Raw genomic sequence first — 144,179 nt, 5'->3', positions numbered from 1 at the left:
ACGCTACCTCTTTTAGGGCATACAAAGAAGTCTAAGACACAGTCATCAACTTTAGTAAGTATTAGTGCATTAGTGAGTCAAAACACATAAATCCAAGGAGGAACAAACACGTTGAATGAAAAGTCAAACAAAATGAAGTCTACCTCCTGTATATAGAAATTGAGAAAGGATCTCTATGAACTAGAGCCTTCCAGAAATATTTCATGACAGAGTGTAATATTTAAAGCTCATTATTTGGGCAGGTGAGTGAAAGTAGGAGACTTTCTGATTAGGAGATGAAGTATTTTAAAACACTCTATGGGAGCAGGTGTGTGTTCCTGAGACACTGAGGACAGAGGATACAAGTACGCCTGAAGCAAAGCTCGTAAGGCAAAGAGGGCTGAAAAAAATTTTTAGAAAGATAGAAAAGGACAGCCCTGTTGAAGCCTTGAAAGTGTTGTTGCAGAGTTTGTCCTTGAGGTAAATATTGAAAGAGGACAGAGTTCGTAAGTTGGTGAAAGCGCCTGTGAAAATTCCATTTACATCAGATTAGCCAGATTATTCTGGCTAATGCATGTATTGTGTGTTTAAGGCAAACTGGAGTCACAGTGTTATAGCAACTTAAGTTTATAGAGATCAGCATAGAATGGTAAGCCATGAGTGAGGAAGAAGACATACCCACTTTTTTGTTGTTAAAAAGTGGGTACATGAGAACAACTTAAAGAAAATTTGTAAGATATTACATCTGGGTGCTCAGAACAATGAAAGCAAGAGGAATTACATGGAGAATGTGGTTAACGGCCATTGGTGTCAGATGTGGAGGAGACTGTGGACTGATGGAGAAAAAAAAATCAGAGCTACTAAAAAAAAAAATCACATCTCTGGATAATCTTTAAAAGTTTACAATCATTTTTCACTAACAATATAAGATTCCAAGTGAACATAAGCACAACCACTCACAGGTATACTTATAACACCTTATGTACATAGAGTTATATTACAAAATTATTTTGTTAAGTGTAGCAACAGATGAATGGGATGTTTTTGTTGCCCTGGCATTGGTGACTAACATCCAAGTCTGAGATGCAAAGAGATATCCTATACTTATCAACCTAAGAAGAACTAAACAATGGAATCCCTCCTCCAGGAGTTATTAAGTGATGGCTGAACCCACTGTTCTCCTCAGTAATCACCACAAGGCCTTCCTTCTAGCTGTGTAAGCAGGAATGGGGAAAGAAGGGAGAACTGGAACAAAATTTTTGGAGTTGTAGGAAGGATTATTGTTTTTTTCTCCCTTACCCCATGTTAACTTGTGGAAAGGGAGATCTAAGACGATTACTCATAGACAGGTGTCTGCAAAAAAAGGGGAAAAAGGAAACTGGTAATTTATTCCTAGTTGGACATTAGCTTACAAAGTGGACTTGTTATCTTTCTCAGTATTGTACTGAACAAGGAAAAAAGAGAGTGGGGGAAAAAGAGGATGAACAGAAAGAGGCTGAAGCTGTGGAAAGTCAGAAATACTACAATGAAGACAGAAAGAAGGTAGGTCAAGTGGATCTCATGGAAGATAATTAGTCGAGAGCCCTCTTGCCCAGACCAAGCCCAAGATGGCTACCTCGGCCTACCGCAGTGAACATTCAGGAACAGACTCTGAGAAGTGATTAGGAAAAAATCAAACTGGACTTGGTCCCTCACATCAGGAGATCTTGAAATAAATGGGCAGACCCCATTCCTAAACACAAGGCAACCCAAGAAATTCACACATGCCCCCTAAAGGAGAATTGGCATCAAACTCTCTTATCCAGAAGAGCATCAAAAGACAAAAGGACAAGCAATTTGAGTTCCATTATAAACATTCTACCTTCTTCTTTTTTGACAAAGGAAACACACACACACACATATACACACAGAAAAGAAAGAGGAAAGAGTGAAAGAACAGACATTTCTTATCCAATTTAAGTCTCTTGGGATAAACCTGCAAGAGAAGAGTAAACAAAAGGAAAAGATGAGCATTAAGAAAATGACAGCTTTTCATGCTGGAAAGTGACCGTAGAGATATACAATCCGCCCAAGGTGGGCTTCCATGAGAGGATGGGGTAGTCAATAGCACACAGTTGTGGGCAGTGATTGGGAAACAAATGAAAGCCTCATGGAAGTTTCCCACAGTTCAGACTGTTCGATAAACCAGTACATGTTGCCTTAAGTACACAGAGTATTTTATAAAATATCTGATACTCATGAAAGCTGTTTTGAATTTTTACGTATAAATAGAAAACATACCGGAAGTTTTGGAGGCTTTTTTTTTATTTCAAGCAGACATAAGCTATAGAGTAGGAATAGCTTGTCTCCAGAATGCACAAAATTCAATCCATACATCAGAATGCAAGTAAACAGCAAACTATCCAACAGAATTGAAATCCGTATTTTTCTTTCGGAAAGCATGCTTTGTTCTCAGATGTTTCGGAATTAAAATGTGTCAAAAGTCCAATTTAGCTAAAAATGTCAGCTTTAGAAAAAGTAAGCTGGCTTCAATAGAGCTTATGTGTACATGGCAGATACATACCATTCTTAAGTTACATGAGAAAACAAAATAGAAGAGAACAAAAACAAAAAACAAAAGCTTATTTTAAAATGAATTTTATTCCCCCATGGGAATGCCAAATAGTAGCTTATGTCTTATTCTAGATTCAGTGAAATACCCTTGGTCCCTTAATGGGAATAACAGAAAAATGACTCTCATCAGACTAATATTTTATAATTTATAGAAAAGTATTTCAGAATTTCATTCTTATGAATTTCAGTGTTCCCAGAGTGTCTGTAGGATTCTCTTACAGCACACATGGCTGCAGATAATCACTTCACCAAAGTTGTTTACTCCAACAGAAAGCCTGCCCCAATACTAAAGCATTAAAAAACCCTGAAAAATAGCCACAGGCTAAAACTGTTGTGATTCAGACAATCAGGCAACATATTAAATGCTCTAGGTCTCTATTTAAATAAGCAATGGTTTCCATTTTGAATCTGCTTGAGCCACTTGTTTTCTGAGTAATAACGTGGAAATTAAATTCCCATATAATAGATAGCTTTACAGTCTGACTGCCTTTAGTACACAAAGCAGTAAAGGGTTCGAACATAAAGTTTACAACCCAGATCAGAATATGTCCTTACTTCCTAGTCATACCTTCTGTTTGTTGTTTCTGTAATGCATATTTCTTACTCTAAGCATTCACTCAACCCAACATCATTCTCCCTATAGACGGGGGAATGTTCGTCATTTAATTGCTGTAAGATGAGAACTCTGTGCACCAGGTTCTCACAGCAGCAGTCCAGGCCTCCTCCCCTTCCTAATGTGCCCTGAAATTGTTCCAATTGATTATAAACACTTGCCAGCAAGTTCTGAAGTGTGTCCAGTTGTTTTTTCAGCTTGCCGTTAAAAGCCTTCACACTATGGTCCCAAGCTTTAATTTCTTCCATTTGAGAAGAAATGGTCCAGCTATCTTTCAGCTTACAAGGCCTGAAGAAGTCATCTTTTACTGCAGATAACCCCAGGTTCTGGCGTGTTCTTCATTAATGAAATCAATATCCAGGAATACAAAACTGAGATAGCTCGATGTGATCTGACAGATAGTGTCCAAAAACATACGCCAATTGACATCTGAAGAACCCTGAGGGATTAAAACACATTCCGTACATCTGTTCAGCTTCCCAGCACAGGTTTTCTCCCAGTACCTCCTAAGATTCATTTTATCTTTTAGTCTGACAGCCTCATCTACATCTATGTGTTCAAAGAAAACAGAGCTATATGGAATACAAAGACATAAAACATAATGCACTTAAAATCGCAATCCAACGACAAAAAGGCTTTGAAATAAGAATCAAATGAGTAAGATTTTCTATATGTTTTCTCTAATCAATAAGATCTATTGTGAGTTATAAATAACTTACTGATTTAAAGTTCTGTTACCATGGCACTTAAAGTCACAGTCTAATTAACCAAAAACATGTTTCAGAATGATAAAATTTCATGCCTATCAAGTTTCTGTACTGCAGCTTGAGAAATGATATTTTACCTCTCCACTGTTTTACCATGCTGATATTATAACAAAGTTCTACAAACTCCGTTGGCAAAGGCCTAACCCTTTCGGTTAGTTACAGCTTTAAGATCCCAAAGTGACACTGGAAAATATTTTCATAATGCTGGAAATTCAGGTGCAATTAAAAATATACTAGTGGGCATTATTAATGCAGAAAGCTAAACCCTTCATATTTATTATAATATTTAATGATACATTTTAAATGGCTAAAAAATCTATAAAAATGCAAACTGTTAATCAGGCCCATTATGACTGAGATAAATTATGAAGAGCATTAAGACTTCTGAAAAATAGAACAATTCCAAACAGATAAAGTACAGTTAGCATGCACTTTCATACCAGTTCTCCAGTTCTAGGAAACAGAAAAGTTCCTTCGAATTTATTTCAGAGGCAAGATTAGAGTCTGTGTGACGTCAGCAGGCCTCCTCCCCAGCAGTCTTTGTGTGCCTTCAATATGTCAAAGGAGATAAGTTGCTCTTGTGTGTCACTGACAATTACACAGGAAACAGTAACGATGCCCTCTGTGGTATTTCAGGCAGCTCCCCCTCCTAGTCTGCGTCTCCAGGCTGAGCTCCAAGGAAACAAGGATTTTCCTTCTGACGAGACTCTCCTACATTAGGAGTTCAAATCTCTCCCTACAATGATTTTCTCTAGTCACAGAGTTCCTTTGATCCCGCATTACAGATCTTATCCACAGTTCTGGTCTTTGAAAGTAAGTTCCCATACGACATGAAATTGTAATCAACTCCCCTCCATCAGTCTGCCAAAATTCCAATCAGTCCACGACATTATTAGGTTTTCAAGCTGTACCACCCATCTTTTTCATAATGATATTGAATTTAATCAGCTCTTTTCTAAGCACCGTACTTGGTGATGTTTGTTTTAATCTCCCGGCAAGTTTCTTCCAGATTTTCAATGTGTTTGTCATTTTCCATAATTTAGAAGTCCAACTTTGCTGTTTTAGGAAAGAATACTTCAAGTTTTCGCTCCAGGGAGGTCATGGAGTTATATAGTTTCTTGACTCTGGAAATAATTTCTCAAAACAAGCCTTTCATGTGGAATCCAGAGTTCTTGACAGAGTCATTTTCCCTCTAACTTGCCTTGCTGTTTAGATGTTGTAGAAAATTAATCATTAAAGTACCTGATGTCAAATGCTAAATGTCTGGTTCATGTAAATCATATACTCTGCTTCCATGACGAAATGCTGGATGGAAAGTGGAAAATCTACTCAATCATTCAAATGAGTGTGTATTGTTAGCACCAAAGTTTCAAATGTGACTTTAGAAAAAATGGGCTTTGATTTCTCTAACATAATCAAATGATGGGTTAGAAAATTAGTCTCCCATGTGATAGCAATCCATCTGCTGAGTTTTTAAGAACAGAACAAAATAGCAAATAGTAATAAATTTAGAGTTTTCATATCTGAGAAATCAACCAATGCTTTTTAAAAATATATATATTAAGAATATGTGTATAACTGATTTGATTTGATTTGGTCAGCATTACTGAGTTATAATTTACACAAAATAGAATTCACCAATTTTAAATGTGTTATTAGATAAATTTTGAGAAATATATGCAGTTATACAACCAGCACCACAATTATGATATAGACTATTCCCATCATCCTAAAACATTGTCCTTGTACCCCTTTGCAGTTAATCCTCTCCCCTTATACCCTGTACCTGGAAACCACTGATTTGCTTTCCATCACTACTTTTTGCCTTTTCTAGAATTTTATATAAACGGGGTCAATCAATATATATTCTTTGTGTCTAGCATCTCTCACTCTATGCATTTGAAATCCATCCGTGTGAATAGATGATTTGCAAGTATGTCATTCATTCTGTCTTGCTGATTAGTATTCCATTAGTCTGTTTTTCCAGTTCCTCACTTCCTAAATCAGAATTAACTTAATTCCAGAAGAGCTGATAGCATCAGTAGTAGTCCAACTTTGGGATACCCCACCCCTACCCTCAAGGATGTGGCCTTAAGTCATGATCCCCTAAAGAGGAAAACATTATTGGCTTCAGACTTTTCCTGTGCTCTGAGCTGACCTCTGCAGGTGGTATTTCTCTGGCTCAATGTCAGCTGACTTCTGGTCATTGAGAGGCAAGATATTAGAAGGTAGGGGGAAATGGACTAACCCTGTATTTCTCTCTCCATCCTTTGCTTTTGTCAGCTCTTTTGAAAAAAAGCTGAATTTCCTCTTTGGCTTCATCTCCCACCAGACAAGCCCACCATGGTTCCCGTTTCCATCAGGTCAGCCTAACCCCTGGGCTCTAATAACATCAGTTTATCTCATCCCTTTGTCTAGTGGTGATGAAAACTTTTGGTGCTGCCAATTTCCAGGTCTTCAGCATTCCTTGCTTGATTCTCATCTCCAGCATCACCTATGTAACTAATTCCCTGCATTAAATTTCCTCTACTATAGCTACTTGAAGTGTATTCTCTTCTCCTGGTTAGATCCTACTATGGACTAACTGTGTCCCCATAAAATTCATGTGTTGAAACTCAAATCCCAACGTGATAGTATTTGGAGGTGGGCCTTTGGGAGGTAATTAGATCATGAGGGTAGAGCCTTCATGAATGGGACTAGTGCCCTTATAAGAAGAGGCCAGAGAGCTAGCTCGCTCTTTTTTCCACCATGTGAGGATACAACATGAAGTCTGCAGTGTGCAACCCAGAAGAGGGCTCTCACCAGAAACCAGCCATGCTGGCATCCTGATCTTGGACTTACAGCCTCCTGAGCTGTGAGAAGTGACAAGCTAACTCAGTTTTGGGTGTTTTGTTATAACAGCCTCAGCTGACTAAGACAGACCCTGATTACATTTCACAATGTCTGAGTCACTGGGTCTTATCCATGTTCACCTTACTTTTAACACAAAACTTATCTCATTTATTTATGAGGCATAATTATTATTCCCATTTGTCAAGGAAGAAATGAAGCCTGAAGAAGTTACATATCTACCATACAGAGGCTCACAGTGCTGATAAGTGACAGTAGTTAAAGTGCTAAGAGGCTGGGAATAGATTGAAGAGGTGACATGGAGAAGTGCTGAGTGGGCTAAGCGTATTGAGCAGAGTAGACAGTTTACATTTTGCCAGATGGCAGGAGAGTTTACATATCTTAGGAAGGGGGAGGTAAAAGTATTCTGTAATCTGTTTTATGTGGATGTAAACTTTCTTATTCTCTTGTCTGTTAAGAGTGGAAAGAATGCATTTCCCAGATGAATCACCATAATGTACCCGAGGTTGTATTAAAGTACTCTGGCCAACAATATCACATCTGCCACAGCAGCAAAAACTGGGGCTACTATTTGGTTGAGTTTATGATAATCTGCTAACATTCTCAAGGATCCACCATGTTTTAGTAGGTGCAAGACTGGTAAAGTAAATTGAAATATAATGGAAACCACATCCTGGATTTTTATGTCTTTAAGGGTGGTGCTAATCACTGCCATTCCTCCTCAGATGAAATATTTTATGATTAATTTACTATTTAGTCAGGGGATGGCAGACAGTTAGATGACTCTACTTGACCTTTCCTACTACAGTAGGCCCAAAGAGTCAATGTGGGGAATGTGCCAATTATCAAACATGTCTGTTCTAATTGCAAAATTAGAAACTGGGGTAATGACCCCTGAGTAGGTCTACAGAGCCAGCTCTGAGCCCATTGCATTTTATTGCCTGGCTTTCATATGTTCTCACTCAAACAGGGCATCATGATGATAAACTGGACCCTGTACCTAATTAAATTCCACAAATGTTCAGGCATTCCATTTTTCATACGTTATAGTTACCTGATCAAATGTCCACAGATCCCTTTGGGGAAAGAACTGGGGACACAATACCATGTATATTGCCCTGATGTTGTAGGGTTGTAAGGTCCTTCCTCCAGGGGATCTGGCCTTTCTTTCAGTCAGTGGAATCCAAATGTGAAACTGCTTGAAGGCCAGGATCATGACTATCAATTGAAACAACTTTTCTCAGCTTCCTGATCAACCACTCTTGAATTCTTTGTACAGATCGAGTAGTAAATTGTTGGTTATCCATTTCTTTTGCTATCAGAAATACTGGTTCTACTAAGCATTTCCATAACTCCCTGTAACTCAGGCACTCAGGCTGCCTCTCCAACCTTGCCATTCATCATAATAGTTACATATACTTGGCCCCTGATTCATAAACGCTGCCACCTGGCCCCCATTGTTTCAGTTTTCCCCTCGTCCACAGTGCTATGTGTTCTGCAGTGGCATTCCTATCATGCAGAAGGCAGCCACCACTGAGTAACTAAGTGGTGCAGGTGCCCCTCTTGCACACTGCTGATGACCCCTGCTGGACCCTCCTACGGAACATACTCCTTTGGTGGGTCTTCTAAGCTTACATAGTTTATTCACTCTATCATGAACCCTTCTCTGAATCTTTCATAATACATTTTTCCATAGTCTGCCATGAAAATTCTGGCATTTGAACCCCATTTAATGTAGGCCAGAGGTCAGCAAACAATAGACCAAACCCAGCCTATTACCTGTGTTGGTAAATCAAGTTTCATTGGAATACACACAGAGCCACTCTAACTTATGTACTGTTTTATGGCTGCTTTTTCACTACAATGAAAATTTGAATAGTTGCAAAAGGCCGTATGGCCTGCAAAACCTAAAATATTTACTATCCCTCTCTAGCAGCAAAAGTATTCTCTCTCAGTACAGGCCATTGCTTTTTCTATGCTTCAAGAAGTCATCCTAGTAGAGGGATATTTGCCAGAGTGTTAAATTCTATATCTAGGGAGAGTAGTCCCAAATTGATCAACTCTTCCTTATTCAACCTTATTGTCTAGCTACCTTGATCAGGTACTATCTAGCCCCATGTGTAGTCCCCCAACTCATGCTAGTACATACTAGCTGGGTCCTTTAACTTTTGGGAGTGTAATCCCTTCCTCCATTATCAAGTCCTGTATGCCCTTGACTGTGTTATGTTGGAACTTAACTCAGTTATTGGTGTAGCAGTTAGAAGGGGAGGAAAAGACAGACATCTGTTGCCTTGCAGAGGCAGAGGGCTAGGTTTTATTTCCAAGCAAGGAGGGAGTTCCATCTTCTCATAGGGAGGCCACATACTAAAGTCCAGAGTATTCAGGGGAATCATGCCTTTCCAGATTTATGAGGACTGCAACTCAGATCTCCCCATCACATTTATCAGTATCTCATCATTTCCCAACTAGTATTTCAATGTTCATGTAGCAAGTCTGTTTTACTTGGAAGTTTAATGTCTTTGGAGCTCAGCTACTCTAACAATTAGATCCCAGTCTTGGTCCTAAGCTCTTTCCTCTTCCTGCAAGTAATGATAGTCTCTTTATATGCTTCCAAGGAGGTTGTCTAGCTTTCATATTTAGCTCTGAATTGTTGAATACTTGCTCTCCACCCTCCACTTTATCTTTGGCTAGGCATCAACCAAGTCTGTCATTACAATCACTAATCCTCCCATATTTCTAAATTCCTAATACAGTGAACCAATTGATGAAGTCTGTTTCACCAATATACATTCCAGTCTTTCCTAGTTCACCATTGTCAATGTTTTAACAACTGCAATGCCACTGCACCAAGGATTGTCCTTCCTTCATCTACCACTAGTGATGTGATTCTCTGGACAATAACGTATATTTCTACTCCCCAAGAAAGTGGAAAAAGAGAACCCGGAATGTGGAAGACATAACTAACATCCTGGATTCATCTATTCATCCTTAATTGTAATAATTGCTGACCTCACTTAAAATTTCATAAGAAAATTAAATTATTTTTATTATATCTCTTCTCGCAAGAGCAATCAGGTTTCTTGAATTTGATAATAAAGATATCAGAACTCTAACAATTCTTATTGCTATTAGTACCAATATGCTAATATCTATGAAATACCAAAGTCAAATATAAATATTAACTGGTAGGTACAATCCAGTTTATAAGGTTGTCACAGTAGCCATCCTATCCTGCATTAAGAAGGACTTCCACTAAACTTAGAAAGAAAAGAACTGACTTTGTTTACATTTGGATATTTAAAATTGTGCTAACACCATGCTTACTTTTAAAATAGGAATAGGAGTTTAAATAAACACTGCTTAAATTCTTTCATACATAGGGGCTTTTTTTTTTCTTTCACAACATAATTGCCGTTGTTTTCTTTCCTGTCTTATTACACAAGAGTTCCCAGAAACATAAAGGTTAAAGAGAGCACTCAGGGAACGATTTCACTGTTGAAATATCACTACTAGGTAGTGGAAAAGATTAAGAAAAAGAAATAATGGTTTCACTGCAAGGCTTCATCATAAATATTTAGACACATCTTATCCAGACCTAACAGAGCTGAAAGAAGAAATATTTATATTCATTCAACCTTTCAAAAAATATCATAAAAGAAAATAAAAAGTCAATAATCTTATACTATGGAATATCATATAGAGTATATGTTACCTGGGCAAATAGTGACTTTTGACATTTTTAAACCTGAATTTGAAAGAATTCAACTGCTCTGTAAAAATACTAATGATGGGAAAAAATGGTATGCATGATAATCAAAAGAGGAAATCGGTCCTTAAATATAATACAAGCAAGTACAGAAACGGGGTTATTTAGAAATGTGGGGAATAAGAGTATGAGTAATTGGTAATAACAGAGAGAAAGATGGGAGAAACACCTGTAAGAGACAAGTGATGTGAGGCCAGCAGGGAGAGAGGTGTTCCTGGCTGACCAGAGTGTAGCACAAGGCAGGTGGAACTGAGCAGGGATGTGGCTGTCAGTCTCGCCAGGTTCTTTCCACACAGGATCTCTGGTAGCAAAGGTAAAGTGGAGGGCTATGTACATTTTAATGGAGTATGTAAATCATGAAAACAAACACATCATGCATGCTATTCATCTCCTCATAATCTATAATATACATGAGGGGAGAAATGACACACACGCAGACACTCTTCTCCAAAGATGTAAAAGTATTTTATTATGTTATGTCATGAATCTCAGTTTCTCTAGAATAGAACCTACTGGACCCAAATCTGTAGGTGCCTTTGGAATGTATTTCTTTGGACAAATATCAGTGTGTGGATACCTCTAAGCCCTGGAAATTCTCAATATTTCAGGTAAACAAACAAACATGCAAAACATGTTGGAATTACAACTTTCTTTTCCTCTGCAGTCTGAATATAAGTGACAGAATCTCAAAAGTGAAAACACAAATTCAGCTCAAATCAAGACTTATCAGTTAAACAATAATAACTGTGGACCATTCTACTACTAGAGTAGAACTTGTTTTAATCTAAAAATTCTCTTCCAAACTTGCTAGACAAATATCACCTAAGAAAAGAACATTTGTCCTTGTCTTAAGTTGATACTTTAAAAGTCAAAAATGAAAATAATATCCTTATTCTAAAATATGAAATATCAAAGTAGGTGATAATGGCATAAATAAGCACAATAATCTAAAATTGTAAATAATATCTTAATTTTAATTATAAATTCAATGAAGTGGCATCTATAATTACCACAGAAAAGACTTTCTTGTGCAACAGGTTTATAAATATTAAAGGATTTGGTGCAATAAAGTGCTAGATTACTGATATTGTTTAAAATACTAACCAAACTAATCAGGTCTATGAAAAGTCAGTTTGCATACTAATCTGATATTTGATGTAACTGTTTCCAGAGGAGAAGGTTAGTCTCTATAATCCAAAAATAAAGAAGCAGCAGACCCCAGAGAACAAAAACTTCATCAGGGCAGGTAAAGGGGGAAAAATAGCCAATTCCTTGGGGTTTGTGTAAAGGTCTGCAGTCAGCTTTTGTCTCTAGAAATAGGCAAAAATGTAATTGTTTTTAATCAGAGTGTTCAGAAATCTAATTGATGATTGAAATGTAAAAAATGGGAGATTATGAGGTATAGACTGGAGAGTGAAGTCAGACCACAGACTGACCATCTGCCAAAAAGTGATGAAATACACAAGAACAACAGGAAAAATAAAGTCTTGAAATCCACCAGCAGCAACCATACAATGAAAGAAATCCACTTTCATTCCAGAACTTTGAAAAATGAAGGCCAAGGAGAGAAATCGAATTCTGGCTAGAAGAGGAAGGCTCCTCACCAGGGCCTCTGAAGCTGTATTGGCAGAAGGAGGAAAATCAATCAACTTCTGACAAATTTCACCAATACCACATATTCTACATAGACAAAAAAAACTAGGAAGAAGTTGTGGTAAAATCCTTAAGAAAAGATGCTTAAATTATTACAGATCGGGTCTTGGGCTCTCAGCAAATGCAGAAGAAACTTCAGGGCTCACCATTTTAGAGGGTTTCACTCTGAATTGGGAAAATGATCTGCAACCTCACATTATACTGCCACAGGACTAGGAGTACACCTGTAACTAGATAGATACAGGACAAAAATCCCAGACCAGAGAACAGAGGCCAGGTCACCCAACACAGACTGGATTTAGGCCTTAATAAGACCACCTCTTTCCTGGCCCATCCCCACCAGGAGACTCTGAAAACAAGTGGCTAGAACTTCAATGACGTGGTTCTAAAACTCAGCTCCCTGGAAGGAGTAGTTCTCAACTATGGTAGGTAGTCAGTTAAAGGCAAATTGTAAACACCCGCTCTCTGAATCAGTTCCAATAGAAAGTCTGTTTAGAACTGTTGCTAATTAGCATAAGCAAAATGAAAAGTACTACACACACACCCTATACCAAAAGAAAAATAAAGGAAAAAAAAAAAACTTGGGAGATCATGATATGCAAAAAACAGACGAATTTATTTTGGGAAAAACATAATCAAACCAACACAACAAAAAGAAGATTATTCCTTACAAATACATAATGCTATAAAAGAACTTAATTAGAATATAAATTCCATAATACAAGAGCTCAAAGCAAAGATAAACAGCCAGATGAAATAAAAAGAGAAACCCCAGAGCTAGAAAAACAGAGAGCCCAAACACTATTTGCAAACCAATAAATAAATTACAGACATCAAGCCACAGACATACAAATAGCCATGGGATTATGAAGTGCACGTGAAGGAAACAGATTAAGAGTTTAATCAAGTAAAGAGAATGTGACACACATGGAAGGAAAAGATAATCCAGGCCAAGGAAATCAGTATACACGGTATGTTATATTCAACAAATGGCACAGAAAATATGTTCAAAGTATAAAAAATTCCTAAAGTAATGAAAGAACTAAAATGGCAAGTTGAAACCTTTTAGAAGTACTGGAATAAAACACCCACGAGCCTTCCTGGAAAAGTAAAAAGTCCAACCAACCAAAAGATAAATCAAAAGACAGATCTCAGTGGAAACAACGTTTAAGAGGATGGTGGTGTTTGCTGGGTACTAAATCTACCAACAGGCAGGAAAAATAAAACCAAACATCAGTGAGATTTATGCTATAGAAAAAGAATACTTTTGAAAACTTGACAAAGTAAAAAGACTAATATAACTAATAAAAACACTGAAGATCAAATAAGGAGGTTGGAGGCAATATGAGGATTTTCTTATTTTCACATAAGAGGTCACATTATGCTATATAAAAATTAAACAGTTTTTGACACCATATTGATGTTTTTATAATCTCTTGTTCTTAATTTTAGTGGGAACTTTATGAACTCTTGTCAGAAAGAATAGTTATTCAAATTAATCCATTTATTTAATTTTTCTTTGTGTTAAAATATTAATTTTAGTACTGTTAACTACCATTATTATATGATCCCATTTTATAAAAAATATTGCTACATATGTGTATGTGTGTTCGTAAGCACACATCTCTCTATTGGCATAGAAGTATAGACAATTGTCTGAAATAGTATTTATATAAAGCTAATGAGAGTTATTTCAAAATTAGAAAACTTGGGGTGATATTTTGGTTTTTTGTTCTTTTTTTCTATTTCACTTAATTTTTTCATTTACCATTATTATATCAACAATGAAATAACTTTACCTAAAAATTGGGAGGCTAACTTTTGGCCAAGATAGTGACAAGTGCCTCACTTGGAAATATTTGGCTGCTTCACAGTTTTCTCGGCTGAGCTTTTATTGAGCTGAACAATTTTATTCTAAAAAATCGAGAGCTGTTAGCCAGCTAAAAGTAATGGTTCTTAATGGTTTTTCAGAGAGGAAACTGGACAACAGAAGTGCAATAAATATGTTTTGAGTCCAGAAAAGCATTTGGGAAAAGCATTGTTGACAAAGAATAATAATAAAATTTTATATTTACATAGTGCTCTTCACCTTGAAAGCGCTTTCCAAAGAATACTTATTTATTTCTCATACAATACTCTGAAGATACTAGGAGCAATCTGAAAAAGGAAAAGAGTTACAAAAATCATGTCTGCTTCCTTCTAAGTTTATGAATGACTGCTTATTGTTTTCTAACACTGAGGACATTGCAAAGTGAGCAAATCAGTAACAAGAAAAAGCTCACAATTTAAAACCTAAAAAACACTCCAAAAGATTTATATTTTAAACCAATACATTTATATTTAAGCCTAACTGTATGTTATCCTCATGGAGTTCATCATCCGTCATTCGCAGAAGTGTAAGAAGTTTGAATACTACTTAAAATATAGAAAATTAAACTAGAAGAACCTCTACCTCAACCCTTTCATTTTTACAGGTGAGAAAACTGAAATCCTGGATCTGAAGGGACATATGATTTGCCAAAATTCATTTAACTCAAGTTCAAATTCACATTTTCTCTCAGGCCTTTGCTCTTTCTGTCTATACCACCCAGCAACATTTCTCTTGAGCCCTGCCTAAGAAAAAAAGAAAAAGAAAGAAAGAGAGAAAAAGAGGGAGAGGGGGCGAGGGAGACAGAGAAAGAGAGGGAGGAGGTGAGGGGAGGGGAAGGAAGGGAAGGGATGAGGGAAAAGGAAGGAAAGAAGCCATAACAAGTTGTTTTGCATCACATGAAGAAATAGTTGAACATTTCTCTTTAAATTATTATAAATCCGATTTCCATGTAAAAAGAAACATGGTAGGTAAAAAAAAAAAAAAAAGAATTATTACACATAAAACAACTAAATGCTTGATTCTACTATGTTTTACAAGGCTCCTAACTCTAGGACACAAATACGAGGCCACATGATAAAGTTCATATGGGAAAGTTACTATAGGTGTATGTTCCCTTGATTAGGAGGTAGAAATTTCTTATTAAAAATAGTAGTCATTCAACTAATTGTCCAGGCAGCTCCAATTTCTGGAACATAAGATTTCATTTCTCTTGAGTATATACTTAGGAATAGAATTGCTGGATATTAAGGTAACTGTATGCTTAACTTTTTGAGGAACTGCCAAACTATTTTCCAAAGTGGTTAGTTACATCATTTTACATTCCTACCAGCAATGGACAAGGATTCTAATTTTCCAAATCCGCAGCAACATTTGTTATTGTATATCTTTATTATGGTTATCCCAGTGGATTTTAAGGAGTATCTCATTGCGGTTTTAATTTGCATTTCCCTAATGGTTAATGATATGAGTATCTTTTCACATTCCTATTTGCCATTTGTATATTTCCTTTAGAGAAATGTCTATTCATATTCTTTGCCCATTTTCAACTGGGTTATTTATCTTTTTACTCTTGAGTTGCAAGAGTAAGTGTCCTTTGCAGCTCAAAAGTTTTTCATTTTGGTAAAGTCTAATCTACCCAAGGATTGGCAAGCATGTGGGAAAACTGGAAACTTCATATATTGCTTGTGAATATAAAATTGTACAACTATTTTGGAAACTAGTTTGGCAGTTTCTTAAAATATTAAACATAAACCTATATAGCCTAGACACTTCCAGGAATCTACTCAAGAGAAATGAAAAATTATGTGCACAAAAATACATATACACATATATCCTCAGTAGTACACAGCTATAACAGCACAAAACTAGAAATAATCCAATTGTCCAACAAGTAAAGAATGAATAAACTAAGCACAGTGTACTCATAGAATGAAATGTTATTCAGCAATAAGACATGCTATACACAGATGAACCTCAAAAAACATTAAGTTTAAAAAAAACAGACACAAAAGAACTATATATTGTATAATTCCATTTATGTGAAATGCTAAGAAAAAAAAATGTATAGCAACAAAAAGCAGATCAGTGATTGCCTAGTACTTAAGTTTAAGGTAGGAGTGGGGATGTGATGTTTACACTAGCAAGCTGGCCAGTTATAAAATCAATATAAAATATTAACTACATTTTTATATCTAACATACACATTAAATATATCTCAGAATATATATAGGAAAGTGTACGATAACTTATATAGAGCACTATAAAACATTAATGAAAATGTAAACAAAAGTTCCCCAGTTATTGTATTTATTAATTTCTTGTTGGTGGAAAGGAAGTTTCAATATTAAAAAAGAGAGTCAAATTTCCAAAAAGAGACTTACAAAATCAGTACAATTCCTGTCAAAAACCCAACAAAGTTGTCACAGAATTTTTCAAGCTGATTATAAATTTTATATGGACAAGCAAAGCCTAAAGATTAACTAAGATATTTATGAAGACTAAGGTAGGGGACTAGTCCTAGAAAATATTAACAGTTATTATCATTCATTAGTAGTAAAACAGAGTTGTACTAGAAGAGAAATTGATATACCTACTCACACAAACATTACAAGGAGCCCAGAATAAACCAAAATTACATAACTTATAATATTGAGGCAAATATGACATTAATCCACAGAGAACTAACTTTAGTGATTCAGTATGGAACTATTTTTATGAAGTTTAGGAATAAATGAAACTAAAATACACTGCTTATGGAGATGTGTATATACACTATATTTTATAAGGGAAAGGGGCACAAAACAGTAGACGTATGCCTTTTATATTATAACTTTTCAAAGACAATGGAACTGAAGCCTATGAAATATCTGATCATGAAATATTAATTTTCAAGAATTAAGAGGCAAGCCATGTGACTTGCAGTGCTTCTCATTTAATGGGGTATATTATTTTCCTGCTTCATTGACATCACACTTGCTACATGACTTACTGTGATGACAGATGAAGCAGGAAGCATAAAGCAGGGTAGTCAGCTGTGCAGCTGCAGTGGTACTGCAGAGTTGTATCACTGACCTGGGTCCAGCTAAGAGACCTCAGGATTCCACAGAGCTCAGCACATGTGCTTCATCATCCTCATGCTGCATACAAATCCCTGTCCTACCACCAGGTGCTAATTGGCATAATCACTCCTAGATACGTGATTTCAATACATTCAAACAAAGGGCAAGGACTTTATTGTCATGCATGTGGATCAGAGGTCAGGTGTAGAATACATTCTGCCTTAATTTCAACAGAGAGATCTCCACCTAATGTAATACTGGATTTTTCAGAGGACAGAATATGCTTGAAGGGGTTCAGAATACGGCAATCCCAAATATGCAACTTCAGTATCCTGATTATTTTAAATTAAGAGTACTTAAGAAACAGCCAGTGCAAGGTCATTCTGACCCTCCTTTGTAAACTCCTGAAAGCAGGAGATAAATCTCCTATGAGAAAGGTACCCTCCCTGTACCAGGAGAATAGAAGAAAACCTTATCACCAGAGACAGGAAATTTAGGGCTGTAAAGGCTGTTAAACTAACCCTTATCTTTCCAGTTACTTCTTCAAACTCCTTTGTCTTGTCAGTTCTTTACAAATGTATTGCTTCTTTGTCTAAGAGTTATAAAAGCTCCCTGTTCTGGTCATTTCTTCTGGCTTTCATTCTGCTGTTGAAGGCTTCTGTATACACATAAAAATTCAATAAAATTTGTACACTTTTGTCCTGTTCATCTGTCTTATGCCGGTTTAATTTTTAGAACTAGTCAGAGACCCAAAGAAGATAGAGAATTTTTCCTGCCCTATACACTTAATGTGTTATTTAAAATTTTTTTCATTAATTTTCAGAACTCAATCATTGCAAAATAATTCATCACCCTCAAGTAGTTGCCTTGCCACCAACATCCCCAGTAAAGGCGGAGGTTATTTCCTTTGTATCACTAAGATACAAGCAATTAATGCCATGCAAAATTGGTCACTGGATCCTTTTAACAAACTTTTCTCCAAAGTTATCCTTTCACATAAGTGTCTTTTATTCTTCCATAAATTTCAGAGCAATAGGAAAATAACAAAGTAGAAGCAGTATGATTACAGATAAATGAAAGCAGAGGATTGATCCAAAATAATTCCTAGGTTCTTGCACAAAATTTTTCTAAAGTCCTAATTAGGAATACAGAGTCATTGTTTTAACTCATGTTGAAAGACAGTATTATAAAAAATATAACCAAAACCAAAGGATTTTATCATGATTACACATAAGTACATGGCTTAGAGTCAGTGTTCCATTTATTTACCTTTTATCAAAAGTGGCAAAAAATTAAAGAAATGAAGCCTATCAAAAAATACTTACAATCTAACTGAAGGAGAAATTATAAAGTTTATTCAGATTTTTTTAATTAGAGAACTTTATAAATGCATAGTTAAATAGCAAAGTTTTAAAAGACGTTTAATTTAGATTTTGGAAAACCGAATTTTGGAGTCCAGGTATTCTGTGCTGCTGACCGAAGACTTGGTACCAAATCCAAATGTTTTTATAGAGTGCAAGTCTAGAAAGTACATCCACTAACCAAGAGGTAAGACCAGAGCAGGAGGAACAAGAGCAACAGGAGATCCTCTCTCCAGGACCCACGTGAGTTTGGATGATCTGTGCAAGGTATGTGGCTGCTAGAAAGTAGAGACTCCAGCAATGAGCAATCCGCACAGAATACAGGGAACTCATAGGAAGAAAGTCCAGTTAACTTGGAAATTGAGGGTAGGACAGCCACACATGTATCAAGGTACTGGGTTCAGAGAAAACAAAGAAAAGCAAACTCTTTATTTCTTCCTCTCTTAAAACAAATCTGAGGTGGGGCTGAAACTATAGAAAAGAATTATGAATCCCAGTGATAGAGGGTTTGGAGAAGGAGCCACCGAGGACACTGTACCTAATTTAATGTCTGGCACACAGTCATTGCCCCAGTTGAATTTGTTGGCTTCAATTAATATAAGAAGGACAACATTTGGCATGGTCAGTTCCTTGTAAAAGAATATAGATGGCAACCTTTAAACAAAACAAAAATCTAGATGGAAAAAGAAGAGGGTAATGAAGATTTTCCTTTTTCACATCCTAGGAACTGACTCTTTAAGTTTACATCTCTAATAGCTTGTTAGCTAAACTTAGTAATAAAATATCTATACTCCAACAATGGAAAGGTCTAAACTTTAAAGTGGGACTGATAGCAAGAGATAAGTAATGCTATAATGCAATCCAACAGTAATCAATCATTTCTCTTAGATGACCTTTTCCCTGTATTTTTGCTAAGTGTGCAAAAGTGAAATTTAATGACACCACTGGAAGCTTCCCAGGAGTAAAGCTCTCTTACTTTTATAATTAGGTACACCAAAGACAAACGTAAAACAAAATTAGATATACTTTTCTTACTACATTTTCAGACAATACTATATACTTTTCAGTTTATATTTTCAAATGTATAGTTTGAATATTCAACTTATTTGATTAAATTGGCATTGGTGCCAAAACTAAATCCCTTTTTTCTCTTCTGTCCTCAAAAGAAACTATGGTAATGTAACTTCTGTGACCATAAAAGCACTAAGTATAAAAAGGAAGAAACATACCATATGAAAGCAACAGATACTATTTTACAACAAAAACCAGACTATTTTTAAATGATGCTATGAACCCTGGGAAATATATTTTAGTCACTTGAAGTTTATTAAAAGTAATTATACTCATTATAAAACAAAAATTGCCAGTGCTGCTATTCTCTAAAGCCTTCAGGCAGCAGCCAGTGCAGTGGGTTTATCTGGTTTGAGCATCACAGTGGCCTTCAGCTATTTCCCTCTGCTCAGATTTGGACCATTAAAACATGTGGAAACAAGAGAGGCTGACATTTAGGCAAATGTTTTAAAGGTTTTGAAAATTTACATAGAGGCAAACATTTAAATCTATAACTAATGTGAAGTTTTAAAAACTTCAATCTTTCAATTACAATAGGTCATCATACAACCAATTTAGGTAAACGTAAGTAACATAACATAGGCACTAAAAACATGGGCTTTGGAATCAGACTTAATACTGGGATCTGATCTGCACTTTCTCTCTTATTAAGTAACTTGGGAAACATTTTTAAAACTCTCTAAATCTGTTTCTCTTTCTATAAAAAAGTGAAAATAAAATTATGAGTTCCCTTGTGGAATGTACTTAGGGTTAAATTAAGATTATATATTTAAAGAACTGAGCATTTCCTGGTACAGAATAGGAACTTTTTCTAGAATCTTCATTCTTCTCCTTCTCCTTCCCTTCCTCCCCCTCCTTCCCCTCCCCACCTCCTCCTCCTTCTTCTCCTTCTTCTTCTTCTTCTTCACGGAATAGCTCTTAGGAAGCCTTCAGACAAATGTTGGAGATATAATTCTGGTACAGCAGATAGCAATGCCAGCCACTGCTGGTGGGCAGGCAACCACTGACGTTCACCAGAAAGCCCCTGTGGTTGCAGAATGTTGGCTCCCAACACTAACCCTCACTTCAGCTAACAGAAAAGGCTCCCCATGATAAATGTTACTAATGTTTCTAATGTGCCCACTAAGTATTGGAAGAGAAATTCCAAGAGCTCTTCCAAACCTAAACAAAATAATTGGATTTGATTCAAGCAAAAAGTCTGCTCATTCCCAAACTGTTTGAACTAATCCCCAGAACACAGAGCAAAATGGTTTTTGCTCATTTTAATTAGGAGTCTCTTTTTGATGCCTGTGTCATCTAACAGCAGGAGCCTAAGGAATACTTCCCTTGTTAGTCATTAAAGCTGAAAGCCACAAAGCATTCATAAAACTCAAGACTCCAGTTCTCAACAATCATCAGCCTCTAAATTTAATAAACTCTCTAACTAGAGTCTTCATTGACAGCATAATGAGTGACCAGTATACCCTAAATGAACCGGGGTTCTTTGTCTAGCCACACATTGATTCTGATAGGTGGAAAAGGCCAACACAGAAGCGGAGTTGTTGTGAAGTTAGCAATATTGCCTATTAAACACCTTTCATCCACACACACACTGTGAAAGGTCTGAAAAATCATGTTATTCTTCTCACATGCCCACTCCAGTCTACACATTTAACACAGCAGATCTCCAGGGACCTGAATCCCTGGTTTTTTTTAACATTCTATGTACTACTTAGACAAAATGGAGTACAAGAAATGACTCTTCTGTGTCCCTAAGGAGAATGCAAAAGCATGTATTTATATCAGCCCTTGTGTGGCACTACATTTGAACTGGAAATCAGAATTATTTCCTACTGCCTTCTTATTTCTTTCTTTGAATACTGTGTACAAAATGGAAAGAAGGGGCAATAGAAGTGAAACAGGTGATTTGCCAACAGATAGAAATAACTCCACTTCCATCACATCTCAACTATTAGTATAATTCACCTTTCACCATTACAGTGCCATTTTCACCCTACACTGTGACAGCTGGAAAGAGTCATCTTCTAGACACCAGGCTGTTGCCAACTGAGAGAAATCACTGCCCACAGACAATGCAAAATTGTTCAACTCTACTAACTAGCTTGCACACCAGCGTAAGTAACTTTCTAGTCACTTCAAGGAGAATTCTGTTACCATTCTCGGTTCCCTTGCATGGTAACAGGAATGCAGTCTCAGCAGATAGGAGGCCCATCCACTTATCCTCTACTCACAGCCTGCTCCAGCCACACAAGGAGGAGACATTACTACCACTGGGTGTAGATGCTCGTCTTTATTCTCCTGTTGAGAAGGAAGTGACCTTTTGAGGAGGTCTGCTGCTGCTGGGCCCTTGGTAGAGGATTCTGAGAAAAGCTTTCTTGTGCGTGGAGACAGAGCTGGGGGATGGGAAATGCTTGAGTGGGGGACTAAATAAGTTACAGGTTGACACACATTTTATCCCAAAAGGTGGAGAATAATAATATGCGAGGAAGGTAGGAAAACAACGCAAATATAGTGTTTTTAATATGCTAATAGTACCCACTGTTTTATGATCTCTGCAGGTAGTACAAACTTCTACAGGTGAGATATAAAAGGAGTCTATTTTTCAGGAAATACCAACACAGGTGGGAAATGATTTTGAAAAGGGGGGGAAGGGAAAAAAAAAACAATGAAATGCTCAGAAAATTTTCCAAGTTTTTGGTAACTGTATTTTATATGACTAAATAAATTAAGACTATTTCTTCAACAAAAAGTTTATTTTTTCAAGCTTTTATTGAGTAAACACTAAGTATTCTTGAAATAATCTGAGATGTGAGGAAAAATGTATTCACAAAGAAGTGTTAATTTTAGATTAATTTACAATTAGTAAGAAAACAAGGAACATTTTAATGTCCAACCTATTGTTTTGTTGTTGTTGTGGTTGTTTGATTAAGAAAATTATCTACTCCAATATAATGGGGTAATATGTAGCCCTTAAAATGTTGTTCACAAAGTTTTTATTTTTATGAGAAGATACCCATGAGATAAATAGGAAAAGTAATGTGAAACAGAAAAATCAGTATGTTTGATGAGAGTTGAGTTATTCTGCTTGAGAGAGTGGAAGCACTTGTTTTCTTTCTCTCCTGGGAGAAATAAGACTGAGAAGAGAAGGGAGGAAAGGGACTAGGAGAAAGAGCCAAATAACATGAGGAAATCACCCAGGAACTTTAAGAATTTCTAATACTCAATTTTAGGGATGCTTTGCCAGAGTAAACCCTGTTTGGTCCTCTAGGGCCTTCACCTCAGAGTCTGACACAAGCCGAGTCCTTGTGAAAGAAGGGTATTTGGGAGAAACTCAAAGACAGACAACTGATTTCACCTATGAGTCAATGCTTGGGTAGATATAAAAAAAGAATTTCAAATGAGAATTTGCTAAAGGCAGTAAGCTAGAGCCTTAAGTGACCAGGACACTTGGGAAGGGCCCCGGGCTTTTAAAAGAGCACATGATATAAAACCCTATAGAAAGCAAGTAGCAGAGCAAAATCTACACATGCTCTTTTCCTCCTCAACTGTTCATCTGTAGGCTTTCCAAATCATACCTTAATGGAAATGATTACTTTGATAATTAGGAAAAATAACAGTAAAGCACTGAAATGAAGACATTTCAGTACCCACATGAAAGGACCAATCAGAATCTGTCCAAGGACACCTGGGTAACATTCATGCCTGCAGATAGAGTATCATGTGGTTGTAAGGGAAACCTGAACGTGGCTAAGCCAAGAAAAGATAGCATCAGAGAAATCACACAGAACGTGGTTGTGTATTTTAAAGGAACATAGAAAAGTCTTGAAAATACAGAAGATGCTATAGTTGATCAAATGGTACAGTCATTTGGTAATAATAACCATGGAGTCCTTACTGAGAAAGGCCTTGTGATAAAAGCTTTATGTGTATAGTTTTATTTAAATATCTCAATAAATCTGAGATAAATGCTATGGTTATCACTATTTTAAATATAAAAAGATGAGGCAGACAAGGATTAAATAACTTAGCTCAATGTTACTCATATATTAAGTGGTATAACCAAGATTTGAACCCAAATAGACCAACTCCAGATCTGCAAAAAACAAAAATAATAAGGATTTATTATGTGCAAGGCATTGTGTTAGAGATCTCATTTAGAATGCCTATGTAATCTACAAAACAACCTCTTGAGATAAGTACTATTATTATTTATATTAATGAACAATAAACCCAGGTCATCCTGACTTATAGGGAAAAGTAACTTATTTGTTCATAATTTGTCATTACTTATGGTGCCAAGATCTTTTTATTCTCTCACTTAAATATAAACTTTGAGCCCCACGGACAAAAGGTACATTATCATTATCATAAATCTGTTTATTATTTGTATAATTATGCATATATTCATTTAGAGGACATTGTATTATAACCAGATGTTAATGTTTTCCATGATAATAATGTGAAGATGACTTTTGGGCAGGAAACATATTTCAGCCTATCAAACTTGCTTAGATATACCTGTATCATTTTGTGAATTGCTTAAGTGTTTATGATTCATGGTTGCTATCAGTAGTATGGTTCAAGTGATCTCAAATGATTTTAATGTCAGTTGACATAAAGCATCATTGAAGTGAAAAATTTTGTGGATTTGTTGGAGGTAATATGAGGAGAATGGAAAAGAAGAAAAGAAAAACAAAAAAGGCAGACTATTTAAAAAATTATGCTTCCCAAAGCAAAGGAATAAGCTCATGAGAATGAATACCTGATGACTGGGCTGTGTGGCTGTACTTCATTTCAGATGATGACAGCACCCCCTGGTGAACAATGTTAAACTTCAAAATTTCTCCAAAATAGCATACGCTCTAAAATCTGCAAGTGGCTTTGAGAAGTAGCTCCTTGGTCTTCTTTCTTTCTCTCCTCTCCTCCCCTCCTCTCCCCTCCTCTCCTCTCCCCTCCCCTCCTCTTCTTTCCTAAGTAAGTAAGTAAGTAAGTAAGTAAGTAAGTGCCAACATTCAGTTTACTTCATCTCAGAAGCTGTTCCAATGCCAATTGGAGTTTTATGTAACATGCAAATTCTACTTCCAGAAACAAATAAAAATTAGGGGGGCTTGAGTATCTTGGATTAATCAAATTAGTTGCAGAGCATACTAATTTAGAAGAAGCAAAAGCCTATAAATTTTATCTACAAATTATACCAACATTTTTTTCTTCATTTTCATGTATAAATTTTAAATTTTCACTGGGCTGAAGTGCATATATTCACACACTTTGCTTCCCTACCTCTTTTAGATCTATACTCATTCACTTTCTCAGTGATATTTTTATTGATTATCTTATTTATAAACATAGCCCAACACCCTACTTCCCTTATGCCTTTCTCCTGCTTTGTTTTTCACCATGGTCAGGATTGTCAAGCACATTTTTGTCCAAATCAAGACACCATGAGAGAGAAAAAGGATACTATTAGTATTTACACAGGGACAAACAGGCAATGGGAATGCTGTGACATGGCCACCTCACGCACAGTACTTGTCATCTTCAAATGTATTAAATTTTTTTTTCTTTTCCTTTTTTCTTGGTAAAAACTCACAATGAGCAGGGAATTCTGTCTGTTTCTTTTTTCTTTTTTTTCTTATTGCTTTAACCCCAATGTCTAAAATAATGTGCTCTGTAACACTGGTTAAGCAAATGTTTACCTGCTGTGGTTATTCACTCTGGCTGAAAATTCTTATTTCACTGAGAGGTAGCACTTACTACTCCAACCCTTGAATCCAGGCTGGATCTCCAACTACCTTAACCAATAGAATGTGGCAGGAATGCACTGTGACAATTCCAGGCCTGCCCTTAAGAGGACTGACTCAGAGAATTCTTGTCCTTGGCTTGCTTCCTCTTGCAATCCAGCCACTATGCTGTGAGACTACCCTACTAGACCAGCCCAGCTGAGCTTCCAGCCAACAGCCAGGATCAATGACCAGGTTTTGAGTGAGACACCTTGTGGGTTCCAGCCCATTTGAATCCTCAGATGATTGCAGTCCTAGCCAGTATCATGTGGAACAGAAGAACCGACCAGGAAAATCCCAAAGAAGTAATAAAATGGTTGCTGTTGTTAAGTCACTAAGTTGTGGGTGGTTTGTTATGCAGCAGTAGATAACTGAAACATCTGCTGTATCTAGGCTAGGCACCATGAAGGCACAAAGTGAATAGGAAATGACTGGTCTTAAGGAACTGTGAGTTTAAAGAGGGAAAAAAAAAAAACTCATTTATATGAATAAGGTTTTCTTGTAAGCTGATTACTGGTATAAAAAGCCAAAAGTAACTTGGGAGTATGTAGGAAGGAGATGTTCAAGAGGAATTTGGGGAAGTAAAGACAGTCTCATTAAGTTGGTGGGCAGTGAGGAGCACATCACTAGACAGAATCTGACAGAGGTGAGGGCAGAGTTACTGGTGGGAGCAAAGCTAACTGCATGAGCACAGAGGTAAAGAAGCATGGATACATATTTACCTAATAGCAAGGAGTTCAGTTTAGCCAGGGGATGGGATATACAAAGAGAAAAGAAAGCCAGAAAGGAGGATTTGAAATAGGTCATGGAGCCTTAAATGTTATGCCAGTAGTTGTATTTCTTTCATGGTCAGAAGTCAGATGATTTTTTTTCTACATCTACTATTTTCCATCACTGGTCATATAAACGTTATGTATAATTACTGTAAGTGGAAACTTTTTAAATATAAAAAAAATAAAATCACTTCAAATTTCTCTTCCCGGAGTTAACCATTGTTAATCTTTTCTTCTTGCATTTCCTCTATAGACACATGACAACAATTGGGATATGGAAGACAGAAACAGATTGTACCCTCATTCTTTCACTAACATTCATTTCATGATTATTTATCCACCTAATTAAGGATTCTTTGAAGACAGAGTTTTAATATTTACATAAAATTTATCATATGAAGTATCAAAATTTCCTTATTTAATACCCTACTAGTAAATATTTACATTGTTTCCAAATTTAGATATGGCTATTATCAAAATGAACACCAGTTGTATATTTACCTAAATGTACTTGGTATAGTGCCATTGGCCTATACTTAAGGATTTTTGTAAGAAACAACCCTATGAAATATTGCTACAGCTGTTATGTACTGAATGTTTGTGCTCCCCCCCAAAATGTGTATGTTGAAGCCTAACCCCCAGTGTGAATACATCTATAGACAGAGCCTATAAGAAGGTGATAAAGGTTAAACGAGGTCATTAGGGTACAGCCCTAATCCAATAGGGCCAGTGATCCTAAAAGAAAAGGAAAAGATACCAGAGCTCTCTCTAAGGGAAGACACAGCAAGAAAGCAGCTCTCTGAAAGCTGGGAAGAGAATCCTCCACAGGAACTGAGTCAGCACCTTCACCTTGGACTTCCCAGCCTCTGTAACTGTGAGAGATAGACTTGTTTTTAGGTCACTCAGTGTGTTGCATTTTGTCATGGCATCCAGGGCAGACTAAGACAGCTGCCATAAAGATTTGGCTGATAACATTGTTAATTACATTGTAGAGTTTACATTTGAAAAGAAAAATTTCTTTTTGTAATGAGGAGAAAATACACATTTTTATTATCTCATGGAGATTAAATTGAACCTGAACCCTCATGCTCAATGTACTTTGTTCACTTCAAATCTTATAGCCAAATATATGGCTCTTTTCTCTTTGCTCCAATTTCCTTATTTATTATCTATTTCATATTTAATTATAGCATATGTATCTTTATAGATAACATTAATTCTGTTTTGGAGCAAGCAGTTTGCCAATAAATACATAAAAAGATGAAATTAAGTGAACATTATTTCAGCCACTTAGGAATAATTAAATTCAACAGAGTAGTGATATAATGGAACTAATCATTATGCAAATTATTGAGCCAGGATCATTACCTGAATTGACAGACAAATACATCAGTATTCTTCATATACAAATGCAAATGGTAGAATTGTTACAGTAATCATAAGAAACTGCATATTTAGTCAGAGAAAAATCTAAGGAAATACTTACTTTCGCAAGTTATAGCCAGACAAGAAATAAGATTTCAAAAATTCCTTGAATAAAGAAAGGAGTTTAATAATTTAAGGGAAGGCAAGTGTTGTGCTCATAATTTTCATTGAAAGAGAAGACTCAGATGCAGGGAGGGTACTAACTAAAGATTCAAAGGAGATCCAAGTTAAATAAAATACATGATATAAACATTTTTAATTTGATCTTCTTTGCAGACATGGTATGCCTTAACATAAAATAAATAATGTAATTAACTTTTTCATGTCTCTAAAATGGTATCATACTAATAATATACAACTATATGGAACACATAACTTTTTTATTGAAGAATAGTTGATTTACAATGTTATGTTACTTTCTGATGTACAGCACAGTGATTCAGTTATACATACATACTCTTTTTCATATTCTTTTAGATTACATGACTTCCTGAACATGCAAAACAATTTTCTCTGGAAACATTCCTACATTTTAAGAGGCTCAATTAGTCACACAATGTATCTGGTTAGCTTTGTTAGATTTGAAGAAGGTTTTAAGGCTAAGTGAATGATTGCATAGTGGGAATGTTTTGGCAAGAGCCAAACAGTACTTTGAGAATTTCAACCAGTAAAACTTAAATGCAAAATCCATTTGGATTCCATCTGTAATACAACAGAAGAGGAAGAAGTGAAGTTTTTAAAGCAGTATAGATCTTTATATTTTGAGGGGAAATGTGTGATGTATGCAAAATGTCATTTTCCAGGAAGCAAGATCCTCAATTCAACCAATACTTTCAAAATAATATAGATACCTCCTGTTCTCTGAAAATATCTCATAAAAAATTAACTAGAGACATTGAAGTTTATAGTTTTTTTAATAGTTATGCCTGAAATTAATGAAACAAGAGAAAGAGAGGGCTAGTCAATGTATCAAATGGTATTTCCTATCAGATCCATGTGGCACACACAGCGGAAAGAACCTGGCTTTGAGAACCAGATGCCTTGGCTACAATCCTTATCTCAATGATCCATGAAATATGCAAAGCTGGCCTATATACATGCATTTTCTAATCCTCAACAATGTTAGCTCATGTTATGAATGAAGAAACTGAGACAGAGCTTTTCAATCTGTATGAGATCACAAAGCAGGTAAATGACTGAATTGGAATTCTAGTACAGTTTACTCTAAGGTATGCATTTTCCCCTCCTCACAAAAAAAATGGGGGAATAGTTGCAAAACGTTCTGAGATTTTACCTGTCTCAGTTTCATACGTGCTAGTAGAAGACATGACACTCCTGGGTCAGAGACAAAGGGCTTTTTTCATTTGTAACACAGCAAGCAGCATGAGTTTTATGTTTAAATCAGTTTTCCCCCTACCCCCGAACACCACAGGGCTATGGAGAGAGGCCCAGGTGGGTGGGCACACAGTGAGTTTGGTTACAGCTTATGAATCTCAAGTTTAGGAAAACTCGCAGTCTTATAAAGCATGATGCCAGTTAACAGTGTCATCATTCTTTGTCCAAGAGGGAGATAATATTTTTACTATCCTGTTCCAGAAACAAATCTATCCTCTACCTTTATAGGGTATCTAGAGACCCTATCTCTATCTTCTAAGACTGTTTGATATACAAACATCCTTTAAAAGATAGGCTGGGACAAAAGCTGTCACAGTCACATAGAAATGCCAGGGAGAATTGCCTCCCAACAATGGTACCTGAGGAAAAAAATGTAAATGAAATAGATGTGAGGTCTACTGAACAGTCTGACAAAAGCCCAAAGAGGGTGATGAAGTTGTGCTTGGTGCATGTTTGCAAACATTCATATCTAAATCGGATCCAAATGCAGGTCTTTGGGGCCTGGTGTCCATGTCATTAGCCCACTTGCAATGGGACAAAAGGCAGCAATGATTGGGAGCAAGGAAAAGACCAGCATCTTAGTGAAGGAGATAAGCAAAATTACGTAAGATATAAGGGCCCAAGTCAAGGAGACTATGCTTGGGGCAGAAATTCAGCCTATACAGGAAAATCTAAGTAGAAAATCAGTTGTATGAATTAAATCCATCTGTAAGAAAAAGCTCCATTCAATTTACTGAGCACACAGGAAGTTAGTGTCTCTGGGGCAGGGGCAGATTTGTCTCCTGACCAGAATAATAAAGATAATGTCTCCCTCTGGGGCAAAGTCTGCAGCTCAGCTTGCAGCCCCAGATAATAGCAGGCATAATTCCAAACTTGGTGAATTTAGAAGCTTTAAATGCACTTCTTGCTCAGATTAGAATTAGCTGGCTAGCTGGGCAGGGCTGCACTTGTTGATGAAAGCATTTCCAGAGGATAGAGACAGAGGAAGGCAGAAACTGAGAGAGAGAAGAGATAAAGAACAAAGATGGGAGTTCACTTTTTTCAAAGAGATAGAAAATGACCAAGTGAAATGTCAACAACGAAAAAACATGTGCTTTCTGCACAAGCCAAACTGCTGCAATCTTTGCCCAGGAGTTAGAAGTGAAATGACAAGCCAGCCTAATATCAGGGGGGGGGGGGGGGGGGGGGGGGGGGGGGGGGGGGGGGGAGGGGGGGGGGGGGGAGGGGGGAGCGAGCGCTGCGTCTATTAAACAACTCAGTTCAATTAGATTCAAACTGGTTTGAAATCCAAAATACTACCCTTTTCTTGCTCAATCCCGAGGCACTAGATAGCTACACTTGTGAGCTCTTAGGAGCGCTGCTTTAAGGCACTGCATTATTGGGGAGAATATCATCTTTATGCATTTCCACTCTGGTGAGTCATCTCAGAGTCTGTTATATTCAAATCCTGCAATCATTTCTTGTAAAAAGGTAATATCATTTGCCATATTATACTGCAGTCATTTCCATAATAAAAGTTATAGTTAATGCTGATAACATCACTAATTAAAAGAAAGGCATAAATGTGTATATGTAATTCCAATAAATTTCTAAGAATAACTTTTAAGAATAAGCTAAGGGACATCATTTTTATCTACTTATGAGTCACTGTATTCTCTTGCTTTAATTTAAAGTTTTGATCATAATAAACTTTTTCTAGGTCTGAGGTAGCAAGAGCAATAATGGCTTATCTTCAAAATTTGTGTGGAATAAAGAATAATTCTCATTTTAACTTCATAAAATTGATAAGAAATGAGAAAAGATAATTTTTCATTCAAGTAACTTGAACTTCTTCATGTTTAATAATCATGCCTGCATAGAAAAATTCATAAGAGTGTAAAAATGAAGAGAAATGTGGTCAATTTCCTCAGCTATGATTTGTTGCCTAAAAAAAATTGAAATTATTTTAATTAAATACATTAATACAATGTGGAAAGGAACTTAAAAATTAAATATATTTTGTTTACAAAATTTTAGTAGAATTAAAGAGACTTCCTATTCTAGGCTGCTTTAAACATCACAAATGTAAATATTTCATTTTAAAACTTATCATATATGAAAAATTATTTCTGTAAGCCATTTCAAGGGCTATTGTCAGAGTTGCCTCTGTTTTTTTCTAAATCTAAAAGTGCAAAGACAAGACAGGTTTTAATTCTTTTTTGGATTGCTTTAGTGAATAATATATGTATATATAGAATAAACATTGGCAAGGATGTGGAGAAAAGGCAACTCTTATACACTGTTGGTGGGGATGTAAATTGGCATAGCCACTATATAGAAAACAGTAGTATGACAGTTCCTCAAAAAATTAAAACTAGAACTACCAAATATTCCAGCAATTCCACTCTTGGGTATATATCCAAAGGAAATGAAATAAGTACCTCAAAGAGATAGTTGCACTCCCATGTGCATTGCAGTATGACTCACAACAGACAACATATGGTTAAACAACCTAAAACTCCTTTGATGGATGAATGGATTAAAAACGTAGTGTACATAAACAATGGAATATTAGCCATAAAAAAGAAGGAAATCCTGCCATTTGTGACAACATGGATGAAACTGGAAGGCATTATGTTAAATGAAGTAAGTTGTACAAAAAAAGAAAGATACTGTATGGTATTACTTGTATGTGGAATATAAAAAGAAAAAAATTTCATAGAAATAGAATAGAATGGTAGTTGCCGGGAGCTGGGAGCAAGGGGAAATAGAGAGATGTAAGTCACAGGGTACAAACTTTCAATTACAAGAAGAATAAGTTCTGAGAATCTAATTATAACCCACTGGTGACTATAGTTAATATATTATAGTAAATAGATAATACATTATCTATAACAATATAGATAATAATATTGCATACTTGAAAGTTGTTAACGATCGATTTTATGCATTCTCATCACAAAAAAATAGTTAACTACATGAAATGATGGATATGTTAATTGTCTTGATTTTACTAATCATCCCAAAATGTACATGTATATAAATCATAATTACTTTCAATGAGGTATCACCTCACACCAGTGGCCATCACTCAAAAATGGCCATCATTCAAAAATCCACAAATGACAAATGCTGGAGAGGCTGTGGAGAAAGGGGAACGCTCCTATACTGCTGGTGGGAATGCAGTTTGGTGCAGCCACTGTGGAAGACAGTGTGGAGATTCCTCAAAAGACGAGGAACAGACTTACCATATGACCCAGGAATCCCGCTCCTGGGCATATATCCAGAAGGAACTCTACTTCAGGATGACACCTGCACCCCAATGTTCATAGCAGCACTGTTTACAATAGCCAAGACATGGAAACAGCCTAAATGTCCATCAATGGATGACTGGATAAATAAGATGTGGTATATTTATACAATGGAATACTACTCAGCCATAAAAACCAACAACATAATGCCATTTGCAGCAAAATGAACGCTCCTGGAGAATGTCATTCTAAGTGAAGTAAGCCAGAAAGAGAAAGAAAAATACCGTATGAGATCGCTCATATGTGGAATCTAAAAACAAAAACAAAAACTAACAAACAAAGCATAAATACAAAACAGAAACAGACTCATAGACATAGAATACAAACTTGTGGTTGCCAAGAGGGCAGAGAGTGGGAAGGGATAGATGGGATTTCAAAATTGTAGAATAGATAAACAAGATTATACTGTATAGCACAGGGAAATATACACAAGATCTTATGGTAACTCACAGAAAATAAAATGTGACAATGAATAATATTATATATGTTCATGTATAACTGAAAAATTGTGCTCTACACTGGAATTTGACACAACATTGTAAAATGATTATAAATCAATAAAAAATGTTAAAAAAAAAGAAAATTCAACCACATATTCAACTGGAAAAAAAATCTTTATACTTTACATAAACAATTACACTTGTCAATTATTTCTCAGTGAAACTGGAGGCAGGAGTTTTATAATTAATAAAAGAAATATGATCTTTACCTTCAAGACTGTTTCTTGAAAAAACTCTTGATAGGTTTAAAAGTATTTTATAATCTCAGTATTACATTTATCATTTATTCTTAATATACCTAAAGTGAGAAAGTCAATGTAAGGCATACAGGAGACAAAAGTAAGTAGGTCTACTGAAAATATTAACATGCCACAGATTTCATTTTATCATAATTTTAGTCATAAATTTAGGGTGCCAAGATTATAATGAAATTATTAGGAAAAATTAACTCACATCAAAGAAAACTCTCTTTAATGATGTGTAAGGAAGAGAATTTCTCTGCAAGTGTGAAAATGTCCTTAAGCCTAAACTAAATGTTCTAAACCATCAAAGTTGAAAGTGCTGGAAATGTTGGACCTAGAAGTTATTACTGCTCTTCTAAATTGTAAGACTATAAACACGTCAACAGGAGACAAGTGCTTGTGAGTCCCTGAGTTAGAACATTGGAATAGAACAGCCCAAGTCACAGATATGTGATTCTTGGCCTTGACTTTTCCTAGCTGAAAAGACTAGAGAAGTAGAGGAGAAAAAAGCAAAATCTCAAACTCAGGTTATATTGTTAATAAAACATGGATAAATAATTAGATTTTAGCTATAAAATCAGTGAGTGTTTGACTTAACTACTTCCTCCCACAAACTAAGAACTTCACCTTGAGAAGGTAACCACTAATTTTTAACTTTTAATAAAACTGATTAAACAATAAACAATTTTATCTACCAGCACTGTTTCTCTCCCAGCCCTTCAGTTCTCTTCCACCTCTACATTGTTCTTTGAGCCTCTTTCCTCTTGGCTGCTATCATCTGCTGACCTCTGAGTAACTCCTCCAATTCTTTGAAAATTTGCAGTTTGACTCCTAGTCTTATCTCCACTCAAAATTCTTTTGTCATCTTGAGTCATCTCAACATCAAGACATATTATCCATCCACACAATAGCATTATAATTTCTGAACCTCTTAGCTTCAGCTACATTCAACCTACTCTATACTTCCGTCACCCCCTCCCTCCCAATGAACATCCATGTCACCACAGGGAATTGTTTCATGTTTGATTTCTTTCAAACAACTCTTCTTCAATCACTACTTCCTTTCCTTTCAGTTTCTCATGCCCTTTCTGACAACACCTCTTCTACCACTGAGGACAAAAGACTTTCAGGCCTCCATTCTTTTCCAATCTATCAATCCATTTCTATCCACTTTTCATTCCCTAGAGTCCATGGTTTATCACCAGAACCTCTCCAGCCAGCATCTCCAAATCCCTAGTACCCAAATTATTCCACTGAAACTAACCAGGCAAAATTCTAACCTGGAAGAATACTACAAACTCATCTGGTCTGTTCCTGCACTCAGATGACCAGGCTTGGCTGGAGAAAAATCAGATGACTGTATAACTTAGATCGACCATGAATTCTCATCTCCAACCCCAGCCTAGCCCTGAGCACCGCCTGGCGATCCTGTTACGGCACCATCTTCAGTTATTTACCGTTAATTTATTCTTAATATAGCTAATGCACGCTTCTTCCAAGTCTAGGTGCAATTTGCTAATCAAAGGTCATTTTTACCATAACCAATGTTGTCAAAAATATAGTTGATATGTTACTTTTACCAGGGGAACAGAGATAAAAAGTTTACCAAATGTCAACTTCTCACACATAAAGATGCAAGGTTTTGTTAACCCTTTAGCCACACAACAGTTGCATATTTTGTTGATATAGTTCTGCTTCCATGTCTGTTTTCCACATTAATCAGTAATTTCTTTGAAAAAAGAACTGTATCTTATTTGCATGTATAGCTCTACATTACATTACACAGGTACTTAATAACTATTGCAGACTGAACATATTTAGAGCAGTGAAAGAGCTTTCCTAAGCACTTCTAAAGCCCAAAATTAATCCATGACTGAAAGGTAGTTTAATTTTGAAAATCAGAAAAACATAGGTATCAAGAAAATAAGAAAATATGGTCTAAATACCATACTCTAATAAAGGAAGCAGTTAAGTATGATATGCTTCAGTAATATTTTACTCGAGTATGCTTTTTATTTTGAAAGTTTTATCATCTGAATGGGGAATTCAGTTTAAAATACATTAAGTATCTGTGATAGACTAATGGCTCTCAAAGATGCTTCCATGTTCTAATGTCTAAAACCTGTGGCAAAAGACGTGATTCAGTTAAGTATGCTCAAAGGAGGAACTTCTATATTATTCAGGTGAGCCCTAAACACAATCACATGTATTTCCTTATAAGAGAAAGGTAGGAGGAGTTTTGAAACAGATGCACATAGGGGAAGGTAATGTAAAGATGGTGGCACAAACTATAGTGACATGGTTACAAACTAAGGCATTCCAAGGATTGTTGGGAGGCACAAGAAGCTAGAAGAGGCATGAACAGATTCTCCCTCAGAGTCTCCAGAAGAATATAATATATAATATCACCGTTTGTCAGGAACAAATTGAGACTCTAAAGACATGAAAATTAAAAATTAAAAGTGGAGAGGGGCATGCTCCCTGACCACTATTAGCTCCTGGGTTAGTGAGGGAAGGTAACATAGAAATTAAAAAGTGGCCATACAATATGGCTTCCATATTCGAAACATGTATTTTGGCTCTGGAAACAGAAAAGAGATCTAACAAAATGATGAGAAATCATGAACACATGGAACATCATCTTGGAATCAAAGAATTAAAAGAGCATGATAGGTCTAGAGAATGGTGAGCAAATTAAAGTAGATCATAGGTGTAGGGGAATCAAAAGGAAATGAAATTAACTTGGTAGATTATAAAGCAAAGTGTTATTCTTTAGACACTGGGAAGTCACTGAAGGATTTCAATAAGAAACCAATATGACTTGATTTCTGTTTTAAAAAGATAACTGAAGCATTTATGTGGAAAATTCACTTAAGTGGAATAACTCATTGTCCTGATGATGCTCAAAAAATGAAGTGTTAGCTAACTAAATTGGTTCCAATAGCAGGCAATGAATTTTCATTTGTTTTGGCAACACAGTCACAAGCTAGTATGCTTAAATTCAACTACTAGACAAGTCATTAACATTTCTTTACTCAGCCAAAATAGAATTGTTAATACCTCTCATTCCTAAAAGAGTAGGTAGAGTCAAGTAGAGAGAGCTCAATATATCACTTGCAATATTATTTAAGAGTATCCGAATGGATTTTCTTAAAGGCAAGAATCTGGGAAGTGTAGCCTCCTAGAAAAGATTTCTTACATCCTCATTTTCCCCTCTTCTAAATGTTGTGTAATTTTCTCCAAAGGCTGTTGAGTGGAGAATAAATTCATTATGTCCTCATGGGTAAGAAATTATTAGCCTAATAGAGTCCATGACTTATTCCTCTAGGAAAAAAAAAAATCTTTAAGTAAGAAGGCTGTTAAGGAATTCTTAAAGGATAATAAATGCTGGTCTTAAAAAAAAATACAGGAAGTAATATAAACAAGCTGCTTCTGTTAAGCAGTGGCCAAGTTACACCAACAATGATCTTGCAGTTCTCACTGAGGAAGTAAAGGAAAGAAAAACTACTTCCTAAAGTAGCCACAAGTGAATGAACAGAAGTTACAGATAAAAATCTACATTTTGTAGGTTTAACAAATAAAGCAGAAATGCCAGACCAAAGACACATTTTGAAACTGTTCTGTTCATCCAACTTAGAGCTATTTGTTACTTAATGAGCCCACTTTTTAGGACTTTAGTGCCCAAGCCAAGCATGGACCATTGACCAAGAATCACAAAAGCAATAGTCTTGAATTTTCAGCATTAGCACTAGTCCACAAAACTATGAGACCATGACCCAACTTATATTTCAAAGACAAATATTTTTATTTTCAGTGATTAAATCAAACCATAGATCTCTGCTTCACTTTTATCCTTGATCAATACAGCCCAAAGAAAAGTAAGGGGCCAGTAAATATCTGAGAGGAAGGACAATGAGCAAAGCCAAATAAGCCTTTAATTTTGCCTGACTACTGTAGATTTACCAGTTGTTTGCTCACTCGGCATTTCATGCTTTGCTTTGCTGACCCTAATAAGTCTTTCTTCTTCTTTTATTTAATAGATCCTGACTGTACACATGGGAAATTCAGTGAATGGAGGAGAAAATAAAATAATTGTTAATGAATTTATTACTATATTTTGCACTGGTGATAAATCTACTTGCAAAATTCATGACTCAATGAATGTGTGATTAGAAAAATAATGGTATTTGAAAAACAACTGATCTACTCTACCACACACTATAGACTTGGAACGGAGTAGAGGAAAATGTAAACAGTCCTTGCTCTTTCCAGTCAGTAAATCTAACTTTACTGCTGAATCAAAATTTTACAGCCAAAAGAAAATATTTGCAATACAATAGTAATTCTTTAAAAAAAAAAGATAATAGTGAAGGTGTTGACAGATATGCCTTGGAAACAGGATGTTGGTCTCGGAAATTAATGTGACAGAATCACTGTTTCCCAGCAAAGACCAACATACCACAAGGATCTAGTTCATTCTAATCTTGGTCATACTTCTTAATTTACATAATTGTGCTAATTCCTCTGAACTTCACTTGTTCATTATGATGCTTATTATGTACAAAGCATGGTGAGAGATACCAGGTAGGTATGTTGAGGGCAGAGACAGTGTGGTTGGGGACAATGGTGGGGATCTCTGGGAACTCTATGTAAGATCTTGCCTGTGTATGTATGTGCCTGTGTGTATATGTGCTAGTGTGTATATGTGTTTGTAAAGTTTTTAGTTTTCTCTTGTCTTGAAATCTAAGTTTATATATTTAGAATAATCTTGCAGGATTATCAAATCCACACTAAAATATAGAATTGGAAAATCTTCAGTACCATCAGTTCTCAGCAATTTATTTTATGCTTCCAGAGTCATAGAAATGATGCTTCTGAGGTAAGTATCTGAGACACTATTGGACTGAAGGGTCTCAAAAGAAGAGCGTCCAATTCAACATTGGTTGGATCAGCAAAAGATTTACAAAATAAATACATTTTGAACTGAATTTTTGAAGTTAAAGAGACATTTTCCAAAAAAAAAAAAAAGAGTTTCCAAAGGAAAAAAAAAGAGCCTATTCTGAATAGAGGAAAATATACACTCAAATGTACAGAAGCATAGAACAGCATGGAAAGTTTAGGAAACAGAAAGTAGTTCAGCACTGCAGTAGAAGTCTAAAAGTCTGGAAGAAGATGAAATACAAGTGGAGCTCCCTGCCCCTACACCAAAAGCTCAGTCTTGGATTCTCATCTCTGCTCCCACCCTCTTCCTCAGCATACATTCCAATCACATTCCCCAAATATTTATCTCCATGTGTTGACCTCTCACTCTTACTGATCTTGTACCTCCAGGCAGCATGTTGTATTAGAAAAAGCATGAGTTTGGAACTGCACTTTTGTTTTTGGAGTTGAACTGGACTTTTTTTTTTTGGATTTGAATCACTGCTTGCTAAATTAGTAGTTGTATGGTTTTAAGAAAGTTGTATGGTTTGTGTGATCTCTGGTATGAGTTTCTTCTCCTAGTAAAATGGAAAAGATAATGTCTTTCTCATAGTGTTGTTCTGAAAGTTAAATGAGAGAATTCCTCTTGAAAACATGTAGTATATATTTATAACTTCAGAAAAAGTTAGTCCTCCCTTTCCACTGCTATGAGAAAGCTCCAGAAAAAGGCATGCTTTTTGAAGGCAGATCATCCTGTTGTGAATTCCAGTTTCTTCTCATATTGCTAGCTATATCACCTTGGATTTAACTCTCTAATCCTCTGTTTTCTTGTTAGTAAAAATAGAGATAACAAATCCAATCTCAGAAAGTAGTACGGAGTGGATAAAAGGCACCTCTTCCATAGGTTCTCCTCCCCTAGATACTCCCTCAGCACCTTGGGGAATGTGCTTATGATTGTGTAAGGATTCTCACAGTCCTACTCTAAAGCTTACAGTCTAGTGGGAGGAATGAAGGGTCTCATGTACCAAGTGTAATACATAGTACATAGTTTATTTTATCTTTATAACAACCTTGGGAATTAGGTAAGTATCAGTATCCCCATTTTTATACAAATCCAGCCAAGTTTCATAGTGGTTAATAACTTGTCCAAGGATACCAAAAAATAGAGGTGGAGTAAATCTTCAAATAACATTTGTTTTTATTTTAGAAAATCAGTTGCCTGTTTCATCAGTCTACAGCTCTTCCCTATGTAATAGCATTGCACATTTATATATGCTGTACTGAACTGCCCCCAGCTTTAAGAATTGTTCATACTTCTTTGAGGAAAATACCCCATTATCTCCTGAATTACATGGTTTAGCAACATGGCACAGAAAGTCAGGCTAATCTATAATGGAAAATATTGTGTCTAGCTCCTGAAGCCAATTTAGGAGCATATTCAACATATCTGTCTTATAATGGTCAGAAGAGCCTATGAAGCAACTTTCAACCCCATAAAATAGAATCAGAGCTCTTTCCAGCTTTGGGTTCATCCCATCATTAATATTTCTGGATTTTACTAAACAGTGAGAATTCCAACACTCTAACAAGCCGACAAACTCTTCCGAAATCTTGTAACAATATTCAAATAATCTACATAAGAAACAAGCATTAATCTTATGTCTGAACAGTAACAAAAAAGCAAATCAATGAATTAACAACAAAATCTCAGAACAGCACACTAATCATTACTGCAAAACACATTGTTGTTTTTGGCCTCTGAAGTTTAAATAGAAGATTCTATATGCCAGGATTATATTAGAAGTGTTGATAAGGGGCATTTTACAGCATTGTTTTTAGACAGCATAAATTCATAAACATGGTATCGACTAAGAAATGATTAGTCACAACTCTATTTCTGAGCAGTGGGTAATTAAGAGAAACATATGAAATAAGTAGAATTATCTTCTTTCATCTTGTTTTTTTCTACAAAAGGACCAAATCTGGTTCCAATCAATGGGAAGATCTTTGCAAACCCTACCTTTGCAAGTCTGATTAGAATTTTTTTTTTAAATCCCACAAAACAACAGAAGTAAAATCTGTTGAATAATATGATTTTTTCTCCGAATTATTTTTCCAAATTCTCTGCCAAAGCAAACACATGGTGTGTGTTAGTCAGCTGGGTCTGCATCAATTCATCAGTTGTATGAACTGCACTGATTTTGTTGCCAAACCTATTACACTAAATCCCACTGTTTTTAAAACCTGACTCCAAACATCCTTTTAAGCTTGCAGAACATTCTAAATGTAGCTTAAATGTACACTATTTTTAAATTACTTTTTTAAAGCAAACTTGGGTAATATTCCTCTTGGATAGATCCCACATTACAAATTCTTTTGGTACCTGCTAACAGAAAGGTACAATATAAACCTTTGTCCTTTTGGCACAAAGTAGAGAAAGAGAAAAGCTTATTTTCTTTATTTTTTGTTAGGATTTCATTTAAACATTCCCTAAAGCAATAAGGGATATTAGAATAGTTTGACAAGAAATGTTATCAGATACTTGGAATCCAGAATTTTAATATACAAATGTGAATTTTATTCTTTCTCCCACAGACTCTTGTCACTGAAAAGTCACTTATTCTACCATAAAACAGAAATTATTCATTCACCCTACGATGATTTTAACCCTCACATAAAGAACATCATATTTATTGCTGTCCTTGGTCTTCAAAGATAAGGTTGATAGTGATGATTACTATCTCCTGTATCTCCTGTTTCTGAAGAAAAAAGACCTATAAGGGAACAATAGCTTTTTCCATGAATAATCATAAATTTTTATTATAGAAATAAAAAAGAACTATTTAACAGACATCTGAATCTGCTACAATTTTCAGGAGGCTTTATTCTCAGTTTATGCCACATTCTAGTCTTTAATTTTAAATTTTAAATAAAGTGTCCAATTCAAGATACATGAGATTTACCTACCTAATCTGAATATTATATAATTTAATGTAACATTACATGCCAACATCTCACTGTAAGCCAATGACTGAGAACTGTAGAAGAAAACATCCACAAACCATCACCACTTCATCCCCCAGATAGCTGAGTCTAATCTGTCTTCCCTCTGGTTAAAATGGATGAACTCTTTGTTCATCTTTTGTTCTTAGTAAACACCAGCCTCTCCATTTGCTTTCTAATCTAATCTACTCTCTCCAACACAAGATCCCTGATTCACTCTCCTCCATCATCAGTTTCTCCCCCTCTTTTGAATTGTTCCATCAATGTATAATAATGTTATTCTCCCATCTAAAAGAAAAACTTTCTCACGATCTCATTATGCATTTCCCCCACTCTTTTAAGCACTCCATACACCTCCTTCCCTTTAGAGGAAAACTCCTCAAAAGATTGTCTTTGCAAATTCTCTCTTAAATCCACTCTATTCAAGATTTTCTCCCACCATGTTACTGAAACTGTTCTTGCTGAGGTCACCAGTGACATTCATGTTGGCAAATCCAGCGGCCACTTTTCAGTTCCTGTGTTACTTGATACCACAGCAGCTTTCAACACAACTGGTCACTCTCTCTGCCTGTAAACATTTTCTTTGCTTCCAGGTCGCTAATATCCCAGTTATCCTCCTTTTTGGCCACACTTCTTAATTCTCTTTTGAAGCTTCCTCTTAATCTCTCCAACAACCTTTGAACGTTGAAATACCCAAAGGCTGAATCCTTGTATACCTTTTCGTGTCTTCACTAATTCCCCTTCATCCAGTCCCTCTTATAACTGATGTTTCCTGACATAGCCTGAACGTCTCCCCTGAACCCCAGGCCCAATTACGCATCATACCTCCACTTGGATATCTAACAGACACTTCAACTTACCATGTTCAGAACTGAGCTCCTCATCTTTTATTCTCTCTCCAAACCGGATCTTCCCATATCAATTAAGGGCAACTCCATACTTGTAGCTGTTCAGAGAAAACCCTCTACAAAGTTTTCTCTCACAACTCACATTGAATCCAAAGCAAATACCATTGTCTCTACCTTCCTGATATATCTAGAATCTATATTTCCCCCACTAGTCATATTCCAAGGCCCTGAATTACTGCCAATAGTCTCCTCAGTGGTTTCTCTCCTTCCACCCTTTCTCCTCTTTAGGCTTCTCTCAAACTGATAAAATGTAAGTCAGATCATGGCACTATTCTCAAAATCCTCCAGTAGCCCTTTATCTCACACAGAGAAAAGTCTAAGTAATTGCAACAGCTACAAGGTCCTATGCTGTTTGGCTCCCTGTGCCTTTGTGATCTTATCTTCTACAATCCCACTTACTTACTTTGCTATAGTCACACTGGTCTCCTTGATGTGCCTTGAATTTGCTAGGCATTCTCCCATTTCAGAGCCTTCACAATTGCTATTTCCTTTCCTGGAATCCTCATTTGCTGAGTAACCCCATAGCAAGTTTCCTTCAGCTCCTCTGGGTTTTAATTCATAAATTATCTTCTCAGAGTGTTTTCTTCCCTAAGCATCCTATTTAAAATTGCAGTCATCCTCCTGAATACCCTCAACCTCTTCCCCTGGTTTATTTCTCTTTGGCAGCATTATAATTTAACATAGTGCATAATTTACTCACTTAGTTTTATTTCTGTCTCCCACTCTCTACCTTGCACGTTCCAAGAGGGCCAGGTTTTTTTGTGTGTTTTATTCACCCCTATAGATCTGGTGCCTAAAAAGTTGTTTCAAATACTATAGGTGCTCAATAAATATTTGTGAACTAACTATGTAAGTAAGAAGTAGAGTCTATGGCAGTTAAAAGCACAGATTTCTGTGTCAAAGAGATCTGAATATGAATTCTTACTAAGTGATTTACCTTGGACAAATAATTTTTCTGAGCACCAGTTTATTCATTATAAAATGGATATAATGATACATAGCACTCAAAGTTGTTTTTATAAACTTGAAATAATAAAATTTAAGTAAGATAAAAGAGAAGTTGTCACTTTTACAGTGATTCATATTCACCATCAATAAAGAGTAATAAAGTAAGATTGTCCAAATGTATATAATAAATTGTAATTACTCTGACCACTAAGTTAATTATTTTAATTATTTTAAATATACTCAAATTTATTTTTCACTTTATAGTACCATTTGATACTCATTAAAAGATGATTAAGAGAATTACAGTACATTTCTCACCAGTTTTTAATTATAAAATATAATTTTCTAAATAAAAGTTTTTTAGACATTCTTTCCATAAAGAGTTCCATGTCCAATTTTAAAATGTAATTACAGTATTTAACAAAGGCATTTTAAAATAATTTAGATGTTAATTATTTTGATGAGCTCCAAACTTACAATGAGCTTTATTTTAAAGTTTGTCTTCATTTTGTCTGATGGTCTTTGGCTGTTGATCTTACAGCAGAAATTTCTCCCACCATTCTACTTATCCATAGGATTTTTCCACCTACCTATCTTCATTTCCAAGGTAAAGAGACTGTACTCGATAAAACCCAATATTGGCTCTATTCCCAGATACATGGATTTCTACTTTCCATAAATTTTTCTGTCTCCTTACCTCCCAGTGTTCACAATAACTATCACCAACTCAAGCTCCAGGAAAATAAAAAACAATTCTATTCCACAAAAACAATGACGTCTCTTGATCTAGTCAACTTCCCTCACTGGGGAATAGGAAAAGTGAAGCACAGATACCCCAAGTGGTTCAAGCACACAAAGCTAGTCTATGAAAATGTTGGACCTTGAATCCATTTTGCCAACTAGTCAACTGCCTGTTTTGTTTGTAGATTTTCTTTTAACTGAACTGTATAGCCTCAATTATCTTCTCAGCTTTACTTTAGAGCCAAACCCCTTAACTGTTGTCTTAAGACATATATGTATGGTTCAAAGAAACACTTTACTCTTGTTGAATATTGTGTTTGTAATATCCATGTGCCACTGAATATTGTTTTCTAGCTCTCTATCTTATAGTTTTAAGTTATTGGTATGGGAAAAGCCTGGAAGAAATGTAAATACACTTTGGTTATTAACCACTTTCACTTAATTTTTAAATTGTAATGTAAAAATAAGCTGGATATCCAACAATTGGTTGTTTGAATTTTTTTAATAATTATTTTTATTTTGTGGAGTATCTTATATTCGCCAGCCACTGTCCTAAGAACAAAAATGCATGCTCTGCACCAGATCTCAACAACAGAATATGAACTTGCATGGAGGTCTAGCTCCTGGCTTTTTTTCCATTTGCTGCAATAATACTTGACTTGTTTACGTACCAGGAAAAGCACTGTCTACTTTCTATACACAGAAGGATTTTAAAATGCAAACAAATGTATTAATTTCTCCCTTCACTTTGTACCTCAAAATACTGAACTCATAGCTCACCTCTAAACAAGCTTATTCCAAGATTTTTGGTTCAGATTATGTTGGATGGCCTTATAGTTTCAAAGAGCTATTCTTTTTAACAAATACTATTGTAATTGTTTATCCTAAAGTACATAACATTTGTGGGTAATTTTGACTCCCAGCAAAACAGTTGTTCATAAGTAATGCTGCCAATTATATAAACTGTTAACTAGATGTGAAAGGAGCTCTGTATTCAGCAATAGCACCTTTATGGACTAGAAAGTGACATTCCATCTCTTGTTGCACTAATACTGGTATACTAAAATTGGCTAAGGTAGATCTCCATTACAAATAAAGTGTTATGCAGAAATTATTAGATGGACATTATAAACAGCAATTATCTCTTTCTGATTCTCTATTATAATATGCAACCAAATAATATATTATTATTGTTTGGGTAGTCCTCTGATAGCAGCATCAATTGTTCTTTAAAGTCCTCATATTTAAAATGTTAGTGGAAACCTCAGTAACCTTACTGGAATAGTAACTCAGAAATGTAAATTTTAGTCACTGAGGAAGACTTTTCAATGGGCATGCAGCTCTTAACTCCAAATAGAATGTGATATGTAATGCATTAGTATCTATTTACTTAGGCAACATTGGAATAGATAAAAATAATCAGAGGAGAATTTTAATCATGAAAAATAATGTCAGCTTAAATTTCCGAAATCTACCCTTCCTTGCCTACATCAGAAATGTTTTACCTGCTTTGGCTTACAGTTTAGGGTTACAGATATGGTGAGTTCTGAGTTGTTCAGAATCTACCAGGAGTCATGAATTGATTCTGCCTTCACTTCTATCTTACCAACTGTGTAAAATGATTTTTTTCATCATACTTCAAGAACCTTACAGTTTTTTTGATGATAATTCAATAGCATTCCTATTGTTAAACGATCTTGATTCAGTTTTAACATGTCATATGCAAAGCTTAAGATTTTATCTTTTAATGAAAATTATATTGTATATATACTACTACTAGGTCTCAAAAATGATGAATGTGCTCTTATTAGACACCATACGAATAAAAACTTCAATCGTAAATCACATCACTAAAATCAATGCTATTTACACAATGGATGAGACTAAATGTCCACAGTATGTTTATAGCCAGAGAACATTTTGAGGAAGGTAGTAAAGCAGAAAGTGATACTAACTCACAGCAATAGTAATGGCTAACAGAAAGTCATACTGTGTACCAGGCAGTACTCTTCATAGCTTTAATTTTTTATGAATGCAATCTATTTCAGAACATTATGAGGTACATGTCATCATTGTATCCACCCTAGAAATGGAGAAACTGAAATACAGAGAGGTTAAACAAGTCAAGGGAAAATTAGAACCCAGGCAGTTGAGAACCAAAGACTTGTCTCTTTACTGTGCTCTACTGCCTCTAGTACATTTGGAAAGAATGTGAAATACAGATTCTTCTAAAACAGGAGAGAAGGAATTAATAGGTGACATCATAAGTATGTACAGAAGTGGAGGGAAGAGAAGCTGAGTAAGTATTCACTTGATAACTTGTATTTTCTCTATAAAGTAGAAGGCAATATCATCTGTGGATGATTACGTATTTGTAGGTAGGATAGAGAGTTTAAGGACCATAGTACACTCGTCAAGACACCAGACCAGGCAGCTTAAATACAATTGTGACCATTAATTACCAACCTATTCCCCAAATCATCTTCCCTACATTCTTACAGAAAACTTTAAATCCTTACAGAAAACTTTACAAGAAGTATTATTCCCATTTTACATATATAGAAACTGAGGATCAAAGAAGTTAATAATTTGCTCAAGATCACCCAGATAATAAGTGCTGGAGTTGGGATGTGAATCAAGGCTTATCACCAATGTCCATGCTCTTCTACTCTGCCACACTGTCTTAGAAAAGAATGGAAAAGAGGACCACTGAAGGCAAGTAGAAGTAATAGTGAGAAGTAATGAAGGCACAGCTTAGAATGAAAGATGTAACGGTCGTATAACATCAATCTGCACAGGTAAGCAATGTTCCACACCCGCCCAGGTAGTTTTTGAACCCAGATCAGAAACAGAGAGTGACTGCTTTCAACTATGGTAAGGAAATAACTGCTTAGGTGAAGACAGTAAAAACACAAGGAACAGGAAGAGAGAAAAAAAAAAAGTAGTGCCAGGAAGGAGGTGTTAAACAAAGAGAAGGTGGAGAGGTTGTGGCCATGAGGACAAATGGCAGGTTGAGAATGACATGAGAGAAATGGAAGGATCACAGGCATTGAAGAGAGAGTGAGATCTCTGAATGTAGGATTTTTGCAGATGGAAGAGTTCAATAAGGTTTGACTGGAAGCAGAGCTTTTCAAATTCTTCAGTAACTGTTTGATGGTTTTCATGTTTTTGTGAATACCTAGAGACAGCTGTTTGCTTACTTTAGCTAATTCTAGTGACATCCCTAAGACTTCATAAAAGATTATTTCAGTCTCCATAAGCTAAAAGCTTTATAGAATGAACCTTTGTTCTCCTTGAGTATTGATGTTCAAACTATAAAAATTTTTTAAATGTCATTTTTTTGATGTTTCAGAACTTTATTAGGGATGGGCAGTTCTTCATTTGCTTTTGAAATTCCATCAAGTATATTGAGCTTTATTCCAGTATTCTACATTCTATTCAGTGGCTACAAAGTTCAAAGTGAAAGCAGGACAATCAGCCTATTTGGCGGGATCAACCATCATCGCAGGACTTGGACAGTGTGGACCACAAACAATAACTTTCTACCACTAAAACGTGCCTGACAACAAAGCTTGTAGCTTCTGGTAAAAAAATAATAATAATAATAATTTAAGATTACAAGTATCTCATTACAAATAATCATTTTTAACCCCATATTCTAAGTTGCTGCAGCCAAACAATCTCTTTGAGATCATTATTCTAATACTTATCTCAATTTACCAACAAATTAATAAATGTTCAAAATTTATTCTAGTTAACTGCAACTGCCAAGACCTGAACATTTGGTTAAGAATTCTGTCCTGACCACTTAAGGTCTCTGAAACAATAGATCTTGACATTATCGCTTGATTGACCTCCTGATCAGTTTACAGAGAACAACCTGTCTTAATTTGACTCAAAAAACATATAAGTACTGGGGCATAACAGTTCACTGTGCGTTTAAACTAGAACAAATCACTAGCAGGATTTTCCATTGAACTATATTTTTTTAAATGATACTCTAAAATGATGTATATGTTTCAGCAAATGGTGTGTCATATAAGCAAGTGTCATTAATGATTATCAGAAATGTACTCCTATACAATGAGACATTGGTTCTACAACCTAGCTGCACTGTTAAGAGGCAGACTTTTACACTGAAAAATATTTTAAGAGCTGTAGTTTTTCCTCATCACCTTTCTTACAAGCATAATAAGCAGTAAAACTTAGTGAAGGCTGAAACAGGTCTCTCAGTCTTTACCTTCCAGATCGCTGAGTGTATCAGGTTACCTTCTTATACCGATTTTGTAATGCTTTGCCTTGCCTGGTTTTTAAATATTACAAAGAAATATGTTTCTACTACTCTTCCTGGAAGATTAATTCTCCTCCAATCTTTAATGCCATATTCAATCCTTAAAACATCCATGTAAATTCTTTCTCACAGCGAAAGTTTTACCTGTTGAGCTTTTTCTATTATAGTATACTATATCTTGCAACAAAAATACACACCCTCCACAACAGGGTAGCTACTCAACCTGGTAACATTTTACATATGGCAGTAATTGAGTTGCCTTCAGCTATTCAAAAAGAATAGTAATTCATTACCATGCCCAGTAGAAATCATTCCCTCCTTAAAGATAGAAAAGATGAAGCAAAATGATCTTTAAAAGTAAAATCACAGGTTTAAAAAATGGAAACTGTTTTGCCTTTTGTATGACATGAAGAAAAATGTGACCTACTTAGAACCATTTTTAAAGAAACAGATTGTCAAGAATTTTGTATGGTATAATTATTTTCTGATACTTTTCATTTTTATTTTTTCCTTTATTCTTATTTTTCATTCGTTTCCTACAATTTGGGACAAGATTCAACAAACATATTTCTTCTGCAATCTAGAATTGACTCAGTACATTGTACAAAATGCAGATGTTGAAGTTAATATGTTTTATATTAGGATAAATTCCAGAAATATGTAGGGGGTATGTGTCTGTGTGTACTCCTTATTTTATCTAAAACTTAGAAAAATTATAGTTGTCATATTTCCAAGACAGATTTCTTATAATAAATTTGGTAAGGTATAATATCTTTTAAATTGATCCTGTAAGATAAAATCTTACATATATATATATGTATATATATATAAAATAGCATCAATTGGTGAATAAGCATGAGCACTATTACACCATAGTACTGCTCTTATGCTTCATATAAAACAAATGGAACTGTCTTTATTGTGAAACTATTTTGATAATATCAACTGATAGGAAAATAGGGGAGAATTTTTCACGAAAGTGCTTAATTTGCTATAAAATATTGCTATGCTATGTAATTCAACAAAGCAGGGTGTTGGTCAAAAGAAGGGTTTTTCAAATGAGATATTATGGCGCTGAGATCAACGAGAAACAAGTCAAAAGTAAGGGACACAATAGAAGCTGCTGAGTTAAGAGAAGGACATGTTATTGATTATGCCTTCATTCAACAAGCCTATGTTTTTTACTCACATCACAGTCCAAATGGATTCTGCCAACTGCAACTGGCTTTCCCTGGTGATCTGGCATCTGGATTCTCCATCTTGTGTTGCTGAGATCTTCCATGGCCTCCTCAGTGTCCTCTGCATTCAGGCAGCCAACCAGCAAAGAGCAAAGGTGAAGGACATCACCCAGGAGGCTTCACGCCTAGGCCTAGTGATAGCATGTATCAGTCCGACCCACATTCACCTGGCCAGAACAAGGCAGATGGCCTGACTTGACAGCAATGGGGGTCTAAAAATGTTGTCTTCAGGATACCTATGAAGAGAAAATCGGGTTGGTGAGCATTAAGATTTGAATTGTGTCCCCCTAAAAGCATATGTTAGTGTTCTAACATATAAGCCCCAACACCTTAGAATGTGGCATATTTGGAAATAAGGTCTTTAAGTGGTAATCAAGTTCAAATGAGGTCATTAGCGTGAGCCCCAGTCCAATCTGACTGGTGTCCTTATAAAAAAGAGCAAAATTTGAACACAGAAACAGAAATGGACACAGGAGACCATCACAGGATGAGACATAGGGAAAAGACAGCTATTTACAAGCCAAGAAAACCCTGAAGCAACTAGAAGCTAGGAGAGATCTGGAACAGATCCTTCCCTAGCACTTCAGAGGGAACATAGCCCTGCTGAATCTTGATTTCAGGCTTTCTGCCTCCATAACTTTGAGACAATACATTTCTATTTTTCTGAACCACCCAGTTTGTGTCTCTTTGTTACAGCAGCCCTAGCAAACTAACAGTGAGCATCTTGTTGGTCTCCACCACTCTTCCATCTCTGGAAAATAGAGGCTAGGTTATTCAGAAAAACCTTTCCAAAGAAAACAACCAAACAAAAATTCTGGGCAAAATATTTGTAAACCTACTTAAACCTCACCTCATGCCACAGACACACCAAAAGTACAGCTATTTACAGAGCAACTACTGATGAGAAAATCCTGAAGACTATCAGAAAAAAAAATCTTATACATCTAAAAATGCAAAGAAGTCACGAGACAGATATGAGGACCTATCTGTCGGTATAGTTAAGATCCAATGCCTAGGAAACGGGAGGATAATCACAATTGAGCAGGTTCTCCCCAAGGAGTGAGGGGTCACAGTGCCACATTGTGCTCCCCAGCCTGAGGGTCCTGCACCAGGAAGATGGCCCCCAAAATGTTTGGCTTTGAAAGCCCCCCAGTGCTTACTTGCAGGAGGCACAGGCTGCTGTGAGAAACAGACTCCAGCAGGGCTTACCTTCTGGAGTTTCAGAGGTCTGGGGGAAAGACTCCACTCTTAAGCGACGCACACAAAACCTTGCAGTCTCTCGGGCCCAGGTCAGAAACAGTAATTTGAAAGGGACTGGGTGAGACCTACCTGCCGATCTGCAGAGTCGCCCACTTTTTAGCAGGGGAACTCAGCCCTATTGCCGCCCCAAAGTCTGGAGGCGCCAGTGCTGCCTGCTGCTGAGTGGAGCTGGAGCCCGGAATCCGTAGGCTGGTGTCCGCCTTCTGGGTAAGGCCGGGGCCTTCAGGGTAAGGCCGGGGCCTGAGGCGAGAGTCGCCTAGTGGTGGGCGGAGCCAGGTGCGCGGGGGAGGGGTGTCCTTGGCTGCAGGAGGCCGGGGCTTCCGGAGTTGGTGCTCTCTCACAGGTGGGTAAGGCTGGTCGTGGGGCTAGTGCCGGCTTACAGTGGGTGGACCAGGAGCCCAAGGTTTCCTGGACTTCAGGTTGCCCTGCTGGCGAGCAGGTCCAGGTCCTTACGGCTGCCTGAGGTTTCCGCTGTCCTCGGAGCTGGTGCCAAAGCAGTGGTGCAAGCCGTGTTCCAAGGTGGCTGGGGGCTCAGGGGTTCATAAAGCAGGCGGCCTGTTGGGTGGTGTCTGGCTGCTTCGCCTGAGGTGCCCAAGTCTTGGTGCCGACAGGCCGGTGGGCGGGCGGTCCTGGCGCTAAACAGCTGGAGGAGGGAGTCCAACATGGCGCCGGCCAGCACCAGTGTGCCTGTGGTGGAGCAGGCTCCACAGAACGGCTGCTGCCGGCGTCTGTGTCCCCAGGGGGCGCTCCAATTGCTTCCCGCCTCTCGGGGAGACTCTCCTAGACCAGCAGGTGGGTCTGTCCCAGGCTCCTTTCAAATGACTGCTCCTGACCTGGGTCCCGGAGCGTGAGAGACTGTGTAGGTCCCCGCTAAGAGTGGAGTTGGCCTTCATACCCGAACTGGGGAATTATCTTCTGGTGCAGGAACCCCAGGCTGAGGAGCCGGATGTGGAGTTCAGACCCCTCACTCCTGTGGGTTCGAGAACCTCTGTAATTGAATTATTCTCCTGTTTGTGGGTCACCCACTTGGGGCTATGGGACTTGACTATCACAGCTCTGCCCCTCCTGCCTCATTGTGGTTCCTTCTTTATATCTTTAGTTGTAGATCTTTTGTGGTGGGTTCTGGTATTTTTCATCCATGGTTTTTCTGTAAATAGTTGTAAATTTGGTGTAATGTGACCATGAGAAGAAGTGATCTCAAGGTCTTTCATCCAGTTCAAAACTAGGTTCTGCCGTGTACCCACAGCATCACAGGCAAAATTTTGCCTTTTGTACAGAAAAACAAATTAACTGTAGGCAGTCCTTCATTCTCAGTTTTACTCTGCTCATTAAATAAGTCAATTTTTGAATGTTAACTATTATCTAGTCTCTCTGAAATATTTTAGGAAATACAAACATGTATACAGTAGGGTTCCTGCCTTTGGAGACCTAGCCACAGCTGAGGAGACTAAAAGATACGAAATAGAGAATAATAAAAGATAACACAACAAAGTTGTAAATTAAGTTTGGTGAATGTTACTTAAGTGAATTCTTATAAAGATAAAAGTCAAATGCCATATAAAATATTTCCATTGGTTATATTAGGTAAATCTATTTTATTAAGTGTGTTTTTTTCCCCTATGAGATGAGTATGTCTGAACCTTCAATTATATGGTGATGGGGAGTGTCTTTCAATCCTTGTTCTTTGCCCTAGATTCTGTAGTTAGTATTATATTTCTCCATAATTATAAAAATATCACTGAATAACTTCAGGCCTGTTGAATTTTTATTACCCTCTTGCAAATCAGATTAAAAAGGAAAAAAATTCAAATAAATATTTTATCACTGTAAGGACTCTATTTGGTGTAATGAATTACATTCTGCATCTTGCTGTTAAAGCTCTATTTTCTAAAGTATTTTTAAACTCAACTCTTAGATCCTCAAGCCATTTTTAAAATGATGCAGGATTTAAACAAACATGAATAAAAATAAGCTCATTTCAAGTAGAGAATCTATAGAGTAATACATTTTAATTTTTTTATTTACAAGTGAGAGATGAAAGAATTAAATTCTCCAGTTTTCAAAGGAATGTAAGATGACAGAATAAGTATGGGATGGAGCTCTAACATATGGGCAGATGTTGAAGAATACAACTCCAGACAGCAAAGTTTTTTGATATGTAACAGGTAATTGTGAGAATGCTTACACACACACACACACACACACACACACACACACACACACACACACACTTATTTTCTGTGCATTACTGAAACTGTTTGATTACAAACATCAATAGCTATGCATAACTACTCTGAAAAGTTTAAAACCACTGAATAAGAGAAAGAATTAGCTGTCTGATCCCAAAAGCATTCATATTCTGCTCTACTGCAAATAGCATACTTTGAGAAGTCTGTATGCTCTGTGGGCTAAAACACATGAAGGAAAATGTAAATAATTAAAGAAATCTAAAATGTGTGCTTATTAAATTTGAGGGTAAACATTCCAAAGAGATCCTATTACTCTCATATTACAAGTGTCTAGAGAAACAAAAGACAAGATACATGCAAGCCATATTTGCGGTTTGAGGGGACCTCAAATTCTTTAAATACCACTTTGAAAAGTCAAATCAAACACAATCAGTCAAGCTAGAAATCCAGGCACATCTCTGAAAGAGCCACCATTGTCAAATTCCCTATGATGGTTTTTGGAAATCAAGTCAAGGGAGACTAAAATAAAGAAAAGTTCAAAAGATGATTAAAATTAAGATCCAGCTGTTAAACTGATCTTTACCAAGTGGCAATTTTGTTTTTTTAATTAAACCTGAATTTGAGCAACCTACTAGTTAGGATATTTCAGTTCACTCTGAAAAATAATCTTGCCCATCAATGAGATAACAGGAGTCCAAGGATATGATTTAAGGATGCTAGAAACTGGTTAAAAGCAGGGGGGATTGGGGGTGGGGGGGAAGGGGGAGGACCTGAAGGTTTTATAATAAACTGGTTACATGAGCCAGTGGACATGGATTTCTTTAATGTAAAATTGAAATAGAGCAGAAAGGAATTAGCAGGCCAAACCAAAACCCACTAAAAAGACATCTGCAATTGTCTTTTGAAATCTGTTACAAGCGAGAAAAAGAACATCCTACTCCCACTTCTAGAGCACTAAAACAGAGTGCTTCATCTGAAATAGTGACAAAAGAGAGAATCCTGAAAATAGTTCCCATCTTAATTATCCTTAAGTATCCTTTGTTATTATAGGAAAAACTGAAATCATTAGTGTTTAAGCAACAATATATAAACATAGCATAAAAAATTATCCCACTAATTGAGCTAACCCCCAATCCAGGTATGGAAAATTGCATTACTTGTTCATTTTACAAAGAAATTCAAGGATTAAGGTTCAAGCTTCAATAATTTAAGCAAGTTGTATAAGCAGCTGAAACGTTTGTGTAAAATAAGGCAGAATATTAAAAACAATGAAGAATTTGCATCATTTCAGTTGCTTAAAATATTAAAATGTATTTTTGGCAGGCTACTTTTTTCCTTATTTAGTTTTAAATTTTCTACAGATAATTTTGAAACTGTCCCATCACTTGAAAGTTAAAAGTTCACTCTTAGTATTTAAATTGTTTCACTACAAAATGTAAGGCAGGACGTAGTTTCAATCGTTTAAAATGTAAGACCAGAAAAGCTTACCAGTGATCTTGATAAGTATGATATTATACTTTATTAACTAAGGGGAATATTGCTAATTATAAAATATTTGTTTGGCCCTTGAAAAAAGCAAGTGTGGAAAACCATACATTTTAACTTCCCAAATCTAGCATTCTAATAAGGAAGACAGAATTGTACATAAAGCATGAACCAACAGCCTTAACTGGCCCTCTATCCTGTGCTGCCAAGGTGTTTTTCTAGTCAGCTAATTATTCACCACCATTCTTAATTCCTCTACTGTAATCAAATCTCCAATTTCCCCATAACCAACCCTGGGTCTCCCATTTAATTATCAGCAAGTGATTATGCCTTCTACCAAGCAAAGGAAGTACAAGTCATGAGACAGGGACTCCAGCTCCCCACAAGGAATCTACAAACCTGCTTGTATCCGTGCCCATCCTCTCCTCCTGGGCTTCTGATAAAATAACAAAGGTGCCTCTCCTCTTATCAAGACCAATATGTAACCTGTGTGCTAAAGCCTGTCCTCAGCTGCTTTACCAAGAACTCTTACTTTTTTTATTCTCCACTTGCCCCATTTTTCTATCAGTATTGTAAACAGTCTCAAATCTCTCTCATCTTTATAACCTTCCCTCAGTACCCTTTTAGCTACTGTCGTATTTCCCTTCACAGCAAAATTTCTCAGGAGTGTGGCTTTATACTTATGACTTCCCTCTCCTCACTGCTTTCTTACCTTTCTGCAGTCTGGGTTCTACTCCCAGCTACTCCCTAATATCAGAAGGTCACTGCAGTAATCTGTGTACTCCATATTGCTAAACACAGCAGTTACTTTTCAGTTTTCCTTGTGTTTGAGCCTTCAGCAGTAAAAGCCAAAACAGTTCACCACTCCTCTTAAAAAAACACGTTTCCTTTAGTTTTTGTGACACAGCATCTCTTGGTTTTCCTACCCACTCCCTGCACTCTGCCTTTTGGGACCCTCCATCTATAAGTCATTCTTTTTTGCCCAGGCTTTCATTGCTGGAGGTCTTTAAGACAAGGTCTGAGTTCTCTTCCTTAAGTCCATGGAGAAGATTACTTTGTCTTTAATAATAATGCATTTCTAATAGTAAATGGGATGCAGGAACTAATTTTTTTACAGATGAAAATATTGAGGCACAGAGATTTATCTAAGCATTCAGGAAAACACTTCCTCCCCAATCCAGATGCTTTCTTGTGGAGAACCCCCCTCAGAGAGTAACACTCCCGGCCTCTCTCACTACAGCCTGGCATGCTCCTCCCCACAGCAAAAAGAGAGATGATCTGACTGGTGAATTTGATTGAGGGAATTGGGCATACTCAGAGCCACCTAATTCTTCTCTCTCTTTGGTATCTGACTGCATGCTAAAATCAAACATCCATCTACTCTTCCATACCATAAATTTAAAGAGACAAGGCCCTCATGGAAAAAGCCTCTCATTGTCCAGCTAACCAATGACTGGGTAACTGTTATAAAGGGTGAAATTTGAGAAAGTCCTCTAGGATAACAGATTTATTGTTAAGTTCTCCAGCAGCTTTCAAGAAGAAAGCTATTATTTTATTCTCTCTCAAACTGATGTTTCTGTTTCAATTGGTTTAGAACATGGATGGACAAAATAATTTTTATGTACTAATTTTCATAAAATACCTAAGTTAATGCCATACAAATGTATAGGCAGGAATGTACTTTTTGAGGCCTCCATGATTGATGAAACACAAAATAATTTAAACTTGTACAGCTAATGAAAAAAATCTCAATCTCTTAAATTATTAAAATATCAAGTAGATGGATATCTAAGCATCAGCAAATAAGAGTAGTAATGGATTTAACTCATTGAATAAAATAAAAATCATGAATCCATGTTGACAATAAATGCATAGGTAGGCAAATAGATAAAGGAAAAGGGAAAGCTCTGTCTTCCATAAAATGTTAACTATAAATATAAAAAGAACAATGATATTAGAAAGCACCATTTTGCAATCATCAGAGTAAATATTTATTCAGGTGCAAATCAGCAACAAATGCTAAACTCAGCGGAAAAGGAGGATAAATTTTAAGAAGAACAGGATATTTGCATAGTCTCAAAATATCTCCCTATAAATCATTTATTAATTACAAAATGAAAAATAGTAACTACACAGTGGATAAAATGGAAACACATTGGCCATGTAATTCAAACTAGCATCTCCAATAGGGAACAAACAGATTCATCCATGTGCCTTAGGTTGTAGTACCCTAAACAGGACACATCATCACTTCTGTGGCATTCTAGCCAAAGATTTGTAACCTAAATCTAATAATCAGAACACACAAGATAAATGCAAACTGAGAAAAATGCTATAACATAATTGGCCTATATTCTTTTTTTAAATGGAAGTATAGTTGATTTACAGTGTTTCAGGTTTACAGCAAAGTGATTTGGTTACACACACACACACACACACATATTTGTTAATCTATTTTATATGTAGAAATGTATATCTGTTAATCCCAAATCCCCAATTTATCCCTCTCCTCCTCCTTTCCCTTTTGGTAACTATAAGTTTGTTTTCTATGTCTGTGAGTCTATTTCTGTTTTGCAAAATAAGTTCATTTGTATCAATTTTTTAGATTCCACATATAAGTGATATATAGTATTTTTCTTTCATTTTCTGGCTTACTTAGTATGATGATTTCAGGTCCATCTATTTTGCTGCAAATGACATTATTTTATTCTTTTTTATGGCTGAGTCATATTCCATTATGTATATATAGCACAACATCTTTATCCAGTCATCTGTTGATGGACATTTGGGTTGCTTCCATGTCTTGACTATTGTAAATAGTGCTGCTATGAACATTGGAGTACGTGTATCTTTTCAAATTAGTTTTTATCTTTTCTAGGTATATGCCAAGGAGTGGGATTGCTGAATCATATGGCAACTCAATTTTTAGTTTTTTTAAAGAACCTTTGTACTGTTCTCCATGGTGATTGTACCAATTTACATTCCCACCAGCAGTGTAGAAGGGTCCCCTTTTCTCCACACCCTCTCCAGCATTTATTATTTGTAGAGTTCCTGATGATAGCCATTCTGACTGGTGCGAGGTGGTACGTCATTGTAGTTTTGATTTGCATTTTTTCTAATAATTAGAAATGTTGAGCATTTTTTCATGGGCCTCTTGGACATGTATATTTCTTCTTGGGAGAAATGTCTACTTAGATCTTCTGCCCATTTTTTGACTATGTTTTTTTGTTTTTGTTTTTTGTTTTTTATTTTTTATTGAGCTGTATAAGTTGTTTGTATATTTTGAAAATTAAGCCCTGGTCAGTCATATTGTTTGCAAATATTTTCTCCCATTCTGTATGTTGTCTTCTCATTTTGTTTATGGCTTCCTTTGCTGTGCAAAAGCTTTTAAGTTTAATTAGGTCCCATTTGTTTATTTTTGCTTTTATTTCCATTCCTATAGGAGACAGATCAAAATATATATATATATGTATGTGTATATGTATATTGCTGTGGTTTATGTCAGAGAGTGTTCTGCCTGTGTGTTTCTCTAGGAGTTTTAGAGTACCCAGTCTTACATTTTGGTCTTTAATCCATCTTGAATTTATTTTTGCATATAGTGTTAGAGAATGTTCTAATTTCATCCTTCTACATGTAGCTGCCTGATGTTCCCAGTACCACTTATTGAAGAGACTCTTTTCTCCATTGTATATTCTTGCCTCCTTTGTCATAGATTAATTGGCCATATGTGTGTGGGTTTATTTCTGGGCTTTCTATCCTGTTTTACTGATCTATGTGTCTGTTTTTATGCCAGTACCATGCTGTTTTGATTACTATAGCTTGGTAATAAAGTATGAAGTCAGGGAGCATGATTCCTTCAGCCCTGTTCTTCTTTCTCAAGATTGTTTTGGTTGGCCTACATTCTTATAAACTACTAATGTCATGGAAGACCAAAAAGAAAAGCCAAAAAGGCTGAGGACCTGTACTATACTAAGTAAGGCTAAAGGGACATGACAACAAAAGGCAATAGGTGGTTCTAGACTGGGAAGTATTGCTATCAAAGCTGTTATTGGTGTTACTGGGATAACTGATGAAATCAGAATATGGACCAGAGATTAAGTTAATGTGTTAATGCTAAATTTCTGAATTTGATGACTGTATTGCAGTCATCAAGAAAATATTACTATTTTCAAGAAATGGCCTTAAAGTTTTAAAATGTTCAGGAGCACAATAAAATCTACTTTCAAGTTATTTAGAATATTTTTTAGAAAAATTATATATATAGATAATATATGGATGTATATATGAAAGAGAGAACCAAATAAGGCAAAATATAAAAAATTGGTAAATCTGAATAGAAAGCTTTTAGAAGTTCTTTGTCCTATGCTTGCAACTTTTCTGTAGGTCTGAGATTATTTCAAAATAAAAAGTTTTTCAAAATACTGAATAGATAAATTAGAATTAACAGGTTTTAAATAATACTTTTATATTTCCTTGGTAAAATCATTTTCAGTTTTCAAAGCACATTTACAAATATTATCTAACTTGCTCTTGCAACCATCTCCCAATAGAGTATGTCTTCATTGTGTAGGTAAAGCAATGATAATCAGAGAGACGAGTGCACTTGCCTTTGCCTTCACAGCTGTGAGTGACAAAGTTGAGGGTGAACACACGTATTTTAACTCATTGTTCAGTGTTCTACCACATTATTCCTTAACATCTGACAAAAGAAGAGAATCTTTCAGAATCACTTCAGATGCAAATATTTCTTTACATCAGAGAGTTCCAAAGACCAATATATGCACAAAGCTAGGTCAATAAAAGCTGGGTTAACAAAGGTAATTAAAGCATGACCCAGAAAAAGGGCCTATGCCCCTGCCATGCAATATTCATAATTGTATTAATATCCAATCATGTATATCAGAGTTGCAGTTTTGTTTACATTGTACTAAAATATGCAAAAAATATGTTGCCTCAATTTCTAGACCTAACATAATCTTCCTGAGCCCTCTCGGTAACAAGGAACCTTGGAATTGTTTATCAACAAAATCTCAGTCTCTTCGACATTAAACAGTCTCCTTCAATTCGAATACTTGGTCTGTTTCAAGTTTAGCTCAGTGTTTGGTTTAGTTTAAATAGCTCTTTCAGGTGGCTTACTGTTTCAGGGAAATGATCAGTCTCTGAGAGTTTGGGCACCTCACCCTTTTCTGTTCAGGAGACATCTGGCTGGATGAGGGAATGTATACCATCCCCACAATGGTCTGGAGTGGGCACTGAGGTAGCAAGAAGAGACCTGGGACTCCTGCCTGGTATCTGCTGAGGCGAGGCTACTGTGGTCTGCTCCCTTCATGGGAGACTGTGATCTGGCTTTTGGGAGTTCTCCTTTGAAACTACATCTCTCTTTGGTCTTTTTAGAAAAAGAAATTCACTCTCCCAGCTCTTCTTAGAGACCTTGTCTATCTGTCTGGATGTTCCACCCTGAGAATGGATCTGGAGGGTAAGAAGCTTGGAGTTGGGAGAGGAACAGGACCAAAGAACACTGCCATCAGATTTTGCTAACCCTGTATCCCTCCTTCCCCTCAGTTCACTAAAGAAGTAGATCTTTTTCTTGTATCTCCCTATCCTTTTTTTTTTTTTTTTTTTTTTGACAGAATTTCCCTCTCACAACCCTTCTCAGATTTACAGGCCCAACAGAGGGGGAAAAAAAAACAATAATGTAATGTAATGGAGGCATAAAAAAAAATCTCATGTACCCATTACAAATATATAAGTAAGTCTTAAGTATGTCTGCTAGCTAGGTATGACTCCAGGACTGAGAGAGATTGTGTTCTGCCAGTGCTACTCTCAAAAGACAACTCCTCTAACCTGTTGGTATTTGAAGGCAAAAGAAAGGCATTATTTGGGGTTTTCTTATGAGTATTTGATATTTTAAACATGAGTCTCCTCTCAGTAATCAAAAGCATTTAAGTTCAGTCAAAGTTCAATGGAATCTAACTGAGCAAACAAACAAAAGGAGAGGCAGATCACTGTGCCCTTACCAGCACGCCATCCTGGCACATAGAACATGATCATGTGTGATAAACGTGCGTGGAAGACACCCTTCCTTTCACCATCCAGGATAAAGTAATTAAACTACCAAATTTCTTTGCTCCCAAGTTGACTCTGCTGTAGCCTGAAACTTCTATATGTTCATTTATACAAGCAAGTTCCATTTGGTAGTTTCTATTGTCTATTTTAATCGTGAAATACATACCATCGTCACTAATTCCATAGTTCATAATTAAAAAATAAAAGTTACTTGACCATATGCAGATATCCCTGCAAACTCAAACTGAGCTAAAGGAAGGCTTACTATGCCTAAAGCAGCAATGTGCTATTTTCTTTTCATGTCCTTAAATTCTATCTCTTCTAATATTCTTTTCCCTGCACATAAACAAATTTGAGGCCAAAGAGTAACTATTATTTCACAGGTAATTTGGTGAGGCTTTTCAGAATCAAAAAGGAAGGCAGAATAATAAGGTTAAACTTACTATCATAAAGTCAAATCATACAAATAGAACAAAAATCAGATAAGTTAATGGAAACTTTATTTGAAAGGCATTGCATGGGTGAAAGGCAGTGAGAAGAAAATTTCAGTAGTTATGAGCTTATATCTTAATAATAATCTTTGACTTACTAGACATAATACTGAGTCTTTATCCAATTAAATATCTGCACAATTTGAAAGAGAGCCTTAACCTTTGCATGGTGGAATGTGTTTCCTAAGAAGTTCTGCTCTGTTTGAAGAATGAAAGCCATACTATGCTCATCCTTAACCATAAAAGGCAGTTGTATTTTGTGGTATAAATAGTTTCTGGAAAGTGATTTAAGTACAGGATCAATTAACAACATCTCTAGGCTATTATTTTGTTTTCTGATATTTTTTCCTTTGGGGGCAGACTTTTAAAGTACTTCAAGGAAGTATTTAGTCTCATATATCCTGGGTAAAATTAAGACAGCTACAGAATGCAGATTAAATTAATCGTCTTAATTGGCTCAGGCTGCCATAACAAAATACCGTAGACTGAGGGGCTTAAACAACTGAAATTTTTTTCTCACAGCTCTAAAGCCTGGAAAAGCCAAGGTCAGCTTCCAGCAGGACTCAAGATTCTGATGAGTGCCCTCTTCCTAGCTTTCAGATGGCTGCCTTCTCACTGTGTTTTCAGATGCAGGAGACACACACACACATACACACAAACACACATACACACACACACACATACACCCCTCCTCCTCTTCTTATAAGGCCACAGTCTTAACAGATTGGGATCTCATCCTTATATTAACTAATTTAATTTTAATTATCTCAGAAAGACTGTCTCTCTAGAAAAGTCACATTAGGGCTTAGCTTTTCAGTGTATGAGTTCAGGAAGGGCACAGTGTAGTCACAGAATAAATTAGTCAATTACGTTTCTTAGAAATGATCTTTAGGATTGTACAACCCTATGTTCTACTGATACTTCTTGATCCAGGTAAAAAATTAAATAAATTAATGTCTTGATTGAAAAAGATGAAGGCTGGAAGTGTGCAGTCTTACTGTTGACCTCAAGGTTGAGAAGCAAATGTTAGTAATTTTCTAAGCCTGAAGGACTTATTCTGAAATATTTGAGACCATGGCAATTAGTTAACAGGTTGTTGCTAGTATAATTTTGAAGTTTCCACATCTGAAAGTTGAACGTCAAAATATGTATTTTCTTTTCCTCTGCTATGTTTGTAATCCAAGGCTTAAATCTGTCTTTACAAAAAACCTACCACGTTTTTCTTGACATTTTACCTTAACAACAGGAGTCAGTTTTCCTCACCATGAGGTCCATTAGGCTTATGAGGGTGTCAGCAGTCATCAAAGCCACAAAATCAAGCAGTGACCTGGCAGAAAGCATGTTATGAATTCTTTGATTAAATCCACTAATAAAATAAGACCAATAAAAATGAACTCATGTCCCTTTCTGTCCTTATTCTTACTTTGACTTTTACATTATCCTTTTGATCTTTACCTCTAGGATAGAACAATATCAGATTTACCTTTTAGAACTGATAAGCTGTTTTCTAAAATATCTGAAACAAAGAACAGGAATTTTTCTATTGTTCTTTGGTATCTACTTGCTGAGAGAAACAAGTATCAGAAAGTAATGCTCTTGGTCTTTGTGCCCTCTGCATGCCAAGCCCTGAACAAATTCACGTAACAAACTGAAGTTCCTATGAAGAAACGATTTCAGTAGCATATTTGAAACAGTTAAACAGGTAAAACAGTTAAAAGCACATTGTAAGATATCAAATATTTTTACAAACTAAGAACACATTTTTAATTGAGGATCTGACCAGATAAAAGTTAAATTTTAAGTAGCATTTATGAAAACATAATATGTTAGCTTTAAATACTGTTAATAATTATCCATTAAAATGGAGACAAATATGAAACAGTTTCATCAAATCCCACAATTTGTCATCCAAATGACATTCTCTCTATTTTTTAACCTATTTTTGAAAAATCAGTACCTGAAAAAAGTCAAGTATCAGATTTAGTTTTTTATTTTCTTACAACCACACATCTTTTGAGGGTGCACTAACAAGTATTGTCACTGTTAAACAGAAAGAAAGAGAGAAGAAAGGCTTAGATGATCAGCCTTGTCTAACTGATGTGGTTGTCGCAGCCATTTAATAGAAGATGGCATATAGTGATAGTAAAACAAGGAAGCAAGTGGAAGAAATCAGAAAGCTATACCTCGTGGAAAAAAATTCCATGTCAACCTATTATTTCACCATTGATGAGTATTTCTTCCATGAGATCCCTTTAGTTGGTTTTATTTTGTTTCTGGATATAAATAATTAAAGATGGTTCCTATGTATTAATTAGCCCATATGTTGTTTATTTCTTCACAGCACAGTAAGAACCATTAGCCCAAGCCCACCAGCCCCAAATTCAAACGTTTACACATCCCTCCAGTTGCTTCCAAAAACATAGGATAGTGCAAAAAATAGTAGTTCAAAGTATAAATAAGTCCAAATAAGCATATTTTTAGCCATTTTGACCTCGACTGCTTTGCATACCTACCCCACAAAACAGCATTAAACATCTGATAGCCATAGATGTGACAAACCCTGGAAATTGCTGTTGCCCTTCTGAGTTCTCTGACCCCGACTTGTCACACTGTGCTCCTTGTGCTGCTGAGGGTCATCACCTAAATAAGCACTATCACGTAAACACGCAATCTCTGAATCCCCTCCCCTCCAGGAGTTCCTTTTCCCTCTTCCCCTTCTGGAATGTAGTGCTGTGCTACTGTCTCTGAAAGATCGCCAGCTGCAAGGGACTTCCCCTCTCATGCACCCCTGCCCAGTATTGTTATACATTACAGTCATCGCTTGGTCCTCTTTTCCTTGCGGGTCCTGTCAAACCCCTTAAGTAAATCATGGATCTATGGCAATTTAAAAAATGAAATTATGGTTGTTTCTGGCTCACCAATAGACAAAGGAAAGGGCAGTGTAAAAACTAGAGGGCAATATATGTGATCTATTAAATTATAAATCCACATTTAATGAATCAGAACTGAAAAAACATAGTATGGATAGTGCAGAAAACAGTAGTTCAAAGTATAATTATAGGCAGTTTAATTTGATAAATTAATTGAAAGAGAATTAAAGAGGAGTTAGATAATATGACAATTATATTTATTTTAGAATATATTTTGAAAATTTGGGAGGGATTTCTATTTCTCTGTAATAGAATAACAATAAGAAAGCTATACAGATCAGGGGTTGGAAGGTTTCTTTTGTGAAAGTTCAGATAGTAAATATTTTAGGCTTTGCAAGCTACATACAGTTCCAGTCTCCCTTTCCTTTTTGGCCTCCTTTATCTCTTCTTATCCTTTTCCTCCTCCTTCACTTTACTTTTCTTTTTCAGCAAACTTTTAAAAATGTAAAAACCAGTCTTAGTTCACTGATCATACAAAAACAGGCTGCAGGTTAGATATGACTCATGGCTGTGTTTGCCAGCCTCTGATACAGGTAAACAAAACAAGGCTAATATCTTTATGATCTTCCAATATACTATAATCTTACTTCTCATTTTCTACTTTCATGCCTTTGAACTGGCTGTTTTTCTCACCTGGACTGCCCATCCCTCTTTCTTGGCTAATTCAAGTCACATCCCCTTTAAGATAAAATTTACATTCTACTTCCCCCAAGAAGCTTATCAGCATAAGGTAAAACTAATATTTTTGTTATGAATATAACCATAGAAATCTATGTAATGTCACATATTTCGTTATTTGCATTAACAATTCCAGGTACCAATATCCAGTTTTTTTAATGTACAACTTCTCTATAATTTTATTGACCATATTTCAACATTATAATTATTTTAAAGTTATACTCACTCTTTAAGTCTCAAATTTTGTGAACCGTGTTTTATTGTTTTTCTGTTAAGATTAATTCTATTAAGTTAATGGATCTGTTCTGTTAACTGGCTGCTTTAAAATAATTATAGGGACTCAGAGAGATTCTGCATCTGCCTAGGATTCAGAACACTACAAGAGAATGTTGCTATCATCCTAGCAACAAGAAAATGTCAAATAATCTACAAAAATCTACTTTTTATTTACTCCGTAGGAGAGCTGAGGTAGTAAGGCAAGCAAATACTCTGAATTCCAAAGAGTAACAAGCTCTCTGAGGGGAAATGGTACACACAGATTTTCAAGGCATGGCATGAGAGGATGAAAGTGCTCACCATCAAAGTGGGTAAGAAGAAATCACGTTAAATTTCAACAAATTTTTTAAAGGCTGAGAATTGACTAGCATGTAAATTTGGAGAAACTGAAATCCCTAAAACAAGTATATTTCACATTTACTCACAAACATTTTTCCATGAGCCAATTCCATGAAAATTGAAGGCTAAGGCAGAAAACTGGAGAGAGCCTTCCTCAGTAACATTGGTATGCAGGTGATCAGCAACCTTGGAGGAACAAATACAAAACTTCTTCCTATTTTCTTGGAATCCTTCTCTTACAAAAAGAAAAAAGCATTAAATTGCTGGACTAGAGACAGGAAGTGCTATTGCCCCTAGAATCCAGGCAAAAATCCTATGTTTCTGGAGGATGGATTAGAAACATAACCCATCTGCTTCTGGGGAATGATTAAGAAGCCCTCCCAGCCTTAGGACATAGACACATCCACTGTTCCTGGGGGAAGAGTAGAAAGAGAAGAAGGAAAATCTTTCTGTTCCTGAAAGAGAGGCAGGTAAACCCCTTAGACTCAAAGACGAATAAAGATAAAGAATTACAGAAAACTTGTCACCAAAGACTATAAAAACCAAAAGATAATGGAATGACATTTTTAAATATTGACAGAAAAAAGCTCCTTAGAATTGTATACCCCACAAAAAAAAGCTCTTAAAAATTAAGATAAAATTAAATTTTTTTCAAACAAACAAACAAAAAAAGGGTGAATTCACTGCCAGCAGACCTGTACTATAAGAAATGTTAAAGGAAAGTCTTCATTCATCAGAAGCATGAAACCAGATGGAAACTTGAATTTATACAAAGAAAGGAAAAGTACTAGAAATAGTAAAAATGAGGTACACTTAAAGATTTTTTTCCTTGTGTTTAATAACTTTAAAAAGATAAAAGACTGTCCAAACCAAAAATAGTAAAAATAAATTGTGGAATTTACAGCACATGTAAAAGTAAAATGTATAACAATGGTAGCATAAAAGATGAAATGGAGGAAATTGAGTAAACTATATTTGAAGGTAAATTATAATAAGTTAAGATGTAATGGCAAACTCTAGACCAACCACTTAAAAAAAAATTGGTAGGGCTAATAAGCCAATAAAGGAGATAGAAAAAAAAAACATAAAAAATAATCAATTAGTCCAAAAAAGAGCAGAACTGAAAGAAGAACTGAAGAGACAGACTGATGGGACAATAGAAAATAAATAGCATGAGGATAGATATACACCAGTCCTATCATTAAAGTAATAATTACATTACATGCAAATGGTCTAAACACTTCAATTAAAAGGCAGATAATGTCAAGTTGAATGAAAAAGAAATAGCCACCTGTATGTCATCTACAAGATGACATAACTTATTTGTATTAATTTAGCAGAGTGGATCTCACAATTTGATGTATATCAGAAGATCTAAGGAACTTGTTATATTCAACAATGGTTGTGACTGGCTTATTTCACTCATCAACGTCTTCTGGTTCATCCATGTTGTCACAAATGGCAGAGTTTCCTTCCTTTGGGGTGCTGAATAGTATTCCATTTTCTTTGTCTTTCTTTTCATCTGTCCTTGGACACTTGGGCTGTTTTTGTGTCTTGACTGTTGTGAATAATGTTGCAGTGAACATGGGAGGGCAGATAGCTCCTCAGTATTCTTTTGGATATGTACCCATTGATTCCACTTAGTTGGGAATCTAAAATAGTCAAATTAATGGAAGCAGAGAATATAATACTAGTTGCCAGAGGTAAGGTGTTGAGGGGAATGAGGGTATAAACTTTCAGTTATACCAGATGAATCATTTCTAGATATCTGCTGTACAGCATCTTGCCTATAGTTACAATATGGTATTGTGCATTTCAAAATTTATTAATAGGGTAATTCTTATGTTGTTTTATTACCAGGCAACAAATAAACAAAAAGCTAAAGACAGGAAACTCTAAAAGGTGCTGGATATATCTAGTACCTTGATTGTGGTGATGATATCATGGGTGTTTTCATATTTCCAAATTGATCAAATTTTACACATTAAATATGTACATTTCTTTTTATATGCCAATTATACCTCAATAAAGCTGTTAAACTTTTTTTTAAAAAGAAACCCCTTTGACTAAAACACAAACAAATTAGTAATTGAAGGAAGAAAAATATATACCATTCAGCACTTGTCAAAACTAACTTAGAATGATTAAAATCATCAAAATAAACTTCAGAATAAGAAATATTACGAGTGAAAAGAAAGATATTACATAATGGTATAGGAGTCAATTCATCAAGAAAATACATTAATCTTAAATTATATACTCCAAATGACAGAGCTCTAAAATATAAAAGTCAAAAATTGATAAAATTAAAAAGAGACATAGATAAATTTATCATTGAAAATTTCAACTACTCTTTTTGAATTATTGTTAGTACTAGAAGGGAGAGTACCAGTAAAAAGAAAGAAAATTGGAATAGCACTATAAACCAACTTGACCTAACTGACATTTATACAACATTCCATCTAAAAACATAGGAAAATACAGGTTTTTCAAATGCCCATGGAGCATTTACAAAGATATATTAGGACATAAAATGAATATTAACAATTTTTTAAAATTGTCATACAAGATATATTTTATGATCACAATGGAACTAAGCTAAAAATCAGTATCAGAAAGATGCCTGGAAACTCCCCAAATGTTTACAATTTAAGCAACACTTCTAAGAAACTACAGGCCAATGAAGAAAGCATAAAGAAAATTATAAAATATTTTGCACTGAGTAAAAAAGAAAAGACAGCATATCAAGATTTATGGAATGAAGTTAAAGCAATACCTAAGGGGTACTTTCCAGCATTAATTGCTTAAATTAAAAAAGAACAAAGGTTTCAAATTAATATTTTAAGCTTCCACCTATAGAAGCTAAAACAGAAGACCAAATTAAAGCCAAAACAAGCAGAAGGAAATAATAAAACAATACATGATATATTTATAGAGTACCTATGATAATAGAATGTAGGATTTGTTTCAAATTATTTACTGTATTCTTCAGTGTAGATTTTATTTAAGCTTATAAGCAATCAAAATATTAAAAGGCAAACAGAATTGATGGAATTTCTATAATAAAAGCTAATTGTCAAAAAAAATTGGACTTTTTAATGTGATACATACATCTGTATTAGGGTGGAAATTTATCTTAAATATTGCCAGCCAACTGGATATACACAGTTAAATTTGCTTACTTTCTCCTGGAAAATAACTCTTCATAAAGCTTTCATAATATTTCAAATAGTCCTTTTTTTTTCTCACACATAGGTTATTTTGAGATCTGGATTATTCCAAAGAGAAATAAAAACCCATCCAATTTTAAACTGATATTTAATAAATTCTAAAATCTATGAAGTTTGAGTTTATTTGGCTTTAAGAAATAAGAGCCAAATGAAATTCCAAATCACAATTTATAGAGTTCTATTTAGTTTCTAAAATTACTTGCCAATTCTATATAGACTTTGTTCTGGTTTATAAAAAACAAAAGCTATATTAATAAACACAGGTTACAATTTTAAACATTTTATGACTGGAAAATAAGCTAATCTTGGCTAAAAATCTCTTAATATTGGCTCAAATATTTTGGCATTTAAAAGCAAAAGATTTTCATTAGATACCAATTAACAATTTTCTGACAATTTAAATCTCTTTTTTGTCATTTTAATAAATTTCTAGAATCTGTTTAACTAAAAGTAAAAGACTAATATAGCTAGTTAAAAATTACTATAGCCTCTATTAATGACAGATGCTTTAGACCATACAGAATTGTTTGCTTCATCTTGTATTTCTTCTAGAATTAAGTAATATATCTTTCATTCTAGGATACTTATTACTTGACACATTAATAAATATAGTTGTAAGAATCTCAGGACTCTATCATTTTCAATTTGGTGAGCATGCATGATATAGGTACACATTCTCAATTTTTTATCATTAATAACTAATGGGTTATTACTACCAGCCAACAGTTAAACTTTATTCATAAACAAGGAGATTTATCATTAGATTCTCTAGTAGCAAAAGCTTTTAAAATAGTAAGCTTCAGGAAATGGAGAGAAGATATGACACATTAATCCAACCTTTCTAAACAGCACAGTGTGCACTGAAAATCAGAACTAGATCTTTCATTAAAGTCCCCTGCAAGAAGCAACAAGGAGACAAGCATAAGGATTAAATTAATGTGGAAAAACCAAAAGGGAAAACAGAAATCAGAGAAAAAATTAAATGTAAAATGTAGTTGTAAATAAAACTAAATTTGAAATAAGATTTTTCTAGCATTGATTTGATCTGAATCTACCTCTTAAAATGCCACAGTTAGCTGTTTCCAAGAATAACAGTTGATGCTTTTCACCTCATATGCTCAACTCTTGTTGAAGGTGTGTGCTACCAATTTTGCCTTCTTTGACCTTTCCTTTTCATCTAGCCTATCAATATAAGAAAAATTCAGTAAGTATATACTGGAAATTGAACATATTTTCAGCACCAGTTTTAGAATGGTATAAGATCATTTAAAGCTATGGAACCAGAACACTCTAATTGGTCAGTTTTACCTTTGCTCAGTTCAGGTAACCTTTATAACCATTTATTTATTTACTTTTTATTAAAGTACTGATGTGCAAAATTATGTTACAGGTATACAATGTAGTGAGTCACAATTTCTAAAGATTATACTCTTGTTTATAGTTATTATAAAATGTTGGCTATATTCCCCATGTTGTACAATACATCCTTGTAGCTTATTTTATACATAGCAATTTGTACCTCTTAATCCTCTACACCTACCTCCCCCCTCCCCACTGGTAACCACTAGTTTGTTCTCTATATCTGTGAATCTGCTTCTTTGTTGTTATATTCACTAGTGTTGTATTTTTTAGATTCCATATATAAGTGATACCATACAGTATTTGTCTTTCTCTGTCTGACTTGTTTCACTCAGCATAATTCCCACCAAGTCCACCAAGGTTGCTGAAAATGGCAAAATTTCATTCTTTTTTATGGCTGAGTACTATTCCATTGTATATATATACCATCTTTTTTATCCAATCATCTGTCAGTGGGCATTTAGTTTGCTACCATGTCTTGGCAATTGTAAATAATTCTGCCATGAACATTGGGGTACATGTATCTTTTAGAATTAGTTGTTTCAAAAGAGAGAACTACTTGAAAACAAGGTCATTTATTTGATCAGAGGAGTTGTCATAGTTATATGTATCACATATAATGATTTACAATTACAGCCTAATCATCCAGTTGTTCCTCTGAATATAGCATATCCTTTTTTTCTTTTTAAAAACAGCAGAATAATATATATCTTTTTTACTTTTAGATGTGTCTTTTTGTTATTAAGATCACTTGAACAAAAATATATTTATTCTACTCTGACAATTTCTTAAGTTTCACTTCAGTTCTTTTAACTGTAGCTTAATTCAAGTGAAAATGAATTAAATACTTTTATGTTAATATGGAAAATATCTATTTTTCTAAAATAACTCATATTTCTTTATCTCAATGAAAATGGCTTTATTCTTTCATCTAATTATATAAATAATATTTATCCAACATAAAACTTTCAAAAGATATACACAGGTATAAACAAAGACACACACAAATAAAAACAAAGATTTCCCAGAGTCCCACCATCCTGGGAAAACCATTATTAACATTATGGTGTCTATCACTTCATGTATTTCTTTAATTCATCAATCTTGAAAGTAGCTTAAGTAAGTACGTCAACCATGCCTTTTCCATCTATGTAGACACCTTGTGAAAATATTTTTTCAAAAAGTTGATAAAGGAAGCATGCTTTCTATTTGATAGTTTTGAATAGTTAAACATAATGTATTAAATACAAGAGCAAAATCCATATCTTGTAATAAACACAAAAACTAACAGCTACACAACAGATGCAGCTTTTATTAACTGTTTCTACTGATTAGGGAAGGAAAATTGGTAACTGTAGGAAAGATCAGTGGGAGCCAATCGTTATTAAAGATCTGTAACATGTCCGGATCTTTGACATCATCTCATTAATCTTCACAAAATCTTCTTCCTTGTGAGGAAATAAATACAATTTTATTTGTTTAGTACAAAAGTAGACATCACAATCTGGTGTCCACAGGATGAATCTAAGCCAAAGAGATGTTTTTAAAATATTTTAGTTACTTGCCAAATTTAAAAACCAGAGGATTAAACACAGAAATACATATATCCACCTCCTCTCAGAAATCAAAAGATCTAGGAACACTGAGCCTGAAAACAAGTGGCTTCCAGTTTGGACGAGGCACAGACACTCTAGATCTCCAAAACTCCAACTTGCCGCTTTTACTCAGTTCAGTTTTGCCGGGTCCTTATAGGTTTGTAAATAGGTCCTTTGAGGTTTGTAATCTGGCTTTGAGAAAATTTTCCAGGTTTATACTTTTAATAAGGCACTAGGTTAAAAATCAAAGCCAGGTCTGTTTGTCTCCAAAGTCCATGCTCTTATTTATTGCTCCAGTTTAAATATTTTTATGTATAAAGATGTAAATTGAAATTTTCCATAAATGACTCTGATTTGTCCCCTGCCTTTAAAGAATCACTGGTGTAAGCAGCATTTTTTCCAACATCAAATTTCATCATTACCATTTTTTAGCTCGGTTATTTACTTTTCCCATATATTGTGTATAGACAAGTCAAAATAAAGTTGGAGAACTATAAGTTAATGTCAATATGGTTCCACCTCATTTAGGTATACCCTGTAATTCTGTGAAGTGCACAGGTAACACTGAATAGCTTTGTTTAATTTCAGTGACAGCTGTAATTAATCCACTTTGTGGACAGATTCCCCTCATCAATATAATGAACCAAATCTCTACAGTGTTTAAACTTTTTATTAAAACTAATCCAGTTTGCCATGTCATCTCTAAGCATCTTTATGATTTAGGGAAGTTCCAAAGGCACCCACAGTTAACATCTAAATATTACTGATATTATGGAGAAATATTTCAATATGTACACATTCAATACTGAGCATTATAAATATAAGTGCAAAGAGCAGATTTTCAGTCGTGGGCACAAAGATATGCTCTTCAGCTTAAAGAAGGTAGCTTTGTCAAGATGGGCAGCTTAAACAAGTTCATCCCAAATAACCTGGAAACTACTATATCAACACTGAGGCACTTTGAAAGAGCTGGTCCCATTATGAGCCATAGCAGTTGGTATGGCTACTATTTAAATACAGATGAACCAGGAAAACTAATGAAAGAATTACTTTGGTTGGCCTTAAGTCTTCTATACCCTCTGTGAGCTCACTGCTTTTAAAACGAGTCCCAGATGGCTGGTTTTGTATTTCCTCATTTTTATGTTGGCAAACGTGTATCTCCTTGTACTTAAATTAAAACCGTCTTACTATTAGAAAAGCTACTAGTTTACAAAACAAATGAAATGTAATTAAATAACATTTTCATGAGGTATAATCTTAAAAGATTACTGTTGACCTCACAAAGAGGCAAACCTCACCATGTTGAAATATTATTACAGGCACTAACTAATAACACTGATCTCTCAAATATGTTTTCAAAAATTAGAGAATAGAGGTTCAAGTAAAAAGATCACCATTGTTAAATTAGGTTAATGGATTTTAAATTATTTTAGAAAGCCACATAAGCCCAGAATACTTTAGTATGCTCCATAATAAGGTTACACTTTAAATGTTTTTCATGTATATAAGTTTTCAACAGCATATCATTAGTGTCATTTAACATAGTTAAAATGTATACAGATTCTTAAAAATAATATTTTGAGGAAAATCACAGTATTAATTAGAGTTAAATGTAACCTTTAAATCTTTCTGAGGACTCTCTAGTTCCAGGATTATGAGTATCTTGATAAAGTAGAAGCTTCTTTTAACTTCTTGATTTTTATTTCTTGTGGGTAGCCCTCAGCCTGCATCTTCCTTAGCAGTCTACCTATAGTAACCACAAATTATCTAAAAACAATGGCCTAATAGCATATACTAAAATATTTTCTTATGAAACTTTTATATAAAACCACTCAATATTCAAAAAAGGAGATTAAAAGTTAATTTGTTTACAATCTTTATTTTTAGACAATGTTTAAATTTTTTCTGGTTTTCTATTCCTATCCAGTTGAAGACATTTATATAGTTCAATAGCTGCAATTACAGTTTTTCTGAGTTTCTTTCATCCCAATATTGTGAATAAGATAGATTTAAACTGCTTTAATTAGTATACTTAACTTTCTTATATATTTATATTAAGCATTAATAAACTTCTCTAGTTTACCCATCAAGTGACTCTCAAAATTGCTTATGTGACATAATTTCCATTTTAAAATAACAACTTCACAAAATATAAAAGAAATGTATTTATTGAAAAATCCCTTTTAAAAACATAATATATCTTTATGTTTTTCAATTAGTGATAAAATATAATACTTCTTATTTCTTCCTTCTCCTGATAAATGGTTGATGCTCACCCATGGATGAGTTAAGGAGAAGAAAATGACAGTGTCGTTCTTCTTCAAAGCCTGAAATCTTAATTCTTTGGGTAATAGCACGGTGGTAACAGTGATGTTAAAAACATAATGTCGATAAATTCCAGCTCCCAGATTGTCATAACAATAAATCAGAAACTATTTTAAGGGTAATGGAGGCATGGGTACCTCACAAATTATTCAAATGCCATAGTCAGATCTGATAATGTATGTCAAACACATAAGTGCAAAAATTCTTGGACTAGTGAACTATTATAATTTATTTTGTAGGCTACAGAGTACTGAGTGAATAAACATAGGATGAGTTAAAAAAAAACTGGTCACGCTCTTAGATCACAGTGTGAAAAAAGAATCCAAAGGATCTCCTTGAAGTTTCCTAATATCTAAGGGAAGAAATGAATATTCCATTAATGACTAATTAAATCTTTACAAGGTACTTGCAATAAGTGAGAATCCGGAAAACATACATGTCTGTTTAGTAGTAAGAGTTTTATCTAGAATATTTGTAAGTGTGTGACTCTGAATTGGTACACACAAGAATGGAATGGCTTTTGTTTTCATTTTCTTTTTCAGGTAGAATCCAAAAATGGTCTGAGAGCAATCAAAGGTTGTGGTGAGGAACATGGACGTTGAAATGATAAAAATGGGGGTTTGACAGCCAATTCTGTCCCTCATTAGCTCTTCAATTTGAGTAAATTATTCAGCTTTACTAGATTTGGTTCAATTGAAGTAACATGAAATCATTCAATAATTAATGAACATCCATCTGTACCAGGCCTCATTCTAGGTGCTAGAAACTCAGCAAAAAACAAGACAGAGACAGTTGGCCCATGGTTTCTTAAGCTCTAAGTACAGTTGTCAGGGAAGGGAAAATAATAACAAGTAAGCAAATAAGATAATTTGTATATATTTATAGGATAGGAAGCAAGAAATAAAACTAAATTATGCATTACAGCCTGGGACCCTCTTTAGATGAGATATTATGGAAGGCCTCCCTGAAAAAGAGATATTTGAGGTAAAACTGGAAGAAAAGCCTTCTGTGTGAAGATCAGGAGGCAGATTGTTCTAAATAGAGGAAAAATCCATTCTATGAGGATTAAAATAATGATTGTACAAAGACTTAACATAGTGACTGATATATAAAGAAAATGCTCTACAATCAGTAACTCTAATCAAAAGAAAACATTTGCTTATTAATGATCTCTATACATTATTTCTATATGGAGCATCTTTGAAAATAAAAGTCACAAAGTATATAATTTACATCCATTATGCTCATCTCTTTGAGATGGGTTATGAAGGACTGTGGCATATAGTACGGATGACAATATTAATTCCATCACCACTGGTTCAATCCCCAGTACCTCCATTAAAAATAAATAAATAAATAAATACCCAGTTACCCCCCCAAAAAAAATTAAAAATTAAAAAACGGTGAGCTTAGAGAAACTCATTTTCCTAACATCTATAACTAGAATTGGCCAGATGATCTCAGAGCTTCCCATATAGTTCTAAAAGTCCATGATTCTGTTAATAGGAAAAGAAAATTATGTATGTATAAATATGATGAATATAAATGTCCTTAAAAAATAATGGGTCGTATAACCTGTCAATCTTTATAAAGACAGGCTTTGAGACTATTTGTCTAGGAATTGCAGTCCTAAAATATGAAACTCAGTTTCTTGGAAAATAAATGAAGAATGAAATATTCAGACTGGGAAGACCTGGAAAGAGGCCCTAGGAGATTTGGGGGGAAATCTGAATAGCCATCCAAACTAATCAAGTGTTATCCAAAATAAATATCCAGGCCTTTCGAAGTTTGCCAGCTACTAATCAAAACCCCACTAAGCACTTAGTATCTCAGACAGTTTTAAATAACATCAAACCAATTATCATGTAATACAGTGAGTAAGGCCAAATCTGGATTTTTTCTTAGAGCTGCACAGACACAAAAACTTGTCTGAAGTAGCATTAGTAAGAATTTAAGATAATTTTAATTGCCCTTATGCTATTTTACTCTTAAAACCATCCTAGTGATTTTTTAAGGGGTTAAGATAATCAGTTTCCCATAAAAGCTGAACTATTAATGAAAACTTTCAGGAAAATTAATAGTTAAGACTTTGCAAGCATTGCTTAACACTCTTTTGCAAATACACTGTAAAAAAAAATTAAGGTTTACTAATGATGAAATGAAAGCCTTAATTGTCCAACTTTCTTATGTCGTGTTGTTCTAGGTAGACAAATTTGAACCTAAAGTAAATTAATAGTACTGCTTTGATCTTAATGCATTTCATTCTCTCAAAATTATAACAATACTTTGTCACAGTAGAAGCTGTGATACGAATCAGCGTTCTGCAGCTATGGTGTGAATCAGGTTGTTGGCCAATTTTCTTGAAAAAGAATTTCAAAATCTCAACAAAACGATGAAAGTATTATAAGATAATCTCAACACATCTTTTATCAATTTAATTTGACATGAAATAAATATATTACAACAATATGCTACTACTGTCATTTTTTCCACTTTTAATCAACTCATTTTTTTTCCTTGAAACAAAATTAATGAAATGTCAGAATGGAAAAACATTCCATTTTATTGAAGGAAAAAAAAATTCAGTCCTACTGAAACACACATGTTCTCATTTTCCCCAATGCAAGTTCCATATGTACATGTTAAAATGAGGGGAAAAAAAAGAAAAGGGGGTCTGTGCACATGTGTGCATAAACTTATCTAGAAAGGCAAAGGAAAAACCATTGGAAACTCTGAGGAGATGGTGGCCATGTCATTGACTTCTTTATCAAGGGGCGTCTGCCAGGGCATGGAAGATGGCAGAACTCAGATGGTACTAAGAAGCCTCTCAGTCACTGTTATATTGCTCTATTTGTTTTCTCTACATAGCATTTATTCAATATTTTCTTGCTTATTTAATTATTACTTATTTGTTGGTTGGTTGATATCTATCTGCCTCCATCAGAATGTAATGTTCATGACAGCAATTATCTTAGCTCTCTTGTTCACCACATATCCTCAATGGCTGGAATATAATTGGCCTTTAATTTGGCAATGAATGAATGCATTGCTAACCACCAACAAAATTGACAACCATGAAACTTCAAATATGTAAGAAGGAAAAGGGACAAACTAAAACTTGATCAAACTAGAAAAAATTTTAAGTAAACAAAAATAAAATAACAGCAAAAATGAGATACAAGAAATACAAGCAAGTATTTCAACTATTTCAAGATACATAAAAGGCTTGCTTTCCCTACCAAAAGACAGATAATCAAACTGTGTTTTATTTTTAAAGCAGCTCTTTGAAAACTACATCTAAAACTGTGACAAGGAAAGATTGAAGATAAAAAATGAGTAAATGCAAGCAGAATAAAAATAAGATTAGATATTTAATATTTTGTATTCATAATTAAATAATTAATGTTAAAGTGAAATTTAAAGCTAATGACATTGAAATAGAAAAGGGGGGGACATTTTAACATATTGGCAAATGGCATAATCCATCAAGAAGGTATCATAGTAATACATTTTTTAAGCAAAAAGCAACATGAAAATTTTTCAAAATTAGGAACTCCTCAGATAAAAAGATTAACTTCATTAAAATATAATTATAGGAAACCATTTTATTACATCTTTTTCAGAATTTTACAGTGAACTGTTAAAATATCAAGAATATTAATTATTGAATTAATGTAATTAATTGACTATATATAAAATAGTGTGTTAAAAATAGAACATGCATTCTTATGTTCATAGAAATTAAAAACATGCATCAATTTTATAACACATTTTAAAAATACTAAAATTGTTCAAAAAGAAATTTCATAGGTCATATTCTTTAAATATAATCCAATACAAGTTTATATTAAAGGAAAGAGTTTTATAAATTAAAAAGTTTCCATGAATCCAAGAGAAAAACAAATTATAAGTTATTTAAAAGTAATTAGCAACATTACACTAATTTATATGGCACACAACTAAAATAAGACTCAGATGATAGCTGAATTGCCCTTATCATCAAATAAAAATAATATAAAATAAATCTTCACTTTGAGGAAAAGTAAAAAAGAAAGTATAATAAACCATAACAGGAATGATAATGGCATTATTAAAAGGAAAGTTGAAATTATTGTAAAAGAAAGTAGAATAAACAAAGGAAATTACCTATGAAAAATGAGAAAATCTGGCCAAACTAAAAATCATAGAAGATATTAGAAATATAAAGGCCTATTAAAAATTTTTTTTACCAATTCAAACAAATTTTAGCTTCATTTTATACCGGTTTTAAAGAACAAATACTTCATATGTATTAAACTACTCTGAATTATAGAAAAAGTCATCTAATCTAATTTATTAGATAGCCAACCTGGAGTCTAAAATCTAATTAAAGATAATTCAAAAGGAAAGAGGAAGAGAGAGAGTGGTCAAGGAATGGTAGGATATGGGCATAAAAATAGGTATACTGATTTTTTGAAAAACTGCCCTACTGTTACCAAAGAGCTTCACCATTTTAACATTCCTACCAACAATGCATGAGGATTCCAATTTTTCCACATCTCCATCAACACCTGTTATTGTCCATTTTTTATTATAATCATCTGAATAAATGCAGAGTGGTATTGTGGTTTTGATTTGCATTTAACTAATGACTAATGATTTTGAGCATCTTTTTTTGTGTGTTTTTTTGGATATTTTTGTATCTCTTTTGGAGAAAAAGATTTCTCACCTTTAAATTACATTATATTTCTTTGTATTGTTGAGTTGTAAGAATTCTTTGTATATCCTAGATACTAGTTCCTAATGATAAAGCTCAATTTATCTATCTTGTTGTTGTTCCTTGTGCTTTTGATGTCATGTCTAGAAAACTGTTGCCTAATCCAAAGTAACAAATATTTATTTCTCTGTTTTCTTCTAAGATTTTTATCGTCTTAGCTCTTACATTTAGGCTTTATGAAGCACATTGAGTTAACTTTTGTATATGCTGATTTTAAATGGTCAATATTCAGTTCTCCAGATTAACATTTTATTCACATGGTATATTCCTACACATTTCTACAGTCTTACAGTTTGTACTGCTACTGTCTCCTGATTAAGGAGACGAATATAGGGGGAAAGATTTTGACAAATACCTCCACTTACAGAATCAGCTAAAACTTTTTTTTGACCTTTCATTCTACTCTGAAATTTTAAGTTGGATTAGACAATGTAAGGTATTCTGATAGAGCAGTGCGATGAAGTAGATAGATCTTTTATTATTTTACGTGTGTACTTTTCTCACAAATCCCTCAACTTTATTGCCTTCTGTACTGGCTCATATCCCTTGAGGAAACACTATAGAACGTAAAGAATGAAACATGTGACTTATGTTCCAAGAAGTATTTGTATTCATCATCTCAGAAAAAAAAATGACTCTTAAAAGGTTCAGTTGTTTTTCAAAATATTTGGGAAAACCCCGTCAAGGTATACTAGAAACAAAGGAATCAAAATTGAGGTTGCCAAGTCTGCTTTATTTTGAAGTATTTGTTTACTCTTACCACTGAAAACTAGGTCTTTCCCCAAACCACAATTTTATTAGCTTCAAGTTAGGGTGGCAGTTTTAGAACACTAGGCAAATGACTTACAAGAACATTCTGACAGCCACATAGGATCATTGTCTTTATATTTAACTGAAAAAATGTGCAGAAAAAAATCTGCCAGATATTTTTTGTTTCATCAGTTCCACTGGATTTCTAAGACTTTCCTGTTGAATATTCCTACTTATGGCTTGGAAACATTGTTCTTTTCTAATGTGCTTAACTTCTTTTGAGGTTTCATGTATTTAATGGATTTTGTCTTTTTCTTTATTCTCAATAGCACTCACTTTTTTGGCCATGATTTCCCTATTATTTTGTAAGATTTCACTTGGTTTTCAGTCACTGTAAATAACCTCTTTTATATACCAAGACATTTGATCAATTAGAATATCAGTTTCAAAATTTATGAAACTTGGAGTTTTTTTTTGCTTAGTCTTTTCTTTCTAGCAACTGGCTACTCTCTTATGTTTTAGTAGTCTATAAATCAGGAGGAAAATGTATACTTTCATTTCTCTCACTGAGTCCAATTTGGCTCTCAGAACCAGGACTCTTTCCCATAGAAGTCAAACTTAGACTTTTAATTTCCTTTACCTCATTCCTTGACCCAATTCAAAATAAAATAGTAGTCTTTTAAGTCCTACAAACTTACTATACCTAATGTTTGACCAGAATAAAATATAACGAAGTTTGTTTTCCCAAGCAAAATGGGACACAGGGCTCATATCTTGCATTGGAATTTGTTTCTGATTAATTAGACCTCTGCACCTTTTTCTCTTCTTCTGTCTAACCCTGAACCCTTTTGAAGCTTTACCTAAACTTCTTTACAGTATATATCTGTAGATTACAAACAGTAGAAAGCCAAATAATCCTGGTATTTTTTAGATTAAGGGACCCCTTTTTATAACTCATAAATCATAGATTGTTTAATGTTCTTGTTATTTGTCTCAAAGAAAGAAATGGAGAAGAATCAATTTATAAACAATTCTTTACTTCTGTTAAGTCCATTTAAGGATCATAGAGTTAAAGGCAGGCAAATTGGTGAAGCATTATTCAAAACTATCTCTCATATTTGTAAGGTACACCCAAATATTCAAAGAATTTCTCTTATTATCTTCCAAATAACTAAAAATAATTTTCTTATGCCATACTCAGACCTTTATACTTATATTGAAACATCAGCAATTCTAAATCATGAAAAATTTAAATGAAACTTTCAAAGAAAAAGAGACCTTAGCAACCCAATCAATCTCTTTTAAATGAATAAATGGAGATTCAGAAGTCTAAAGACTTGTCAAGATCACACATAGTTAGTGACAGATACCTGATTCAAACACAAGTTGCTAAAAATTATAGAAGTTTTCTATCTCATCAATCTTCCTATTGTACAATGAAGTGTCTCTTAAAGTTAGAATATGTTTCACACATTAGAAAGCATGAAGACATAAAGAGGAAAATAACTCCAATTGAAAACTCCTAGCTATAAAATCACATGTTTACGAATTTTGCTAGCATGAAAATACTCAACAAAAATAAGAAATGTAAAACTTAAAATTGCAGCAATTTCTAAATAAAAGTACAGCTATTTCTAAGTATAAGTGAAATATTTGAAAGAATCTTAAATCTTGTTTCTTATTACTTAAAAGATTCTTTTCAAAGTTGACTAAACTTAAAATTTGTTAGGTCAGCCTTCTACTTCTTTGCCTGCCTCTGTTCTTTTGGGAAAAAAAAAAAAATCTTTCCCATTACCTGAAGTAGAACAACTCAGATGTTGTCTAGTGTTAACTATAACTCCAAAACTATGCACTATCTGTAATGCTCATGTATTATATACAATACAGTGTGTATTTTTTTTAAATCAACAATTTTCCATTGGTAATCCTATTTTCATTAAAAGGAAAATATCTAGAGGGGAGGGTATGGCTCAGTGGTAGAGTGTGTGCTTAGCATGCATGAGGTCCTGGGTTCAACACCTAGTACCTCCATTAAAATAAGCACCTAATTGCTTCCCCCCAAAACAACAACAACAAAATAAAGCAAAAAATAAATTAAAAAAAAAGAAAAATATCTATTATTCTGGGGCTTGTACTGAGGAAAAAGCATTTTAGAAAAATTATTTTTCCCCACAATAGTTCCACAATTTTGCCCGACTACTATTTTGGCTTAAACATGGAACCACAAGATGAAAGTCTAATGTTTATAGTCTTTCATTTGAATTTTATATCTCTGGACTGCCCATAATCCCTTCTAATCATTTCAGCCATGGCAGTTTTACCACCTGTGATAATGCCTGTTCCAACATTCAGGCTTTGTATGTGTCGCTGTGTTATTCTACTGGTTTGGCACATTTGCGTCATATTATCAAGCCTGAGTTTTCTCAGTAGGCCTTCTTTGAGCTTTGGAGGCATTAACTTAAAGTACTGCTTCTCGCTGAAATGTTAGTTCTGTCCAAACAGTCCACTGTAATCCTGTTCTATGTATTATTCTTCTTTATCAGGGAGAAAATTTCAAATACACATGAAACAAGCCTCCATTTGCCTTTCAACCTTATATCTAAGAGAAATCATGAGCAGTTCCATCCTATTAAGTAATATTTATTATAAAGTTATACTTTTTAATATAAAGATATACTAAACCAAGACCTGTCAAATAAGTAAAAGCATGTTGGTTATTTCTAAATCAAAAACAGGATAAAGGCTCTTCTAGAAGGATATTTATCAAGTCAAGAGATTGAACAAAGTACCTGAGATTCAGTTTAGGAAATCAAAGTAAAAAATTAAACTATGAGCAGAAAAAACTATGGAAGAATTTAAGCTTCATGTTTCAATAAGACCTCGAGACATTCAAAATACTAATATCAACTGCTTTTCAAGATTGGCTTACAAATTCAAAGAAATATATTCCACAAACTACCAGAGCCTACTACTTCATTTTGCAGAAGTCATACATGACCTGTCACACTTGTCACTGCAGAGAAATTGTAGAATGATTCAGAGGAAAGAGACAGGGAAGTCTGGAAATGGACGGGTGAGGATTTTCCAGCTTGCTACTCTCTCGCTCTTCTCGTGGGATTCAAAGCGGCAGCTGCCCTGACTGATATTAATGTATCATTTTCAAATGCCAGTGTGACCCACTGCATCTGATATCTTTCCCAGTGATGGAATTATGGGGACCTAGTCCAATGAGCATTAGGAAGACACAAGATTTGACTATAATGCTGAGTGCCTCAGGGACACACACTTGACAGGAAGCTCAAAATCCAGGAGCTTTAAAGAAAGCCTATCTGTAGTATTACACAGATTCAAAATATTTTTGAAGCTCCTGGTCAAATTATAGGAAATTAAATATTGTCAGGATGATAATCACAGTAATTTAAACCTGTAAAAATCCTTGAATGCAATTAGTAATAGGATGACAATGAAATAAAATGCCTCTGGTATTCTCTAGAAATCAACTATCTCCAAATAAAAAAATATTTATATAATGCTAAATGATCAATAATATTAATGCAGTAGTTTCTCTTAACCTGCCTCAAACTCTTCTGAATTTGTATAAAAGAACATTTCAGAATCAGTTATTTTTAATGATTGAGCAGCTAATCAAGCTTTAACAAAAGCCACTGCCATCTAGATAACAAAATCCAAAAGCCCTTCAAGACTAATATGGTGATATCAACCCTGAATCTTTCCTAATGAGGCCCTTGTAAGTCTTAGACCAATTTTTCTAAGCTTGAAATCTATATGGATCTGTCAGAGTTCGTCCTTTTAATTGAAATAATACTTTATATTTTGCACTTAAAGTGTTAGGAAGAGTCTCTGACATTAAAAATTCAGTGTCGGTGTAAAAGGAACTTTATAAAAGACCCTAAAACAGTTCTTCAACTCACAGAAGACAAGAATAGCCTGTGGAGATTCAGGGGAATGCTTTTAATAATTCATCCTTCTATTGTGTAACCTTTAAATTATTTAACTCCAAATATACAGGTCCATTTCTAGACCACATTCATTCAACCACATGTTCTTCATCCTATTTCTACAAAGTGATTCAAAGTCCATGTACATTTTTAAATGATTATAACACATGTGGAAATGTGGTCATCTGTAATCTACCCTGTGCCTGAACAGTACTGACCACCTAGAAGTTAATCAAAGGTTGGACTCTATTCTCATCATACTGGTCAACTTGTTAGTGTGCTCGTGATCACCCTGAAACAAGCAATATGAAATCAAAGTGTTAAGGGCTAAACATTTGTTTTGAATCCCTTAATCAGTAAAAGCTAAAATTTCATAATGACAAATACGAATATTTCATTTTAAAAGCTAAAACAATATCTACATGTGAGATTTGTTATGAAAGATTTTCAGTTTTCTCTGTGTACATTTGTGTAAACAAGACAAAACATTAGGTCATCTCTGAAGAAAGGTAATTGAAAAGGTCCTATGCTCAGGCCCACACTACAAAAGCCAACTAGAATGCTTTGTAGGATCATATTATAACTCCATACGTTGACTTGGCAACATTTAAATTTTAAATTTTGATGAATTGACCCTTCATATACTTTTTCTCCTCTTTCTCCTTCATAAAAGTCGTTGTTATCACTAAGAATTAATCAAGCTGTACTTTCATGAAAATAAAAAAATACTTAGAGATACTGTTCTCAGATGCATGCTTTAGGTAGGAAAATCACTTCCTTAAACCAAGATTTCAAACTTTTCAAAGTCACAAAACTTTACCGTGTGTCTTATTTTTGCAATGTCTTCACCTGAAAAGTGAAAATATACATATACTCATTGTGTCAAAATCAGTTAAAACTGGGGTTTTTAATGTAATTAGTTAGCATTTGGAGTTGTTAAAGATTATGTACAATGGATATTTTTTATCTTATATGATTTGTGATCTTTAGTCTTGTATGCTAAAGAGTCCAATTGTTACCAGTTGCTTTTTTCACACTAGGAATGCATAAGGTGTTTGATTTAAATTACAGAAAATGTTTTCCAAGTATGTTTTCTGTGCCGTTCTTTTACATTACATATGCAGAATACTAACTTAAATAAGTGCTATGTCCTTGGAGGAGAATATTGTTTGACATTTAAAAGAAAGTTCAATATATGCTAACTGAGAGAGGGAAATAGCTCCATGGTAGCGCATATGCTTAGCATGCACAAGGTCTTGGGTTCATTCCTTAGTACCTCCATTAAAAAATATATAGATATGCTAACACACGATCAACTTTTATTTCCTAAGTAAAAATTTAGAAATCAATATTAAAATGTTTTACTTTTGGAACCATAAAAACAATGATGGTAGCAATGAAGGTATAAGGTACTGCAGGTTTATTTTCATATTTAGGTGCTAAATGGTAAAATGCGGTGTTGAAATACCAGGGAGGAGCATCTAGGAATGGTCCTGCTTTGTAGTTTGGCTTGTATAGTGCAAGACACCCATAAGTGCAGGAGGACAATATAGACAGCACAATAAAATACAGAGAGGAAAATTTAAATACTAGGCAGTAATTGATGAATCTGGTAAATAATAACATCGCTATTAACATGGTAGCACTTTTTACCTCCCAGTCCATACTCACTTCTCCCCCACCTTCACTACACTTCCAGGGCAGAAGAGCAAATGGGACTTGTCTGTGTCTTCAGAATAAGGAGTGAGCTACAGTTGTCTCAACAAGTTTGAAGCCATGTAAATTGTCAGGACCCAAAAGAGGCTCACAAAATAAGAACTTGATTTTGATTTTTAAAAAGAAAAAACTGTGAAATAAAGCACAGGCAAGACTCAGGGAGCGGTTCAGATGCAGAACTTTCTGAAATCCACTAAAGCAAGAGGGATTTTTTATAGTATGACCATGGCTGAGGGCCTGGATGGGACGATTTGTTAGAATGCTGACTCAGAAAATTTCCCAATAATTTTTTCATGTTAACATGTACATGCAAGAGTTTTACATAAATTTTCTCCTTAAAGAGTAATAAGATGGAAGTAGCCCTACCTTATATTAAAACATACTATAAGGCTACTGTAATTAAGAGTTTAGTGTTGATATAAGGACAGATATAATCAATAAAACAGATAAAATACCATGAATATTTAATATTAATTTAAACAATATATTACATAATATAAAGAGGTCAAATGAACAAGGAGAGAAAATAACTTTCCATAAATGGCTCTGAGACAATTAGCTACTTGGGGGAAAAATCATTTCAGATCATGTTTACATATCATAAACCAAAATGAATTTCAAGCAATGAAAATTATGTTAAGATAAAATGCTAGGAGAAAATAGTGACTTTTTACTAACACTTGAATAGGAAGGGCACTCTAAAGTTTGAATTAGTGAGAGAAATCATAAAGAAGCAATTTATTTGACTACGGAAAGGTCAAATTTCAGTGCATAAGAAATAGCAAAAACAAACGTAAGATGACTTAAATCTTTGAAGGGATTGAATTATCATCTTCAAACACAGGGCAGATTAAGCATTCTTCCAAAAACTCAGTTTCATCTTTTTCAAGTCACCAAACTTGTTCTATAGATGCTGCGAGATAAGAGTTCTGGTTCCCTGTTTATGATTTACAACTCTTTCTGCTGACAGAGAATGTACAAATAAAAAGTAATTTAGAGGTATAGCTCAATTAGGTACTAGTATAATATAATCTTCTTAGAAAATATATGAGCTACTCTTTTAGCTTATACAGTTAATTTTCACTGGATACTATCTGTTACAATACAAATTGTACAGACAGCAATAACCATTATAATAGTCCACATCTTCAAGTCAGGAGTCTTGTAATTCTCAGTAGGAGTCATTTTAGTTTTCATTTCTCTTCCTTGGAGAACACCTTTTGTATTCTGTATTTTGTATATATAGTAGGGAACTTTTAAAAGATGTTTAAGAAAAAGCATCCTTCTCTAACTACAGAAGGGATTTCATACATTAAGGGAAACTGTTCTTTTTGCATAGACTTTTGCCACATGAATATCAAATTAAGGATGTCCACCTGACATTTTTTTATAAAGATATATTAATTTAACACATGCTAGACCAAAGGCAATCAAACCAATCTTCATAATAAATGATGCTTTGCTTTTACTTTTACCTGTATTTCAAGACCAGAGTGTGAATTCAACTTCAGATTTATGAAACAGCTTGATTAGCAATCATTATAGGAATTCATGAATCTATAATAAGAATAATCACTAATCAAGCATGCAAATATGTAGCAGACACAGTGCTCAAGAGTTTACTGTACTTTACCATAATCTTACGAGTTACGGACTCTCATTGTCAGCATTTCAGGGATGAGAAAACTGAAGCTTAGCATGGTTAAGTAATTTGCCCAGTCACACAGGTGACAAATGGTGAAGCTAAATCTAATTCCAGAACTCAAGTACTTAATTACTACTTTGTTTTAGACATTCTCACCCACCATACATTGACTTAAAATAATGGAAGCCTACTTCATTTAGGAAAATTAAATTTAAAACAGTTCCCATGATGCCCAGCAGTAAAACAGAAAGGATAAATGCTGTCCATTTTCAAAACATTTTCTAAATTACATTCAATCAGTTACTACATGTAAAAATATTTAAATAAGGGCATGAATTTGTAGATTTAGTCTACATATTGGAATCAAATTTTGGAGGTCATTTGAAAACCATTCAATTATAGGAAAATTACTGATCATTTGGGTTTTTGTGATTATTCCTTATTCAATTACTAGGAAATTTTCTATAAGTATATGCTGAAGTATTAACAGTTACTCTTTCTTTCACTCACAGAACTTCGATTTAAAGTGAAATCCCGTATGCAATTTCCTTTATATTATACCATGGTATCTCACATAATTTCATATAGGTATCAAACAGCAGGATATTAACCCTTTAAAAGTAAAGATTTGTTTTCATTCAGGGAAAAAAAGGTTCTTCTTTTCATAAAAAGCGAAAAAAAAAAAGTGATCCCCAAGCACAAAGAATTTATTTTAAAAATCATTGTGTATTAGCAGAATTATTTTTCCTACACATCTATTATCTGATGCTAGCATGCTTTTTCTGCAGTACTACCCTTTCTGTTAGAATTCTTATTTTTGGATGAATGATCAGTTGTTTCATGTTGATTTTTCCCAGCAAGCTGTAGGTTCACCCCAGCTTCAAAAATTTTCAAAACTCTGAGCAAAGTCTCCATAGGCGAAGTCAGGATATGAGCTTTCAAACACAAACAGTGAAACTCTGTAGGACACTGCTCAAGAATTTGAGAAACGTACTTTGTGAGAGAAGTAAGGCTGTGGCATCTATGTTGTTTGCAAACCTGAACTAAAAACGTGATTGAAATCCAATATAAATGACTACACTTAACTCTTGTATAAGACTTCTGATATACTAAGTTTATTTAGTTTACCAAAATTTACACTGACTAAATACATAGTATTAGCTCTGTTACAAAAGAAATTAAGTCAGAAGCTTGGAACAAGTTGTTCAGGGGGACCCAAGATGGACATACAGCTTCTAGTCTTCTAACCCCAAGTCAGTAATACTGAGGGTATCCCTATAGTCAAATATTGAAAACATGCAGATTTCCCTCAATAGGCTGGATTTATTCCATGTCTTCTTTCCAAAAGAAATTGAAATTGAATGTTTAAGAATTTGAACAGAGTGGAAAATGTATAAAATAATTTGACATACGTTTGCATAATTATCATTTCCTCAGAGAAGTCTGGTGAAAGTAAAACCACATTTATTTCCTTTGGCCTTTGCAGACTCTGCAAGGACTTAACCAGTTGCTCCCTAAACTAAGAAAATACAGGCTGGAGTGAATCTTGTGTCCTGCACATGACTCACAGGGGCTTTACACCAAAATGATACCAGCATCAGGACTCCATTGCTCTCCATTTATAACAATCATGGTACAAAGTAAGTAAAACATCCTACCTCCCTCTTACAAAGATCTTTCATTTTTCCCTCAGCTAAATGCCCCTCATCTATTCCATTAATCTATCATAAAAGCATTTCCTGTATTAACTGCAAAATGAAACTTCATTACAAATGGGTTTACATTCAGTGGCAGAGAATTTATCCTCTAGTTTCCTTTCTCTTACCCTTCCTTTTAGGAACACTCCTCCTCAAGATATGATCACTCAGCTAGAGTTTCCTAGCATTCATTTAGCTACGTGTAACCTGGGGGTTTGTTTCTTGCTAATGATAACAGCAAGAGATGTGTACAATTTCAGCCTTCTGTCTTTAAGAGAGAGTATCACTTGCCTTCTACTTCTCTTTCCCAGATCTCACAGTCTATTAAGCAAACAGTGGTGAGCCAGTGCTCACTAGGCAATCAAGGCGAGGACAACCTTAGGGAATAGCAGAGCAGCAATATAAAAAGAATCTGGTTTCCTGTATGACTCAGCAGCCTCCTTCTGGATAGTTACATTAAACATCTGCTTTGTTTGAGCCACTGTGTTTTAGGATTTCTTTGCCACAGCCTCTTGTCTGTATCCCAGAAGACAAGTATTCAAATTAGAACTCCTTTCACTTCATTTCTACTACTTTTGTATGTGCTGAAACATTGCTGTTGGTGACAGTTTTGCCCAAGTATGTAGCAAAAGTCTATAGTGGGTTTAGTGTTGTTTCTTCTTTTGGACAAACAAAAGCTATTTTGTGGTATATACCTGAGCCACTGGGTTTTTACAAACTTGGGGGCATCCAGGCTGCTACCCCTTAGCTCCATGATATTTGTTTTTAATCATTTTATTATACCACCAAAATTTTTTAAAGTTTTTATTCACTATGTTCTTATACTGAATCTTATTTCTGCCTTTTTGATTATCATCATTGAACATTTATTTGTGTGTCTATTATCCATTATCTGTATGTGTCTGACCAAGAGCAGTTTGGCATTAGTACTGATTTCAGTGATACTCACCAAATTTCCTGACAACTGATACATCCTCCCAAGCTCTCCTATTGGACTAACGCTAGATATACAAGACCTATAGCAGCAATGTTGCTGCAGGTGTTAGCCCAAGTTACTGTGGCCCCAGCGTACACATATTTGTATCACTGATGTAAGGTTTGTTGATAGTGTTCTACAACCTGAATTTAATGCAAACAAAAGGTAATTCTTTTTTGTTCCTTAATCCTTTTTATTGAAAAGGCAAAGTTTGAAGTCTCAATGAAATGATGCACAACTGAATTGTAAAAGTCTTACATAGTATCTGTGATTTCTAGTCTTTCTTAAAACTAGAAAAAAAAAAGCCTAATGCTTTTCATTTTTGATCTCACAAATCAGAGTATTTTCAAAGATAAAAGAACCTAAAGTACTTCTTTTCTAAGAATTTTAAAACTGTGTTCCTGATACCCTACAACTCCAGAGAAATAAAATATGCCTGAAGTGGGGTTGGTGAAGGAAGCTGAGTGGCAGGGACTAGAGGCTCCCTACCCTTCTTCAAATGAAGCAGCTTTTCTTTTCCCTTAAAAATGTTAGGGTTCAGTTTGAGATTTAATTTTTAAATGAGTTTCCTAATATTTGAAAAGTTCCAGTCTAGTCCAAACCAAATGAGAGAACTAAGAGCTCCAGAGAGTAAGAGTTACGTATGAGGTGAGAGCTGATTTGTGGTGAAGCTAAGATGGGATCCTAGTCTTTTGACATCTTACCCAGAATTTTTATACCAAAGTTACAGAAATTATTTAATAAAACATGGGCACTCAACCACACACAGTTAAAATGACATAGCTACTCTGGTACTCATGTGATTAATAGGAGTTTCAATATCAACTTCAAATTTCCCTATGTTTTCCATCTGGCTTATAGTTCAGAATAATGCTAAATGTTTTAATTTATTAATTCAGCAATTAAGATTAGTATTGATATTTTTCCACTTTAGGAAAAGCAACTTTTTTAATTTAAAAAAATATAACTGCTCTAAAACAATAAAAAAATTTTAAAGAAGGAAATAATGACTGTAACAGGAAATATGATTTCAAATACTGCTTTTCCATCAAAGAAATAGCTTTGTGCTCTTTCTTTGCCTATCACATCATCTTGACAGGCCTCAAGTTTTAGTTTTTAATATAGTTAGTTTGTATGACTTACAAGCTTTCTTCTAGATCTAAAAATCTAGGACTCTCTCTTCTAGGTAAATTCTGTCCATCTCCAGATCAAGCACTAAAATATATAATTATTCAGTGTATATCTCTGTGCATAATTTATGTATGCATTATTATGCATTATTAGCATACATAAATAGTATAAGTATTAGAATACAATGTGAATGATACTTATAATATCATCTTAACTCTATGAGATCAATACTCAAAAGACGTTTGCAGAGTCCTTTGCTGTCAATAAATTCTATTTAGCTCACAGGGAAATAAAGACAGAAAGCAAATAAGTGTAACGGTTCAAAAATCAGAAACCTGATATTAATGCAGTGTTACTGACTCCAAGTTCAGACAAATATGTCAGTTATTCATCAACAGAATGAAAGTTAAGATCAATCACCTTTATTATTTTTAAAGTGTAGCTATATTTAAATGTAACCATACCAATGTGTTTTGATTGGTTCAATTTCTTATTATAAATGAACTCAAATTAAGAGAAAGATACATCTGCTAAAATATTTGGGTAGATACATGAATCACTATAAAAATATTTTACATAGAGCAGAATAAATCAAAAATGCTTAATGCTGATATAGTTTTTACCAACAGTGCAGGAGGAAAGAAAAGGGAAAACATTTATTCTTTTTAGAATCTTTTGCCTTTGTTAGGTCCCCAGGCAATTTTCCTCTAAACATTTCTGTCTTATGTGCAAACATTCGACATCATTAGATTGAAACAGTTTAAATGAGGGAGTTCCAATTTATACCTCTCCTAGATCAATTATTACATATAAGTTGTTTTAAGTGCCTCCTCTCACTTTCAAAAGTGTCCTGATTTGAGATGCATTATGTGGTCACCCTAAATATGATGGATTTCAGTAGCTCTCAGGAACGGTAGATAGCAATAGAGCCCTTACTTCCAAAAGGCCATGATTCTGTCTCCGTGAAACAAATTAAGGATACAAAAAAGGATCATTCTCTCAATACTATGGCTAAACATTTTTATGAATTGTCACTTCAATTACCTATTCTAAGAGCATATTTAGGGATTTCTGTACAAAGTGCATAAAAATAATTCTAGATCAATGCTTTGAGAGGTTAAGTGACTTTCCCAAGGCCACACATGTACTAATTGGCAGAGCTAGGATGCTATCCCAGATTTGTTGGATTCCAAAAATTAGTGCCTTTAACTAGCTACACTGCAGTAACACCCTCCACCTTAGTTCATCATTTTCGCCCAACTCACAGTTTGTTAGAACTTCATGTACAAGTGCTGGCATGCTGCTCTTTTGCTGCCCAGTTCAACACCTCCCATAACCCTCATCATGAGATCATGCCAACTCTAGTTTCTCATATTTGTATTCTTCTCTGTCAAATCAAATTAACTCTTCTTCTCATGACCTAACCTGAGATTTGTAACAACAGCCGGTCATATGTAATCAGATAAATTAATCATCACTAATGTGTTGATATTGAATGTGCAATGTCTTCTCAGGGAAAGTAGTATTCTAACCATTTAAAAAAGATATGATAATATAGTAATTAAGGAGCAATATAAATATTATAAACTAGATGTCAATGGTGCTGGAGGTATGAGAGTCATCAGAAGGGCAGAATTCTGGGTCAACTGCATTCTGACGTCTGTTAAAACTACTGTGTAAGCCTCTCAGTCCACGGCTATGTAGGTCAGATCTAGCTACTCTCAGCCCATCATGAACTGTATGTTTGAGATTGCTCATGTAAAATACCAGGAACAAAACCCTTCTGTGTATTGCCCCCCAAAGTACAAGAACAGCAATATGCTTGCATTGGCTTAAACAAAGAGCTCACCTGTCTGCCCTCACCTCACTGACCCATGTACGTGCAGAAGAAAATGACTCTGCAGTGCTTTACAGGTTTGCTGACTTCATGAGAAAGTAAACAGGGCTAAGTGAAGAAAGTCTATAAGCTCAAACATTCAGAATGAATAGACAGTAAAATCTCAAATTGTATGCTATAGAATAATGTTGTATTTTTATGTTTCATCTGCTTTGCAGAAGTTTTATTCAGACCATAATATTTTTAGTGTCCTGTCTTCATATCTCAAAAAACATTTTTATCCCTCAAAGGCAATTTCTTTATTCTGTCACTGCTTCTCAAATCACTAAGCCAAGAGATCATACCTTATAGCTTTAAGAGTATAGATCCCCAGGCAAAAGCAAGAAAATCAAAAATTGTTCCATTTATTTTACTGACATGCTCAAGTCATTTGTGGACTATAACCTGACTTTTACTGGCCTTTAAATGAGGTTTGTATATCTTCTCATTTGTGCTAAAGCTTATTTTCATGAGAACACTATTCCCATATTCACTTGTCCAAACCATTCCTGAAAAAATGGGTATACCACTACCCAGAAAAGAAGCTGTCACATCTCTTCAGTAAAGTAGACAGGTCTCATCAATCAGAAGGCTGATATCCACATCACGTTTTTGGCCAAAGATAGCAAAAGCACCAGAAATTCTGGTTTTACACATTGTAAGAGGCATGATACTGCTGATCAGAAATTCTTCTATTTGTTTTGTATATAGTTCTCCACTATTCTAAGTTAAGACATCCTCTAAAAACCCACAACCAAGTGCATGTCTGCTAACACACTCTAGTGCACTGGGTCTTAGGATGCAGCTGAAGTCTTATCAAGCCTGTTAAACTCAATTAATTTCTGTGATATCAGAGGGGCCAAAGATTAGCATCTCCTCCCAAAAGTCAAGAAAATATACAGTCTTTAGACAGGCATCAAACAATACTATTGGCAGTTTATGTCATTCAATATAATGTTCTGGTGTAAATTTGAAAATCCCTGTGAGGCTGTTTGGGCTCATTTGGAGCCACTCTAAATATGAACACAACTTGTGACAATAGCTGTTAAATCCATGGCCTGCCTACCCTAAAATGTTCAGGTACCTGTTTGCTAAGAAACATTTTCCTTCTTTAATACCAGTAATGTTTTGATTCTTAAGCTCTTTCCCAGACCATGGCCAAAGTGAGATGTTTTGAGCATAACAGAAATCTAAAATATCACTGATCATTTCTACCTTCGGTTTTTCTTATCCCTCTATTTTTTATCCCTCTATTTTCACCACTGCCACCGTCCTCATCCAAGTTAACAGGATTTCTCACCCATATTTCTGCAATATCCTCATAACTGATCCCCTTTCTCCCAGTCACACCCAGTTCTATTCACTCTTTATTCTGCAAGTGAATTTGTTTAACATGTCAAGTTTCTATCCCATTAAAACATTTGCTTAACTTCCCATTTCCTTAGGACAAGGTTAAACAGAATCTTAATATGGACTATAAAGCATAATAAGATCAGGGCTGCCTACATTTCCATCACTGATTTTTCCTGCTTTCCCAGTCTTTCTGCTCCCCATACTCACCAGAGTCCCACTAACCTGCAGAACTTTGAAATGCTGATTTCTGCCTCCTTTTGATTATCTCACCTACCCCATCTTCTAGCATCCCTTCAATAATTTATTGGCTCACTCCTCCTGCATTCTGTGATTCCCCAAGGAATCTTTCAATGACCACTGGTTTCCATGCCATATCCTTATGGCATTGCGCCCTCTACTTCACCTTTCTTGACACTCTTAATGGTTGAAATGACTTATTATCTATATTTCCTACAGGTCACAAGTTCTGTGACATCAGGAACTCTGTCTGAACCATGCTTGACAATGTGTATACCCAGTGCTTAGCATATAAAGGGAGCCCAATAAATATGTGTTGAATGAATTAATGAAGGTGATAGAACTCTGATTTCTGCTCTAAGAGCAAAAGTCATCTCCAGGAAAAATGTACTCAATTCTAGGATAATTGCCCACATATTTGTCACTGTTGTAGAAACAGATCTAATTTCTATTGAATTTGCAGAACTCAATGTGCCATTTTGAGCAAAAATGGAATGAGAATTAAAAGAGTGTATTGAAGTCAGTTATGTATTCTGCCTGGAAAAAAAAATTTAAATACATGTGAATATTTATGTATGTACTAATATACCTTCACTCTTATAATGTGTGTTCCATGCTAATTGCTTAGGGAATAAAAGCTTAGATGAAAGGAAAAGTAAAATTGTGTGTGTATGTGCACCTGTGCATGTATATATATACATGCACACACATATATGTATATATATATATAGGGTTAAAATAACTACATATTAGAGGTATATATGTAGGGAGAGTATAGCTCAGTGGTAGAGCACATGCTTAGCATGCACAGGGTCCTGGGTTCAATCCTTAGTACCTCCAATAAAAAAATAAACCTAATGATCTACCCTCCCCCAAAAGAAAAAAAATAGAAAAAGAAAATAAAAAATAAATAAATAAAGGTATATATGTTACCATTTCTAACTTATCTAATTTGTTTGGGGTCATTGTGTGCTTTTTCCATCATCTCATCCTTTTACTATGGATTTTTCCATCAACTTTACTCAATCTGAGCAGAAATCACTTATTTATTTAGTGACAGGTACATTTAAATTTTAAGTTTTTCCAGAGCTGATCCTTGAACAGTCTGTATGTACCTCATAGATTTTACTTGATAAAGCAAGAGCAGGCTCAGTTTAAAGCAGTAGATAGAACATCAGAGAAAGGAATGAAAACTGACAATGCTGATAAACCAGGAGCTTCTAAAACATACCCCAGTTTCTTAAATTTTTTTGCTTTACTCATTGAATAAGAAATATACACAGTAGCACATTTTCATTTTTGTTTCGGGTTTTAAATTTTATTATGAAAATATTACCTCATAAACAAAAATAAAGAAAGTAGTTCAGTTAACTCCTATAGACCCATCATCCAGGTTCAATAATTATCACAGTTTTACCACATTTCTTTCATGTATCTTTTTTCCTTTTATTCCCAGACGTTGTTTTATTTCTATTTTAGATAAGTTAATATTCATCTCTAGAAATATATACACTTTTTCTGCCATAATCACAATGGCATTATCACAACAAACAAAAACAGCAGTCATTCCTTGATGTTGTCTCTTTGAAGTTGGTTTGATTCAGGATCCAAACACCCCTTCCCTCATATATAATACTTAGTTGTCATGTTTCTTAAATCTGTATTAATCAAGAGTGGTTCCTCATCCAGTTTTCATTCATGCCTTTGGCTTACTACAAAAACCAGGTCTGTTTTTTCCATAGAATGTCTTATATACTGGACTCACCTGTTTGTTTATGGTGACATTTAACTTGTTCTTCTATCTTTATAATTTATTTTTAAAATGAAATATCCCTAAACAAGAATACCTATTTGTCAAGGAGATGTCCAAGGACTGCAAAATAATTTACAGTGGTTGTATTATACTTTAACTTTTCCAAGTTGTTTCTTTTTACACACTCAACTACCTAGTATTATTTGTACTTTGATCCTACCTATTTCATTATTGGTTCAAGAACTGAGGAAAGCCTGACCCTTCACAATGAAGCCGTCCTGGTCAGACTAGAAGTATCTAGAGAGGTGGGGATAGGAAGAAACTTAGATGCTGACAGACTGTAATGTAGCAGAAATGGAAAAGCAAGCAGGAGCTATGGAGTTAGACAGTCCTGGCTTTGCCACTTATTGTGTGATCTCAGACAAACTACCTAATCTATTTGAGTAAATGCAGGTGGGGATAATCCTACTTCCATTACAGAGTTTTTGTGAGAATTAAATGAAATAACACTCATATTGTGCTTGCATGTTGGCTAGCATATAAAGGGCAGTGTTTTAAGACACAGGAAATTTAAATGACATATAAAATGGAGCATATCATGAATTAGTCTACTTTATTTACAGTGCCTTTCCCTCAATGTGTTAAAAACATCCTAAAAGTGGAATTATTTTTATTACATACTTCCTTATATCACTACATGTAAAAAGTTTATGTTGTCAGGAGAATGAGAAGACAAACCACAGACTGGGAGAAAGGACTGTTATCCAGACCATACAAAGAACTTTTAAAACTCAGCAGTAAGAAAATGAACAACTTGATTTTAAAAATGAACAGAAGACTGAACAGACAAAGGAAACACACAGATGGCAAATAAGCATATGAAGGGATATGCCACATAATATGTCACTAGGGAATTGAAGGTTAAAACAATGAAATACCACTACACACCTATTAGAATTGTGAAAATCCCGAACACTGGCAACAGCAAATGCTGGCAAGGATGTAAAGCAACAATAGAAACAGTAACTCACTTATTGCTACAGGGAATGCAAAGTTGTATGGCAACTTTGGGAGAGAATTTGGCAGCTTCTTACAAAACTAAGCATGCTTTTGCCGTATAATCTAGCAATCACAATCCTTGATATCAACCCAAATAAATTGAAAACTTCTGCCCACACGAAAACCTACCCATAGGTATGTATAGCAGCTTTGTTCATAACTGACAAAATTTGGAAGCAACTAAGTTGTCCTTCAGTAGGTAAATTGATAAACCGTGGTATGTCCAGATAATGAAATATTACTCAGCACTAAAAAGAAATAAGCTATCAAGCCATAAACGACTTGGAGAAACCAAAATGCATTTTAGTAAGTGAAAGAAGCCAATCTGAAAAGGCTACATACTGTATGATTCCAATTATATGACATTCCAGAAAAGAAAACTATGGAGATAGTAAAACAATGAGTCATTGCCAGGAGTTAGGAAGGAGGAGGGATGAATAGGTGGAGAATAGAGGATTTTTAGGACAGTGAAACTATTATACGATACTACAATGGTGGATACATGTCATTACACATTTGCCAAAACTTACAGAATGTACAACATGAAAAGGGGTGAACCCTAATGTAAACTATGGACTTTGTGTGCTAATGGGTGATAATATTTCAATATAGTTGTAATAAATGCAGCACGCTGGTATAGGATGTTGATAGTGGGGGACAATGCCCTTATGTGGAGGAAGGGGATAAATGGGAATTCTCTGTATTTTCCACTCAATCTTACTGTGAACCTAAAACTGCTCTAAAAAAATAGTCTAAAAAAGTTTTATATTGTCATCATTGCCATCATTTAATATATGCATAATTTACATTCCTATTTTTAATTCTTTCTATTTATTAGCATATTTAATTTAATTTTTATTTTTTATTGAAGTGTAGTCAATTTACGATGTTAGTTTCAGTTGTACTGCAAAGCAATTCAGTTATACATATACATACATTTTTTTCATATTCTTATTTACCATTTGACAAATATTTACTTGTGTGTATGTGTCTTATTATTGAAGCCTCCATGGAATATAAACTCCATGAGAGCAGGGACCTGTCTGATGTTGATCACTTTGAGTTGGTGCCTGACTCATACATAGTAAGTGTTTGATAAATATTACTAAATAAATAAATTGTCCTTGTTTCTTGTAGCTAAAATAAATAGTTTTAAAAGCATCAATCCCAGGCAGACCTTAGAATGGCTAAATTTTGAATAATTTAATGGCCTAATTGCCCAAAATATGTTTCCTAACCAGATGCCACTATGTATGAAAACATCATTATAATCCAGGTTTGGCTTTAAAAATATAGACTCTAAGCAACTCACACTATATCTTTTCCACTTGGCAAGAGTGATCTAGATAATAATAGAAAGTGACTTGAGTGAAGGAAAAGCTATAACCACAGTAGTAAGGAGAGATAGAAAAACAATGTCACCTACTTTAAACGTTTGCCTGGTGCTTTCTCTTTTGGAATCCTAGATGGACTGATTTAGGAAAAGACACTGAAAAATCAGGACCTTACTAAACCAATGAGAAGCTATTCTATTTTTAAAGATTTCCACAGACATCACTTCCATGCCTACTCAGTTATTTTGATTTGTTTCACTTCAGTCATAACTTCCCATCATATGTATGAAACAGTCTTTTCCCTTGTACCTCAAATCACTTGTCTTCTGAACAGCAAACTTTATTGTGAGCTTATAATGAATTTGAATAATGTCAGGCTACGTAAAACCATTTCCAAAAGAAACACAGAAATAAAAAAGTGACCAGTTATTCTGGTTCCTGTTCAACTAGTGAGGGTTATCCAAATGGATACAGGGAATGGACTTTTCCCCTGCATATTTGGGTATAGTTCAGCTCTTTGTTCAACTACCAGGAAAATAACTTTATAAGGCTTTATAGGAATTTATGGATTTTTCCACTCTCAATGACTTTTAATAATATTTTAAGTATTTTTGAGAGTTAAGAGCTGAATGCCTAAAAATTAACTTTGCTCAAATAATATTCAAGAGAAATTCTTTGATTTGATTTTCCCTGTACCTGTCAGACATTTTTTGATGCTGACTTTTTCAATGCAAAATCAAAATTAGCAGGAATTGTGCACTCTGAGGAAAATGAAGTAAGACTGATTCTAGCAGCACCTTCAGTTGAATGCTTCCTAATGTAATGAACTTTTATCCCCCTGGAGAATTTTGGAAATTCAATAATATTCAGAATATACTTGGATCTGAAGATACTCTGACCACAAAATCACTTTTATATTGCTGTATCCAAATGAAATAACTGTTAACCTTAAATAATTATAGAAAACAATTTTAATGAGATTATTAAAATAACTATTAAAAACTCTCACTTTCAGACTTTTTGCTATAATGCCAAATTTTTTAAAGTATATTTTAAATATATGTAATTCATATATAGTGGAAAATTCATACACTTTGGAATGGAGAAAATTTATTTTAAGTTCCAGATCCAACTCCTACTGGTATAGTCAAGTTACTTGACCTCTTTAAGGCTCAATTTCCTTATAAAAAGGGATATTAACACCTACTTTGTAAAATTATTTTATCAGCAAAATAAAGTATTAAAAATATCTGAAAAGCTCCTGGCACATAATAGGTACTCAATAATTAGTAGTGGGGGGAAAATAAACTGTTGGGTCCAAGTCAAAGATTATTTCCATTAGGCAAACCATTGCTATCTTTTCCAAGATTAGTGTAAACTGACCACTAAATGATGTTACATGTCTGGATATGGCCAGCATGATGGTGGGACATATTGAGCCACTATGTTAAGATCTGGCTCAATGCCTTCATGAGGATTTGGATGAAGTTGCCATATCATGTCAGTATGAAATTGGCCTCTATCAACTTTGCTTCCATTCACCGCAAGTGATAGATGGGAAATTAGTAACTTGTTCCTGTTCTGAATGTCATATTCCAACATGGGAGACAGTGACTAATGAAACTGAGAGATCCACAGTTTATTTAACTTTATTTATACCTCTTTTCTAAGAAACTCATTGTTCCTTATGCCTTTGCTTGTGCTGATCTGCTGAATAAATAATCTCAAAGCAGAATTATACCTTCTGCACCTTGAAGGTAGGCTGTACTCACTGATTTGCTTCTAAAAAATTTAATATGGAAAAGGGGGGAAGAAAATTTACCATGATGAGAATGGTACTTCAACTCTGGCAATCTCCTCATGACCCTAGTTTAATTATGAGAAAATATCAGACAAATCCAAATTGAGGGAAATTCTACAAAATCTCCTACCAGTATTCCTCAAAAATGTGAAGGTCGTGAAAAATGGGAAAGATTTCACAAACTAGAGAAGACTAAAGAGACATGACAACCACAGTTTCTATTCTAAGAATAGAAATTGAATTCTAGAATAGAAAAAAGCATTCATAGAAGAGTAGTTAAATCTGAATAAAATCTGGAGTTTAGTTAATACAGTGTACCAACATTGGTTTCTTTGTTTATTTATATAAAATAGTAATAATAGGAAAAAACAGATAATGAAATTATGGGGACCCTCTGTACTAGCTTTAAACTTTTCTGTAAATTAAATTTATTTCAAAGTAAAAATTTTAGTAAAAATTAATTTAAAAAATAAAAATAAACCATAAAACAGAATTATAGACAAACAAAATGAAAGGCAACTAAGTAGTTACAGTCTTCATTTTACCATTATTTTATTCAAAATAAAAGACTTTAAATATATAAAGTTTAAAATTTCTACCATATCATCTACATTATGAATCAATAATTTGAATAATTTTTGTTCAGTTGTCTAAAATATGTAGAAATATGTTCATTTGCTGGAGTCAAAGCTCTCGTTAGCTTCTCAAAGGGTTCTAGAAATCAAAGAGGGTTTGGAAGGAGGAGAAATAATATTCGTGGAGTGCAAGCCTGGGGGACAGGACTCTATTAATGATTTTATCTGTATTAATCGAATCCTCACAGTTTCCTGAGTTAAATATCATTATTATCCCCATTTTCCCAGCCAAGCAAAAGGAGCTTAGGATCTTGCCCAAATTCACACTGCTAATAGCCAGGAATATCTAACTATACAGTCCAAACGAATGTGCACTGTTCTAAAGTGCCCACTTGCAAGCCAAAAAGTTTTAAAGGCCACTTGTCCATGTGGATGGGAATGATGGAGTTCTAACAACAATTCTAAAAAGAAGGAAAAAGAAAAGAAAAATTTAAACAAAGACAAGAAGGCAATGACAAAACTTAGTAAATTATTCACTTACTTTTTCTTAAAGGTGTTTAATTTACATTCTGTGAATTATCTAAGCCATGGAAATATCTGGCCTTATAGATAGCTTTGTGCTGTTTTTGATAGTTGCTTTTATGAAAAAAAATTATTTTATAAGTTGCTTAAAACAACCTAAAAGCCACAAAGAAAATCTGTTTCAATTCTGAGACCTATGTCTATTTAATTTTGATGACTAAAATGGGAAGCCTCGATTAGAATTCAGAGTTCTGGACTTTTTGTTCACTCTTGGGAACTTCTAATATTCATGAAACTTAAACTAGAACTCATGGAAATGGCAACAGTAGTACAAGCATTTCTAAGAAAATGAGCAAATTTGGGAAGCCTTATCAAAAGAGGAAAACATTTTTTCCTTTCATCAGCTCAGGGGATTCAAGCAAACTGTCTGCCAGCTCACATGGTTCCATCATAATTATTTCTTTCAGTTGGACTTACTGCATCTCCCATGAATGAAACCACTGGGCATGTTTACAAGGTTGTGAAATCAAGGCCCATCCCTGTTGCTAAAGTTTACAATCAAAAGAACACAAAGAACAGATACAAAAATAAACTTCATCACACAGGGCTGACAAACTCAGGGACAATCTAAGACTTATCCATTATGAAAACCTAATGAGAAGGGTTTGTTTCAGAAAAGGAAAAGATGACAATGAGATAGATACTTGTATTTGGACTTTAAATGTCTATAGAGCCATTAAAAACATGGGTTTCTTTTCTACATTATGACTGTTAAGCACCACTTGGATTCATTCTTTTGCAGAAGTGCATTCTGCTTTTTAAAAGGAAAAACAATGGAGTTCAGCTCACTGAATTATTCACAGCACACTCTGAACCCAGGAGCACCCATTATCATGTGATCATCAGAGGCAACATGGAGCATGGAAACAATGAGTTCCCCGATACAGCTCCACGAAATTAATAATTAGGGTCTCTATGTCATAGTAACAAATCCAAAGTGACCTAACCAAGTCATCTCCCATGCGACGTGTCTATCCCTCTCAAAATAAGGGAATCACTACAGTTATAGAATCCTTAGAGTAAGTTTAAGGGATATACAGATACACTGCCAGTGATGAGTTCTTTGGTGTGAGGTGGCTACCAAGTTAAAAGCTATAAACAGAATCCAAGTAGACTGAATTACCTGATTCTTTCCCACATTCAAATGAGAAAGAGCATGCAGAGTCCTTTGCACAAAGCTTACTACATATAAAAACCCAACAAATCTTGGCTATTGTTTGATTATTGTTAATTTTTCATGGCCCTCCCTCTGATGTTAAACTTGAAAGAAACACATTTGTGAAATCATAGGTAAAGACAACTAAATCTGGAGAAGTCTATCAGCTTACAGACAAAACTAGCATAATAATAAGGGGAAAGAAAGAATTTAAGATTTCACAACCTCTCTTTCTGATTCATTTCAGTGTTAACAACCCTGTCAGGAAATTCCTCAATTATTCTAACCTAACTACCTTATACTGCAATTTAAGTTTATTTCCTTGTATTCTGGCTTCAGTGGAGATAGAGAACAGATGGTCACTATCCTTTGCATCATAGTAGTAAAAAAAAAATATATTTTATATGGTTCAAAGACTTAGTAAATCTTTCCTTGATTATTTTCTTCACCTCAACAAATAAGTGTAGTTTATTAAACACCATCAGTAGCACTATGTTTGAATATAGTAGACAAATGTTAAATATCAAGGAAAACATACCCATTGCTATTTATGTGCACAAAACATCCTCAAATTTGGCTATTTTGAACAGTCAGCTGTATACACCATACAGCAATGGGACAGCAAGTGATTTCACTGAAGTTCTCTTTGAAGAAGAGATTTCTAGGAACTAAATACAAAATAAAATTAAGAAAATTCTTGTTTAGGTCTTCTACCTATTTTTGGATTAGGTTGTTTGATTTTTGTTATTAAATTGTTTGAGCTATTTATATTTTCTGGAAATGTTTTAAACCTTTGTCAGTTGCATCATTTGAAAATATTTTTACAAATAGCCAATAGGCACATGAAAAAAATGCTCACTATCACTAATTATCAGAGAAATGCAAATCAAAACTACAGTGAGGTATCATCTCACACCAGTCAGAATGGCCATCACTAAGAAGTCCACAAACAAAAAGTGCTAGAGAGGGTGTGGAGAAAAGGGAACCCTCCTACACTGTTAGTGGGAATGCAGTTTGGTGCACTCATTGTGGAAAACAGTATGGAAGTTCCTCAAAAAACTAAAAATAGACTTACCACATGATCCAGCAATCCCACTCCTGGGCATATATCTGGAGGGAGCTCTAATTCAAAAAGATACATGTACCCCAATGTTCATAGCAGCATTATTTACAATAGCCAAGACATGGAAGCAACCTAAATGTCCATTGACAGACAAGTGGATAAAGAAATTTTGGTATATTTATACAATGGAATACTACTCAGCCATAAAAAGAATAAAATAATGCCATTTGCAGCAACAAGGATGGACCTAGAGATCATCATTCTAAGTGAAGTAAACCAGAAAGAGAAAGAAAAATACCACATATCGCTCATATATGGAATCTAAAAACAAGAAAAAAAGAGGACACTAATGAACTCATTTACAAAACAGAAACAGACTCGCAGACATAGTAAACTAATCTTATGGTTACTTGTGGAAAGGGGTGGGAAGGGGTAAATTTGGGAGTTTGAGATTTGCAAATGTTAGCCACTATATATAAAAATAGATTAAAAAAACAAATTTCTTCTGTATAGCACAGGTAACTGTATTCAATATCTGGTAATAACCTTTAATGAAAAAAGAATATGAAAATAAATATATGTATGTACATGCATGACTGGGACATTGTGCTGTACACCAGAAATTGACACTTTATAACTGACTGTACTTCAATTAAAAAAGAAAAAAATTCTTAATCAACCAACAGTATAATAACTTTTGCAAAAAAGTGAAAACGACTGGAATCAATTCTGTCATATTTTTAACTCATGTTCAATTTAAGTGGGATCTGAACAGTTTTCAATTAATTTGCCTAGTATAACATAAGCTTCAGAACAAATTATAGAGTTGTATATTTTATAGAAACAAAACAACAAAATTCTGGGTAAGAAAATAACGCACATCATCAAAGAACCTTTGATAAGATTAATGAGAAAAGCAGACATCTTTTCACTTAGCTGACAAGACTTGAGAATACATCAAGAACTGAGTAAATGAAAACAGAAATGTTTACTAAAAAGTAGCATGTCTAAAACATAGGCAGGACATTTTTGCATATATTTTTAAAGTGAAAAAAAAAAAGATTCTGGCATCAAAGGACAGTTGGTTGATCTGCATCTTCAGGGATTGAATTTTGTCATTTTGGCAGTCATTTTCTCCCTTCAGTTTTTTTTTTCTTTTCCACTAAATTTCTTGTTGACAGCCTCTTTCCATCTCTCTTGCTTTCAAACATTTTCATCAACTTTTGAGCTTTAAAAATCTATTCTACTATTAAAATCAATTACTGCTAACCAATCCCTTTTATTTTGGAAATTATAAGAATTCAATATAAAAAGTGTGAGTAGCTTTTCGTATTCCTTTTGTATTCCTTAGGCAGTCACAAGTATTGGACAAACCTATATACAGGACTGAGCACGATATATTTTCTAGACTTACTTTTCCACAAATTTATAGTCACCCAAAGCCAATGTGCTTTTTTCTAGGAAATATTCTCTTAATTTTCAGCCTGTTCATTTTCAGGAACACTTAATTCACTTGTAAGACTCATCTTACAGAGTAACCTAAAAATCAAATTTTATTTATTTAAATGGAAGTTAAATTCATTTCTGAAAAACAACATCTCCCATTTAAATAAGTGTATATCCATCTTACCTGTGTGAGAGATTTGTTATTAAGAACTCATAGCACTGACATATCCATGTTTTTGCTAACAGAATATGCCAACTTCTTTTTCCTAATTCCGGCATATTTTGCTCTTTGAGTTGCCCTATAACCATTCTATGTCAGAGTAAAGCTTTCATTCACCAGTGGAAACAGGCAAACTATGTGTATGTAAAAATCTTATTTTATTTTAGATAAAGAAATAAAAATAAACTCTAAGGGAGTTTTTTTTTTAATCCCAGATTATGTTAGAACCTTCTTTTGAATATTTAAATGATACACTGTACTTCTTCAATATGAAAAATACAATTGTAAGTTTTTAAATTACTTTGTGAAGTTAGTTATTTAAGCTCCCTCTCCCCTGGGAGGACCTAAATTCCATGGGAATGGGTACCGTCTCCCTTATTCACTAGTACATTGCTGCATAAAGTAAGCACTCAAGTATTTATTGAACAAAAGAATTAGTTCGTGAATTTAAACTTTCTGATATTTAATTAAAATTGGAAATAATCTCTTATGGCTCTAAGAAACGGCCTTTAGGGGAGACAGGATCAAGGTGGCAGAGTAGGAAGACCCTAAGCTCACCTCCCGTGCTCAAACACATCAAAACTACAACTACATATAGAACAGCTCTCTCAGAATGACCTGAGGACTAGCTGAAAGGCTTTTTTCTACAACTAAGGATACAACTGAGACTGGTAGGAGGGGAAGAGGAGCAATCTAGTTGGGATCCACACCCCCAGTGGCATTTTACTCAGAGGATGAGGGGCACATCACAAGCTTGGGGATCCCCTAAAGAACAAGGGGTTCAAGCTCCACATTGGGCACCATGGTCCTAGGGTCTGGACTTGGGAAAACAAGGCCCCTTGCCTGGTTTTGAAAACCAGTAGGGCTTACCAGAAGGCTAAAGAAAACTGAGACTCCACTCTTAAAGGGCCTGAGCACGGACTTGCTCACTCCTGGTCCCAGCACAGAGGCAGCAGATTGAAAAGTGCCTGGCGCTCCAGCTGGCTTGCCAAGACTGCCCCAGCACACACTACAGACCATACGGGGCTGCAGCTCCAATTCCTCCAACCCCAGCCCCACCACCTACCAAGATAATTACTGCTATTGCAGTATGAGAGAAGCCATGTGTTGCACTGGGTTGTGGCTCCAGCCCCTCCAGCTCCAGTCTTATCCACCACCAAAGCCGTGACCGCCAGTGCACCAACGGAGAAGCCCAGGCCCAGCTCACTTAAGATCCAGCTCTCCTACCAAAGTTACTGGATACATGCAAACTGCATATGAATGCTCCCATGCAGAAACATATCTTCAGGACTAGGTAAGTAACTGTCTCACCTAATTTCATAGAGATAAGCAGACAAAGTAAAACAAAATGAGAAAATGGAAGAATATGTTCCAAACTAAGGAGCAAGATAAAACCTAGAAAAAAAAAAAAACCCTAATGAAATGGAGATAAGTATTATACATGATAAAGAGTTCCAAATAATTGTAATAAAAATGCTCACCAAACTCAGAAAAAGAATAGAGAAACATGGTGAGAACTTCAATGAAAAATTAGAAAATATAAACAGCTAATCAGAGCTGAAGAATACAATAACTGAAATGAAAAATACACTAGAAGAAATTAACAGCAGAGTAGGTGATACAAAAGAATGCATAAGCAACCTGGAAGACAGAATAATAGAAATCTCCCAATCATAACAGAAAAAAAAAAAAAAAGGGAACACTTGTGCACTGTTGGTTGGAATGTAAATTCCTACAGCCACTATGGAAAACTCTGTGGAGTTTCCTTGAAAAATTAAAAAGAGAACTACCATACAATCCAGCAATTCTACTCCTGAGTATTTATTCAAATAAAATAGAAATACTAATTTGAAAAGATCCATGGTTCATAGCAGCATTATTTACAGTAGCCAAGATATGGAAGCAACCTATCTGCCCTTCAACAGATGATTGGATAAAGAAGATGTGGTTTCTATACATACACTATGGAATAGTACTCAGCCATAAAAAGAACAAAATCTTGCCATTTGTGAAAACATGGATAGACCTGGAGGTTATTATGCTTAGTGAAGTAAGTCAGAAAGAGAAAGATAAATACTGTATGTTTTCTCTTATATATAGAATCTATAGAACAAAACAAACAAACAGAACAAAAACAGACTCACAGATATGGAGAAAAAACTAGTGGTTACCACAGGGGAGTGGGGAGGGATGAAATAGGTGAAGGAGATTAAGAGTTACAGACTTCCAGTTATAAAATAAGTAAGCCACAGGGGTATAGTATACAGCACAGGTCAATATTTTATAATAATTCTGTATGGTAGCCTATAAAAATATTCAATCATTATGTTATACACCTGAAACCAATATAATACTGTAAGTCAACTATATATCAGTAAATTTTTAAAAAGAAAGTGCTGTTAGGAAATTTGATTCATGGCACTGAGGTCAAGTTTGTTTGGACCCCTATTACTATCTAGCTGTGTTATTGAACATGATGCTGATAAGGATAGAGAAACAGATACTTTTCTCTGGTTCATTTAACACTTCTATAAATGATAGAAACTGACTACCTTGATAGACTCTTTTATTTTAAACAATAAAAAAATTGTTGGATGACAGTTCTGTTGTAGAATAAAGTTATCCCATTAAGCATCTTACTATAAAATGATTCTGTGATGCTAATCATATCCCTAGAGATAGTTATGTAAAGAAACTTCTCCACTAAATCAACAGAAAGCAGATGTTTCTCTTGCCCTTACATGTCAAAATTGTAAAGGCATTCTATTATATAAATTGTGCATCACTTTATGTTCATTGTGTCCATGACAGTGTAAAACTAATTATGGGGCAAATCCCTGGAGCTCACTAGCTTTCATTTTCCTTTTAGGACCAACTTCATAAAGAAAACAAGCTCTCATAAATGTCTTTGGCTCATCTCTTCTCTTATTTTGTCTTAGTAAACATGAATATTTACCTGGAGTTGTCACCTTTTGAACAAGGTGTCCTGCTTCCAAAAATATTTATTTGTATTCTGGCCCACTGACCAAAAAAACAAACAAACAAAAAAACCCCACAGATGTCAGAAACCAGCCTGGGTAATACAGTTATGCCAAAACTTGTCTGACTATCAGTCACCCATGGAGGATCAGATTCACAAAACATTTTTCTCTGTTTCTTTAAACTCAAACAGTGCTGGAGAAGTTCCAAATGTTTTAGTGAGCTGGAGAGCTAATTCAATTACAATTCTTATGTTCTAATTATATTACAACATATTAATGAGACTGTCCTTTCTCATCATTATCAGTCAATCAATCCAAAGAGAGATACTGATCACAAGGAGTTATCTCAATTATAGCCATCTTAATACTCCCATATAATTTAAGATAAAAATAAGGAGCATTCAAGGTATTTAAGTAAATTTGTTTGAAGAGCAATGGGAGCGTGGATGATTTTTTTTCCTCGACAACGCTAATAAAGCCTTCAAAAGCAGTGCAACCCAAACCATCCATGGCTTCGATTTGTTTAATACACAGTTAAAGCCTTCACTAGCTTCTCCAGTGAATGATTTGACAAAATAAAACTCCCTATTTGAACCATATTACATGGTATATTAGGCAGAAAATGCCAAGAGCAAAAAGCAATCATGAGATGCAAGATCCGTGAAGCAAATTTACTCAAAATGTTAGTAAATTTACTGGATCATTGCTTTGGGAATTCCACATAAATCATACAGGTCCCTGTATTTAGAAAAAGTGTGTAACTGCTAAATGCAATGTCAAAGAATGATAACAGAATGCTTCCTGATACTACTTTTGTTGAGAGTGACCTGCCTTTGGTTCAGCTTTTCCTTCAGATCCAGACAAGTGTGTTTCAATCCTTATTCAAATAAAGAGTATGGGTTAGCTTTTCAAAGCCAATAACAGAAAATTGCTTTTGGAAAGCCAAATAGAGAATACAAGTCCACTTGTGTACTTAGCACACAGCCAGCACAGGTCCTACACCTAATTTCAGTCAGCCCTCCAGTCTGAGGTGCGCGTGACGACCAAATGCCCAATAACGGAAAGTTGCTGCCATCTACAGGCTTTGTGAAACTTTACCCAAAATATTTCTTTTTTTTTTTTTTTTTTCTGAAATCAAGGACAATGAGCTCCTATGGGAAACAGATTTGGTTTATAAGCCAGCATTCCCATAAAAGAATATAAGAGAAAGTTCCCTGTGTGTTAAAACCTTCCAAATGATCTCTGAGATCTCTTCATATTAGTTAGACTTTACCTTTTAAACCCAGATACATTTTATATTTTAAAAAATGCTTAAACCTAGAATAACTTTAGTAAATTCACTTTCTTGTATCAAGTAATATAAACAGCAATAAATATCTCTCATGACCTTATCTTTATTTTCACAGTGGTCTTAATTGTCATCTAAGTTTTTCCTCCTATAACTACTAATTAGTAACATGTAAATTACTATTAAATGCCATGTGGCAAAATGATTAACTGCTGAGAATCTGAATTCAGAGGGCTCATTTTCAAGTTCTAGCTCTACAACTTACCAGTTGTATGACATTGGACAAGTAACTTGGCATCTCTGTGCCTCAGTGTTTTCATTATTAAAGTGGAGAGAATACATCCTTCATAAGGGTACAATGAGGATTAAGTAGAAATTGCATTAAGAGCACTAATGACAAGTCACTGACATTTAGCTCCTCAAATGTCAGCCTTACAGTAATAAATGCTATTATTTTTTAATAAATGCTATTATTATCAGTAAAAATCACATATGAAAAAGTAAGAAATGATATATCATTTATTATCTCTGTGTGTGTATGTAAATGTGTGCATTTTATATGTGTGTGTGTGTGTGTATGTATATATATATATGAAGGTGTTATGTACATTCCCATATGTCAACATAGATGGTAAAGCCAAAGTATTTATTCCAGTGATTCTTGAATCAGATTGAGCATTGGAATCTCTTTGGGAGCTTATAAAAATTGTGAATGTCCCAAATTCACTCTGAGATTCTCATGTGAATAGGTCATTTTTTACAAAGCTCCCCAAGTGATTCTTACATGTGACCAAAGTTAAGAACCAGTTTAGTTATACATTTTTATTATAGAACATAAAAATTAAAATACAAATAAATTATTTCAACTATGCACATGAGTTGAATATTTGTTAAAATACTTACCAACTGTATAGTTAATTTTACCATGCCCTGTCTATTCCTTTTCAGTTATGCTTATGTTGAAAACATTTATTTATAAAATAAGCCATTTTCCTAGTTGTCAGTACATTTTGACAGTGAATTGGAAAAAAAAATCATATTTTTTTTTACCTACCAGCAACACCACCAGTGAGGATTCTATTATTAAAGTATACCAGATCTTTTGGTTGAAGCATTTTAGCTTGTTAGTTTGTGGTTTAAAAATTGGGAGATTTCTGTAAGCAAGTTACCCTAGCCAAATTGGAGTAAAGATTGAAGACTAATTCCATATTTGCAATCTGAGAACAAATGAGACAAGAAAACTAAAAGAGACATCATTATATTCTAAAGAGGCTAGAATTTTACATTTCAACAAGTACATTTTGAATTTTTAAATCACAAGCTAATATTTATAGAGGCTTTGTCATATCTGAATTCGGTAGCAAAGAATCAATGTAAATGTTTATCAACTTAAAAAACACATTCCAAGTTTATGTTACAGATAAGTTTCTCTATTGACTTCCTCATACCATAATAATTACTCAGAATGTAAAGGTTTTATGTATTCTAAAAAAAAAAAAGGTTTAATGTATTCTAACTGCATGTCTGTGTTAGTCCTAACAATTTCAGCATGGCTAAAATGATGCTCTCAAGTATAGTATGAATATGAAAAAATAGTACTAAATTAGAATCTTTCAGTAGCAACCTTCTTCAAATGGAAATTTTTAGCACAATGATTTACTATTTGCTCAGCCATGCTCACCTAACAAATACTGGCATACTTTTAGAACATAAAAAGCAGATACTTTTCTACTTCTTCCCAGAGTATGCATCTTCACATGGTCTATGTAGTGCATGTAGCTGATAAATACTTCAGACATTAAAATCACAAAAATGAAAATATTTCACTCAAAGTAGCAAGTTAAACAGCCTGGGGCAGGAAGTAAGCTTCTCAAATATAAGCAACCTATAGGATAAAGCATGGCATAATTACTTACACTTTGTATGAATTTAATGCACTAAACACAGACACAGACAGACAGACAGACACACACACACACACACACACACACACACACACACACACACACACAAGCAAGTTATAAGTACCGTAGGACAAGTCTATACTCCGAACTGGAAGAAGGGGCAATAGAAGATGAATTTGCCCAAACAATTTAAAGAAAAGCCAACCTGCCTTTATTTTTTATAAGTTTAATGCCATAAACTGTGAAAAACTAAATCAGATAGAATTGCTTCAAAATGAGTGTTTCAAAAGCATATAATTTATAATTATAAAAACCTTATACTAAAGATGAAATAGCTATCGTTTTATAACGATACATAAATGCACATGACAGTAGAGATTAGGCAAAATTATACTAGCATCCGAATGAAAGAATTTTAGGGATATGGCGATGGTAAAGACTATGTAGCCCAGTACTTCTCAATCTTTTAAAGCGATGACCATTTTTGAGAAGGAATAGCAACAGATGTATTGGAGACTTATCATGCACCAGACACTGTTCTGTGTGCATTGTGAGGTAGCTATCATTATTTCTCAGCTTTTTGGAGGAGGAATATGAGAAGCAGAGGTTGAGTAGCTTGCCAACTATTGCCTGGACTGGCCAGGCTTCAAAACTGAGGATCTGGCTTCAAAGCCAAGACTAGCATTCCCTACAAAGTATGACAATAACAAAAACATGATCTCTGTCAATATTTCTCTTTTAAAAATAGGTCTTTAATTTTTCCAAGTATTTTACAATATTTAATATACCTTTTGAAACAGTCACATCCATGGAAGAGTCTTATACTCCTCCCTCACTCTCCAGATTGAAAATCACTGCTCTTGTCCAACTTTCCTCTTTCACAGATTCATGCTTTAGGAATAGTTCTTAAACAACCTACATTGGGTGATAAGCCAAACACAAACTTTCCTCAGTGATATTTTAAAAACTAACTATGTAAATTCATAAAAGGTGTTACATTTTATAAAAGATGGGACAGTACCTGATAATTCAAAAAGCAAAAGATTACCTGAAGGCTTCCTGATAGTAGTATTAAACAAGATCCTAAAGAATGGATTGGGCTTGGATAATTTAAATGGTTGAGACAAATGTTCCAAGTATATGGGAATTATGAGCAAGGGGGCGGAGATGGCAAAGTGCATGATGAATAGGAAACAGAGTCCAGTTTTTCAGAAACAAAAAGTGTATAAATACACATAGAAAGAAATAATGTTGAAAGTAGATGAAGGAGGTTCTACAAAACTAGACAGTTCTGTTAACAAGGTTATCTGAGGTGGATGGATATAATAAGACTAGAGCTCAGTTTTAGGGAAATAAATCTAGTAGCAATGTGTGAAATAGATTGGTATGCTAATGAGACAGACCTGGCCAGAGAACTATAATGGTAGTGGAAATGGAGCAAATAGGAGGAAAAAGGAAAACGTAATATACAAGTAGAATCCATATATTTTGAGGAACAAGCGAGACAGAGGCGTCTAAGAAGGCACTAAGTTCATGAGACCGAATGACTGTGAAGATGAAGGACCATCAGCAAAAAGAGTAAACTCAAGAGAACAGCAGATCTGGGAAACCAGACTGTAATTTCAGTTTGAAAGGCTGAATTTGAATGGTCAGAACAGTCATGGAAAGATAACCAGACATTTTTTTTAAATGTTGCCCTGAAACTCAATGACAAAACCAAGGTTGAGGACACAAATATAAATGTTATGTTAGTTACAGATTCTGCTATAAGATATATAAGAGGATACCAAGGCAAATAGTATAGAATGAAAATAATAAAGAATGAAAACAGGTCCTTGGGAAACACCTACACTGAGGAAGATAAGAGAAGTAATTGAAAAGAGAGTAGTCATCAAGGAGGGTGGAAATTCAGGCAAGTTGTAATTAGGAAATTATGAGTGGGAAGAGTTTTGAAAGAGTATGTGGTAAAGCCTGAGGAAGTCAATTGGATTTGTTAATAAGTTACTGACATCCTTTGAAAAGGCGTTGTGTAGCCAGAATAATGGCTCCCCACAGATGTCCACATCTAAATCCCTGGAACCTGTGAATACTTTACCTTACATGGCAAAAGGGACTTTGCAGATGTGATTAAGTTAAGGATTTTGACATGGGGAGATTATCCTGGATTAGCTAAATGGGTCCTAAGTATAGTTATAGGGTCCTTATGAGGGAGACAGAAGAGTGAGAGAAGGAGATGTGATATAGAAGCAAACTTTGGAGTGATGCAGTTGCTGGCTGGTGGAGCACAAGCAAAGCATTTGGCCTCCAGAAACTGGGAAGGCAAGGAAACCTCTCCTCTAGAGCCTCCATAAGGAACCAGCTCTGCCGAATCTTGATGTAGCCCCATGAGACCCATTTCATACTTCTGAACTACAGAGCTGTAAGATAATAAAGGCACTAAGGCACTAAGGCACTTTTAAGGCACTAAGTTTATAGTAATTTGCCAAGGCAGAACTAAGAAACTAATACATTTTGATTAAACTAGTTGCCACTTCCATATAAATGCTTGAGCTCTGGAGTTGAGAAACCTGAAATCAAATCCCACCCGAGCAAATTACTTTACTTTTCCATGCTTCAGTTTCCTTGTCTATAAAATGGTGGCAGTAGTAATGCCTGCCTCACAGGGTTGTTGAGAATATTAAATGAGATAATAAAAATATCTGGATTAGTGTCCAGCACATAGCAAGTGCTCAATAAAATTTATTATTTTTATGTCATATGATGAAGGATTAAGGAGTATCCTAACAGCAAAGAAGTAAAGCAGGGAGACCTGGAGAAAGCCAAGATCTGTGGAAGCTCAGTGATCTCAAGGTCACAAGAGTACTTTGAACTGACCCAAGTCAGATTCCCAGTTATGTTGACCTCTGGTCCAACAGATCTATTGCATTATATTACATGACTTGTGTTAACTGTCCCCTTTACTTTAGTCATAGAACTCCTACATTTTCTCCTGGCACGGGGTCACACAACAGACTGCTTTTTGCATCCTTCCTTAAAAATAGATGTCTCTGTGTGCCTATATTCTGATAGTGGGACGTGCACAGAATTGAAATATGCCATGTCTGGGCCAGTCCTCTAAAAAGAAGATGTTTATCTCTCTTTTCTCCTTCCCCCAAGAGCCCAGAACATGAGCAAGGTGCTAGTGAAGCAGCTCCTGCTATGTAAGAGAAGACTTCCCGCTAGGAGACAGTGGACAACAAAATGAAAGAAAACCAGATTCCTAGATGACCTCATTGAACAGGGCTGACCTCTGCCTTGGATCATCCACTTACTTCTGGACTATCACATGTAAGAAAATCAGCTTCTATTTTGTCCAAGACACTTGATCCATCCTCTATATATTTATACTGTTTCTGTAAACAATTTAATGAAATAGAAGGGAATATAGAGCAAAAATAGAGACACCTTAAAGTTTAATATTAATAAATCTAATCATTACTCTAGGGAAATATTCAAAATCTCTTTTCTGAAGAGTAATAAAAATATTGACAATGACTTTAATTGCAAACACATTATGTCCCAGGCACTAAGCTGTTTTTTGCAAACATTGTCCCGTTAAGATCTACTATATTTCTGTGAGGACTGTCCTAATATATCCTCATTTTCAGATAAGAAAGGTGAGTCTTAATGATACTCCAAGGTCACGTGAGTAGAAAGTGATAAAGCTGAGGTTTTTAATCAAGATTGGCCTAATTCTATAACCCTATATCTTAATCACTCTACGTCCTGCCTCCATGGAGGAATAGTAAATAACGTAGTAATTTTAGACGTAGCTAAGGTACAAAGAGTCTCTATCACATATACTTTCATATTATACTATTGCCAAGCAGCTGTGTTTTTCTTTTTTCTACTGGGATACATACTTTACATAATTACCTTTTCTTTTACCTATATTTTATGGGTGTCTGGACATTTTTTGAATTGGAAATGTAAATTTGAGCTACACATCTTATGTGCACACACATACATAAACACATCAAACTTTTCAAGTTAACAGTGGGGTCAGCTGGCTCGAAGTGAGGGAACAGCACTATAGGGTTTGAAACCTAAGCTGATAATCGGCTTCTTATTCAAAGAAGCCAATATTAAGCAAATTGTAACTTCAAATTATTATATAGCCTTCAAATAGACATTCTTCCATCAGTTACTAAAGATTATTTCTGGAAACTGGAGCCTATCTCCTAATTACATGTTTTTTGATCTTTGAATGAGACTTCTCAAAAAAAAAAAATAGATTGTAGTTTTGTTTAAAGACTACCCAGAAATTTCAGTCCTTTTTCAAAGCGTATTATTTCCTTTGAGTATAATATATATAGTTGGGCATGAGTAAATACCACTAATTTGAGATTTGATTTCTAGACCAGCAGTCAGTTCAGGAAAGGACAGCAAAACCTGACTGTAAATATGACATTTGGTCCACTATTTAGAAATATGTAAATTCTTTCATTGAAACTATGTTATCAAAACTATGTAATATATTCCAAGCAAGCTGAAAATTTAGTGTTCAGTACTAAATTTAACAGGACTCAAATCTAGGCCCATTGAAGGAGGTATTTGAATACAGATAATTTCAGATTTACAATCAAAGCTTTGTTCTTATGATAGACTGAATGTTTGTGTCCCCTAGAATTTCATATGATGAAATTATGTTGTGGGTGACTAGTCATGAAGGCAAAGCCCTCATGAACTGGATGAATAAAAGAGACACCAGAGAGCCCTCTGGTGCCTTCTGCCATGTGAGGACATAACAGGATGGCCATCTGTGAACCAGGAGGCCAAAACACAGACCCTGTCATCACAGAGTGCTCCAACTACCCGGAGGGTGGGCGGGGGTGGGGAGCTGATTTCTAATCAGAGCACCACGAATACATGTTAAACCACAGCTATGACAGAAAGATTATATTGTTACAATAGGACAAAACAGGATGACATGGTATCAAGTGGACCTTCACTGAGGGAAAAATGTTCAAGCAGCGTACTAAAAGATGAAAGAAGTCACCGATGAAGCAGCTGCAGGTGGGTGGAACTCTAAAGGGAAAGGAAAGAGCATTCAAGAAATTAAAAGGAAGCCAGTGGGGAGCTTGGGGCAAGATGAGGTTGGAGTAGAAGTCTGAGCCAGAATTGGCAGGGCTTTATACACCATGTTAATGACTTTGATCACTGTCTTAGGAACAGTGAGAAGCCAGTGAAAGATTTTAGCCAAGGAGTGACAGGGGGACATAAAAATTCCTTGTCCTCCACTGTCCCAGGGAAAGGGAAGTCATGGCCAAATGCAAAGAAAAGCAAACAAAAAATTATCTTGATGACCTACTGGCTATTTAGGGATTTTCAAAAAGGTAATTGTGACTATATATGATTTTGCTTTGAGGACTAACTTTATAACTAACATCCTCCCATCACCACTACCACCACCTTCTTCTCATTAATATGTCTGCCATTAGATGGGTACCGGGAGATTGCAAAACATCTGATTAAGTTATAAGGGAAGTTAAGCAGTATTAAATTCTGATATTAAATTGTACTTTGTCATCAGCTGTTGTCTTATTCCTTTTTCCATAGCCGTCTTAGAATAATCTCCTACTTTTTAAAATTCTCACTCATTTACCATGGAGCCCTGAAATTTAAATTATAGCATTTGTGAAAATACAACTACAATGACTATTAAGGAATAAACTTTAAGAGTATGTTTTTCATTTTATTCTAAATATCTCTATCAGTTGTAATAAGGTTTTATTATATATAATGTGTGGGAAAATTATATAAATTTATTAATATAAGAGAACACAAGACAATTACCTGAGAAAGTTCTAAAGAAGTAAAATTCCTTTGCAAATAAAACAAATCACAGAAATAACAGTGTGACAGCCTGAAAGAGATCTGAAATATACTTCTAATGTTGTTTTAATGTTGTGAAAGGATTTCAAGGAGATGGAAAAAATTAAACAGATTTACAAAGATTATTCCAAATATTTGAAAAGTATTTTATAGGACCTTCATTTCAGTGTTTATTGGATTATAAAAATGGAAAATAAACTCTTCTAGAATTAGAGGAACAAAAAGAAGGAAGGAAGGAAGGTAGGAAGGAAGGAAAGAAGGAAGGAAGGAAGGAAGGGGAATAAAGGGGGAAGGAAGGAAAAAGGAAGGAAGAAAGAGGGAGGAAAGGATGGAGGGAAGGAAAGAGGAAACCAGAGAATCTAAATTCTTACTCAGAAAAATATTCACTTTTTATATTTTATTTATTTATTATTGTATTATTTAATTATTTATTATTTTGTTTGGCAGTGGCAGGGGGAGAGGTAATTAGGTTTATTTATTTTTAGAGGAGATACTGGGGACAGAACCCAGGACCTCATGCATGCAAAGCATGCGCTCTACCACTTGAGCAATACCCTTCCCCCAATATTCATTTTTTAAATTGAATTACTGTCACTTATAAACTGATTAAAGAAACTGCTAAAGCCTTCTATATCCCAAAACATTGAGATCTCCTAAACTTAACATTTTTCAGATTTTTGGTTATAGCCACATTAAATAATAATGAAATGTAGGGCTTTCATGTGAGACCTCTCCATAGTAGATGTTGAACCTCACTGAGGTAATAGAGAACATTTAAATCAATTTTTAATGACAAAAAAACTGCCTCTATCCGAATGACCTCCAGATCTTGACAAAAACCTCATTTTATGGAATAGGCATACCACCAAAATATTGTTCATAAACCTTTATTTTTTCTAATGGAATCATATTTCTCCACTAACTTATAATTTTTAACTTGCTTTAACTTTATTCCAAATTGTTCTTCAATTGGCAGAAATGCCTGACAATTTGGCTTTTGGTTTCTCTGTCAAGAACCTCTCCTATGGCCAATGATTTATAACTTTTAAAACAAAAGAACCAATAGATGTTACTTTTCAAAAAAAGAAAAGGGGCTTTGCAGGGAATATTTTTATGATACAGACTCATGTAACAGAATGGCAATACAAAAGAACACTCATCTTACCTTCCAAACTGTATTAGTTAGAATTGGGTGGTCTTCGTTACCATAGCAAATTAAGTCCCCAAGGATCAGGGGCTTAATACACCGAAGTTAATTTGTAACTTCTTGATACTAGCTAGGGAGCACTTCATAGCATCTCTCTTTCATGTGGTGACTGGGGGAGTTCAGGTTCTCTCCATCTCAACTCATGGGTTTCAGGGTTGCTGTGGCAGTAGAAAATGCTACTAGAAGGTCCTAAAGGACCAGCCATGGTAAGAACTATAATTCGCATGCATCGTTTCTACCCATCATCCCTTAAACACAATTAGATACATGGTCTCCATCTAACTGCAAAGGGAACATATAGATGTTTGGTGAGATCTCTCTCAGCCACTATTTATCAGGTTTCATTATTGGCAGACACACTTTAAAGAGTGTCTACAGCACATTGGAATTTATGTCCTAATAGGTTTCTATTAAGTGTGTATGCATGCAAGTTTGAATAGACAGGACACTGAATCATACCCACTGAATCATTCCCAGCACTAAAACTCTCCTACAAATTTGTCTTCCCTTGCTGTTCCATTCATTGGAAACATCCTCTCTTCTTCCATCTCTTTATCTTTCTCTTCTATCACTTTTTGCCTAGGAACAGCATCCCACCTCCAACTTTTCCATTCTTATTTAACCAGAGGGCTGATCCAAGATGTGATCTACCATAGTAGAACTAGTTAAAATGAAGGTGACTTAGAAGAGGAGAAAGATGGAAATCTTTAGCTACCACTCAACACTCAGTTGCCATTTCTATCACTAAGTCTTCCACCCCAAAGCTGATTTGTGGAACGAAATAGACAGCTCCCTCCCATATTCTCACCCACCAGCCAATAAGGGGAAGGAAAAGAAAGAAATAGAAGTTTAGGGATTCTAAGAAAAAAGAGAGACTGTTTCCTGCTTTATAACAGCACCAAGAAGAAACAAGACTTAAGGATAAATGGCTTTATGGCACATTTGGACAGAAATTTACTCCTTCAAATGATCCCCATGCCCAGATGTGGAAAAGAAACAAGAGAAAGTTTCTAGAACTGAAAGAGCTTTATCTGGAAACACAGGGTGTCATTTCTAGAACAATGAAAAGATACTGCTGCCACACACACGTGCACACCTGGAGAAGTCCCCGGAACTCTGGCATAACTGCAGAGAGCTAGAGGAAACACCAAGAGGGATGGAAGTTACCTAACTTCCAGCCTCTACCCACTGGAACAGCAGAAATGAATGCAAATTGAGTTATTTCATAGAAAATTAGCAGTTATAATCTATGTTTGTAAACAGGTTCACATCTGTTATATCCTATACAATCATTTTAAAAGATGTGTATACAGAAGGGAAAAGCAAAAATAAGACATGCTAACTTCTAGGAATTTTGAGTGAATTTTATTGTTAAAATTTCCTTTAATGTAGTTTTAATAAGCCAACTGTGCATACTTACTTAAATTACAAATGACAGTATGGTTGCAAAGCTCTCAAGATAGTAAGACAATTTCGAGAAATTTAGTAAAATACACAAAAAAGTGTTGGCCAGTATTTAGTAGCTAAATTAAATTATAGAGCAAATACTTGAAAGTAAAAAAGAAAAATTTCTCACATGGATCTGATTGTGTCTATTCTCTTTAGTAAAATTTCCTATGAAAAAATCTAACCAGGCCCCTTTGAAAGTTAACACCATTATTAAATTTTAAAAGCTGACTTCCTAATACTATCTAAATGCATGTTGATTTTCCCTTGTCTTTATTTTTAACACCTTTTTTGTGGTATCCTGTACAGTAAACTACACATATTTCAGATGTACAATTTGATGAATTTTGATAACATGTATACACCATGAAACCACCACAACAATCAAGATAGCTAACATTTCCATCACTCCCCAAAGGGTGCAAATTTTGATCTCCCAATTTATCCCTTGCCATCTCCTTTACCCCTGGTAACCATAAGCTTGTTCTCTATGTTTGTGAGTCTGTTTCTGTTTTGTAGATAAGTTAATTTGTGTTCTTTTTTTTTTTTAAGTTCCACATACAAGTGATATGGTATTTTTCTTTCACTTTCTGGCTTACTTCACTTAGAATGACAGTCTCCAGGTCCATCCATGTTGCTGCAAATGGCATTATTTTATTCTTTTATATGGCTGAGTAGTATTCCATTGTGTGTGTGTGTGCGCGCGCACGCATATATATATATATATACCTAACAACTTCTTTGTCCAGTCATCTGTTGATGGACATTTAGGTTATTTCCATGTCTTGGCTATTGTAAATAGTGCTGTTGTGAACATTAGGGTGCATGTGTCTTTTCAAATTATATTTTTCTCTGGTTATATGCCCAGGAGTGGAATTGCTGGATCATATGCTAAGTGTATTTTCAGTTTTTTAAGGAACCTCCATACCGTCCTCCATTGTGGTTGCATCAGTTTACATTCCCACCAACAGTGTAAGAGGGTTCCTTTTTCTCCACACCCTCTCCAGTATTTATCGTTTGCAGACTTTTTTAATGATGGCCATTCTGACTGGTGTGAGGTGATATCTCATTGTAGTTTTGATTAGCATTTCTCTAACAATTAGTGATGTTGAGCATCTTTTCATGTGCTTGTTGGCCATCTGGATGTCTTTTTTGGAGAGATGACTATTTAGGTCTTCTGCTTGTTTTTTGATATTAAGCTGTATGAGCTGTTTGTATATTTTGGAAATTAGTCCCTTGTGGGTCACATCATTTGCAAATATTTTCTGCCATTCTGTAGGTTCTCTTTTAGTTTTGTTGATGGTATCCTTAGCTGTGCAAAAGCTTTAAAGTTAATTTTTGCATTTATTTTCATTACTCTAGGAACTGTTTCAAAAAAAATATTGCTGTGATTTATGTCAAAGAATGTTCTGCCTATGTTTTCCTCTAGGAGTTTTATAGTATCTGATCTTACATTTAGGTCTTTAATCCCCTTATCTTTAATATCTACCTGCCTAATATGATAACTGATTCATCACTAATTATCAGAGAAATGCAAATCAAACCTACAATGAAGTATTACCTCATACCAGGCAGAATGGCCATCATTCAAAAATCCACAAATGACAAATGCTGGAGAGGCTGTGGAGAAAAGGGAACCCTCCTACACTGCTGGTGGGAATGCAGTTTGGTGCAGCCACTGTGGAAAACAGTATGGAGATTCCTCAAAAGACTAGGAATAGACTTACCATATGACCCAGGAATCCCGCTCCTGGGCATATATGCAGAAGGAACCCTACTCCAAAATGACACCTGCACCCCAATGTTCATAGCAGCACTATTTACAATAGCCAAGACATGGAAACAGCCTAAATGTCCATCAACAGATGACTGGATAAAGAAGAAGTGGTATATTTATACAATGGAATACTATTCAGCCATAAAAACTGACAATATAATGCCATTTGCAGCAATATGGATGTTCCTGGAGAATGTCATTCTAAGTGAAGTAAGCCAGAAAGAGAAAGAAAAATACCATATGAGATCGCTCATATGCGGAATCTAAAAAATAAATAGATAAATTAATTAATTAGTACATACATACATACATACAAAACAGAAACAGACTCATAGACATAGAATACAAACTTGTGGTTGCCAGGGGGACAGGGGGTGGGAAGGGACAGACTAGGATTTCAAAATGTAGAATACATAAACAAGATTGTACTGTGTAGCACAGAGAAATATATACAGGATCTTGTGGTGGCTCACAGCAAAAGAGAATGTGACAATGAATGTATGTATGTTTATGTATGACTGAAAAATTGTGCTCTACACTGGAATTTGACACAACATTGTAAAATGACTATAATTCAATTTAAAAAAAATGTTTAAAAAAAAGATTCATGGATGAACTAGGAAAACAAAAATTTAAACATTTTGTTAACTGCCTACAATTGCTGATTTTATTCTTAAGGCATGCTTGTATTTTTGATTAAAGCATTCTCCCCTGACTATTAACTAAATATTACCTACTGTTGGAATGAAGCAATAGGCACTCTAGTGAGCAAACAACATCATGATTACTTGAGGCATAAACAAAATTAGCACTGAACTAAGAATGAGTCTTTGGTAAATAACAACAGTAAACTTTTTATCAGTAAGGAGAACTGTTTTATCCTTTACCTTGATGAACAATGAAGAAAAGGTTTTTAAAAATCTGTAGCTAGTTGAAGCAGTCATTTAGGTTCATGACACAAAAACACTGAGAAATCAATGAGCAACATGACTGCTTCTTGTTTATCTTCTCCTGCAAAGGTCCTTTGGACTTCTCATTAAATATTGCTTCTAGAAGCTATGTTGAAACTTCAAAGTGCTTTTCTCCACTAAAAATGGAGAATTTTGTTGCCTGTTGTAAATAGTTTTGTTGCAACGTATCATTTAGTAAGGCAAGCAAAATGTGGCTCCCTACTCTCATTTAGTGAAGTAAAAGTAGCTATTAAAAGATAAAGACACCTTGTAATTTAAATTGCTTCCAGCTGAGCAATCGTCATCTGGACATATGCTATGCAAATGATACTCCACTTCTTGTACTACTCTGCATTTTTTAATGACCTTAGTTTTACCTCTCAAATTTTGACACTGAAATAAAACAAATTGAAAAACAATTTAAATAAAAATTGTGTAATTAAACTACAAATAAGGTGAGATAGTCTGCCTAACCAAGTAAAATATAGTATTTCACTATGTTTAACATTATTTTTCAGTAATTTTGTAAATTCCAAGGCAAAAATAATCTTCTAAAGTTTGAAAAAATGTCTTCATACTACAAGAAATTGTGTAATAAAATCATAAGCAAATAATACAATTTATCAAACATACTGAATGGTCACAGGGAGGGCTTTGAAGTCATATGGACCTGGATTTATTTACATTCTGGTTCTAACACATTTTTATGATACTGGATAATGTATTGTATCTCATTAGGTCTCAGTTCCTCATATGTACAATGGGAATAATAGTACTTAATTCATGTGGTAGTTATGAAGTTGAAAGGAAATAATAGATGTTTAAGTACTCATCATAGTGCCTGGAACAGAGCAAGCCCCAAAAAAGTGATTATGAATATTATTACAATGTACACTATGCATGGTGTCAAAAATCAAGTAAGGGAGAAACATTGTAAGCTTTGATAGATCAGGCTTAGTAAAATCCCTTATCCGTAGAAACTTTGATGAAAAAAAGTACAGAAAGTTGGTTTCACAGCATGCTAAGTATAGGAGGAAAAACTCTGCTCAGTGTTGTGTTCTTATTTTACATATTTGGAAAGAACTTGTTGTGCTTTGCAATTACATAAAAACTGCTCTCTATGCTCAAAATCTGCTTTTAAGATGTCAGTCCTACAAAAGCAAGCAGACACTGGAGAGATAGTGGCACTTTTCAGAAGAGAAGCAAAATAAGAGAAATCCATATTTGACTGGATTTTCTCTTAAGACACTCGCAAGTTTGTACAGTGCATAAACAACAGAGCTCAAGCAGAAAGTGACAGTCTTACCACGCTGCAGAGTGATAGGTCAAAGTTCAGGACTTACCCAGCAGATGACAACTGAAAAGAGAAACTCTAGACCCGAGGGAGATACAGAGGACAGTCAGCCATAAACTGCATACAAATAGCTCTTAAATCTTTGAATGAGTTCTAAATTTTAGAGTGTAGGTTGAGATTTCAAGGGAGTACCTGGAAGACTAAAAATTGCTTAGCAGGAATTTCAGTAGTTTACTATTTCTGGGAAGTCAGGGCTTGGTGTTGAAATTCAACTGAATTAAAAAGAATTCACTTTCCATCAAAACTCAAGAAGCGTCAGCCTTACAAAGAATGACTATATCTCAAGACTAAGGGTTACACCCTCGGGATAAAGGTAAAGTGAAAACAAGCCATCCTAATGGAGCCTAAACAAATCCTCCACAGGACCAAGGTGATTTGCCAGTGATTTAAGTGCCTGTGACAACAAGATTCAACACTCTTTAGAGCAAGAGAACAGAATCATTTGTCCATAACACATTATCAATAATGGTTAATATTAGACATGCAAAGAGGCTGGCAAAATTGACTCCTAATCAAAAGAAGACATCAATAGCAGAGCCACAAACAACCAGAAGGAGGACCGGGAATGCTGAGAAAGCCTTATTCCCAAGGTCCAGGAATACAAGCTCTACCTAAGGATGAAGCTGTACAAGAATATCAAGTGCAGAGACTGCTTCAATATCAGTGTTGAGGTAGAACACTGAGATAAAGTATCTGCTGCCCCGGTCTCCCTAGTAAGCACACAGTAATGTCAGGCCACCACTGGAGGAATTTGAAGCCTAATGTATAATGTATAATGAGACTAATGATAACAACAACAGAACCTAAACTCATCATCTACTAACTATATTGAACTAAACTCCCACAATAATGAACTGACAGAAGAAAATGCATGCCATTCCAAAGCATAAATAATATTTCTGTCAGCCTTTCTAGTTCTTCTCCATACAGTGGCTGATATTACAAGACAGGTCAGTTGGTCAGTGTTCTCCAGAGAAATTGAATCAACAGGATGTGTTAGCGTTTATAGAAAGAAATTTGTTTTAAGCAACTGGCTGATGCCGTTATGGAGCCTGACATGTCCAAAATCTGTAGGGCGGGCCAGCAGGCTGGAGACCAGGGAGAGCTGATGCTGCATTTTAAGTCCAAAAGCCATCAGGCTGAAGACTCAGGGATAAGCTGACTTTGCAGTGCAAGTCTGAAGGCTGTCTACTAGCAGAATTCCTTCTTGCTTACAGAAGTTCAGTCTTTCATTCCATTGAGGCTTTCAACTGGTCGAATGAGGCCCATCCACATAATGAAGGACAGTCTGCTGTAGTCAAAGGCCACTGATTTAAATTTCAATCTCATCCAAAAATACCCTAAAAGAAACACCCAGAATAATGTTTGACCATATATCTGAGTACCATGATATGATTAAGCATCATAATTTGCTTTTTAGTAAATGCAAAGAAAAAAAAAACATTGTCAAGAGATAAACAATCAACAGAATTGGAAGATAAAATGCAAATTACCAACATCATAAGTGAAATAAGTGACATTACCACAGATCCTAAAGACATTATGATAATGAGGAAATATGATGAATAACTTTATAATTCTGATAACACTATAGAAAGGTACTAAGTCACACAGCAGTCTTAATGACATTACCATGATGGGGAGGAGAATGTTGAGTAAATGTTAACAATAATAGAGTCTGCCATAGCCAGTAATATCTCCTTCTTTAAAAATACCATAATATATAACTATGTATTCTTGGAGGTTGCAACATTATTTTTTAAATGTAAAAACATTAGGAATCACCTGGAATAGAGGTTGAATATATTTTAGTAAAATCTTACAATGGAATTTTTTGCAGATAAAAAATAATTAGAACTATAACTATTCACCTGATATATAATGTTAGAAAAAAGTAAAAAAGATAAACTGCATGTTATGTACATGATTTTATGAGCATGAAAGGAGATATTAAAAGATATAGCCCGCTGTCAACATCAGTTACCTCAAGGGGGTAAAAATGGATGGGATTGGTAGAAGATGATGTTTAATGTGTTTCTTATATGTATTTGGATGTTTCACTTTTTTTTTAAAAGGCATATATTATTTTTGTAATTAATTCAAAAATTATTTTTGAAGTTAGTGTGGTCCAAGAGCAAAAAGTAAAGGATGTGTTCTTTTCAGAAAAAAATAATTCAAAAAAAGAAAAGCTCAAGAAATGAAGATCTAAATAGTCTATGGGCAAAGGGCCTAAATCTTTAAATTATAGCATGATTGGAGGACAATATTGGATTTATGCTGTGTAAATGCTGTCCACAATTACAATGGAAGACATACCAGGCCACCAGAAGTGGGAGAAAAGGTAGAGAGGTGCTTGCTCTTTGAAATATGCTGTTAAGTATAGGCAAGGCCAAAGAATGGATGGACTTCAAAATATAGTGTAGAAAGTCATACCTTAACTGTGAAATCCTTGACCAAGAGGAATCTAAAACAATTGAACTCACTGAAACAAAGAACAGAATGTTGACTGCCAGAGGCTGTGGGTGGGGGAGATGGGGAAATGTTGATCAAAGGTATTAACTAACCCTATTATGGTAATCATTTTACAATTGGTATATCTGTCAAATTATCATGTCATACATCTTAAACTTATGCAATGTTATATGTCAATTATATTGCAATAAAACTGTGGAAAGGGGAAACAAAGAAGAAATGAAGGTATTTTGAAGGACAAGAGTTACTCTCAGTATGAGCCAGCAGAAGTTTAACCTTGAAATCGCCGAAGAGTAACACTGCCAGGAATTTGTATAGACATCTGGAGAAGCAAAGATGAAAGACAGAGTAGACTCCCTGAATTCTTGATAGATTTCCAGTCCCAGATTCAGTTTGTTTTGAGCTCCAGCCTTATATCTTTGAATAATACAGAATACCAAGTACTCGTTTAATCCCTTTTGCATCAGCTATTTCTGGTGGGTTCCTGTTCTTTGCAAACTGTATTGTTTTGCATACTTTTTTCTCCTGAGCATTGTGATTTTGCCTACTCACATATATAATCATCCTTCTAAACTATAGGCATTTCAAATATGCACAAGAAACATCTGAGACATTTCCATCCTTCTAGGCATGAATAGGTCATATATTCAAACCTAGTACTGGAAAAGTTTCCTTTAAATAACAGCAACAACAATAATAATAAAGCACACAGCAATTATACCACGACAACTGTTAATGCCAATTTTTTAAAATAGCTACTTTCATATGAAACTTGTCTCAGCTATAGCTTGAGTTAGAAAGGCTTAATCTTCTGAAAACTATAACAATTTAAATCTTTCAGTTGCCAATCCATCAACAGTTAATTATAGTTCTGATGGTCAAGCAGCAAGTTGATATTTCCTTTCACAACATTATTTACATAGTGTGGTTGGATATGTTTTGGAGTACTCAGACTATGCATTTCCCAAAATAATTCAAATCAATTAAAAAAAATACTTGGAGACTTGCTATATGCCTAGTTATGTGCTACATACTATAAAGAGCAAATTTAAAAGATAGATATTTGCCCTTGAAGGCTTTATATAACATTTGGCGAGAATGTTATAGAAAAACACAAATATAATACAATACTTTATTAGCTATTTCACTATGCCTGATTTAAGTCAAGGCAAATGAGCTTTAAAATGGTATATTATTTTCTTCACTTTGCACTCAGTTTGTGGCCCTGAAGTCTCCTTTTCTGAATATATGTCAGTCTATTACATTTTACAACATTATATTAAAATAATCCGTGCGAAACTTTTCCTAACAAACTGTAAGCACTTCTATATCAGTTTGTTCTTGTCTTGCTTATATCTTGAGTATTCAGTACAAATGAATAAATGCTCATTGAAGTGCAATAAAATTGATGCTGCCTGTACTGACTTGAATTACAAAAGCAGGATCTAGGAAGGGTGGTAGACAGTTGTGTTTCTTTATTGCCCTGGCATGTTTTGAATACCCTTCCTTTGAGGAATTTCCCCCTATTTACTCCTGCCTTGCTAAGGCAGAAAATATCCCTGCAATCAGGAGCAATCCTGAAACTCAGTCAGACATTCCAGTAGGAGCCCTTAGTGAACAATGTGAGGGACCACACAGAATTGTTTTCTAGTGAGGCTGGAAATGGGAGTGTGTCCAGCTCTCAGCCACAAAGCAATTGCAGTGTCGTGTTCCTGGTGCAAAATGGCAGCAGGGAAAATTCTAACATCTAGCAGGAGCAGCAGCAGCAGCAGCAGCAGCAGCAGTGTCTCTTCTGACCATTCTACAGTGTTCTTGGACAGTTAGCCTTGAGTTTGGTTCTCCAAATCTCTAGCAGTCTGATGAGCTTCCCATTATCCTTTTAAATGAACTCCTTTTCTGTTTAATTCACCCAGACTTCTTTTCAGTTGCTTTCAGTTAACATTAACTGATGCAGTTAGTTTGAGCAAAGAAAAGCAATGCTAAGAGTCACTGATACATTAAAAATTTAGTGATACTTTTCTGTATATGTGGGAAATAGGGGTAATCAGGAGTTATCAGGAGTACTATATTAGGAAGAAAATCATGTTGTAGGAAGTGGACCAGGATAAGTTAGAACCAATACTAAAGGATCCATTTTCTGAAATCCTGCCATCCCTGAGATCAGGCAAGTTAATGTGAAGAAATCAGCCTTCCAAACACTCCAGTCTCATGCAGGGAGAAACTAAATGGCTTATTTTTCTTATTTCAGCCACTATTCCCAAGGCATGCTTATTCGCAAGAACTCAATAGCAAAATTGTGCAAGGACAGAAACAATAACATTTCTGAGAGTCTGTGCAGCCAAACATACCCTATGTGCACTGGGTTTTTATTTAAATAGTGCGGTGCACGTTTTGTTTTCTCAGCTGCAGTCTGTTGTAACGGAGTAATTTGACTTTCAGTTTACGAGTGATTCTAAAGCACCACTGGTGTGAATCTACCAGTTCTTGCCAATGATAAGGGACAATAATCTTCTGACCAGTGGTTTCTCAAGCCTGACTGCATACTGGTATATCCGTGGAGAGATTTTAAAAACACTGAATCCTGGTTCTCGGTACTAAAGAGTCTAGCTTAATTGTTCAGAGCACCTGAGCATCAAGGTTTTTCTGTTTTTCCAGGTGGTTCCAATGTGAGCCAATGCTCAGAACCATAGCTCTAGACTCTGTTAGGTCCAAAGACCAGAAGTCTGTGGAAGTTTGTTAAAAAAAAAAAAAGGAATATAACATCTCAGGCATCACCTCTGTAAAAATCAGAATCTGCATCTTTAAAAGGTCCCAGATGAACTGTACAAACACCAAATTTGGAGAAACACCATCCTAGACCATTTTTACATCATTTGTGCCATTCAGTACAACTCTATAATCAGTACTGGTCAATAAAGATTATTCTTCTACCTGTCTTTTCTTTTCCCTTTCCCTTCTTCTTTCCTCCTCCATCCTCTCCCATCCTTTCCAGTGTTGTTTGAAGTATCCTGAGCAAATATTTCTCTTCAGGTTAATAACATATATGCCTGGGATTTGTTTTAAAGCTGCATCTTTCTCCAGAAATTAACCATTTTTCACAATTAACCTGGCTATGGCTTAAGATACTGAGTGCACTATGAAGCATAAGCTAATACTAATCACAGGAGTAGCATGTGAGGGAAACACTGTTGACAAAGAATGTTTTGCATAGGAAGGCTATTTAAGTTTGAAATGAAAAAAACACTTATGTGCAACATTCTGACTTTACTAAATTGACAATAATATTGTCAATTGAGATTTTTATAGAATGAAATAAGAAGTCCTTCTGAAATTAAAAAGTAGCTGTATTGACAGTGTTCCACAGCAAGGAAAAACCTCTTAAGTTATTTTACATGAAATTAGGTTAGTTTTGTCTGGCTTTTTATCTTTGGTTGTTTTTCTTTGTTTTTATAAAAGGAATAGCTTAAGAAAGAAAGAAAAATTAAGAAAACATAGGAATATATTCTCTGTCATTACTATTCATTTGGTTTATACATGGTATTTAATCCTGACAATTTCATGAACTCATGAATACTAGATAGCAGTATTTTAAATCTTTAAATTTATAGTGTTTTAATTTACAAAGCAGAATATAAAAATCTACCAAACAGGGAAATTCCAGAAACCTTGATAATAGTTTTTAAATTCAAAACCAAGAGACACTTTTTGGAGGCACAGGTTATCATTCTACCAGATTTAAACCAGACATCCTCTGGTCCTTTTCCTGTCTTCCCATTATTTCACAATATCTGAGCTGGGATAAGTTTCTCCCTGCTCAAAGTTTCTGTCACCTTCATACTTCTCCATCCCGAGAGTGCTCACACCTCATTATAATTATTCCTTTGGTACCTATCTTCCCAAGATGTTAATTTCAGGAAAAAGAAGGAAACAGATCTAGCTTTTCATTGCTCTGTTCCCACGTTGGGACTCAATAAGTGTTTAAGAATCAAATAATCAATGTATAATGAGTGATATCCAAGTACATATTTTACTCACTAAATTTTAACAAAATTTCTCCCAATCAGGAGACAAAATGATTAATAGAAGTTAGGAACCCTTTTATAAATCTACCCATTTTTAGTTATAGGCCTCTCTAATCAATGTTAGAAGTAGAAATAAAGCACCCAGAAAGGAAAAATCTTGCTGCATTTTTCCAATTTGAAAATTGTGCTGCTCGGCACAGAATAAAAGTAAGAATTTCCTCTTCTTACAGTCATCTGTGAAAGTTACACAACACAGGTCAAGCAGTTCTTACCCAGAATATAACTTAAAAGCATTCCCCATCTTGCTTGTCATGAATATTTTCTTCAAGATTCTTGACGTAGTCCATTCAATTCCACACCAGTCTTTTCTATTCCCTTGGTTATCGCTTCTCTAGCCTGAATACACTCTTTGGTGATGATGAAAGGAGGATGGTTGTTAGTTTTCTGGAATGCTATCTGCAAAGTCACATTGGGATTTGTTAGGAGATTTTCCTATTCCTTCTTTATCAGAGATTATTTTTTAGCCTCTATTACTTCTCATAATATTCTTTATATGTCAAGCTGCAAGAGTCTAAATTGGAGGCATCTTTGCCCTTATTGATCATTCAATCAGTGTTTAACTATGCTAACATGTGGTAGAGACAAAAGATGAGTATTCTTTTATGAGTTTTTAAACCAGTACGGGAGATTAGATTTTCATTTACACAACTGCTGCGCAAAAATGTCATGAGAGATGTAAATCAAGTACGTTGACAGATCAAAGGATTCATGTACCTCCCTCCCCCACTGCTGTAAGCATCTTCTCTAGACACTACTCCAAATTACCATGGCAGTTAAAAATTGCTGCCAAGTAATAAAAATCCCCAAAAAAGTGGTCTAAACAACCATGTGTTGTGGTTTTTCTCACATCATGAGATGTCTGGAGATAAGTTGTTGGTGATATTAGTTCAGCAGCTCAAGAATGTCACGGCTTAAGTCTCTGCATTCCTCTGGATCCTTCCCTTGGGATGGCTTTGTGGTCATAAGATGCCTGCTCCATAGTCAGGAAGAAGAAGGGCAAAAGACATACCAGTTAAATCTGGCTCCTCTGTAAAGAACTTTCCCAAAAGCCTCACTTCCACTTACAAATCATTGGCCACAGCTAAGTTAGGTGACTACTGTTATCTTCAAAGGAGGTGAGGATTTTATTTTTGGTTGAATTATATTGCAGCCCCCTCCCCCCAAATATCTGAATTCTCCGAGTATAAAAAGGAAAATGACTTGGGTAGGATACAGCATGTCTACATTTTTCATTCTTTCCTAAAATGAGGCTTTCTTGCATGCCACTTCTACTGAGGCTTTTATTGTTTTCATGATTCTCTCCTAATGACATCAATATGTTTGACAAATATGTGTGGAAAACTGTGTGGAAGTGTAGCAGTGAGGGGGGTGTGGTGTGTACGGTACATGTAGTAAGTCTATGGGAGCATCTGAATAAATTACTTTCTGGTCTGCAGTAACACAAAGTTTATAATACAATGAAAAATAAATAAATTTGGGAGAAATCTATTTCTTCACAAGTAAGTACCCCAAAGATTTTTCGTCCCCTAAATTTTTATGTCATGTGAGAAGTAAATGGTCTGCAATCCATTCTCTCCCTTTGCCTGTGAAAGAAAGATTATCCAAACTAATCTTGAAAAATACAAATGGTAGATTCTGACACACAAACTAATGGTACTTGAAATTATTAGTAAACTTAATATCAGGTAATATTTTTAATTTGCTTGTCTGATTTGACAATCTGATCCTTTGTCTTATACTATGATATAAATGCATATACATCAGGGAATCACCCAGATCTGTAATTAGGCCAAAACTCTGAAATCACTGGAGATATTATGAGACAAATTCAAGGAAACCTGTTAATAAGATGGCCATTATTCTTTAAGTAGGAGTGTTAATTACATGTCCAGAGAGAAGTATAGAAATGCTTATCATTATTAAAGAAGTTGAAAAGTATAAAATAGTGTTTAATATAGATTTCAAACACTGTACTAAAAAAAAGAGTTGCATATCTTGATTTCAGATTGATTTATTTAAACCAATTCTCTAGTAATGGGTATACCTGAAAGAAATCTAAAAATGCCCACTGAAAATTCCCAACTCCTGTGTATTTAATAAAATACTAAACTAGGTGCAGTTCTGAAGGAATTTTGCAGACGTAGTTAAAGCCTCAAATCAGTTGATCTGAAGATACTAAAATTATTTGAGGGAGAGAGAATATCTAATCACATGAGCCCTTTAAAAGCAGAAGAGAAAGGCAGAAGAGGAAACCAGATAAACTCAAAGCCTGAGAAGTATTCGATATACCATTGCTGGTTTGAAGATGGATGGGGACATATGAGAATGAATGCAAGTAGCCTCTAGGGACAGAGAGCCATCCAACAAGGAAACAGGAACCTCAGTCCTACAACTCCAAGGAACTGATTCTGCCTACAACAGAAATGAGCTTGGAAACAGGCTCTTCTCCAGATCCTCCAGATATAGCCTATCAAGACAACATCTTGATTTCAGCTTTTAGAGACCCTATGCAGAAAATTCAGCATGTTGGCCTTCTGATCTATAGAACCGAAAGCTAATAAATTTGTGTTGCTATAAGCTGTTTCATATGTGGTAATATGTTACAAAGAAATAGAAAACTAATACAGATTTTGGTGTCAGGAGTGGGGTGCTGCCAGAACAAATACACAAAATATGGAAGTGGCTCAGGAAGTAGGCAGTGAGTGGAGGCTGAAAGAAGTTTGAGGGGAGCCTAAAGGAGCACTCTAGAGGAAGCCTGGATTGCCATGAACAAACTGTTAGTCGAACCGTGGATGACAAGTACACAACTAGAAGGGCTCAGAATGAAGTACTGAATGTTACTGAAAACTAGAGAAAGAAGATTATTACTATACTGTGACAGAAAGATTAGGAGAATTTTGTCCTGAATTTATGTACAAAGCAGAATTTCTAAATTATACAGTTAGTTATTTGGGTAAGTAGATTTCTAAGCAAAGTGTTGGAGGTGCTGCCGGGGTTTTTTACTTGCTGCTTACAGTAAAATGTGAGAGGAGAGAGACAAACTGATGGAAGACAGTAAACAAAAAGGAACCAGGACTTGGTCCGGGAAATCCTCAGCCTACCCTGATGGCAAAAATCAGCTAAAATTAAGAGATTGTTTCTGAAAGTGTAACATAGAGAAAACACTGGGTGTGTGGCTGGGCACCTCTTTGCTCCAATTGTGGAAAGATCAAAAGATCAGAATATTAAGTCACAAGAGATTAAGGGTTTGCTTTATAGATCATCTCAATTCAGAGAGCTTCTAGGAAACTTAAGGGTCCTGTACATCAGCCATCTCAACATAAGCCAAAGATAGAGAAGAGATTGTCTCAAAATGTATTGTGAACATGAGATCTGTCTAACGGGAAGAATTCGTGTGCCAAGGGAGACCCACAAGGTTCTTGAGAAATCTGTGTCCACGGAAATACTGCTAGCATAGACCAAAAAGGAAAAAAAGAAAAATTTACAAAAGGAAAGGAGATTGTTGGACCCCTGAAATTCCATTGGCAGGAAGTGGGCCAGGAGCCCAGAGAGTGGAACTGAGAGCTCAGTGGGGAAAACTTAGAATCACAGAAGATTACTCCCAGGCTTTGAAACCAAAGGAAATCTGCCCAGATGGATTTCAAAACTTCTTTGGACTAGAGACTCCCTTTTATTATCCTTTTTCTTCCATTTTGAGCCCAAATGTCTGTAACTATTATCTTCTTAATGTCTTGCCATTTTACGTTTGGAGCAAATGAGATGTTTATTCACAGATCCACTGATCTACCAATGATAGGAATTGTACCCAGGAGCCTCAGCCACACTGATTTAGATGCTTTAGATGATGAGATTTTGAATTTTGAGAAGATGTTTCATTAAAATGAGTCTTTTGGGGATCTTGAAATGAGATAAATGTACGTGTGGAACAGACGTGAATCTTTGGGAGGCCAGAGGGTAGCCTAGGATAGATAAAACTATGCTCATCCGAAAATGTCTTGTCCTAATCCCCAGAACCTGTGAATGTGATACTATATCACACCCAAGATTACATGATATAGTGTAGCATAGTTGACCTTAAAATAGGGAGATCACACAAGCCCTAATGTAATCTAATCTAATCTAATCAAAAAGAAGAGAACCTTTCTAGCTGGTGGCAGAAGAGAAAGTCAGGAGAAGGTTTCAACATGCCTTGTTGACTTTGAAGATGGAATGGGCATGAGCTAAGGTATGAAGGTAATCCTAGAAGCTGAGAACTACCTCCAGCCAGCAACCCTCACTGCTAACTACCTGAATAAGCCTGGAAGCAGATTGCCTTCCCAACAAAGCCACCAGATAAAAGCCTAGGCAAGTTGCCCCTTTAATTTCAGCCTTGTGAGACTAGAATAACCAGCTAAGCCCACTTGGGTTTTTGATTTATATAACAATAAGTTATGTAATAAAATAATGCATAATTGTACTTTTAAGCCACTAAGTTTGTGGTAAATTGTCACACAGCAATAGAAAACTAGTATTATGTTGGAAAAACAAAAAACCTTTGCAAAGACTTTTTTGGCATAGAAATCATCTTGGTATGGGAATGCTTACCATTTCAACTGAATAACAAACATATTTTCTCTGATTGCAGCCTGTGAAAATCATTTGTATGTGAATCTAGAAGCAAAACATGAATCTTAATGATTTTCTTTTCAAATTGTAGTTTTAAATATAAAGACAAGAATTTAAAAGAATGAACAAGGTTAATGAAATAAAGACTTTGGTTCCTAAAGCTTTTTTTTTTAATTGAAGTACAGTTAATTTACAGTGTTGTGTCTAAAGCTTTCTTAACTAATTAAATTTAACAAAAATTTTCGAGCATCTACCATGTACCAGACTCTTATGTTTTATTAGTAATGTAAAAATAAGCCAGATATAGTTGCTAAACAAGAAGGATCACAGAAGACAGATGAAAAATTTTCCCAATGATAACAACCAGCATTTATTGGACATAACTTATGTGCCAGGTATTGTGCTAGGATTTTAAGTGTATTCTCCTTTTGAACAAACAGGTAAGTCCACAATGAAGGACATGATATATGAGTATACTAGGCAACACTTACTCCAAAAGAAACTAGCGAACATCACTTGTGAAGGAGCAGAAGGTTTGAGCTGTTAAACTGAAGACTAACTAAGGGCTCACAAGACAGATGCGATAAAGAGAAGCATTCAAAGCAGAGCAAATAGTGTGTAGCAAGTCTTGAGAGCATGAAACAGTGAGGTTTATTTGGGAAAGTTAGAGGTCATGAGAAAATAAGTTAATATTGAAGAGATAGGCAGCAGTCAGTCAATGGAAGAACTTGTATGCTTTGCTAAGGAATTAAAGACTTGTGCTAGCTTGGCAAAAATATTTTAATTGTAAGAACAGACCCTTTTCTCTTTGCCACCTACCGCCTTGTTCTTGTGTTGAAGGAGGTTGACCTACCTTGAAGAGAATACATACAATAAGAAAATAAGTTATTTTAGAAACCTTAATGAAAAACTACTCAGTGAATTTTACCTGTTCCCACTCACTTATTTTAACCACTGGGAATAGTGGGACCAGAGCAGTTACACTATTTACCTGAGTCCTGTAACTAGAAAGATGCTTATTAAGAATCTGGATTCAAGCATTCTGACTCCCATTCCAAGAATCTTTCCACTATGCCTTAAGTTATTTTTGTAATTTTCACATAAAGATGTGTGAAAACTAAAGAAATTTTTGTCTTTAAAATATTTGAAAGATTTTTTTTAAATAAGTAAAACTTTTAAGTCAAGTGTTCAAAGTGAGAAATACAGTTTTAGAAATCTCATATAATACGTGTGACTAAATGAATTGGCCCTCAATTACTTACTCAACAAAAGGAAGAAGTAAAATGGATGAGAAAGAAGAGTGTAAAAAACTCTGATCTCAGTCTTGTGATGAAAGCACACTGAGGTTCTGTACTCAGCTAGGCTACCTCTAAGGTACTGGGCTGTACAAAGACAATGGACATTAATCTTCTTCACAAAATTATAGGAAATTTTATTCACCTCATGATAAGAAAATTGTACCCAGGGACACCATGGAAGCAGACTGGACTCTTCTTAAGCCTGACACAGCAGAAAACTTGCATCCAGGTTTTTACAGATGACTGTCTGGCAGCTATTATAATCTCTTCTCTAACTTTCTTCTCCACACATACACACACACACATACACACACACGCACATGCACACACACACCTTCCCGTCACTAGAGTAATTCACATTCCATAGTGATAATCTACATTATTGACAAATGAATCTTCCAACATTTCCCTTCTAATTTTCCTTTCTTTTAAAATATATATTATTTTTAAATATATTAAAAATATATTATTCCTAAAATACAGTCATAATCTCAAACCTTAATGCCCTCCCCTATAACAATGTCAATCATGGAAGATAATATTCTACAGTACCCTCATATGAAAAATCTCAGGGGCATAGGTTTTATATCAAGAAAAAAAGTTCGCATGTTTTTTAGCTTTCCTGTATCTGTCACAGGATATAACCAGACCCAAGACAGAGAAGAATGTCAACAAGTTATCTTCAAAGGATAAGGATTCTCACCTCAAAAGCTTTTTAACTAAACAAAGAAAGATGTTGATTACTTAAACAAGACTTTTTAGACTTAGGAAAGTTTACTTCTTTATTCAAATAATTCTTTTGTGGGTTTAGAAAAAGGGTAAGGGGAAAAATAAAATAATTCCATGACAATAAGTTTTAAACTGTGGGGAGAAGTCTTTATAAAATTTAAATAGACATAGCTATTAAAGTAGTTGACTCTACCCACTGTGGGCAATTATATTAGTGTTCAAAACATTTGCAGCTTCTCTTTAAGATAACCTCTCTTTAAGGGAGGATTATATATTCCCAGCCTGTTTAATTCAGGCACGGCCATTAGACATCCTTTGGTCCTGCCCATTCCAGGCAGAAACTTGAGGAGCCAAGACACTGTTCACCATGAACTGTTTCCCTCAGCCATGTAACTGGTAATATTACAAACAGAAATGGCTCTGGCATCCTTTTACCTGGCATAAGGTGATGGGAGCAGAGCCACAGCTGACCCATAAGGGAGAAAAAGTGTGAGCCAGACATAAATGTTTCTTTAAAACACACTGAAATGTTAAGGTCATATGTTATTACAGCCTAACCTAACCCATCCAAAAATAGGAGGACATTTCTTATTTGCCTAAAGCAAAAATGACACCGAAGGGTAAAACATTGAAGTATGCCTCCTGAGATAAAGCTAAGAACACCCACTGTCAACAGTATTATATAATACAGTGTTGGAAGTCCTAGCTAGCTCTGCAAGACAAAAATAAGAAGATAGATAAGAGATGATAGATAGATGATAGGTACATAGGTACATAGATACATAGAAGTTTATTTGTGTAATATTTTATACGTGTGTGTTTGTTTTATATATATATATAAAGATAAAACAAAACTGCTATTTTCCCAAGAGAACTGACAGCCAAATAACTACAATTAATCAGAGACTTTAGTAAAGTTGCTAGATGCATGGTCAATGTAACAATCAATGCAGAAAATCAATTGTATCCCCATATACCAATAACAAACAGCTAGAAAATGAAATTTTTAAAATTTCCACTTATAACAGCAATAAGATACCAGAGATAAATCTAACAAAAGATGTCATGAAGAAATGATAAAATATTGGAAAACATTGAAGAAGATCTAAATAAATGGAAATCTACACCCCCAAATTAATCTATTAACTTATTCAGTTACTTCCAAACTCACAGAAGGTCAGTTTATTGAAGTTAACAAAACTTTTTTGTCAAATGTGTAAGAATGAGCAAATACCCAAGAATACTAAATATAATATTGAAGAAAAATAGTAAGATTCAAGATAAAGAAATACAGTACCTAACAAGAATAATAAGGTATGGAGAATCACCCTACTGATATCTTGGCTAACTAAAAAGTAAAAGTAATTGATACAGTGTAATATTGGCTCAGGGCTTTAACTAAAAAAAGGAAAAATAGACTAGAAAGAAAGCCCAGAAACAGAGCACACTTGAGAACTTGAGGACATGATGAATATGAAGTGACTATATACTGGAAAATATCTTTAGGCCTTTGGGACAGGAAGAATAAACCATTAAGGAAAAGATTAATAAATTGACTATATTAAAATTTAAAGCTAATGTACATCAAAAGACACTATGAAAGAAAGAGAGTAAGAAGGAGGAAAAGAGGAAGGAGGAAGGGAGAGAGCCTTGGAAAGGATATTTGCACTACATAAAACCAGCAGAAAACTAGTAGCCAAAGTATATAATCATATATAATCAATAAAAAGTATAACCATAAAAATGAGGAAAGAATAGAAAGAGTAAATTTCTTGAAAAAGAAACCAGAATGGCCAATAAACATATCAAAATATGATAAAGCATTAGTAATCAGAGAAATCCAAAGTTAAATAAGATACAATTGCACATCCCTCAAATAGGCAAAAGTTTAAAAGCCTGACAATATGAAGAAACTGGGAAATTTCATGTGTTACTGGGAGGGTAAAATGGCACAATCACTTTGGAGAACAACTGGTCTTGTGAGGAGAAGATGTACGTTCTGTCTGATCCGGCAATTCCACTCCCAGGGAGGTACCCTAGAGAAACTCGCACAGACTGCCAAGAGACACACACAAAAAGGGTCATTGCACTACTGTTAATATTGATGAGATTCCCATCCATAAGATAGGGATAAAATTAATACTTACCTCATACAGTTGTTGTAAGCTATAAATGAGTTAGATAAACATGTAAATCCTTAGAACAGTACCTGAAATTGTGCAAGTGTTTAATAAGTGTTAGCTGTTAATAAATCCATGTCTAGGGCTCGCCTTAGATTATTTTGATTCCCAGCACCTACTGTGTTATGCTCAATACTTGAGTTATGTTCCTTTGCAAGCTTTCTTCTCTTCACCACTGCTGACCTCATTTAGTGGATAGTTCCCCAGGTCCCAGACAAGTAGGCTGGCCATGTAATAAGATTGCAGCCAGGCCTGCTGTGATCTGGGTGGAACTCACTCAACCTTGCAGGTCATGTTTATGCTAAACCTTTTCTCCAGAGGTGAGCTGGGCAACTATCCCATCTCACACTCTCCCCAGTGAGGTCTGCCAAAGTTCTTACAACTGTTTTGATCTGTGAGATTAACAAATGCTAAATCATACCAATAGGCATTTCAGTTTTACCCCTTAACAGAATTTTTAATTGTAAGGTTCTACTTTAAATAAATGTAAAATGAAAGACAGAAGGAAGGAAGGAAGAATGGGAGGGAAAGGGAGAGGAGAGGAGGGAAGGGAAATTGAAAGAAGAGATTGCAACTACATGTAGTTAACAACATGGAGAAATGCTTTAGGCATCCCTATCCAAAATTTCAACATGAGTAAATTTTTCATTCCGCCTTTACCTATAGCTCTTTTATGACCCCTGTCTCTGTTTGAATAATTATTCCCATTCCCTCAGAATTATGTGCTTTGAAACTCTCAATCCTATAAACAAGTCAATATTAAGGAGTAATGGTTACTAACATAATAATGTATCATACTTTCAAGATAACATATTGACATTTCTAAATAGCCCCTAAAATAGATATAATTCATTTGCTGTGATTCTCTAGAAGTCAGTTCCTCCAGTGTTAAAAGTTTTAGTCACCTTGGCCATTGAGTATGAGAGAAATTCTGGAAGAGTAGACTTTTAGGAATCTACCAAACCGCATTAACCATCTGACCCATTTATAGGTAAGATTGGCTCTGCAGGTACCCCTCAACCCACCCCCTATCTGTTTCATGGTATAACCATGGAGGGAGAGGGAGGAACTAACTTAATCTGAGCATTAAAAATGTATTTTCTTATTAATGACCAATTTATTTATTTTAAAATATTTACGAAGCATTACGATGTATCAGGCAAGTATTAACTCACTTGGTTACAAATCATTATTTGATTATTGTTTTACCCTGTATTTAACTACACCTTTTTCCATTCTCACAGCTAACACTTGCTCCTGTCCCTTCTCTTAGTCTTTCCCCTCTTCCTCAAAATTGACAGACAATAAAGATATGAGGATAGTGTCTGTCGCCGGGGGGAAGAGTCTGGCAAGAGGTAGGCCAATAGCAGTGAACTGGGAAACCTAGGATTCAGTGAACTTACGACACAGCCATCCAGAATGAACCAAACATTCTAACACAAAGGTGCTTTTTCAGGAGTTCTTTTTTGCTAAAACACTGAAGGATTTTATATTCTGCTTCTATCAGGGGAAGCTGCTTGCTGAAAGAATTTGTGTGCATGTTTTGTTATGTGTCTCTACATGTACAGGGACAATCACGTGACACAGGTTCTATGATTTCAAGTAACACACTATCACAGTATGGCCACGAGTAAGTAAGACTACAGATTAGTCCTTATTGAAATTGCCAACAGGATGAGAACCACATTCAGAATTAATTAAATACTGTTAATTCAGAGCTTACTCTAATGAAAAAGTCAGCTACTTCTGTTTAGTTCTGGTAGACTGTCAGGGGTTTGAAAGGAGAGGACAGTTTATAGATCAAAAGGAGAAAGTCTTAAGGAAGTCTTTTAATTGGTTAGTGTTCTATTAATGTGGGATTTTCTATTGGGTGGGATCTGGGAAAGTAAAATGAGGAGACGTTCTGATTGGCTTTTGGCAGCCGTGGATTTGTTCTGTATCTACTGGCACATAACAAAGCCTTCCAGGATGGTTAAGGCCACATGAATTTTCCTGTTTTAATAAAAGACCATCTGGTCCTCTGCTTTAGGGTTCAAAAAACTCATAAAGGTAAATTATTTTTCCAGTAAATTCACTTTTAATGATTTTTATTTACATTTATTGCCTCATACACCCCATATTGCATAAGTTTTTAGAAAACTCGTGGTTAATGACCGTGTGAATCAACTCTACTTCAATAAGTATTTTTTAATTTTTTAAAAAGTGGTTATTTCCATTGTTCAGAAATTCATTATTCAGGCACTATACAGAAGTTTTGTGTATAAAGTGCCATTAAAATAAATCATAGTGCAATAAAATAATAATTTTCAGTTTAATTATATTATAAATTAATAAGATAACCAAAAAGTTATGAAAAACAGATATAGTTCCACATTTTCACTCCAGATGCATGGCATTTGAAAAATAATAATAATCCCATGATGTGGATCTCCAATCTGATATCCCTGTGTTCTACCAAGTCCTTAATTTGTTGTTTCTTTGCTCATTGGAGACAAAGTTCCTTGAGCAGTTTTTTGTTTGTCTGTTTGTTTTTCTTTTTTATTTATCAACAATGGACAGCTTCTTTTTGCTCTTGTTGAAGTGGTATTTTAGCAATTTTTTAAAAAAGTGTTCCTTCCCACATGTCAGGATGACTATAATCCTCCCTGCCATTTGTTAGGAAGACTGTTGCAATTTCCCTTTCCTTTATTTAGTTGCATCAAATACTCTAATCATCTTATTCTGCATTTTGGTCAGCAGTGTCTTCTATATGCCCTTCAGCTATGTCTCTTCCCATGACCACTCTAAACCTTTTAACTTTATACAGTTGTAAATGCTGAATTACTTCTGCCTTTCATCACAAGTCAATTCCTCCTAGACTCTTCAATTATCCCCAGACTCCTACTTTGAACATTTCCCAATTGGATTGCACACAATTGGTAAAGTTGGTCCAGATTTGCTTTTTAATACTAACAAAAGCACTGACTTAGTAAATTTCTACCCTACGTAAGGCCCTCTGCTATGTACTTTCCATGCATCTTCTCATCCAATCTTCACAATAATTCTATAACGTAGGAATTTACAAATAAAGAAACTGAGACTCTGTGAGTTCAGGACCTTGAAACTTTTATTTCATTACACAGCTAGTAACTGGGGAAACAGTACATAATCAATCTGATCCCAAAGACAGTCTCCAGCTTTAAACCTTCATCAAGTGATGACTGACAACTGTTTGCACCAGAATTACCTGAAATACATGATAAAATTCAAGCTTCTGGGCCCAACCAAGATCTTTTGAATTAGTATCTCTGAGGAAAAGAACCAACAATATGCATTTTTACAAGCTTTAGGCACACTGAGGTTTAAGAGTCACTGAACTGCCAGGCCCACATTTTATGTGTTGCTCTTTATGTCTCCATCACCAAGCACGGTATCTGGCTAATAAAGAATAAGTGCTGATAAACTGAAATCAGCTAGGCCGACCATAAGGAAAATGTGTTGGTGGTGATTCAGTGCCTTTGGCTCTTTAAGAAAAGATTCTATAAAAATACTAGGAGAGATTAGTATTTTTCCATCGAAGTCAGGTACGCCTAACACTGGCGCCTAGTGAGAGATGTTAAAAATATCTTGTTCAAGATGACCTATTCTAGTTAGTGATAATGTTGCATAAAACTAACTTCTAGTATCCTGTGGTAAGTAATGGCCACCCCTTCCATAGTCTAATAATAAATTAATAGTTAGGACGGTTTACTGTGAACCATTAGCCAAAGCAACCATCTCCTAGAGACATAATTACGTGCATAAATAAAATCACATAGCTAGTCAGCAAGCGCCTTTGGCTTAAAGTAATGGAAGAACTGATGGCTATAAAAGCTAATTTTTTAAAAATATTTCTTATTAAAGGAAGGACATGAGGATATCGGGGGCATGCCACTATTTCTCTTTAACCTTCTGCCTCATGGGAAATAGGAAGTACTAAGATGATTGTCAGGTAATGGTAAAATCTTTTCTAGGAAACTTGGAATGCTAGAAAAATCAAACCAAATGAACTCTCAAAATTCCTGCTCTGTTTATTCACGCAGTATCCAGCTGGCTAGGTTTTATGAGGGGTGGGAAATTGGAATATATGTATTTCTTCCACTGCCTCTTTCCTGCTTTAGGATGGAGACAATAGATGATAAAGAGGGCTAAAGGAGGCTTTGTATTCAGCATGATGACCTGTGGTGAGAAGCAGCCTGAGTATCAGCGGGAATTACTCAATAACAGCATGGTTCCCTTACTCCTCCCTTGGGGAAATCACAGTCTTCTTCCTCATCTTAAAGCCCCTGTATTAGGCAGCCAACAATGATCAGTTTTAACCCCTCCAAAGGAGTTATTGCCTTTAGGTATTTTTCTGTGCCAGTTAAGCTTCTACATCTCCTTGCCTGTGCATGTAGGGAAGAGAAGACATTGAGCTCTCTTTCTCACCTCCTCGTTTTCACTAACACAGTGTATGCGAGAGTGGACCACGATGACCTTTTTGTGCAAGTCCCATTCCAAGTGGTTATCCAAAACGCACTTTTACCCAGAATTTAAATCGTCTTACTTTTTATGTCACATCTAACTGACTACAGGAATCATATAACTTACTAAACTGCTCTCGGAGAATTTATGTTAAGTTAAATGTTTAGCACTCCAACTTGTCTGAAGCTCTCTAAATTGGTGGGGTCAATTATATTCCTTCTCTTAAACTTTCCTAACAGCTGCACACTCGCGAAATTCTCTCAGAGTTCATGTGGATGTTTCCCCACTGCTCCTTTCCTTCCTAGTTGGGTCACAGGCCACATGGGGTTCTAAGAGTTCCTTTCCCCCAGTACTTCCTCACAGATGGCTCAGAGGCTGCAAGTAGTTCTTGCATACTTCTCTTTTGTGTAGTAGCCACTAGCAGCTGCTTTGCTGACTCCTGTCCTTGTTTTAATACCCGAGAATCCTGTAGTTCCTAAGATTTGACCAGAGTGTTATTAGTCTGTTGCCCTTGGATGAAACACAGTGAAAGTGCACCCATGTTCTGAGGGAAAAAAAACAGTGAAGAAGTGTCCTGGGACCAAACAATCCTAAAACTGAGGGCAAATCACTGGGCAAATTTTCTCAAAATCCAACCCCACAGGGCAAGTCCCATCAGATATATGCAACATAGCTGCTAAATACTACAGAAATTAAATTAAATAGGCATAGTAAGAATAAAGAGATCAAAGAAATAGAAAAACTGCCAAACAGATCTCAGATACAATAGAGGAGACACCATAAATCACAGATGATGAGGGGACAAGATCGAGATACTTGAGTTTTGGAAAATATACAATTTAGATACTCAGTTAAGTATAAATTACACATGAATTCAGGTTATACTTAGTCAGTAAAAACATACTTATCTGATCTCAGAAAGGAGAAAGTTTTCTAAAATAAAAACAATGAAAATAATAAAAGAAAGTTTAAAAACTTTGAATAACCACAAATTTAAAACTTTGCAACATTAAACAGTAAATAAAAATGCAAAAATTGAGAAAAATCTGAACAAAAATTTTTAAATACTTTGCAAATACAACAAAAAGCTCATGCTTATAAATGAGAAAAATACTGAACTCTCAGTGGTAAATGAATAAAGATAATGGATGGACAATGTATAAAGAAGAATTGCAAACAGGTAGTG

Source organism: Camelus dromedarius, chromosome 6, assembly GCF_036321535.1.
Source record: "Camelus dromedarius isolate mCamDro1 chromosome 6, mCamDro1.pat, whole genome shotgun sequence".
NCBI classification, from domain to species: Eukaryota; Metazoa; Chordata; class Mammalia; order Artiodactyla; family Camelidae; genus Camelus; species Camelus dromedarius.
Note: the sequence above shows the minus strand (reverse complement) of the source record.